This window comes from Equus caballus, chromosome 17 (assembly GCF_041296265.1).
Source record: "Equus caballus isolate H_3958 breed thoroughbred chromosome 17, TB-T2T, whole genome shotgun sequence".
Taxonomy (NCBI): domain Eukaryota; kingdom Metazoa; phylum Chordata; class Mammalia; order Perissodactyla; family Equidae; genus Equus; species Equus caballus.
The window spans coordinates 33,040,591-33,184,769 of record NC_091700.1 but is presented as its reverse complement, the minus strand read 5'-3'; the positions used below and the strand labels follow the sequence as shown (position 1 = coordinate 33,184,769).

Genomic DNA, 144,179 nt, shown 5'->3' with positions numbered 1-144,179 from the left:
GCAGCTGGGAAATGGAGGACATTATATATGTAGTACTCCAGCCCCTCAAGTGGCAGCCATAACAATTTGGGTGCTAGATGGGTGCACAAGCTCCTTCTAGGGAGAAACTAGCAACTGAGTTTTATTGACAGAGCAAGCTACAGGGAGAGCACAGGGGAAATGTCCTCCAGCTCTTTCAGGCTCTGGGAAGGATCCCAGTCAGCACCTAGATGTGGACCCTCAGGCAGCAACTGGTAAAGTATGCAGTCAAATCCCTTCCAGGGGAAAACTGGGAGATGGGCATTTTTATCTGCTCCCTCTGCACTGAGCCAAGAGGGATAACCATGGGGAATGCTTACACACCTATTAACATCTGTTTCTTTATTTGCTATAGTCCCATTGGCTCTCAGAGCTAGGTGATTTGGGGCCCTGTCCCTTGGGTGGCAGCCTTAAAAGTTGGGATGCTATATGTGTGGTCCACACCCTTAGCTCTTCAGGAGGAAGCTGGGTATTGGGGATTCCCTCCCAATTGTAAGGCACTCTGCCTGGGGTGGGGTTATAATGAGAGTGTGTCTCAGTCTTTCCTATCCACTTCATTGTGGGTATTTTCTCAGTTGCCTAAGGTGCAGAAGTCACTCAACTAATTTCTGGTTCTCTCAGAGGAAAAATGATCCATGTGTAGCTGTGTATTCAGTGTGTCTGTGAGAGGAAGGGAATTAAGAAGCCTCCTATGTTGCCATCTTGGTGATGTCCTTCAGGTTCCTTTCTGAAATGTTGGTAGCTGCCCATGTTAAAATTAACTGGAGCTACTCATCCCCTCTTCCTCAACCGTACTACCAAGTGGCATGTCATAATTTTAGAAAGTCCCCAAGTAAATTTAATTTGTGTCAGGGTTTGAAAAGAACAGTTTGTCATACCCCTCCTCTCTAGATTCAGAATCAATCAAGAAATATGAAAAAAAAATCAGATAGGAATCAAGATATAACATTTATTTTCAGAAAAACCAGATTGGGACCTCATGTGGACCTCTGTAAGAATGAGATTTGCCATTTTATTTTAACTATACAACCAGCAAGAAGAAAAATCTCAACAAAGAGTCTGAGGTAGTTTCCTGTCTAAAGAGAACTTACAGAGTTGAAATATAGATAAGGTCAATTTTAGTAAGATCAATGCGATCACAGTCAGTGGGTTAATTATCAGAAGGTTGGTGAACAATTCAATTTCCTGGGACAAATACAGCTTATAACTTTAGTGAGCCAACATAATTTCCTACAACAAACACTTGAATAAGCATTTAGGTTACCATAGTCTTAATATTATAGGTTACAACAAAAGGAGATTAAAAATAAAACTGTCTTTCTTTAATATTTTTTATCTGAAATGATAAATGATAGTCTTACACTTTGAATTCTTAAAACACTTGTGTCAACAATGTTTATTCTGACTCCATATTTCTTTAATTTTAAACAAGATTGAACTTACCTGTCCAATTCAAAAAGATTCAAGGCTTGCTTGATATGCTTACCTTTAAGAAGAGAAGACCACAGAAGACCTGGGGACAGAATGCCAAGAGTGAGAGAAAAGGGTAGGAAGGAGAGAGAGAGAAAGAAAAGGAGAGATAACTCTAGCAAACCAGAAGCCAGGGTTGTACGCCAAGACCCTTTTCCAGATCTCACCAAAAACTGAAGTCACTTCCACTCCTAGACAGAAAAGCAGGTCAGAGGTATGGAGAAGAGGAAAGCTTTCTCCCAAATGAGTGCTTCCAAATGGGTGAAAGTGTTGGTGGAAGTTTGTATTTATGACAAGCAGGAACTTTGAGGGAAAAACGGATGATTCCTCTAGAGATAATGTTGCTCAGGGAGACTATAGAGAATGGGAGGAGGAGACCAATGATGGAATCTTGGGGAAAACAAATAAAGAAGCAAGTGGGGAAATAGAAGCCAGCAAAGGTAAGGATTAGCCAGAAAGATAGGAGGAGAAATGAGGGTGGTGTTTCAGAACCATAAACCAGATAAATGCTGCCTGGAAAGAGTTTCAACAAGGAGAAATTGTTCAAGTTACCAATACTAAAGAGTCTACAATCTACCTAATAAAGATTATGTGTTAGGAGCCCCTCTGTGTCAGGTCCAGTGCTACATGTGCAACTTAGCCAATCCTCTAAATAGGAGGTATTATCATTCCCACTTCACAGAGAAAAAAGCTGAGGTTAAGACGACTTGAGTAACTCATGGCAGAGTTGGGAGATGAACTTATTTCTTTCTGACCACAGGATCTATTATCTTTTCACCATGCTGCAAAGCCTCTGAGAATGTGGAATTTGGCCAATATATCAGATACATCTTGTGTGCCTCCTCGGGGTCTCTTGAGGTCATCACTAGACTCTCAGCTGCTTGCTTCTTCCCAGCTGTCCTGCAGCTGCTCCCTCCAAGATGATGGCCTGCCAGCTCCACTGGGGTCCCCAATAGTCCTGCAGCCTGAGACTGATGAGTTGCTTGCTCCGTGTACTAGGTATTTATTGCTGCACAGAGAGTAGTTTTTATTTCACATTTTCTATGGGTCAGGAATCTGGGTTTGGGTCTCTCACAAAGCAGCAACCAAGGTGTCAGTCAGGGCTGCAGTCATTTCAGGCTTAACTGAGGAAGCACTCAAGCTCATTCAGGTGATTGTCAAAAGTATTCAGTTCCTCATGAGCTACTGGCCAGAGGCCTCTATTGGTTCCTTGCCATGTGGGCCTCTCCATAGGACTGCTCACAACATTGCAGCTGGCTTCATCAGAGAGGCAAAAGAGGATGCATAACAGCAAGATGGAAGTCACAGTTTTTTAAAACCTAATCTCAGAAGTGACAGCCTATCCTGTGCACAGTATTCTGTGCATTACAAGCACATCACTAGGACCAGCCCACACTCAAGGGAAGGATTACAGAAGGACATGAAGAATAGGAGGTGAGGATCACTGAGCCATTTCAGAAGCTGCCTATCACACCCAGAATGGCTGGGCTGTCTCCTTGGGCCGTCTCGCTTTGCTGCCTCTATGTACCCTAAATTTCGGACTCCTCCCACTTCCATTCTTGGAAGAACCACCATTAAGCACTCCTCCAGCAGCTTCACTTGCCCCCTATCTTTGATGGGGAAGGGGTGAGTTTTGCAACTGGCTCCTGAAGTACTGTCTGAGAGGAAAAGCTCTTCCTTGATGAAGCAGCAAATGTCAGATGCCACTCATCCCACTAGACACCTGCAGGGACCGTGGGATAGGCTGCCAGGCTGCACTTGGCTCAGGTAGGTGCTGGAAGAGCTTTGGCCAGGGGCTGTTCACTGCTGGTGGTGACCACTAGAGGTTCTGCAGAGCAGGGCCCACCCAGCCACACTGAGGACTGTGGGGTTCACTATCTGCAAACACACCTGTATCTCATTCACAGCCCATCAGGCTGCCATGGCACATTGAGAAGAACATTTGCCAGTTGCCTTGGCATACCAACTACAGGTCTTTAGGGATGGTCCTAAGTTAGCTGGAATTTCAGTATTGTAGGGAGAGGACAGAGAATTAAAGACATGAGGTTATTAGTCTTGATTCTACAAATCCTAGTATAGTCATGCACCACATAACGATGTTTGGTCAATGATGGACCACATATATGACAGTGGTCCCATAAGATTAGTACCATACAGCCTAGGTGTGTAGTAGGCTATATCATCCAGATATGTGTAAGTATATTCTATGATGCTCACACAATGATGAAATCACCTAACGACATGTTTCTCAGAATGTATCGCCATCATTAAGCAATGCATGACTGTATTCAACCAGAATTGGAAAAAAATAAGTGTATGATAAGTGCATAAGTCAGGGTTCCAAGAGAAACTGAACCAATAGTGGTTTGATATTTTAGCTTGATTAAAATGCCTTCTGGGTTTTTTTTTTTTTTCCTAAAGATTGGCACCTGGGCTAACAACTGTTGCCAATCTTTTTTTTTTTCTGATTTATCTCCCCAAATGCCCCCGTACACAGTTGTATATCTTAGTTGCAGGTCCTTCTAGTTGTGGGACGTGGGACGCCACCTCAAAGTGGCCTGACGAGCGGTGCTATGTCCACGCCCAGGATCCGAACCCTGGGCCGCGGCAGTGGAGCGGGCGAATTTAACCACTCGGCCACGGAGACAGCCCCAGCTTTCTGGGTTTCATTGTTTTCATTTGTTAGCTAAATAATACACTAAATGCTTCCACATAACAGTAACTTCATTTTTGTGGACAAATAAACTGACCAAAATACATGTCAACAGATATGGCTCAACTTAACCCATAAATGTTGGATTAGAAAATATAATTAAACTCTAGCCAAGAACAGTAGAGGCTGGGATTAGAAAATGCTGTATAGAGTTCAGGTCAAATAAAAATGCAGTTAATTTCTAAATCCTCTTTAAACACTTAAAAAATAGAAAATCAGCAGTGTGCTCCAAAAACAATCAACTGAAAAGTTTTCTCAACATTTAGAAGTTTATTGTCTTTCAAGCTCACTTTGTCTGAACAGGTAGTTTATTTTGAACAGGGAATCTTAAAAACTCTTGCCAGAAGTCTCACCAGAAAATAGCTAAGATACATAAATTACCCTATATGTACGAGTCAGTCAAACTCTAAGAATGGTTGTTTACAGAATATTTAGATCCTGATTTATAATCTTCTTGTGGCATTTACATTAACATGGCATCTCCCCATTGAAACTAAAAAGAGAATAGTAAATGAACTGCAAAGGCTAAATTTCTGACTATGATCCATTTCAAAGGTCAACAGTATGATTTGTAGATTAATCATCAAGCAAATAATTTGACTTCACAGTCTATGCAATTCAGATTATCAAGGTTCACTTTATTAACTCAAACCTGATCTGAACTGACATGAGGATATTTGTAGTCTTTGTTGTCTTTATTTACCAACTTATTGTGAAATAGTAATGGGAAGTGCTACCCAGTGAAGAGGAAATTCCAAAACAATCTTGTCTCAAGCGTTCTGGAAGAGGGATGGGGAGCTCTACCCCTATTTTATAATATTGGAAATGCTGATCCTGTTTCTCCATTATGTGCAGATTTAGAAACTACAATGAACATTAGTGTTTTCAATGGAGAGTTTCATATATGATCAGATTAGCCATTTTCTCACCTTCCTCGTTACTAAGTAATATTTATTACAGACCAGCTACTCTGAATAGAGCACTGAGCTAGGCACTGGGGCAATGAAGAAGGATAAGGCATGATCCCTCTTTTTCAGATGCTCACAAACTAGTTGAGTCATGGGGCGTGCATTTTTTAAAACTCCACCAAATCTGTAAATAAATACTTTAGAATTTCCGAGGAAGGAATGTTCACTCAAGCCTCTAATCTTCTGGGCTCTCTATGAAGGAAGTGAGACTTGTGCTAGACCTGAAAGGATACATAAGACTTATACAGAGAAGAAGAAAATGCATTCCAAAATAAGGGAAACAGCACAAACACCATAACACTGGAATGTTCATGGACAGTTCCTAGAACAGTGAGATGACCAATTTAGCTAGAATGGAAAAGGCAAGGGATTTGTTTAACACTGATTGTCTTTTTTTTTTCTGCCAGAACTCAACTGGAAACTTGAAATACAACTGACAAATAGAGAGTCTCTGCCCTCAGAGAACTATAATGTAGTAAAGGGAGACATACATAAAGAACTGTCCCAAAATTTTATAGGTGTTACGATAGTGTGGCATGAGGATACAAAGAAAGAAATAGCCAAATCTGTGTGGATAGCCACAGAAAGGCTTGCTAAAGTAGTGATTGAGTGGGTCATAAAAAGGACATTAGGATAACCATGTGCACAAAGCCAGAGGTTGTTCTAAAACGTTATCTTAAAGAGATATATATCATAAGTTTAAAGCTCTTACAACAGGAAAATTCTACAACCTCTTTTGATAACCCAATCTAGCGTTCAACAGCCTTTACTATTACAAAGTTCTTTTTACTCACAATGTTAATGCCTCTCTTCTTACAAAACAACATGGAGTATTATAACTTCCAGTTTAAGTTTCCCATGTTCATATTAACTTTTTCTATGTGAGATAATTAAAGGAGAAAGATATGTTGCTTACATCAAATGCAGACAACTTTAACTCTGTAACTCTAATACAAAAGAATACCTGATTTAGCCTCAGTGCTAGCAATCTATTTTGTTTGGCTTCCTTGGGCTGCTCTACAAATATGGAGAACGATACTGCTTTGGGAAATGGGATTAACTAAAATCCAGGTACTTAAAATATTCCCCAATCCAAATATAAACACACTAGAGTGTTTACCCATCAATCATTCTAAGTATTCCTTACAAGCTGTTTTACTTCCCACTTTAGTTTATTGTTTGCAATCCTTTCTCTTTAACATACTCAGAAAACCTATTAAATGGTAGCAAAGATTTCCTCTTTTTGGTATATGGAACGTCTCCTTGCCATTGGCAGAATACAAACATGCACAAATCCCTTTAAATTTCCAGATAATCTTATTGCTTAAGAGCCAATCTCCTCCAACCTTCTTCTTAATAGACTTGGCGTATTTTTTTTTAATGCATGACCCCTGCATCCCCAGTTTTCTTAGGGCACTCACATTCCTGTTTTCACGTGCTCAGGGAAAGGACTCTCCCATACTTTCCAAGGCAATGTCTTCTTTGTTCACGTTAACTTGTGAACCGATCCATTCTACCAAATATAAAATTATATCTTAGTTGATCCTTCAAGACAGAAGCCTCACTTTTCATCCTTATGTCTATAATACAATTTCTGGTACATAATACTGATGTCTGAGTAATTGTTGGTTGAATGAATTATAGAAATAAAATTAATGGACTTATATTGTGATATCTAATACTATCTTAAACTAATGATGCAAATATTAAAAGTTCAGTATTTTGTAAATTTCATATAGTCAAAATTAACTCCAGAATTTTGAGCTTTTTTGTGGGAAAGTTACTTGAAAGAGAAAATACCAATTTAATTTTACTTTTTGGGAACTAGGAACCCAGCAGAAATAGAGAAAAATAGCCTTATAAATTTGTGCACATTGACTTATTTTGTATCTCCCTTTCAATGTTCCAGGAGCTGTTTTTATTTTAAAACAAAATAATTTTTTCAAAAAATTTCTAACTATTAGCTCATCTGTCAGTAATTGAAATATGCCAAGGAGTATGGAGAAGACATTTTTTGGCAGAGCTGCTTTCCCAAGTTAAGAGGTCCAGTAACCTGGATTCCTCCAGTCCCAGAGATCAGAATGCTCAGCGGAGCCTCAGGGCAGCTTTCTACCCTGCCTAGTTCTTCCTATCTAGAAGCTAACTCTAGAAATGCTCATCTCTTCCCAGCCTTTACCACTCCTGTACTGTCTCCATAGTTCCTGCCTCAGGTTCATTTCATTATTTCCTAGAAGTTAGGCACACTGGGTGAGTTTGGTCCTGGACTTCTGCCTCCTGGATTACTGCCTATGATTAGTTAGTTACAGCCACTCCCCAGATCCTGATCTGGTAGAGCCATCTTAGGCATTGCTGTGGTTGAGAGTCATCTATGGGAGCAGAATGTAAGTTTAGGTTAGAGAAGAGAAGTTCTTAGTATGATGGGTTCCTTCTAGAGCCAACCACCAACAATAACATATTTCCTGAGAGCTTTACTATTTACAAAGCACTTTCACATACATTAGCTTATTTGTTCCATCTAATTCTGTGAGAGGAAACATGATGATGGTGACAATGATGATGATCTCCTTTTCACAAGCAACAAAAGTAAGACTCAAGATGATGAAGAGCAGTCATGCAGCTAGGAAGTACCGAAGATGAAGTTCAAATCCAGGCCTTCTGACTGAAGGTTTTTTCCCGCCCCATTGTAAATATTCATACATTGTTGCTCCTGGGACCTAGGCATCTACTCATGTAGTGTGGTTATTTACCCCCTACTTCAAAAATATAAAAGGAAATATTGCTTACCTTACAGCCAGACTGTATCTGCTTCATCTCAAAATCTCAATGTATTGCTTTTTCATTTCTTACAATGAGGGGTCAGTGTTTCTAGTCTTTGTTAGCTCCTAATCCATATTTTATTTTTACTCTAGTCTATCCCAAGTCAGGTCATTGTTTTAAAATCTCAGGTAATTTTTTTCTAGAAGCACTGTTCTAGTGAGCCATGTATTTGCATACTTTAAGTCTCCAATCCCTCTATTCACAGTTCCTAACATCTTCCTTTGTAAGGATTACAGCAGGGCATGTCAGTGAGTTGGACTGATATAAGTTGAATAAAACATATCAGTGACCTCAAAAAAGTCACCACCTACCAAGGAGCCCCAAAATATAAACAACCCCAGTAGATGCCTTATTACCCAGCATAATCAGGACTAGTAGTTAGTTGCTAAAGAAAAAAAATAAGTTAAGGTGGGGAAATATTTTTAAATATTCACATCTACTTTAAATATTTTATATATTAATTTAAACTTGTAAGTAGAGAAATAACGCCCTTTTTTTCAGTATGAGTCCATTCTTTCTTGTATAAATCACTTCTATAATGTATATCCTATGATTTCCACTTTTGGATTCTTTTAAGAGGTGCAAAAATTTGAAGACATTTGCCATGCAGTTAGATTATGGCTATTTCAGGTCTCCTGGCCCTCATATATTTAATTATTTTCCTTAAAATGGCCTTCAACCATTTCTTATTTGATTGACTCCTTACAGCCTTGAGAAGTGAAATCAAGCATCACCTCTCTGAAGCTCTCCCTAATCCTCCCCACCCCTGTCTGACTCAGATCTCCGCCACTGTACTGTCACAGCATCCACACACTCTGTAATAGAACTGTGACCACCGATTTATTATCTGCTTCTTCACTGGACTGGAAGCTTCTTGAAAACCTGGACCATGTTTTATTTGAATCTCGTTCATTCAACATGGATGGATGGATGGATGGATGGATGGATAGGTAGGTAGATAGATAGAAACATAGATAATAAACCTCATTTAATCTTTACCAGCAGAGATTTGAATTCTACTCAATATGACTCCATGTCTCCAAAGGATATGATTCTTTAAATGTAATTTGGTTTCTCTTTCATTCAATTAATGAATAAATTCATGGATGGAATAAAATTAGCTATCCAACTTATTTATAAACTCTGTAGTTGACTTTATTTCTACTTACAGAAGTTTAGAATATCTTAATAATTTAACATTGCTTTCAATTATTTTAGTAAATTATGAGGCTTAAAAAAATATTTTATTTTCTTCTTCACCTTCCCTACTTAACAGCAACAACAAAAAACTATTAAACGTTTCCAAGCATGTTCTTGTACATCTGGATAACAAATCAGATAGTATGGAATTTTCTTCTAAGTAGTTAAAATTAAACCTAAAAGTTTAATACCATATGGGTTGGAATGAAGAGACATACTTGTAAGAAACAATTTCCAAGAACTTACTGGAAAGGGGAATAATAAAGAATCCTAAAACTTTTATTTTTAAATAAGTGAAAAATTTACATTAGCTAAGTATTTAAGAAATTCCTAAGGACATATTAACTAGATATACACTAGTCCAGCACGATTCAGGCCAGGCCCAGTTGTAGATAATAATAAAAGCAGTTGCACATCTATTCAAAGGATCCCTTCTCACAGTAAGCCCCAAGATTATATTGGTTCTCCTTTTTATTTGACATGTATGGATGATATGTACCAAGATGCTGAAATGTTAGTTTTAGAGGTCAATTTGCTGATGTCATTAATTCTTAGTCTGATTGCCTTTAGGTCCAGAGAGTGTGTTTTCTCAACTTGCCTTGCTTCTGGCCAAGATAGAAACCCAACTAGTTCTCAACTAAAATAAAGTAAAGCAAGTAAAATATTTTCTTACTTAGAAGAAAATTACTTCCCTGAAAACCTGTTGTAGTATTCCACTCTTCCCACCCAAAAATCTCTCCATTTCTTTTGTTCCCCAGTGGGAGTTTTTTAAGTATATCATATTTGATAATACATAACATCAGATAAACTGACCAAGAATAAATTTTTTAAAGAGACAGAGATAGACAAGGAGATAGAAATGGAGATGGAGATAGAGGTAGAGGTAGAGATGACAGAGGTAGGCATGATAGAGATATAGAGAGAGAAATAGATTTGAATCTACTCTTCTGGAGTCGTGATCTGGTGACATTAAGGTATGAAGAGATTTTTATTGTTTCTAAATTTATGAATTGATGCTTAAGAGTAAATTAAGTAGAGACGTGTGAGAATATCTTTTCCTGAACAAACTAATTAAAAGATTTATCCAGGGACAGAAGCTAGGACCTCCTTACTGAGTTATACTTAATATAAAAGCTCACTTTATTCAGGTTTATTGAGAGCAGCACTGACAGCACTGATAAGAAGAATTCATCTTAGTGCCTTCACTTGTCTAATACTGAGACAGAGGTGTTTCTCAAAGCATGAAGACTATCTGTGTCAGCATCTCCTGAAATGCTAAATTTCTTACCCCCCACACTATGCCTATAGAATCAGAAGGTTAGAGTGTAAGCCCTAGAATCTGCAATTTAGTGAATTACTTAGATGATTCATAGACACATTAAAGAACTCTGCCATAGCCTATGAATAGCCAATAAATACTAAAGGTAGGGACAGAGATTACTGGTAACGATTTAATTTTTATCTACCTTCTTTAAGACTCAGAAGCCAAGATAGCCCCAAAAGTAGAGCATCCACAGTAAGGCTCTAAAACGTAGATGATGTGGCACCAAAACACATAACATCAGTCCCAAAAACCTACTCTACATCATTTGTGATCAAGATGTGTGTGATATATTTGGGGCAATGGGAAGAAGAGGGATCAGTGGCATGCTGAAATTGATTTTTACGGGATTTTGAGAGCTTACTGCCAAATTTTCAGAAATTTTACAAGCCAGATGTTAAATATAGTGACTATTAAAAATTAAATTATATGAACTTGAAATTAACTAAATTATATTAAAAACAAAGGTAAAAAATATTTAAAACTCATCAGCTCCTAAATATATTATTGCATTTTTTGCTATTACCTTTGCTTTTGAGATTATTTACTTTTACTATATCTATCTGGTGTGTAAATACTGTATAATGATGTGCTACTTTTCATATTCCCAACTATGCATTCAGTGATATCATGCTGATAGCATGAAATCAATCATGGGGAGAGTATTTACACCATGGTCATTAGCAAGCGCTAAAAACTAGGAATTGCTGGGGCCCATCCAGTTAACACAACGGTTGGCACAACACCCAGTTGGCACAACGGTTAAGTTCACACATTCTGCTTCACTGGCCCAGGGTTCACCAGTTTGGATCCTGGGTGTGGATCTATGCACCACTCGTCAAGCCATGCTGTGGCAGGTGTCCCACGTATAAAGTGGAGGAAGATGGACACAGATGTTAGCTTAGGGTCAGTGTTCCTTAGCAAAAAGAGGAGGAGAGGAGGATTGGCAGCAGATGTTAGCTCATAGCTAATCTTCCTCAAAAAGAAAAATCAGGAATTGCTTTGGTACTAAAGTTGAGAAATAGTTAAGTTTAATAAATATAGTTTGTTCAGGTGAGAAATCATTTAATAGTACATCACATATCAGATTTAATGATAAATTTATTAGGAAAGAGTTAATGGATTGAGATGTAATTTAATTTGTCAAATCACGGCTGAATTGCAACTACAGGTTAGTCATGAATATAAGAATTTGGGGGACCAGCCTGGTGGCATAGTGGTTAAGTTCTTGTGCTCCACTTTGGTGGTCTGGGGTTCACCTGTTTGGATCCTGGGCACGGACCTACACACCACTCATCAAGCCATGCTGTGGCAGCATCACACATAGAAGAACTAGAAGGACTTATAACTAGTATATACAACCATGCACTGGGGCTTTGGAGAGAAAAAAAAACAAAAAAAGAGGAAGATTGGCAACAGATGTTAGCTCAGGGCCAAGCTTCCTCACCAAAAAAAAAGCATGTAACAGTAACACAAAAAAAAAAGAATTTGGCAAAAATCAATGAAAGCATTCTATGATAATCAGTTGGTATGTGAAATTTCAATACAAAGTATAGTATATTTTATCATGATTATTTATAAATTACATACTACATTTCCTTTTAAACAGTAAAATTCATAATGACTTATGTGCACAAAGACATGCATACACTTTTTTTCAGAAAGCCATTTGTTAAACATTTACCCACACGCCATTAGTTGGGGGTGAGTGTGATAAAGCCTCTAAATATGAAGTTCTTATCAACAGCTTTCTAGGAAAATATCAGAGAAACTAGAGGTTCCGACTATAAAACTCTGAGAAGAAAACCAGGTGAAAATCTTTGTGACCTTACGTTAGGCAATAGTTTCTTAGATATGACACCAAAAGCCTAAGAAACAAAAGAAAAAAATAGATGAATTCAGCATCTTCAAAATAAAACTTCTATGCTTCACATTACTCTATCAAGAAAGTGAAAGGCATGGGGCCAGCCCCGTGGCCACGTGGTTGAGTTTGCGTGCTCTGCTTCAGCGGCCCAGGGTTTTGCCCATTTGGATCCTGAGTGTGGACATGGCACTGCTCATCAAGCCATGCTGAAGTGGCATCCCATACAGCACAACCAGAAGGACCTACAACTAGAATATACAACTATGTACTGGGGGGCTTTGGAGAGAAGAAGAAGAAAAAAAAAAAGATTGGCAACAGATGATAGCTCAGGTGCCAATCTTTAAGAAAAATAAAGTGAAAAGGCAACCCACAAAATGGGTGAAAATACTAACATATCATGTCTGATAAAGTACTAGTATCCATAAAATATAAACTATTCTTACAACTCAACAATAAAAGGACAAATAACCCAATTAAAAGATGGACCAAAGATCTGGATACACATTTCTCCAAAGAACATATACAAACGGCCAATTAGCACATAACAAGATGCTCAACATCATCAGTCATTAGGGAAATGCAAATCAAAACCACAATGAGATGCCACTTCACACACACTAGGATAGCTATAATCAAAAAGACACACAATAACAAACGTTGGCAAGGATTTGGAGAAATTGGAGTCCCCTCATACACGCCTGGTGGGAATGTAAAATGGTCCAGCCAATTTGAAAAACAGTCTAGCCTCAAAAGATTACTCCCATATGACTTAGTAATCCCACTCCTGGGTAAATATCCAAGAAAAATGAAAACATATGTGCACACTAAAACTTGTGCATGACTGTTTATAAAAGCATTAATCAAAATAGCCAAAAAGTGGAAATGCACCAAATGTCCATCAACCGATGAATAAAAAAAATGATATATCCATACAATGGAATATTATTCAGCAATTTAAAAAAATGAGGTTGGGACTGTACAGAGGACCCAGCAAAGGAGACTAAATAGAGGCAACCAGTGAGATAAGATGAAAACCCAATCCTTGCAACCACCCCGGAAGCTCTAGGTCTTATTGGTCCTTCCTTACGTAAAGATAAACAGAAGCTCAAAGTGGCCATATTACAAGATGCCATAGTAAAGCAGAGCCAGATTCTAAACTCTGGATTATCTGGATTTAGTTCATGTTTTTCCACCCCTGTAGGATTGTAATTGAAGAAAAGATATGATTCTAAAAATATATATATTATTGCTATTATCATACTCATCTATTGTTTTGGCATGAAGTTTTTGGCCAGTAATTTACCATAATAGTTATATTACTGAGTTAAATTTCTCCTATTGTGAAGAACACAAACAACAAAGATCAGCATCCCCAATCAAAATTCTCTATGATTGAAGAACTTTTCTGGACTCACAAGGCTACCCGGCCAATAGCAAGGCAGGTTTTACATAAGTTCTGGAGACATGTCTGGGAACCAGGCCTGAGCAGAGTCCTGGGGAGGAGCAGCCTCGGGCTTCCACTGCAGCCACGGATATGTGACTATGCCATACTTTCTCCTCTCCTTTGCCGCTCTGTCCTTTTTTCCATAATTGGTTTCACCACTATTCTTCTTACTGTTCTATCTTTCACTTTATCATTTTAACCAGAGTGTTGTATACAGTTAAAGCAGCATATAAACTGACAAACTTCTAAAGTACAGGAGTGTTTAAATCTAGGAAGCATAATTTTAGCATAGTGATAAGCTAAAAATGGAAAAATTATATTGAAAAACTATATTTAACCTTCTAAAGCAACCAACATTCATATTTAAGAGTCAAAAAGTGGGCTGGCCCAGTGGTGTAGTGGTTAAGTTTGTGCGCCCTGCTTCAGCAGCCTGGGATTCGCCAGTTTGGATCCTGGGCGCGGACTTACACACCACTCATCAAGCCATGCTGTGGTGGCATCCCACATAGAAAAACTAGAAGGACATACAACTAGGATATACAATTATGAGCTGGGACTCTGGAGAGAAAAAAAAAAGAGGAAGATTGGCAACATATGTTACCTCAGGGCCAATCTTCCTCAAAAAAAGTAAAAAAAAATTTTATCCAGAAATTCCTAATAATGAAACCTCATTAATATAGACTTTTTCACTCTTTTACAAAACTTAAGTATAGATCCTACATGAAGTGTCTACTTTTAAAATAAAGTCCTGACCTCTGGTGGCTAAATTGAATTAATTCAATACCAGAATCTACTGAACAATTTTAACAACACAAGAGAGACAGCCAGACATTATAACCTCCATAATGTAATGCAATAGGTGACATACAGATCCACCCATGAAAAATTTGTGGGAAAAAATCAAACTTGAATCTGACCTTGTCTCCAGGCCTAATCTAACAACCAAGTTAGGGGAAATAAAAAGGAGATAAACATGTTAAACAACATCAATCTGGAATGTGGGAAATTCTACCCCAGAAAAGACCCAACTTTTTTCTTTTAAACATAGGACACGAAAAACGTGATGAGAGAGAGAACTCTCATGGATTAAAAGTGTCTTAAGAGACATGTTATGCAAATACAATGCGTGGACCTTATCTGGATCCTGCTTTGAACAAACAAATTTTCTTTTAAATTGTGAAAACTAGGGAAATGTAAACTCTGATTGCATATCAGATGTTATTATGGAATTACAGTTTACTTTTAAGGTGTGATATAGATATTATGATTACTTTTTTTTCTCTTCTTCTCCCTAAAGCCTCCCAGTACATAGTTGCATATTTTTAGTTGTGGGTCCTTCTAGTTGTGGCATGTGGGATGCCACCTCAGCATGGCCTAATGAGTGGTGCCATGCCTGCGCCCTGGTCCACACTGGCGAAACCCTGGGCCGCCAAAGCAGAACGTGTGAACTCAACCACTTGGCCAGGGGGCCAGCCCCTATGATTACTTTTTAAATGATCTCTTAGAGATATATGGTGAAGTAATTACAATTGAAATTTTTTAAATATTAAAGAAGAGAATTACAGGTAGGACAAAAACTACAAATGGAAACGCCTTGAGACAGAAATGTGTTAGAGAGGATGAGATCAAAAAGGTCATAGGGATGTGGAAACAAAGGGTTTTGTAGGATTTTCAATGATTTTGGCTATGTGAGATGGGAAGCCAGCAGAGTATTTTCAGCAGAGAAGTGATATAATCGGACATAGAAGTTTAGAAGGTCATTCTGTATGGAAAGCAGACTGTCAACAGGCAATGGTGAACACAGGGTAACCAGTTAGGAAGCTATTACCATCATCTAGAATAAGAAAGATGGTAGCTTGGACAGCATGGTGAGAAGTGGTCGTATTCGGGTTATATTTCAAAAGTAGAGCTGAAAGGGACCGGGCCAGTGGTGTAGTGGTTAAGTTTGCATGCTCTGCTTTGGCGGCCTGGGGTTCACTGGTTTGGATCCCGGGTGCAGACCTACACACTGCTCATCAAGCCATACTGTGGTGGCACCCCACATAGAAGAACTAGAAGGACATATAACTAGGATATACAACTATGTACTGGGGCTTAGGGGAGGAAAAAAAAGAGGAAGATTGGCAACAGATGTTACCTCAGGGCCAATTTTCCTTACCAAAGGAAAAAAAAAATAGAGCTGACAGGATTTACTGATGGCTAAATGTGAGTGTGAGAAAAAAGAGTCAAAGATGGCCACAGGTTTCTAGCCTTAGCTATTGGAAAGATGGATTTGCCCTTTGCTGAGATGGGAAAGATGACAGGAGAGGACTTGGTGGGGAATTTGAAGTTCAATTTTTACCATGTTTTCTCCACCAGTTTTATTGAGATACACATGACATATAACATTGTATTAGTTTAAAGTAACACAACATAATGATTTGATATATGTATATGTTGTGAAATGATCACCACAATAGTCTAGTTAACATCTATCACCTCACATAGTTACAAATTTTTTCTTGAGATGAGAACTCTCAATCAACGTTCAAATATACATTAGCATTAACTATAGCCACCATGCTGAACATTATATCCCCCAGAAAGTATTAATAACATGAAGTTTGTACCTTTTGGCCACCTTTTGATCATGTTCACCCATTTCCCCAGCCCCCACCCCCTCTCTGGCAACCACTAATCTGTTCTTTGTGTCTATGAGTTCAGTTTTTTTTACATTCCATATATAAGTGAGGTCATACAGTATTTGTCTTTCTCTATAGGACTTATTTCACTTAGCAAAATGCTCTGAAGGTCCATCCATGTTGTCATGAATGGTAGGATTCCATTCTTTTTTGTGGCTGAATAATATTCCATTGCTTATATATTCCACAACTGCTTTACCCATTCATCAACTGATGGATACTTAGGTGGGTTCCAAGTCTTGGTTATTATAAATAATGCTGCAATGAACCTAGGGATGCAGATACATCTTCGAGAAAGTGATTTCATTTCCTTCAGATATCTACTCAGAGTGTAACTGCTAGACCATATGGTAGCTCTATTTTTAATTTTTTGAAGAACCTCCATGTTGTTTTCCATAGGGGCTGCACAAATTTACATTCCTACCAGAAAGCACAGCAATAAAAGCAAAAATAACTGGGATTTCATCAAACTAAGAAGCTTTCGCACAGCAAAGGACACCATCAACAAAATGAAAAGGCAACCTATGAAATGGGAGAAAATATTTGCAAATCATATATCTGATAAGGGATTAATATCCAAAATATATAAAGAACTCATAGAAGTCAATAGCAAAAAATCAAACAATCTGATTAAAAAACGAGCTGAGGGATCAAATAGACGTTTTTTCCAAGAAGAAATACAAATGGCCAACAGGTACATGAAAAGGTGCTCAACATTACTAATCATCACGGAAATGCAAATCAAAACCACAATGAGATATCACCTCAACCATGTTAGAATGGTTGTCATCAAAAAGACAACAGATAATAAATGTTGGCAAGGCTGAGGAGAAAAGGAAACCCTTGTGCACTGTTGGTAGGAGTGTTCCATGCGTGCTTGAGAAGAATGTGTATTCTGTTGCTTTTGGATGAAATGTTTTGTACATGTCTATAAAGTCCACCTGGTCTAACATACAGTTTAAGTCCAACGTTTCTTTATTGACTTTCTGTCAGAATTATCTATCCATTGTTGAAAGTAGAGTACTGAAGTCCTCTACTCTTATTGTATGGCTATCTATTTCTCTCTTCAGATCTGCTAATATTTGCTATATATATTTAGGGTGCTCCCATGTTGAGTGCACATTTACAAATGTTGTATCCTCTGGTTGGAATGACCCCTTTATCATTATATACTGACCTTCTTTGTCTGTTATTACACTCTTTGGCTTAAAGTCTATATTGGCTGAAATAGGTATAGCTACTCCTCTTTGTTTGTTTTTTGTTTCCATTTGATGGAATATCTTTTTCCATCCATTCAGTTTCAGTCTATGTGCGTCCTTAAAGCTAAACTAGGCAACATATATTTGTTTTGGGCTTTTTTTATCCATTCAGCACTCTATGTCTTTTGATTGGAGCAGTTTTTACCATGCTAAATTTGAAATGCTTACTAGATATTCAAGAGGAGATGGTGATGAGTCTGGAGTTCAGCGAAGTAATCTAGGTTGAATACATACATATAGGAGTTGTTAAATTCTACCACTAACTTTCCTTTGCCTATCTTAACCTCTCCAATTTCCTCACTTTTTAATTTGGACCACATGTAACTGCCATTTTTGTAGGTCAAATTAGTAAACTACTAGCAATTTCATATGGTTCAAACAAACATAAAGGAAGATTTCTGGCCTATTTCACAAGGCAGTTAAAATGCTCAAATAAGATTAATATGTGCAAAAATGTACAGAGTAAATGTATAAAGCATTGTTATGAAAGACCTTGTCTAGTAACAAATTAGAAGAGGCATTTTCATAACTCAAGATTCATTCTCATGCAAAACACACATTTGAAGATGATTTCACGTTATCCATATGGAATCTGTTTAGGGAGGCCCCATGACCAAGTAAATGCATTTAATAAATGTTTGAATGCTCACTGTATGATAGCACAAAGCTCATCACCTGTTTGGGCAACTGCTCATAGACAATGCTGGGGAGATAAAGTCTGTCTGAACCTGGTTTCCAAAATAATCCAGTCTAGATTAATCCAAACCTGAATACCAAAAAGTGATCCAGTCTTGACCCAGGGCCTGCTGAAGTCAGTTTGAACTCCACTCAGTGCTGGGTAACTGGGTTAGTCACTCTATATCTAGCAACAATATCTTAGTTTGGGTTGTTTCTTCTACCTTTGTTAACTGACCATTTAGCCCTGTGGTTTCCTTACTGCTCCTAGAACGTGCCAAGGCTTCCTCCATTCCCCCTACTCATTTTCCTACCTTTTCACTTGGTGTGAGTTCACTTCCTCGCCTCCTTTAGATCTTTGCACATATGTAAATTATTCATGGAGTCCTCCATTAACTATCCTTTTTAAAATCAAAACCACTCTTCCATCCAATACTCCCTATCCCCTTTCCATGCTTTATTTCTTTTTCATGGCACTTATTATCATCTGAGAAGGCAAAAGTCCCTGACCTCTGTAAATTTGCCTGATGCTCACAGCTCAGCCATGGTGTTCTGTTGGACATAAACAATCTCACAGAATGTCAACAACAGAAAAGAACACTCAGTTATAGAATTGTCTTTGCTATCTGAAAATATACAAACCAGAGCAAATGTCCACTTCATTAGACTCTCCCCAATATTACTCAACCAAAACCGAAATCCTATAATAGGTTCTTTCTAACACCGTCTTACTGAGCCTCCCCATGGTTCCCCACGATGACAGTTCTCCCTCACTGCAACAATAAACCCAAGTTGTTCAACTATAGGTGTGTTCCTGGTGATCTTTACCTGAAGGACACTAACACATGTATAGGTTCTTCTTGTTTATTTGTTTATTGTCTGTCTCTCTCACTAGGATGTATCTCTATGCAGGCATAAATTTTTGTCTGTTTGGTCACTGCTAACATCCCCAGCAGTTAGAACCATAGTTGGTATATTATAGGCTCTCAATAAATAATTGTGGAATGAAAGATTGAACATTAAACACTCACATTTTAATAGACATTAGAGACACAAACATGAATCAGAGCAAGTCCTTGATACGTTCAGACTAATGGCCCAGTTTCACCAGTACTGGTTCAATAAGTTTTCCTGAGGAAATGAAGAAAGGGACGGAGACAGAAAGTCAAATTCTGCATTGGAGACTGCTGTGTTACTCTGCTTTCCATTCCCACTTTATTTTCTTTTCCTTTCCTTTCTTTCTTAATCAGGGTCATCCTTGGGAAAAAGTCAGACAGACTCTCCTGGAACCAGTACTGGCTAAAGGAAACTTGGGTTCAGCCTGTGCCAATTAGAACTGGACATGCCATGGAATCTCACGTAAAATCTGTAAAATATCCTCTTGATGGCCTCACTGAGACAATAATTCAAGAATTAGAGATTCATTCACCACAATTTAGAAATCCCACTTATGGTTCTCAAACTTCAGGGCACTTAAGAATCCCCTGAGGAGTTAGAAAAAAAGACTGTTTTTAATTGAAACAAAATTTACTAAGTTTATAATAAAATTAGTACATTGAGCTTAAAGTCTTAAAAGGTATAAATTTACATGTTTACAATTTTAGTAAGTTGAATATTCATTAAAACACTGGCAACCATAAATAGTTTTTTCAAGCCCAAAATCTCCCCTCAAGATAATTAGCGATACAACTGGCATTTCTCAAGGTTCTTTGCAAATCCTTTTTCCTTCACAGCCGACACACACACTTCTTTGGTTTCAACTATCATCTTTATGCCAATTATTAACAAATTAATAATTCTGATTTAGGGACTCTCTTAAAAGTGTGGTGAGCTTCCAGGCTGGTAAGGGCTGTGGTGATCCAGCCAGGAATTATCCCAGGTAGGCTCTACCCCAGCTGATAAAAACATCCTTTAGCAATACCATCAGGCTTTTACCCTCTGACTTCGACAATGCTTATTTTAAGTAAACTTTAAAGAATACATATAAAATCTGGATTTTTAAAAAGAGAATAATTTGTTCAAGGAAAATGCTAACACAATACAAGCTATTCCATTTGGTGCCACAAGATGTCACTGATACACAAGAAAAGTCTCCAAGTGCGATAGAAACAATTTTACTTATTTTCAGCAACATTTTTTAAGGCTCTAATTTGTAAGGACACCAGAATATGCGTTCTGGATGATAGAAGTATGAACACTACAAGGTTCCCAACCTCAGGGAGCTTAAACTGTCACAGATAAATAGATGAGTCCAAGTTGCTAAATAAAATGCATTGGTACATACAACGCAATGCCAGAAATATGAACTGTCAAAGCAAAAATTGCTCCAGATAAAGTTAAAAAGGTAAGGAAGACTTTATTCAAGGCTATGTAAATAGGTAAGAGAGATCCGAACGCAGTCTAAACTCGACTCCACTGAAAAAAAGGATAGGAGAGTTGTTCGGGGGGCGGGGGGTAAATATTTTTTTATTATGGTAAAATATAGCTAAGATAAAATTTACCAGTTTAACTTGTTTTAAAAGTACAATTCAGTGGCATTAAGTACATTCACAAATGTTGTACAACCAGCAGCACTATCTAATTCCAGGACATTTCATCTTCCAAAATGGAAACTCTATACCCACTAAACAATAATTTCTCATTCCTCTCTCCCCACAGCCCCTGGTAAACTGTTCTACTTCCCGTCTCTAAGGATTTGACTATTCTAAGTACCTCACTAAGTGGAACCATACAATAATTGTCCTTTTGTGTTTGGCTTATTTCACTTAGCAAAATGTTTTCAAGGTTCATTCATCTTGTAGCATGTATCAGAGTTTCATTCCTTTTTAAGGCTGAAAAATACTCCATGGTATGTATATACCACATTTTGTTTATGCATTGATCTGTTGATGGACATTTGGGCTGTTTCTGCCTTTTGGCTATTGTGAATAATGCTGCTACAAACCTTGGTGTACAAATATCTGTTCAAGTCTCTGATTTCAATTCTTTTGGAAATATACCAAAGAGTGGAATTCCTGGTAATTCTATGCTGAACTTTTTGAGAGACCACCATAATGTTTTCCATAGCAGTGTACCATTTTACATGCCCACCAGCAACGTACAAGGATTCTGATTTCTCCACATCCTTGCCAACACTCATTATTTTACAATTTCTTGATAATACCCATCCCAATGGATGTGAAGTAATATCTTATTGTTGTTTTTATTTGCATTTCCCTAATGATTAGTGATGTTGAGCATCTTTTCATATGCTTATTGGCCATTTGTACATCTTTGGAGAAATGTCTATTCATGTCCTCTGCCCATTTTTTCCTATAGTTTCTTATTGCAATTTATGAGTTGCAGAACAGAAATTGAAGCTGTAACAGAATTGCTGTGAATATAAACATCATATTATTTCATTGGATTGGTATTTGCATAAGATAAATAGTGCTCTCATCAACTGAAAGAAGCTATCAGCACTAAAGAAACAATTTAAAGTATTTCTGATCCTATGAGGTGCTGGCTAGTAAAACTACTCCCTCTTCAGGGGAATGTGCTTGTCCACATGAGGTAAATTATGTCTTCAAGAGAGCCAAATGATGATGATGATTTTCGGAGGCCAAGTAATAATTCAGCAATGAGTAAAACTTTTCCATAGAAAATGAGTTTAGAGTATTTATAGATTCCCCAAGCCTTCCACATCAGAAATATAGCAAATGGCCCAATAATTTGATATTTCTAAACTTAAATGCATTTACCCAACATGTAGCTGGTTATTAGAGATCACAGCAATATTTACGACATGTGTTTGCTGGCTCTGTTGGTGTACAACACATAGAGGCTTGATGACATCATGTAAAACTTTAAAACATATTAAGATATGAGCTGCTCAAGATTACACACATACACAGTGAAAACTGAGTAACTGCACATATGTCACACACATCTATTCCCTCTCAAGGGTACAGCTAAAAAGTCTACCATCATTCAGTCAGAAATGTTACCACTTGTCATAAAATATTTTTATTTGTTTTCTGTTATGGAGCTAGCTACAGTGGATGCTAAGGGAGGTGACAGAAGCATATTTGTTCCCAGTGTTTTTTACAGCTTCTTTCTTAGGTGTGTTACTGGATCAATCTCATTTGCAGGTCTTCCAAATAAATTACAAATCCCTTCAGGAATGATGGGTAATTATGCCTATGGGCAGTGGGTACTTAGAATGGCAGCAAGCAATGAATTTTCTCTGACAGGATATTTAGTTCTGGTGCAGTCAATGGAAAAGAAAACATAGCTGAGTCTTCAATAAAACTTAAGACAGTCTTCCTTTGATGTCACATTGACTGAAGTATAAAGGTTCAAAGCCAAAACAGTTAAATATACAGCAGAGAAAAGTCCACTTTCTCATGTAACAAACAATACATCAATTTATCACATACTATATATTCTTCTAGTTTTACGTCTTTTTTTTTTTTTTTTTTGAGGAAGACTGGCCCTGAGCTAACATCCGTGTCAATCTTCCTCAACTTTATACGTGGGATGCCTGCCACAGCATGGCTTGCTGAGCAGTGCCTTGTCCACACCCAGGATCCAAACCGGCAAACCCTGGGCTGCCGAAGCAGAACGTGAGAACTTAACCACTGCGCCACTGGGCTGGCCTCTTGACTTCCATTTTTTATAAAAGCAGAAAGAAATTAGAGATATCTTTCAAGGCAACTTGAGAAACTATAGCAAACTCATCTCAGGCACTGGTCTTGCCATCAGCTTCATTTTATTTTCTCATTCTTTCTAAATAGCATTCTCTTATGCTTCAAAAAAATCCCTTAAACACGTTACCATTCAAATGCTCTTAACATAACCTCTTTCTTGTTAAAATGACACAAATGATCATCCAGAAGAATAAGTTTATAGGAATCACCAGAAAAATCATTTACCAGTTTATTATAAAGGATATTATAAAGGATACAGATGAACAGCCAGATGAAGTGATATATACGGAGAGGTCAAGGAGGGTCCCAGGAGCTTCTGTCCCCATGGAACTGAGGTGCTCCACCCACCAGGCATATTCACCAACCCCGAAGCTCTTCCTCTGCCCATTTTTCAATCAAATTGTTTTGTTATTGTTGTTGAGTTGTACGAGTTCTCTGTATATTCTCGATATTAACTCCTTATCAGATATATGATTTGCAAACATTTTCTCCCATTCTGTGGGTTGCCTTTGCACTCTCTTGATTGTGTCCTTTGATGTACAGTTTAGCCGGAAAGGTTTTAAGAGCTTGGGTGAGGGGGTTGTAGGCCATCTGTGCTAAGTGGCATTATCCAAAGGAAAACGAAACTTTCTCTTATCTTCATGACAGGGGGTAATTTTACAACTTGGAGCTAGGCATAAACAGAAGTTAGGTTCCTACTCTCCCAGCAGACATTGGGAAATAGAGGCATATCTTCCCTGATGATTACATTTCAAAGGGATGGCTCCCAGGTCCTTGAGTCCTGGGTTGTAAAAACTGGTTGGAGGCTTTTTTAAAAATGTACATCTCAAAGGGGCAGAGAAAGAATTTACAATTACATGTTTTCCAAAGTAAATTCTCTAAGAAAAGAAAAGTCAGAGGCCTAGAATCAGGAAGAAGCCTGTGTAAAGTTTAGCCAAGCTAAGAGGAATTTTAAGGCTTTTTTGGTGAAAATAAAGCATTTGGGGACATCAGAGATGAGAAAAACTAATTCCAACTAGGGAATCCCAGAAAGTGTCTCAGAAGTGATAACATGTATGTGGCCTCGAAGGTGGTGTAAGATTCAGCAGGCAAAGTTATTGAGGAGGAAAATGCCAAGTAAGGTAACATCATTAGTAAAAAAGAGAGAGAGAGAAAGGGAAATGAAAGTTCACAACAAGATAGGGCAGTACAGCTAAGAAGACACCAGTGCGTAAAAGAAGTTGTTGTGGAATACTCTATCTGGAAACATGGGTGGAATCAGGCTGTGTAGGCCCCTAATATCACGTTAAGGAGGCAGACTTTATTTTATGGACACTGAGGCCTCAATGAAAAAGTTTAACAGTGGGGATATGACATGATCCGAGTTTTGGAAGTATGGAAAGCAGCTAAGTGAGGGGGAGACAGGCAAGAGAAGGAGGTCCTGCCTGTCAGGCCTTCCTGTTGCCACCGTTGTGACCAGCACACCCGACAAGCCAGCTATCCTTAAGCCAACAGGTAGGTCCTCCTTGAATACTGCTGCAACCATCCTCTCCCTGCACTCACCATCCCCTCTCCCCCAATCCTGTGAGGAGCAGCCTAAGCCAGAAAAGAAGCTGTGACAGAAACAGCAGGGCACAGAGAGCCAAGCATTTGGGAAGGAGAGAGAAGGCGACACTCAAGAAAATAATTTCCACTCAGAGCAGAGCCAAGCAGTTAAGCCTTCAATTCTAAAATCGAGGACACACTAATATGGCAGGGGTTGGGGGGGGGGGGGGTGGGTCCGGGGAGGGAGTACCGCTGGACAAACAGGCCTGAATGCAATCAGTGAAGGACTGTGAGACCCTTGATGAGTAACTTACATGACAAATGCCAAACATATCCAGATTTGGGCAGGTCTGCAGTGCCACCACTGCTAGTGACTGTTAGAAGAGAAAGAACATTTTGTAGAAAGTGTGATGCAGAAACTCAAAGCCTTCTGAGTCTCTCAGCTGTGTGATCTGGGGCAATTTACTTAAACTCTTCAAAATCTCATCTTCTTCATTTGCAAATTGGGATTAATCAGAGAACTTCCCCCATAGGATTGTTGTGAATGTTAAACGTAAAGCCCTTAGAACAATGCATGGCACATACTCAGTAACTGTCGTTAAAAAAAAAATTATTCTGACACCTTAAAACTGTAAGACTATATTTGGGACTATAGCAATAGGCTTGGGTGTCAAGACTCTCACAATAGTGCAGACTGATGGGGCTCAACACCAAATACGACAAGGAAAAGTAGGGATTTATAGCCAAGGAGCAGGCTGGGTGTGGTGAGAGTGGCTTGTCAGTGGGTAGAAAATTACTAAGATAAAACATCAAAGATAGGGAGATTCTTGTTAAACTGACTTAAGAGGATTCTTGCTGAAGGCAGGCCAGGGTCCTCAGACATCAAGGGTGGGGGATTCTCTCTAAACTGATTGAGCAAGATTCTTGCTAAAACTGTGCCATACAAGGACAGCAAGGGGAGAAGGAGTTGGTGGGCGTGGGGGGTGTGCAAGGCCGAGAGCTAGTTGAGAAGAGGGGTAAGAGGAGCCTGAGGAACATTGGGCCAAGAAGAGAGTCTGTCACCATTAGATATTGTTTAACAACTCACAGAGTTGTGAGGATTAAATGAAAGGATACAGATCACGCATTGAGAATTATGCTCAATAAACATTTTTCTATGAGTAGCAGCGTAACTTTAGTAATTAAGATCATTATCTCCAGAGCCAAACACTCTGGATTCAAAACCCTGCTCTGCCATGCAGCAGCCTCAGATTTCTATCTGTAGAATAGAGATAAAAATAATACTTCCCTTGTATGGTTCTTATGAGAGTTAAATGAGTTAACTAAAGTAAAAGATAAATGAGTATTGCTCCAATTGTGATGATTTGGAGGTTAGTGGTATGAGGTACAGTTTATCAACCTTTTATTAATTCTTGTTTTATTAGGCAGCTTCCCCGTGCCAAATACTCTGTTAGATGCAGGAAACAGAGTTAAGAAATATAGTTTTAAAATTAAAGTGTTCCAGATCTAGCAGGGGAGAAAGATAGTTACATTCCAGTGTAAGTGCTGATAGAAGGAGGCATAGGAAGCCAAGGAGCCTAGAGCTGCAGCACTGAATCAGGCATAGAATAGTAGGGAAGAAGGGTTAGCGATTCTTTCTAGCTATGACGCTTGAGCAGAAACATGCAAGGCAACGTGGGGGGAGGTGGGAAGGAAGTTATAAACGTACGAAAAGATGTTCACCTTCACTCATAATTAAAGAAATATGAAATCTAACAAGATCATGCTTTCACATGGACTGGCAAGATCAAAGAGTTTAATAATGCACAGTTTTGGTGATAGAGGCGAGAAACAGACCCTCTTGGAAGCGTTTGTGGATGCAAATTCTTAAAGTAATATTCTGCAATACTATGATCTAATGAAATTTAAAATGCATCTATCCTTTGATGCAGCAATTCTACTATTTCTACTAACAATTTATTCTACAGATGATAAATTCTTACATGGGAACAAGAATTTATATATAAAGCTATTCATTACACTATTGTTTGTAATAGCAAAACATGAAGAACTATGTAAATGTCCACAATAGAAGCCTGGCTTAAAGAAATTATGGTACAGTCATCCAATAGAATGAGTGCATATGTTAGAAGGATGGGGTAGATCTGTACATGTAAATATGGAAAGAGTTCCAAAACGTATTGTCAAGAAGGGGAAACAGCATAGACAAGTATGCTCTTTTTCCATTCATATGAAAGCAAAAGAGCATATATCCATAAGCATGCCTACACATACACAAAGGCTTGTATATGCATAGAAAATTAATGGAAAGTTAAATAAACATCTTGTTAACAGTAGTTGACCCTAGGGAGAGAAGTCAGTTATCTGAGGTGGGACCATAATAAATTTTATTATAAAAAATTTCAAACATGTACAAAAGCAGAAAAAAAAGAGAATATTGTCTTTCCATCCACCAGCTTCAACAATGATCAATTCATGGTTAATGTCGATTCACCTAAACCCATACCCATTTCCCCCACTACTGTCCCTATGTATTATTTCAAAGCAAATCTGAAACATATAATTTCATCTATGAACATTTCAGTATGTATCCTTTGAGGATATATCTTTAAAGAATAAAGATTCTTTTAAAAAAACAAGCCATGGTACCATTTTCACATCTAAAAAATAGCAATAATTCCTTAATATTATTGGATATGTAATCAATGTTCAAATTTCCTATATTGTCTCAAATTTTTATAGTTTTTTTCAACAATTTCTTTTAATATGTAAACTCTCCCTCCCTTCTGTTTTTTCCTTATGATATATTTGTGAGGAAACACTGTTACATGTCCTGTAGAATCTCCTATATTCTGGATCTTGCTGACTGCATCTCTATTATGTCATTTAACATGTTCCTTTGTCTTCTTTATTCTTTGTAAGTAATTAGTTAGATATAGAGGCATAAATGGACTTTTGGCTTTTTTGCAAGACTCCTTCCTACGTAGTTCTGTATACATCTGTCAGAAGGAATGTAATATCTGGTTATTTTTCTTTACGTGATGTTAGCAACCAATCAATGTCTAGATTCATTATTTCATTTGGAGTTTCATAACGGTGAAATCCTGATTCTATTCATCTTTCTGCATTTATTAGCCTTTACTCTTCTTTAAAAAGAAACTTTCAGGCCCAGTCCCATGCCCGAGCAGTTAAAGTTTTGCGTACTCCGTTTTGGTGGCCCAGGTTTACGGGTTCGGATCCCAGGTGTGGTCTTACTCACTCACCAGCCATGCTGTGGAGGTATCCCACACACAAAAAAATAGAGAGGGACTGGCACAGATGTTAGCTCAGGGCAAATCTTCCTCAAGCAAAAAAAGAGGAGGATTGGCAGCAGATGTTAGCTTAGGGCAAATCTTCCTCAGCAACAAAAAAAAAGAAAGAAAGTTTCACTCATGATGAGGTACAGTGAATTACAAAAACAGGATAAATGCTCAGTTTTATCTCTTTATTTGCCAGTTTCCATTAGTATTGGTAATAAGAGGTACAAATATTTATCTATATCTATATATATTATATTGTATACTATATTTAAAAAACAGAATAAACCAAAAAACTAAAATATAATACTTACCAATCGAGGGAGGGAGCAACAGGATGAGGGAACTGAAATAGAAGGTAGAATTTCTAAGTTTAACTTTGTTTTGTAGATTTGATTTGTAACTATATAATTATTTTACATACTTATAAAAATAAATAATAAAAACATCAATTCCTAAAAAGAAATATCTCTATAATCAAGTTGTTGACATAACCAATCAGAAAAAAACTATTCTAATGACTTAAAAAACACATAATTTATATATGCATTTCCAGTAGTACATACTCTAAGGACAAAAAAATCTCCAAAACATCTTTAAACATTTCAGTGAACATATTATTGATAGTAGCATTGGTGGTGTTATTCTGAGACGGTTGCAAATGTTATGTGGGATAAAGCAATGAGTCATTATTTTGGTGCAGTTGGGAACCAGCATTTTCAGTGTGGGAGAAAGGCTATACAGACATAAGATCAAGAGGTTAAATAAAAACCCTATAGTACTGAATTTGAGTTGGAATGTCCATATAAGTTCATGATGTATGTTATCATATATATTCATATATTATTTTTATTTATACCTATATTTATTTCCTACCTCTGTCCACTGAAATGCCTAGAAACAATGATAATCCGGTAGCCATGAACACTATTATGCCAGGTTGTGCTCTACGTTCCCACTAAAGGGAACCAGGGCTCAGTACAGGTGTAAGGCTTTTTTCACATAACAATATATACTATAGACCGAGATATTCCTCACTCCTTTTTATGGCCACAGATTACTGTATTATGCAGCCTTATCATGGTTTATTCAAGTTACCTTTTGATGGAAATTTGTTTCCTTGTAGATTTGTGCTATTATAACATAAGGTGCTATTTATGAATAGTGCTACAATGATAGACTTACTTTTTTATTGCTATATACTTTTGCACTGTTTCATGTTCATGTATTATCTGTCCACTTTCTTAAAAAGTTATGAGAAAAGAAAGCCTACTTCGGCAACAATCTGAGGAAAAGTAGAAGTGAGAGATACTAGGTGAGAGAGGAAACAGGAACTAAAGGTAGCAGGTACCTGTAGCTGCCCAGGTAAGAATACAGCAAACTGGAGCGAGAGCTATGGAAGTGACCCCATAGGAGAGGAGAGGCCAGACCTGTGAAGGATCTAGAAATGGAACTCCAAGGACTTGAGGACCAGTGGGATGTGGGGCCTAAGAGAGGAGACCTCTAAGCCAGGCTCTAATCTGTGGGAAGTTGACAACCACCAGCAGGGAGAATACAGAAAATCTGAGGAAAAAGATGATAAATTCCTTTTGGACACTTTATATTTGAAGGCCTTTAGTACATCAAGTGAAAAGGCTGAGTTACCAGAAATGTGTAGAACTAGACTCAAGAGTCCTCAGCATATGCGCAGTAGCTAAATCCATGAGAGTGGATGAGTTTGAGTCCCAATCCTGAGATAAACTATATTTACATTTGGCATATACTGGCATGTTGTGTGTATATGTGTGCATGCATATGTGTGTATGTTTAATTTAATTTTATTGTGGACATCTTCAAACATATCAAAAAATGGAGATATAATGAATCACTAATACCTCCTACTCAGTTTCAATAATAACCAATAATTTACCATTCTTATTTCATCTACCATATCCTAATTTTGTTTTGTTTTGTTTTGTTTGTTTCTTTTTTTCTGCTTTATCTCCCCAAACCCCCACCTGTACATAGTTGTATAAGTTAGTTACAGGTTCTTCTAGTTGTGGGATGTGGGACGCCGCCTCAATGTGGCCTGACGACCGGTGCCACGTCCGCGCCCAGGATCCGAACCCTGGGCCACTGCAGCGGAACCCGCGAACTTAACCACTCCGCCACAGAGCCGGCTCCTTAATTTTTTTACCTTAACTATTTTAAGGCAGATCCCCAAATTCATAATTTCACCTGTAAATGCTATATTTTGTATACCTAACACATAAGGTCCAATTGTCTTATTCTCATAACCAAAAAATCACTATTCCACCTAATGTTATTGTGTTAGTTTGCTAACTTTCCCATAAGAAATGCCACAGAATGGGTGGTTTAAACAACAGAAATTTATTTTCTCAGAGTTCTGGAAGCTGGAAATCCAAGATCAAGGTGAGAGCAGGGTTGGTTTCCTCTGAGGTTTCAATCCTTGGCTTACAAATGGCCACCTTCTCGCCGTGTCCTCACATGGTCTTTTCTCTATGAGCTCACGTGCCTGGGGTCTCTCTATGTGTCCTAGTCTCTTCTTGCAAGGATACCAGTCATACTGGCAAAAGCGCCCACCTTAACAGCCTCATTTAACTTCATCACCTTTTTAAAGGTCCTATCTCCAAATACAGTCACATTCTGAGGTACTGGGGTCTAGAGAATCAACATATGAATTTTTAGGGGGACACAATTCAGCCCTTAACAGTTAACAGTAATTCCTTACTATCATGCAGCCAGTTCACATTCAATCTTCCTCCAGCATTTACCACATTATATACAGGGTGGATTGTATTATCATGGCATCATTTATGTTATGCTGTGCCTCTTTTTTCAAGTAAACTGGTAGTAATACCTTGAGGCTTTATTAGATTCAGATTCAATTTCTGTTTTTGTGAAAATATTTCATGAGGCCGGCACAGCAGTTAAGTTCGCATGTTCCACTTTGGCGGCCCGGGGTATGCCAGTTCGGATCCCGGGTGTAGACCTACACACCACTTGGCAAGCCATGCTGTCACAGGCATCCCACACATAAAGTAGAGGAAAATGGGCACAGATGTTAGCTCAGGGCCAGTCTTCCTCAGCAAAAAAGGGGAGGATTTGCAGCAGATGTTAGCTCAGGGCTAATCTCCCAAAAAAAAAAAAGAAAATATTTCGTAAATAGGAAGAATACAAAGTACATCACATCAGGAGGCAAAAATACTGATCATCTCACTTTTAGTATTGTTAAGTTGTTCTGTTTTGGTTTTTTGCTGAGGAAGATTCACCCAGAGCTAACATATGTTGCCTACCTTCCGCTTTTTGTATGTGAGCTGCTGCCATAGTGTGGCCACTGATAGATGAATGGTGTAGATGCATGCCCGTGAACTGAACCCAGGATGCTGAAGCCAGGCACGCTGAACTTAACCACTAGGCAACTGGGGCTGACCCAGTATTGTTAAGAATGATCAGGTGTTCTCCTCCTTATCCATTCCTTGTAAAGTTCCCTTTCAATTTTCTACCTAATGGTTATTTCCCAACCGTTAGTGATTATTTCCTCAGCTGTGTCCAGTCTACTAAGAGGTCCATCAAAGGCATTCTTCATTTCTGTTATGGTGTTTTTTAACTCCATCATTTCCTTTTGGTTCTTTCTTAGGATTTTCATCTTTATGTTTACATTGCCCATCTGTTCTCGCATGCTATCTACTTCATCCATTAGATCCATAGTAATCATAGTTTTAAACTGCCAGTCTGATAATTCCAACATCCTTGCCATGTCTAGTTCTGATGCTTGCTCTGTCTCTTCAAACTGTATTTTTAGCCTTTTAGTATGCCTTGTCAGTTCTTCTTGATAGTCAGACATGATGTACTGGGTAAAAAGAACCGCTGTAAACGGGCCTTCAGTTATGTGGTGGTAGGGTTTGGAGGTGAGTGTTCCATTGTCCTATGATTAGGTCTCAGTCTTTTAGTGAGCCTGTGTCTCTGAACTGTGGACTTAATAAGTGCTTCTCAGACTCCCCCACCCATTGGTGGGACAGGATGGCTAGAATGGGCCAGAGGTGGGTACAGCTGTCACTTTGTATCTGCAGGGTATTGGTTCCAGGAACCCATGCAGATTCCAAAATCAGCAGATGCTCAAGTCCCTTATAGTAAAAAGGCATAGTACAACAAACATACTCAGGCCTCCACATTCATGAGTTTTGCACCTATAGATTCAACCAACCTGGGATGGAACGAAAAACCTGTGGATACGGACAGCCAACTATATTTCTTTTCCCCCAGGTCAGGTGGGCTCTGATAGAACTCCAGCCAATTAGGCTCTGCTTAACTAGTTTCCACTGATGGCAGGCCTTGTTAGAAAGAACAAGAGTGTTCTGGTGTATTTTAAAATGGTTCCTTTCCCCCTCCTCCTGCCTGAAGCACAAGGGGATTTTTCTCCAGTATTTACTATGAGAATCTGATAGACCTCCAAAAGGTAAAACCTACAAAAGTGTGGGGACTACCTTATGACTGGGTCCCCCTGGAATTTTTAACTCACAGAGTTGTCCACACTAAACCTCCAGCAATGCATCAGTTACAGTTCAGGTTTCCCAGCCCCAGCACTGATTCCCACGGAGACTGCTGCTCCATTAAGTTGTGATTCTATATTCACTTGTCAGTCTCTCTATTTTAGGGGCAGCAGTTTGCCCTGTGATCCCCTTCTCTTATGGATCTAAGAAGAGTTGTTGATTTTTCAGCTTTTTACTTCTTGTTAGGATGAAGTGACTTTCAAGCTCCTTACATGTGGAACTAGACAGATTATTTCCTAGAAGCATTATTTTCTTATGGGTTGCAAAATGGTGATATTCTATCATCCTTCTTTATTTCTTCACTGAATTTTCCCTATAAAAAGTTTTCCCTCATTAACAATTTGGTTACTGCAAATTTCAGTTTGTGTAGGAAAAGCAGGACAATTTTGATTTTTTTAACCTTTATTTACCAATTTCAGAATAACGAGTTGGTGTCCTAGCAATCTTCAATGTGACCAGTGAGTTTTTTAAGCATTATTAAGAATTCACGTATTTTTAACATATTCGATGTGTTTCAATCCATTGCAGTCAAAAATCTTTTTGCTTGTCCTTGGTACTCAATTATCCCTTGTTTTGCCAGTAGGAGCCCCTGCAAACTGGATACTATATCATTGTCTACAGAAACACACACACACAAACACACACACAGGCACACAAAGCCAAAGGATTCAGCATATACATGTCTCCCCCTTCTCTCCAAGACCCCATCTAGTTTCCCAGCTAGTGGACTATGTTATACCTGCTCACATTCCATTGGCCAAAGCAAGTCATATGGCAAAATGCAAAGTCACTAGAGTGTGAAAGTATACTCCACCCAAACTGAAGCCATGAGAAGAGTGGGAAATTTTATTTTAAAAATTGTGAACTAATGATACCATCTATCACACTGGGTATGATGGTTGGCTTTAGTGCTATAGTGGCTAGGCTACAGAGCCCATTTATCTAATCAAACACTAATCTAGGTATTGTTGTGAAGGTATTTTGTAGATGTGTTTTTCACCTGTGACCAGTTAAATTTAAGGCGATTACTCTTAATAACATGAGTAGGCCTTTTTCAATCAGGTGAAGGCCTTAAGAGCAAAAATAAGTTTCTCAGAGAAAAAGAAATTCTGTCTCAAGACTACAGCATCAACTCCTGCCTGAGTTTTCAGCCTGCCATGTGGATTTCAAACTTGCCAGCCTCCACAACTGCATGAGCCAATTCCTTAAAACAAAGAGATGACTCTAGCCAGAGCAATTAGGCAAGAAAAAGAAATAAAAAGCATCCAAATTGTAAGGAAGAAGTAAAACTATCTCAATTAACAGATAATATGATCCTATATATAGAAACCCTAAAGAATACACGCACACACAACTATTAGAGCTAATAAACAAATTGGTCAAATTTGCAGAGTATGAGTTCAACACTAAAAAAAGAGATGGTTTTTTATATACCAACAAAGAATAATCTGAAAAGAAATTAAGTTAAAATTCCATTTGTAATAGCATTTGCTATGGACTGAATTGTGTCCCCTCAAAATTTGTATGTTGAAGCCCTAACACCCAATGTGATTGTTTTTGGAGACAGGGCCTATAAGGAGGTAATTAAATAGGTCATAAAGGTGGGGCCCTAATCCAATAGGATTAATATCCTCATAAGAAGAAACATCTGAGCTCAGTCTCTCTCTCCCTCCTGCCCTCTCACTCCCGTACTACGTGAGGACACAGTGAAAAGGCAGCTGTCTACCGGCCAGGAAGACAACTCTCGCCAGAAACTGAATCAGCCAGCACCTTGATCTTGGACTTCCCAGCCTCCAGAACTGTAAGAAAGACATTTCTGTTGTTTAAGTTACCCAGTCTGTGGTATTTTCTTATTGCAGCCCAAGCAGACTAAGACAGCATTCAAAAAGATGAAATACCCAGGAATGAATTTAACTAAGGAGATGAAAGACTTGTACACTGAAAACTACAAAACATTGCTGAAAGAAATTGAAGAAGACCTATATACATGGAAAGATACCATGTTGATGGATTGGAGAACTTAATTTTTTAAGATACCAATACTTGTCAAAGTGATTTACTGATTCAATGCAATCCCTATCAAAATCCCAGTGGCCTTTTTTTCAAAAATAGAAAAGCTATTCCTCAAATTCATATAAAATTACAAGGGGACCTGAATAGCCAAAGCAATATTGGAAAAGAACAAAACTGGAGGATCCACACCTTCCAATTTCAAAAGTTCCTACAAAGCTACAGTAATCAAAACAATGTGGTACTGGCGTAGGATAGACATATAGACCAATGGAATAGAATTAATAGTCCAGAAACAAACCTATATATCTACGGCAAACTGATTTTTGACAGGGAGGTGAAGATCATTCATTAGGGGTAAGAATAGTTTGAACAAATGGTTCTGGGACAACATGCAAAAGAATGAAATGGAACCCCTACCACACGGCATATACAAAAATTAACTGAAATGGATCAATGGAAAATATAAGAGCTAAAACCACAAAATTCTTAGAAGGAAACATAGGGGTAAATCCTGTAAAACCCAAACTAAAGCGGAGTCATTTATGTTGGAGCCAAAATAGAAGTGGACAATGCAGGCACATTAAAGAAAAATGAAACAGCCTTACCTAACATAAATTGCAGGAACTGACAGCTCTTCTCAGAAATTAGCACAGGATGCCAGCCAATCCTCTAATGTCAGGTCTGTTCATGCCATCTTTGGACTTCCTTGTTCCCCTGACTCAGCTACCTTGACACAAACAAGGAAGAAGACAACTAGGCAACCAATCAGCTGAAAAAGTCAAATAACCTCCACATTTACCCCATAAAAACCCTTTAGTCTGTGAGCAACGAAAAGCATTGCTCCTGAGTTTCCCAGCTTGCAGGTCAAAAGCCCTGCAATAAACTCATCTTTCTGCATTTTTTTACTTAGTGTGCAGAGTTTGGTTTTTGACCATCCTTACGAACTTGCATTTGGCAATGGATTCTTAAGTATGACATCAAAAGCACAAGCCACATGAGGAAACAATAGATAAATTAGACTTCATCAAAAATTTAAAAGTTGGTGCATCAAAGGACATTAGCAAGAAAGTGAAAAGACAACCTACAGAATGGGAGAAAATATTTGCAAATCATATATCTGATAAGGGTCTAGTATCCAGAATATTTAAAGAATTCATAACTTAAACAACAAACAACCCAATTAAAAAATGGGCAAAGGACTTGAATAGACATTTCTCCAAAGAAGCTATACACATGGCCGACAAGGACATGAAAAGATGTGCAACATCACTAGCCACTAGGGAAACGAAAATCAAAACCACAATGAGATACCATTTCATACCTACCAGGATGGCAATAACAAAAGAAAACAAGTGTTGTTGAGGATGTGGAGAAATTGCAAACACCACACATTGCTATTAGAATGTAAAATGTCTCAGCCACTGTGGAAAGCAGTTTATCAATTCCTCAAATATCCAAGCACAGAATTACCATATGACCCAGCAATTCCACTCCTAGGTATTGACAATGACTTTCTCCTTGACTAAACTTTAGTCAGGCTCCTCTAAGCCCTTTAGGCCTCTACCTTAGCATCCACCTGTGGGACTTATATCAACCAATTGTGGCAAGAATCCTGCTAAGTCAGTTTAGAGAGAAGCCTCACCTGGATACCTGATCGCCCTCAATATCTGATCGAATTCTTCAGCCCCCACCCATGGTATCTGATCACCCTGATCTGTCTTCAGTCAGAATCCTCTCAAGTCAATTTAGCCAGAATTCCCGCCTTCAACCCTTGATATTTCCTTTTAAGAAATTTCCATCCACTGACCTCAACCCTGCTCCTTGGCTATACATTCCTACTTGTTCATGCTGTATTTGGAATTGAGCCCAGTTCTATACTGAGATCTCTTTTCCCCTATAGCAATAGTTCCTGAATAAAATCTGTTCTTACTCCGTGAACTCCTGTCTGGCTCTGGTTTTCTTGAATAGTATTCACCTAACAGAATTGAAAACAGGGACTCACATAAATACTTCCACACAAATCTTCATAGCAGCACTATTCACAATAAATAACCCAAAGGTGTAAACAACCCAAACATTCATCAGTGGATAAAATTGTGGTATATACATACAGCGGAACGGAATATTAGCCCTAAAAAGGAATGAAGTACTGCTACCTGCTACAAGGTGGATGAACCTGAAACATGATGCTAAATTAAAGAAGATAGACACAAAGAGGTCACTTTCCATTTATGTGAAATATCCAGATTAGGTGAATCCATAAAGTCTGAAAGCAATTGGTGTCTGCTAGGGTCTGGGAGAGGGAAGAATGGAGAGTAACTGCTTAATGGGGGTGATGAAAATGTTTCTGAACTATATAGAATTGGTGGTTGCACAACATAGTGAATGTACTAAATGCTACTGAACTGTACACTTCACAATGTCCTGTGAATTATACCTCAGGAATAATAAAAAGAATTGTATAACCCAACAACCGAAGTTGTTTAAAGGTGTAGAATTACAATTACATATTGCGATGTGTGCTGGTCATTTATTTTCTGAATTTTTAAACTTGTCAGCGAGGTTTTGGTTTTTTTTAGCATTATATTCATTGGCACCTGATATACTATTAAAGGCTGCACGGCTTGGACTAGTCAAGGTAAGAAGGCGGTCATTCTCTTTCTGTTCCCATGGGCTGGGCAACAAGGTAAACCAGTTGGAAGTTTCCTTCACTCTAGAAATTCACCAGGGCACCCAAACCCCCAAATAACAGCCACGGCCTACTTAACATTTTACGGACCTGGACGCCAGGCCAGCGAAGGGCTCGTGGCACCGCTCTCTGCCGCACCTGGGCCTCGCGGGGACTCATCCCCGGCGGCACCACCTGCATGAGCCTCCAGGGCGCGGCCCGACCTCCTCAGCTCCGCCTCTTCCGCCCGCCCGCCCCGCCCAGCGCGCCAGCCGGGAGGCGGGCACCGGAATAGACGTTGGGCGGGCCTGCGGCGCAGCGCCTGGGAGGGGGCGTGCGGAGCGAGCGGCTGGCGGGCGCGCAGCCGGCAGCGCGGGGCCGAGCCCGGCACGTCGCGTTCCGTCTGAGGCTGCGGCGGCACGCACAGGTGGGCGGTGGCGGGGGGGCGTGGCAGGCCCGCGAGATCCGCACGGGGTCAGAGGTGAGCGAGCGGCTTCCCGAGTGGCTTTTCGGCGCTTCCCGGAGCCCGCGGGAGGAGGACTGGGAGACGCGGCGGGCCGAGCGAGTGACCCTCACTGCGGTCGCCTCCGTTCCCTCTCGCCGTGCTGCCAAGCCACGCTTTTCATTTTAGTTTTGACTTTTGGGTTCCAGTTACAGGTATATCCAGAAACGCGGAAGAATTGCTCGTAACGCTTTGGGGGGCGGGTTTCTTGTTGTCCGTTTTGAATAAAGGCTGTTGGCTCAGCTGTGGCGTTGCGGCGTTTGGCAGGTAAAACGTAAGTTGTTACCAAAGCAGCTTCGAGCAGCTGGAAGAGATTCAGGTCGATCAGGGAAATCGCTAGACTCGATTGCTACGTTTGAGTTGGATCAGTACTGGTGCTTGCCGTGTTTACTGGGTGTTCAGAAACGAACTTGGTGAAGAGCTGCCCCTGGAAGCCATTTCCCGCAACCTCCGCGCCGGAGGGGGCTGCTTTCTCTCGAGTCCAGTACTTTCAAGTTGCTGGTAGGACTCAACATAGGAAGTGGCCCCCGAGATTTTCGAAGTTGGATTAAGTACTCTGTACGAATGTTGACCACCGTGATGTAAAGTTAGGTCAAAATTCAGAAAAAAATATATCAGTCCGAGCAGAATCGAGTCTTTTATTTTACATGCTTTGCTTTTGAAAATCTAAAAATGGATGCTGGATTGAGTGGTCTGAAGGTTCTAAGGTTTACTACAAAGAATCTAAGATTAAAAACAGAGAGGTCAATTCTGGTCTAGTTGTGTGGTCTTAGGAAGGTTACTCGTTCTGAGTGCCTCATTCTGTAAAATGGAGACGACGATGATTGCAGTGGTTTTCTCACAGGACTCTAGTAAAATCTGTATACAGTCAGAATGGTTGGTTTGTAAGTGGTACGTAGTTGTTGGCTTTGGTCTGTAGTGTTTAAATAATTTAAAGTCACTAAGCCTTCCTCTCCCGCATCCACCCCAATTTGTTGACGAGAGATCTGATTTTAAAGTCATCACATTTTACACGTGCCTAGTGTATCTTCATCTTTGATTCAGTGGTCAGAAAATTTTCTCTTTAACTTAAATTCATCTTAAATCTCCTATGAGCTCTTCGAGGGTAAGATTAATATTTTTCTCATTTTTTAAATGATTATTCCTGGAAGTTCTGTGGTGCCTGTCATTTTTTGGTGGTTTTTTTTCGCCCCTGTTTTCTTCCCTTTTTTTAAACCTTTACGGCAAAACCTAAGTTTTGGGTTCACCAAAAACAAGCCAAAACCATTTTACTTTAAACGTACTGTTTTCTGTCGCTTGAAGATGTGCCTTTAGTTCAACTGTGTCTAGACACACGGGTTACAGTGAATTAGGTAAAGAGTAAGATTAAAAATAAGCTTTGTTTAGCATCGGTCTCAGAGCACTCCCACTGTGGGAGGCAGAGAGGATGGCAGCCGCAGACTTCCAACACTGGCAGCGCCTTTGAATCACCTGGGAAGCTCCAAAAATGCTGATCGCTGGGCTCTACTCCAGACTAGTTAATCAGAATCTCTGGAGGGTGGGGCACAGGTATCCCACTTTTTAAACCTCCCCTGGTTACTCTGTGTTGCAGACAGGATGAGAACCTGTGTTAGAGGGATGAGGTTCTTGGGAAGGGTATCAAGTTTGCTTGAGGAGGGGAAATGGAGCGACTGGAGCTGCATCTGGAAGATGTAGCCTGGGGTATGTGAGGTAACATCGTTAAAGGGCTTTTATCAGCTGGTCTGGTGAAATGTATGATTTGTAAAGTGGACTGCACAGTGGCCAAGGACAGTAGGCAGGTTGTTACAATGATCCAGAGGAATGGTGAGAGCAGGAGCGGTGATGATGGAGAGAAGAAATTCAAAAACATTTATTCTTTTCTCTCCTGGATGTGAAATATTTTTGAAGAAAGTGAATAATGATTTTTAACTTGCAAACGGTATTTTGTCCTACCTAGTTAAAACTGTACCTCTCAACAATGAGTACATAGATTGTGGTATGTGAATTTTATTGTTGCTGAATCTTAACGTGTTAGAAATATGTGGGTGTAAATAATTTTCCTTGTTAATAAGCCTCATTTCTCTTAATAGCTTTATGTTAATATGAGGTTTTTTGTTGTTTTTGCTTTCACAGTACTGTAAGATTGATATTAAAGACATGGTTTTCACCTCCCTTCATCAGCGCACATAAGTTTTCTCTTTTTTTGGACCCGTTTTTTATACCACAATGGTAAGCTACAGCTCAGTATGTTCACATTTGTGTTTTAGAATGTACTCTTCCTTCATCTCCTTAAAAATATCTTTATTAGAGATACAGAAATACTCTTGAAAGCTACCAAAGTTACACTGACCGGGAAATTACTTAGCAATCACATGGCAGAATCTAATCTACAAAATAGGGGACTCATCTCTCAATTTAGTGTTAATAATTATCGTATCCAGGTTACACAGGTAATCTGTCTGTCCTTATGTTTGTGAAGTATTAAAAAATATTTACTTCTATTTACTTTATCGTAGTCCAAATCGTTGTCAAGGAGGATGGGTATAAATACAAATAGTTTGAGGGGCACAGGTTTCTCATGTCTTAAAGATCCTCTTAATTTATATATATATTTTTTAATTTAAAAGCAAATGTAACCTGCTTACTGCACATAACATACTTTAAGCAGCAGAAGTGTTAGCCTTCTGATGGCACATTTCTGTTCACTGACCTACAGTCACTAAACATACTAAGGGTTGGGTATTTAACTTTTGCCATTAAAAACTGAAAAGAGAGAGGGAAGAAATCACTTTCTAATGTTTTAAAGAAGCAGCATCATTTGACAGTGAGAGAATAAATGAACACTCACCGTGTTGAATAAACCTCAGAAAACATTTATCTTCCTTCTCAAGACTCTTGGGATCTTGCCTGTCTGCCCCTGCCCTGTTAGAGAAAAGTGGAGCTGTGCACTGGGGTTCTGACCTCACCTTAGACCTTTTGAAGTTTTGATTTCAGAGGATGAAATATTTACTTGAGAAGACTATTTAAAACTGTCCTGTATTATATATTTGATTGTTTTTATTATAATTTTTTATATAAACTTACTGTAAGATTTTATGGCCAAAATAATTAAAAGAACCTTATCTGTTTGTCAAGAGTATATGTCCAGAGTTCTATTTTTGTGTTGGAAAATGATTTCTACCCAAGAGCGCCATCTTGAATCCTGGGAATCATTTTCATTGGGAATCTGCTCCTTGTAAGATTTTTAATAAATTGGTGTGAATTTATTTTAACTGAACCTTTTGAAATGATCGCATATTTCAGACTTTTTTCACTTATTACATTTTAGATGTTTGATAGTGTGGATTTTTTATTGCAGTCTAAAAAGGCTGGCTGTTTTTGTAAACATATGAGTTCTCCATCCTTAGGACTACAGTGACAGGGTCACTTAAACCTTTCCGTGATTTCTACAGGCTGGCAACATTTATTCTTCCCCTTACCCTGTTGGGATTTTGGTGGGTGCTGGGAATTTTTACCCCATGCAGCTTGGTAGGTTGAATTACTGGAGTCTACAAAATAAAAGAAAAATTTACGTCTTTGTAAATAAAAAATAAAGGTTCTGTTCCTCTCAATGGAATTAAAAGTGACTGTCGTTGTGAATGAAAAATACTATAGAAGGTGTGTGGTACTCAAACCACAAAACCAGAAAGAGAAATCATCGGTGGTATATTTGCTTAATTTTGTTTAAAACTTAATATTTTTTGTTCTTAGGCATCATTACAATAGAAAGCTTTACAAATGAGGAAGAAAGAACTTACTTTCTTATTTCTCCCCCTTGCCTTAAAGTTTCTAAGGAATGGATGAAGGATAGGGATCTACTGGTAGATCTTAAATTGTACATGTAGTAATAATACCATATTTCATCAATTGTAAGATGCCTTTTCTTTTACATTTTAGTATTACTGAATTGATGAGTCTACAGTCAGTGACATCTTACAGTTATAAGAGGCAGCACTTTTTTCTTTCTTGGTATTACCTAAAATATTGATGCATGCTTATAATTGATGATATCTTAAAGTCATTGAAGCCTGGTAATGATAGCCATCATTTATTGCATTTCTGCTAGGCACTGACCTAGAAACGTTGTATTACAGATTCTAAATTGATGTTAGGTATCAACGTAACAGTGCCACCAATTTTTAGGACTCCTACCAGATTAGAGTTTAATCTTTGCTTTACTTTAATTACAAACTTGATGGCCATTATATTTTCCTCATGGTGCTCTTAGAATATTAAGGAAATTAAAGTTTATAAAATGGTAGTAGTTACCATATCCAGCCCTTGGCCCTGTATCAACCTCACAAGCACTGGCCAGAGAAAACCATTTTGGTATTTCTTACCTAATTTGTTGTCATAATCGGGTGCCCAGGACTGCCATATTTTTTCTTTCTACTGTATCTTTTTTATTATTATTAAAGATTTTTATTTTTCCTTTTTCTCCCCAAAGCCCCCCAGTACATAGTTGTATATTTTTAGTTGTGGGTCCTTCTAGTTGTGTATACTGTATTTTGAGCATAGAATGGAGTGGGTGGAGCAGAGAGATAAAGGAAAATACGTTAGATTTGTTTTAGAAAATAAAACACATTTAAACTTAATTAAAGATCCTATATGTATGTTAAATTATCTTGTGAAAATAACTAATATTATCAAATACACTATTTACTTTTTTATAGCAACAAGCTTTGGAACTAGCTTTGGATCGTGCAGAGGTGAGACATCACTAAGTTAAATATTGAAATGTTGTTTTTAAGTGACAAAACTCAGTTTTAGATGTTTTTGTAGTCATTGTCAAGGGAGTACGTTAATAATATTTTAGGACAAATAATTTTGCTGTAAATTCGTAAAAACACCAGGTGATGGTTACATCATCTGTTACTTGGAATCCTCAGATAATAATGTTGTGCAATAAATATTTGAACAAGGGCATAGAATTTCTAAAATTGTGTTTTCCTGTTTTGACAGATTTTCTATGTGCTATATTAAATAAATATAAATAGCTCAAAAATATATACAGTCCTTCCAATTGAATGTGCTATGCATATTCTGAACAGCCATAAAGCATACATTGAGAATGTTTCTGACCTATGAAACCACAGTTGTGAACTGTATGGTTTTGCTTATAGCAGTGAAATATTGTGCTAAATTTTAGTGCAGTTTAAATTTCATTTGCTTGTAATAGACATTTAGAAGTTAGGTAGTTTTTCCTATGAGATGTAATTTAATATGAATCATAGACTTCAGTGACTGAATAGCCTTTTTAAGCCTTACACATATTTTAAATATACTTAATACAGTTGTTCATATACTAAGCAAAAGGCAAGCTGTTTTCATGAACTTTTCTTTTTTTAGTACGTCATTGAAAGTGCCCGACAGAGACCTCCTAAAAGGAAATACCTGTCTAGTGGAAGGTATGAATACTTAATTGATGACAGATTTTTTGAAATATGATGCTAGCCACCATTTATTGCATTCTTACTAGGCACTGTGCTAGAAATGTTATATTACAGGTACTTTCCAAATATTAGAAATTTCTAAGTTGATGTTAGCTGTCATATCCACTCCTAATTTTGGGGAAATTGGGAAAAAATTAATGAAAACTTAAAAGTAATGTTTATTTTACAATTATAACATTCACATTATTTTGTATATTGTCTTTGTTTTATTAAATTTTAGAAAATCTGTATTTCAAAAACTTTATGACTTATATATTGAAGAATGTGAAAAAGAGCCTGAGGTTAAGGTAAGTATACATTTTTTATGTTGTTATGACTTCTGAAGTGTAGAGGAAGAGGGACAGTTGAAGGAGATCATGATTTATAATTTTGTGAGTGAACTAACATCTTTTCCAGCCAGACTGTAGACACTTCTGCAACTTCCCGAGAGCCCTGGCTAATCTGGCTTCAGGCAAAGAGCACCTGCTTAGTTAGGAGAAGGGAGCAGTGTTTACTGAGGAACAGATTATCTCATTGGGAAATTAGAAGAAGCAAAGCCACCATATATATTTTTTGCTTCTCTCTTCTGCAAAATGATTTGTAGACTAAAGACAGGAGAGGAAAAGTAGCCTCTCTTCTGGTGATTTGCACTGGAAAGTTAAAGCTATTACAGGACATGTAGGAAATTCAGGTTGATGATAAAAGTGAATTTGGTCACAAAAATTAGTTCATGGCCAGGTTAACTTAATTTGTGTTTATTTAGCATAAAAGTATGGGCAATAGAAATGTAATAGAAATTGATTCATTGATATCTTTTGGACTCTTTGGTTATAAGGACCTAAAGGGCTCTATGAGTTTCTCTTGTCTGTCTGTAATTTAAAAATGAACACCGTTTTACTTTTTAGGCAAAAAATTAGTGGCATTTCAGTAGTATCTAGCCTTTAAAACCTTAACATTAGGGGAAAAAATGATTGTTAAACTACAAATAAATCTTATGGTATGTTTTCCATAAGTTTTATGGAGGTAAAATTGACATACGATAAATTGTACTTATTTGAAAGTATAGTAAGTTTTGACATGTATATGGCCATGAAACTGTCACCACAATCAACATAACGTATCCATCACCTCAGAGACAGAACTAAATAGGAGAAATACATAAATAAAGATTCTAAATCGGGGTTGGCAACCATTGTCTACTAGCCAAATCTGGCCCACTGCGTTTTTGTAAATAAACTTTTATTGGAATCTAGCCACACTCATTGGTTCATGTCTTGTCTGTGGCTAATTTCAAGGTACAACAGCAGAGTTGAGTAGTTCCAACACAGACCATATGGCCCACAAGCCTAAAATACTATCTGGCCTTTTCACTCCAGAACTAAATGGTAACCAGCTAGTTTCCTTGAGGAGGTACTCGTACTGTCAGAATTTATCTAACTGTTCTGTCTTATATCAAATTATGAGGTTTTCTCTACACTTGAAAAGACTTTGAAATTTTAGTTTCTCTTTACTAGCTTTTTTTTTTTTTTTCAGGAAGATTAGCCCTGAGCTAACTGCTGCCAGTCCTCCTTTTGCTGAGGAAGACTGGCCCTGAGCTAACATCCATGCCCATCTTCCTCTACTTTATACGTGGGACACCTACCACAGGTTGCCTTTTGCCAAGTGGTGCCATGTCGGAACCAGCCAACCCCGGGCTGCCGAGAAGCGAAACGTGGGAACTTAACTACTGCGCCACCGGCTGGCCCCTATTTTTTAAAAAAAATAAAGTGGCTAAAAGTTGTTTTGCCATTTTTTTTTCAATTTTCAAAATGTAGTTTTTTCATTTCTCTCTGTGTATGACTATATATGTACATATTTAAGATACCAAAAACATTTTTTTGAGATCCTGCAAAAATAATATCCTATTGACTCAGATATCTTTTGTAAATAAGATTTAGTAAAAGAAAGTGTTATAAGTGGGTTTTATTTTTACATCATATGCATTTCAAAATAATGAATTTTGATGTATATGTGTATTATATTTCCTGATGGATTTTTTTACCAGTAGTTTCTAAGGAGCTATTTAATGTGCACAAAATTGCTTAAATTTCTTACTTCCTCTTACCAGATAGATATTTTTAGCATTTTAACATTTCAGCTAATTAGAGCTGTTGAACTTGTTTGGATCTAATTTAGGCCTTAAAATATTTAAGAAATGTGCATCTATGACAGTATGACCAAAGAGAATGCCCCAAATTCTTTATTTATATAGATTTATTTATATAGACTTATACTTAATAGAAACTAATTATATAGCATCTTTGTTTTATATATTTACATTTTTTACCTTTTACTTGTTTTAATATTTTTAGTTTAGGATTTTCTACCTCTGTACTCAAAGGTACATATTTTATGTTAAAGTATTTTTGTTTTGTAGATCACTGGTTTTTCTTTGTGATACGAATTTGCATAAAACGTAGTAATAGATCAAAATTAAGTTGACATAGATGTTCCATCCTTGGTGGCTGTAGTGTTTGTGAATCTTCCCCATATACTCAGGATCATAATGTAGAAGGAACACCAAAATTTAGTTCAGGAGGTCTGATTTTGTTACATTTTAGCATTTTTTGTTAAGGATTATTTTCATGAGCTCCACCTCTTTTTAAAGCAGAAATTAAGAAGAAATGTGAACTTGTTGGAGAAGCTTGTTATGCAGGAGACATTGTCGTGTTTAGTGGTCAACCTATACCCAGGAAATGAGGGATATTCTCTGATGCTCAGGGGAAAAAATGGATCAGGTAAGAACCTTCAGAGAGCAGTGACCACAAAAATCCCTCTGCCAGGCCAGATGTGCTGTCTTTTAGAAGTAGTTTCTTAACTTGCTAAATGATCTGTCCTTCAGATCAGTAGTGACTTGATGAAAGAACACTTAGAGCCCAAATTCTCTTCTTTGTGATGTTTTGTTAGAATATTAAAAATTATCTTCAATATGATTAGCCTTCCTGAAGATGCATTTGAAAAGTATTCTAATTGAGATAGGTCTTTGAAGTTAAATTGTATAAGAGGTAATTTTTAAATAATTGTCAAAATTTCCCCTCAGTTGCGTTTTATTTTTTAAGATAGCATAAGGTGTTTAAAGTTAAGTTTCTCTTCTGCATTTTGGATATGCTCTGTGTCTGAAACCTTCAAAATTAAACAGACTCACTCCCTTTTGAATAATTTTCGTATGTTAACAGTTTATTTCTATTAATGTGAATTTGAAAACAGTTTTAAAATATAAATACTCTTAGATGTCACTAAAGAGAGGCCTAAAAATTTGATATCCTGCTGAAATGGGTTTTACAAGGAACTCACCTAGTTAAGAACTTTTTCTTGTGTTAATAAATCATTCTAAAATGTAACATGAAGAGAATTTTGTTCTTTTAGTAACCGTTTTTCAGATGAGGTACCATATCATGACTGATTTCCAGATTAGATTAAGCAGTCTTCAAGGAACTTTCAGTTACCAGCTTTGGAATTTTATCATATTCTGATTATTGTACTGCTGGCTTTCATTTGTATTATGATTGTTATGCCAGATGTTTTTCCATTATATGTTAGGCATTTTCTCCTTTCTGGTCTAAAATTTTATAAAGTTTATCAAGTCTTTTAGCAGTATGTAAGGTGATTCACTTATAAGATGTAAATAAAGACCAAACTTTAGGAGAGCCTTTGGCTTTGTTCTCTTTTTTTATGAAAAGTCATTTAAATTATGCACGTAGGCTTTTTGGTGAGCCTGATTATTTTCTGTGTTTTAAAATTAAGATTCTGAGACCATTCGACTGCCTTATGAAGAAGGGGAATTACTTGAATATTTGGATGCAGAAGAATTACCTCCTATTTTGGTTGATCTCCTAGAAAAATCTCAGGTACCAAATTTTCCTGTTTATGTCCTTAGATTTGTCAACTGTATGTCATTTTGTGATAAAGGATATTTAATTGTGTTCTCAGCAGTGCTTAGAACATGGAATGAGACATCATACATAGCTATATGAAAATTGGTTTGTGGTAGGATATTTATCTTTTAGGCTGTACTGAAATGTATAGATTTAGTTGATTCCTCTAGAATTTCTGTAACAATTAACTCATCTACTGGAAATCTCTCTATAGCTACGATCAAGAAATCATAGAAGAAATTACTCCCTTGACTTCAATCCACCCCATACTATGTACTTTATTGAGGAACAAGAAGCCATCAGATGGGAACTCTCATTTCCTCCTAGCACTAGTCCACCAGCATCCCGGTATCTCTGTCCACTCTTTCTGCCTGCCTTTCTATTAAAATGAAGTAAGCTGTTCCTAAGGCATTCTTTCCACTTATATTCTGGATCATCCTCCTCCTCAAGTAGTTGCAACTATAACCTCCCTGTCTTCTATCATCTGTTTCCCCCTCTCAGTTAGGTAAAGAATACAAGAATATTGTGCTGTCTCTCAACTTTAAAAAAAATTCTTTTCTGTTCTCATCTTCGTTGGTTCTTTAGCAAAGTTCAGTGCATGTGATTACTTTCTCTTTGAAACACCCTTCTTTTGGCGTCTGAGACATCACATTCCTGGTTTTCCTCTTCTGTCTCTATTCCTTCAGTCTTTGCTGTCGTCTCTGTTCCACCTGTAAATGTGTGCAGGTTTCAGTGTTTAGTCCTAGGCATTCTTTTCTTTAGTAACACTCTCCCTAGATGATCTCAACCAGCTCTATGAGTTTAAAAATGACATTTAATCCCTTGCTTATCTCTCACAATGACTCTTCCACCAATCTCCAAACTTACATATTTACTGGAATGTGTAACAGGTTCTTCAAACGTAACATGACAAAACAGAAGTTTTTATTTTTCCTCCCAGACCAGTTCCTTTACCAGTCTTAACACCCAATGAATGACACTACTCTCACCTTTCACATTTTTTCTATCAGCAGATATCAGCTCTACCTTTAAAATGTATGGTCAAGACCTGCTATAGTTACCTTGCTAAACTCCCTCCTTTCATTCTAGAACCCCATAAGTTCTCCACAGATAGCCAATTAAGCTTATAAAACAAAAATAAGAAAAACAAAAGCAAAAAAACAAAGTTCCCTGCTTAAAGTTCTCTAGCATCCTCTCACTGCACAAATCCCCTGCCTTCCAGTTTGTCTTCACCTCTTGATTTTCATCCCCACTCATTACACTCCAGCCATCCATACCTTCTTTCTATACTAAAACATGCCAATCTTATTCCTCGTTATTCATCTGCTTTTTCTTCTAGAATCTGGAATGGTCTGTCCCAGATGTCTAGCCCTTTGTGATTCAGGTCTCAGCTGAAACATCACTCCTTCAGGCAGGTTTTTAATCAAGCACATAATCTAAATTAGTCCTTCCCCATTTTGTTTCCTTTGTAACATTCATCACTATCTAAAGTTATCTTGTGTATTTGTTTACATGTTATTGCCTGCCTTCCCACACTGAGAGCAGTTGTTGTCTCACCACCGTATCTCTGTAGCTTCTTGGATAGTGACTGACACATAGTTCACATTGTAGTGGCTCAATAAATATTTGTTTGAAAGTGTGAGCATGATAATGACTGATAACATGGAGGTCACAGTGCTAAAAGTTCTGAATGGGTGAAAAAAATGCTATGAGTGACTGGCAAGTGATAATCAGCAAAACTTGAATGATGAAAGTTCTTAACTGTGGACTTAGCAAAAGGATTAGAAAATATTTTTTACAAAAGATTATTATTTGAGTTTATAATTAGCCTTCTTACTCTTATTAATAAATAATGACTGCTTCCTGGAAATTCTAACAGAGCAAATACAGCAATTGTATCCAGAACCAGTCTCCAGTAGGGTTGATTGGCAATTTATAACAATGATAAAGCTAGCAAAGTATGACATTGAGCCAGTGAGCATCAAGAACAGCAGCACTTCTGATGATCTATAACATTAATATATAAAGGCCAAAAAGTCAGTCTCTAACTGGAAACCATTGAACAGTTTTAAAGTGCTTCTTGAGTCATGGTGATGAAGATAAAATAATTCCTCTTAAAAGGTTTATGTAAATCTACCAAGGAAGTCCATTTGAGAGTATGTGAGTGGCCGGAAACATTGCACAAGAGTGTAAAGAACCTGAAAGATTCTCTATAAACCCACTTATTTAGGCTTTTGAAAAATGGCATTTACTTAAATATTTTCACTCAAAACAGGTTAATATTTTTCATTGTGGATGTGTCATAGCAGAAATACGTGACTACAGGCAGTCCAGTAATATGAAATCTCCTGGTTACCAAAGTAGGCACATTCTCTTACGTCCAACAATGCAGGTAAAGAATGTTCACTTAAGTATTGTTCTTAGATTTTATTTGGAGTTCTAACCTAAAGTCGTTATATGTTTGCACACCTATACATTAATGTGTTCTTTACATTTTTATTTTCTCTAGACTTTAATCTGTGATGTACATTCAATTACAAGTGATAACCACAAATGGACCCAGGTTGGTTATTTTGTTTTTTAATCCCAAACAGGCAAAATATAGGATGAAACAATACTTACCATTAAGTTAAACAACGGATATTTTCTGCTGGCAATTTTATTCATGAGTAAAGTTTGGGATTCCTGTATGAGCTTTAGAAGTTAAGGATCTCTTCATACAAGCAGTAATTCCTTAAGGGACTAAAACAGTTCAGTCTCAGTTCCTTTAAGACGTGGTGAAATAGGGTGAGGTTGACCTGATCTGCCCAATGTGAAACTTGGGTTTTTATCCCCTCTGAAACAGAAGAATAATGTTTTGTTTGTACCTTAGGTACAAATACTGATTTTCTTTTATCTAGAGTTCTAAAGCAAGCCTAGCGTTTTTGCCATTCATCCTGATTGTAGCACTAGGGGACCACTCCTACCCCTGAAACAGCCAGGTAACCCTCTAGGGCTTGCTCACTATATATGAGGTTCCCACTCACAGGAGTGTTCACTTATTTCTCTGCCACCATAGAGAGGAATAGTTACTAAACCAAAGAGAATATCGATAATGAGAATTATTCTATCTGAAATATGATTATAAAGTAAGATTCAGTTCATCAGTAACTATCAAGTGTTGTATTTTAGTTTGGGCTATAATCTTTTCATTTACAAGAAGGTTAAAAGCTATTAAAAGAAAATTCAAAAATAAACTCATTGGTCATCATTGGAGGTTGCTAGGGTATCAGTTTTCTTACTCTGAAGATTCATAAAGAGAGCAACGAAAGCATTTATTTGGCCTTTCCTGTATGAACTGTATGTTAGGTAGCCAAATAGTAACTAAGGGAAAATTCTTCTTTAGAAAAATTCAAGCTAATAGTTACAAGAGAAATGATAAACTTTTAAAAATATCAACTTGGAAATCTTAATCTATACAGCTATACTTCTTAGATGTGAAAAACTGTTGGATTATAGGTTCATGGGAATTTTTGTAATGCAGAGATATGACTAAGCCCACTGGTATGAAAATGGGACACATCATTGTGTGCCTTCTAATGCATGAGAAAGTACACGGTAGTACCGGTGAAAAATGCTTGTCTAAAACACTAGAACCTGAATTAAACCAAGCCTCTACATCTAACAGTTTGTAGGCAATTCAAGGAATAAAAGAAACCGTTAAAGGACATGATGAGGAAGCAACCACCAGATGCAGTTAAATGATACCATGAGAAAGCAGCTGGTCAAATCCAACAACTCAATTGCATGAGGAAAGAAAAAAAGATCGGGGGGAGAAGTGATCATTACAGAATAAAAAAAGATGTTTAAGAGAGAGAAAAACCAAATACAATGCACACGGTTTGTTCAAGTTCAAATTCAAACAAACTGACTGAAAATACACTCCTGAAATAATGGGAAATTTAAATCTGGACTGATTATTAGAGGTCCTTAGCAGTTAGCAATGCTTGCTGAAGTATTTCAGGTTAAATACAACATCAGAGATGTATTTTAAATTACTCTAGCAAAACAAAAATGAAAAAGTTAGTAGTTAAATGAAATTGAGTGTTGGTACATGTGTGTCATTACACTTCAGCTTTTGTGTATTTTTTGAAAATTTCCGTAATGAAAGGTTGAATGAAACTGTTGAAACAACCAGTGTTGGGTTTTTTGCAAAACTTCTTATTCAGCAATATTAATTGACTAATTTGACTTTAAAAAATTTAGTTATAGCTACTAAAATATTTCAGAGATAAAGCAAAAACAATAGGGTTCAGTAAAGTTACATGATACCAGTAAAAAGCCTGTATCCACTTTGGGATTGGGTTTATAAGGTTTACACAGTATTCGTGTAGTCAGTTTCATTCCTGTAATCAAACAAAGCTGAGTATAGAATGTGACCATTATCTCTTAGTTACTGAAAATGCCACGATCCATCGTACTCTGTAAGGTTTGTCGGGGTGGAGGATTTTATCTGTTTTGCTCACTACTTTAAACCCAACTCCTAGAACAGTACCTAACACATCATAGGTACTCATAGTAAACACATCATAGTAAATATTTGTTGGATTAATGAATAGACACTCTTAACAATTTGACCATTTTGTACACTTTACTAATTACTGAATTTCCATTAGTAATTTCATTGTGCTGTCAAGTTTCTAAAGTTTACAGACTAAAGTTGGAACTTGAAATACCATATTTTACTGTAGTCCTAGGCAGAGTTCCAAGGAATATTTCTAGATGAAGTGGTAAGTATGATTTGAAAATCTTTAATCTGGTGTTGACATGCGCTCTTATACATTTCAGGAAGACAAACTTTTGCTTGAGAGCCAACTGATCCTTGCTACAGCTGAACCACTATGTCTTGACCCTTCTATCGCCGTAACCTGCACTGCAAACAGACTGCTCTATAACAAGCAAAAGATGAACACACGCCCAATGAAACGGTAATTACCTTTGTGGAGTGATAAACCAAAAGATGCTCCTAAACATGTAGCTCTAAATTTGGCTCTTTATGGTCTCTTTTCCCTCCAAAGTATGCAAGTGCTATGATTTTTTTTTTGAAAATAGCATTTTTAATTGCCTTATGTTACTTTTTTTGTGTAAGTATTGTGATTTTTTTAATACCCTTGCTTTCTATTGAAGTGATGCATTCTCTGCATTCTTTTAAAGAACAAACTTCTTAAGCTTCCTAAAAGTTTAGAGCTTGTTCACCAAACAGATAGAGGTTGAGAAGAGACAAGTATGAATGGAAACAATAATTTCTTTACTTCCTAATATCCAGTAACCCATTTAATTTTTATTAATAGCACTTGTTAAAAAAATTCTAAATTTGTTTTTGGGATTAGGGAAAATATCATAGTTTTAAAAGTCAGTTTATAACTAAATGTCTTTTTATAACATGGTAATTTTGTCTTTAAATGTTTTAGCATCTGTTCTTGATAAAATAAAAACACATGTTAATTTGGACTGCAGTTAATAGGTGGCTCAGCACTAGTTCTCTTTACGTAATTGTTTGAGTTGCCCACTTTGGACCTTTTTCAAGTTTGGAAGGGCTCAAAAAACCTATCCACTTCTAAATTCCCTGATTTCCTATTGAAATAATATATGCTGAGGAAAAGGTACAGCTTTGGAAATAGTCAAATAAGTTCATATAGGATCTGTCAGCCGTCCTATGAAGTCTCCTTGTATCTCTATCCACATCTCTCCGTGCCCACTGCCAGTACGTGGTCAAAGCCACTGTCATCTTCATCTTGACTTCTTTAAGAAACTCCTACCTAACTGGTCTTCCTGCTTCCACCTTTGCTCTGCTCGTCTATTCACCATTTAGGCAAACCAGAGTAATTTAAAACCCTCAAAGCAGATCATGCCACCACTTGCTGAAATTCCCTTAACAGAATCCCATCACATTTCACATTAAATCTAAACAAGTTATCATTGATCTGCAAGGCTCCTGTCTCTCTCTCTGACCTCGTCTCCTTCATGGACTCTGGTGCTCTAGTCACACCTACCTTTTGTTCTGTTTTTAAAACAAGCTAAGTTTGTTCCAGCCTCACCACCTTTTTAAATTCTTCTCTCTACTTCAAATGCTGATTTCCTGATCTTTCCATAGCTGGTTCCTTCTCATCATTCATATCTCAGCTCACGTCATTTCTTCAGAGTCCTTCCCCAGCCTAATGTTGCCCTCTCTATCGCTTACCACAGAACCGTGTGTTTTGTTCTCTTACTAACTGCTTTCTGAAATGATCTTACCTGTTTACTTGTGACTGACTGTCTTCCTCTCTCGACTAACAGCTCCAGATAGCAGGAATTTTGTCAGTCGTTTTCATTTTTCTTTCACTAGTGTCCAGAACACTGCTTGGCCAGTGATAGTGTTCTACAGATATTTATTATTTAATTACATATTTAATGCTCACTGATTTAATTTAAATGCATATGTATTCTGAGTTTCTCTTATTAGCTTTGTTTAATTCAAATTTCTTAACATTTCAGGTGTTTCAAGAGGTATTCTAGGTCCTCTCTCAATCGGCAGCAGGATCTGTCTCACTGTCCACCTCCTCCTCAGCTAAAATTACTTGATTTCTTACAAAAAAGAAAGGAAAGAAAAGCAGGTCAGCATTATGACCTCAAAATTTCTAAAGCAGGAAATGTAAGTATGTATTTTTTTTAATGAAACATTATTATGCCGAAAGACTTGCCTTATTTTGGATTTTCAGTATATTTACATTGTTTCTAATTTTTCAGTGTGTAGATATGTGGAAGCAGAGTCCCTGTAACTTGGCCATACCTTCAGAAGTGGATGTAAGTCAATTCATGAATTGCACTTATTTCATAGAAGGTACCTAAGTTTAACTAATGGTAGCTTATACTTTGGGAAAACAAGGAATCTTACATCTTTTAAAAACAAAATAGTTCTTTTTTAAAAAAGCAACTGATCATTTTTAGAAGCTGTATTCTTTCACATTAAGTTGTCTAAGAACGTACTCCCTTAATATAGGTCTGTGTTTAAAGCAGGAATAATAACCAAAGAATTTCAAAATGTGGAAAAAGATGATACATATTACATAATATGCATAAAATGCCTGTGCGTTTTTTCATAATATGTCATCATGATTTCTTGATAGTTAAATTTAAAAATTAATGATATTGGAGCAGTGGCCGAGATTAGGAACCTTTAATGGTAGTCTTTGCTGATCTGTAGTTAACATGAACTATAAATGATCAAAGACAGGAAAGGGGTCTTGGTGAGAGGTCTCTTATTTCTTTTTTTTTTTTTTTAAAGGTTTTATTTTTCCTTTTTTCTCCCAAAGCCCCCCGGTACATAGTTGTGTATTGTTAGTTGTGAGTCCTTCTAGTTGTGGTATGTGGGATGCCACCTCAGCATAGTTTAATGAGCGGTGTCATGTCCATGCCAGGATTCGAACTGGCGAAACCCTGGGCGTCCAAAGCAGAGCGCACGAACTTAAACCACTCGGCCATGGGGCCAGCCCCTCTTAGGTCTTTTATTTTCCTATTTCTTATGTTCCTTTTTATTTTTCATGCAGCTCTTTAAGATTGATTAGTTATTTTAACAGATGTCTGCTCTTCTGCTTGTATATCCTTCTCAGGCTAGCACATGTCTTATTTTATTATCTATGATTTTTTTTTTAAATTGTGAAAAGTACAAAGCCAAAAGCATCAGAGGTAGACTGTATATACAACTCAAGGGAGTAAGCCACATTCTCTTTTGGAAACTTATGTGCTCCTTGAGAAATTCAACCTGAAAAAAGATGTTTAGTGTAAATACCCAAGAGTGGAATTTAGCCCTGGAGGGCAGGCTGGCTGTCTAAAGCAAGGCTTCCCAAACTTTAATGTATGTTCAAATCGCCTGGGTTGCTTGTTGAAGTGCAGATTCCAATTCAACAAGTTGGGCTGAGGCCTGAGATGCTGCTGCTGAGCTTGTAGGTTGCATGGTACTGGGATCCACAGACCACGCTTTGAGTAGCAAAGCCCCAGTACAAAGTTTCTCACTCTAATTCCATCAGAAGAGTCATCTAGGATACCAGTTAAATATACAGATTTCAAGCCCTGCTTCAAACCTACTTACTGAGTAAGGTCTCCAGGGGAGAGAAATGGAAATCTGAAATTGTTACCACGTGCCCAGGTGAGTCTAAGTTACTCTTAAGATTATGGTTACTAGGAAGGTGAGAACATTTGATTCAAATGAACTTGTATGAGATATATGGAATATGTGGTCCAAGTCTGACTAGAAAATTGGAAAGGTTCACAAAAATTTTATCAACTTTAATGTAACTTCCCTCATCTCTTTCCAGTTTTGTCCCCACTGTTACACAACAACTCCTATTCCATTGAAAACCCAGCCAAAGAAAAAGATCCTGGTCCTAATCATCTCTCTGACATTCAAATTTCTCTAAATGACAAGTGTGATAACTTATGGACTAAAAAGAGGCACAGTCCAAAAAAGCAGCTGTGTTTATTAGATTTATTTAATGGCAAATGTTTTATTTTAGAAACCAGTTGGTTTAATTGAATATATCAGGAGAGTTTTAAACTACAATCATGCACCACGTACTGATGTTTCAGTCAATGACAGGCTGCGTATATGACAGTGGTCCCATGAGATTAGTACTGTATATCCTAGATTTATAGTAGGCTGTACCATCTAGGTTTATGTAAGTACACTCGGTGATGTTCACACGACGACTTCATTGCCTAACAGTGCGTTCTTGGAGCATATCCCTGTTGTTAAATGACGCATCTATGTACTTAAGCATAAGTAGTTGGTGATATTGGTGATTCAGTAATTCTTGTGCCAAAAAGTATATTAAGTTACATACATTTTTCTCTTTAGTCATAATAGTGATTCCATTATATCGGCTGTCTCTTAATTTGATTTCTTAGGTGGAGAAATATGCTAAAGTGGAGAAGTCTATCAAATCTGATGACTCACAACCAACAGTCTGGCCAGCCCATGTAAGTAACCATTGCATTCTCCCTTTCTAATGATGCTTTTTCTAATCTGAGATCTGAATTTATTAAACATAAGGTGCAGTTGCCTTTAATTTGGGACCTTCTTTTTTTTAAGGACTTTCTGGGGGATTCAGTAAATTAAAAGAAGGAGCAACTATTTAGTTTTGTTTTTATAAAGTATGATTTCCATTTTAAAGGGCAATTTTATTGCATAACTTCATTTTTACTTTTGGTTGCATATTGCTACTTCTGATTTGTTTTCTGTTTCAACTTAGTAATTAGTAAATTATTCTAAGGGTGTCTCTTAAGAGAAGTGTTCCATGAAAGTTTCCCTAATTGCAATAACCTCTTTAAGGGAGAAATAAGCATAATGTATTAAATTAGGTAAGTCTAGGAGTGAAATGATGAGAGATGTTTTATATGTATAATAGCAGAAAGAATAATGACATATAGAAACAGATCTGTCTTTGAAAGTTGTGTCTTTTTAATATTTAATATTTGCATTCATATGTCCAGTATATGAAATTCTGCCGTATTTCACTCAAGCTTATTCAAGTAAATACCCCATTGGAACTCTGATTTCCAAAGTACCATGTGAAAAAGAATCCTGGGCTTTATTCTAGTAAGCATTCTTGAACAGGTCTATAGCCCAAGTGCCGTGTGTCTTCCTGTTGCCTGGTACAAATTAGTATACAAATTATTCCTGATTTTTGTTAATTCTAATGATATGTTTACTGGAGAAGGTATTTATTTGGGATGCTCTGCCTTTTTCAGGATGTAAAAGATGATTATGTATTTGAATGCGAAGCTGGTAATCAGTATCAGAAAACAAAGCTGACCATTTTACAGTCACTTGGTGATCCACTTTACTATGGTAGAATACAGCCATGTAAAGAAGATGAAGAAAGTGACAGCCAGATGTCTCCATCCCAGTGAGTTCTGTAAATACATGTAATTGACAAAACCAGTCATCGGAGTTTAATTTGCACCTATTGATGAACCATTAATGAATAAAAATTTCCCTTCAAGGATTCATTTGTTGGTTAAATACTCCAATTAGATTTGGCAGTAGTGCTAAGTAAACTTAAATTGTGGTTACCATGTTGTCCAAGAGTTATTTAAAATAGTAATAATTTCTTTTTAGAAACATATGGTATCATTATTTTTATATTTGCTTTGAAGGATATGCCTTCGATATCCCTGTTGGTATGTTTATGTGTTGCCTCTTATGACTTTAACCTCTGAGCATGAAGTGTTTCCAGGCAATATTTTGTTTAAATGGGAGGCAAATTCATTATAAATGTAAAAGTTGTTGAAGATACTTGGTATTTCAGCATTCTGTGTAAGGACATGGATTCTGCTTAGTGTAGTTATTGGCCATAGAAATAGATATAGTTACGGTGCCGGTCTGGTGGCACATTGGTTAAGTGCGCACGTTCCGCTTCAGCGGCCTGGGGTTCACTGGTTCAGATCCCAGGTGCGGACATAGCACTGCTTGGCAAGCCATGCTGTGGTAGGTGTTTTACATATAAAGTAGAGGAAGATGGGCATGGATGTTAGCTCAGGGACAGTCTTCCTCAGCAAAAAGAGGAGGATTGGCAGCAGTTAGCTCAGGGCTAATCTTCCTCACAAAAAAACAGGAAAAAAAAGAAATATATATAATCTTCCAAAACTTATGGAGTACATTTATTTAGTACAAGGTACCAATATTTAGTTTTCTCTTATTTAGATGTAGTTGGCATATAACATTATGCTTTAGGTATGTACCATAATTATTTGATATTTGTATATATTGCAAAATGATCACCACAATATCCATGACCATACATAGTTAAAAATTTTGCGGCGGACCGGCCCAGTGGTGTAGTGGTTGGGTTTGCACGCTCTGCTTCAGTGGCCCAGGGTTCTCAGGTTCGGACCCAACACCACTTGTTAAGCTATCCCTGTGGCAGCATCCCACATAAAACAGAGGAAGATTGGCACAGATGTTAGCTCAGAGCCAGTTTTGCTCACCAAAAGAAAAAAAAAAGTTTTCATATGATGAAAACTTAAGATCTACTCTCTTAGCAACTTTCAAATATACAGTACAGTATTATTAACTATAGTAATACTGTACGTGTATTTATTCTTGTTAGTTTTGTTTTTTTATCAAGTTGATGCTGTTTTGAAAAGAATAAAAAACAAAGAGAGGACCTCAGCAGGAAAAGCAAGGTCCAGGTCTATGTTAAATCATTGATAAAGCCTTACACAAAATGCTAATTGAAACTACACCAGAAAGATGAATTTTAAACATTAACCTCACCAATAACCTACATAAAAGTTGATAGGAAGAAATAGTAGCAATCAGGGAATCCTTGGCTAATTTTTTCACATTAGCAGTTTCTACTGTTGAATACTAAGTAGAAAGATCAGATGTTTTGATTACAGTAGTCCCACCTTACCTGCAGTTTTGATTTCCATGGTTTCAGTTACCCAGTCAACTGCAGTCCGAAAATAGTACATGAAACATTCCAGAAATAAATAATTCGTAAGTTTTAAATTGTGCACCCGTCTGAGTAGCATGATGAAATCTCAAGCCGTTCCACTCTATCCCACCTGAGATGTGGATCATCCCTTTGTCCAGCATATTCACACTGTATATGCTACCTGCCCATTATTCACTTAGTAGCCATCTCCGTTATCAGATCAGCTGTCACAGTGCTTGTGTTCAAAGAACTCTTATTTTACTTCATCCTGGCCCTGAAGCACAAGGGTAGTGATGCTGGCAATTCAGATATGCCAAAGGGAAGCCATAAAGTACTTCCTTTAAAATGAAAAAGGTGAAGGTCTAAGGAAAGAAAGCAGGTCATATGCGGAGGTTTCTAAGATCTATGGTAACTTTTATTACAGTATGTTGTTATAATTGTCTTTTGTTATTAGTCACTGTTAATCTCTTACAGTGCCTAATTTATAAATTAACCTTTATAATAGGTATGTATGTACGAGAAAAAACATAGTGTGTAGGGTTTGGGCTGTTTGTGATTTCAGGAATCCCCACAAGGTCTTGGAATGTGTCCCCCACAGATAAAGGGGGCCAACTGTATCTATATTTTTAAAAATCTTTTCCTTAAAGATATATATTGGTCATTTTAAATAAATTTAACTTTTCTCAAACACAAGGGAATAATATTATTTTTAATAATTAAAAAAAATTGATTCAAAAAGCCAACTGACTAGATGTGTTTGACAAGAAGATAATTGAATTTTTTGCCTTTACATCAGGGAGTCGCTGCAAAAATGCTGCATGATTTATTACCTTCCAGTCATTCTTCCATATTCATAAATTACTTGATTTTAGAACTATGAAGTTGAAGTTTGAGCTGCATTAACCAAGTTTTTTTCTTTTTTTACATTTTATATTTCAGCTCCTCCACAGATGATCATTCAAATTGGTAATTAAAAAATAAACAAACTCACTATTTTAATCTGTTAAGAAATCATATAAATGTCAAACTCTTTAAAAAGACTTGGTAAAGACATTTTATTTGAATTGGCAATAAGCTATCTTCCTTGTCTAAAATATATTCTAAGATCCTGCTATATAGACGTTAATAATGACTTCCAAAATCAAAGGTTGAAGTGAGAGGAAGGCCAAAGGCCCTGCACACCATAGTTCAGGGAGCTTTGCTGTAGGGCAGACACTTACAAGGCACTTGGCAATTTTCAACCCAGATTTTGTTTTGGTACATAAGCTGTGTGCCAAAATAAATCTCTCTAAATTAAGTCAGCCAAATTATTCACAGGATTATTTAATAATGCATGCAAAACTTGGTCATTGCTTCATAAGTTTAAATGTATTTTTAAATTTTTTTTTTATGCTATCTTGGTAGAGTCTAAGTCAATTTGTAAAATTACTATCACTGAAATATGGCAGCCTTCGAAAGTAATCCCAGAGCTTCTTATGACAACTCTTATCTAATACTTTTCTCTCTTTTCTAAACATTTTAGGTTCATTATTGGATCAAAGACTGATGCTGAGAGGTAAAAATATTTGCATCTTTATTTTTGATCTGGATTGATATGAAGTAGTTCACTGTTAGAGGACAGAGAGTACTCTGTTAGGAGTCGAAACTTTGATTTTAGTTATATCTTTGGTATTCTAGGATTTTTTTCATAGAATTAGGAAAATGATAGAAGAATAATGTTTAAAATGTTTTATTTTAAATAAGAAAACTTAGAAATATCTAGGCTAGCTAGGCAAAACAGTTTCTAGGTAGTACTTTAATCAGAATGTAAGTGAAAGTTATTGGGTAATTTCTTTGGCTGCTGATTGGTTAAATAATCCCTGTAATTTCCGTATTAGAAACAAGATACTGAAAGTCTGTGTTTAGATTTTTTATTAGCAAAATGTTTTTGAGCTTTAGCTTGTCATTGAAAAGATTAGGAGAATGTACTTTTAATACAAAGATAAATTGTCTAGTTTTTATCTTCGTGTTGTAATGGAACATTTTTTTCATTAACGGTTATTATTCATTTCCTATATAATAAATTTTTGTTTAAAACACAGTTAGCTAATCCTTATTTGTTTTCCCCTAATATTTCAGGGTAGTCAATCAGTACCAGGAATTGGTTCAGAATGAAGCCAAATGTCCAGTCAAGATGTCACACAGCTCCAGTGGCTCAGCCAGCTTGAGTCAGCTTTCTCCAGGGAAAGACACAGAAGTGTGTTTGATAACTTGTTTGTGCCTAATTGTTTCTCAAGGAATCTGAGAAATATTAAGGACTATTTTTTTGAGGGATGGGGATATTATTTAGTTTTGTTTTTGCTTTTAACTTTTTCTTATTACTATTATTGAACTTTTTATAATGGAAATTTTCAAATTACACAAAGATAAAGGGAAAAATTTAATGAACACGTGTGTATACTAAGCACCTGGTTTCAACAGTTATTATTTTCTGGGAAAAATTTAAGGTGGGCTTTGACCTCATTTAAATCCTCTGCCTTTCTCCCTCAAACCCTTTCATCCCATCTATTACTCAGAAATCCTTTCTTCATTCTTTATGTATACTGTTAATTTATTTCATGGATCTCTTTGTGAAATTATATTCTTCTGTAGCATCTTTAAAACCCAGTCCTTAACCACTAAGAGTACTTTTCAGAGTTTTAAATTGTATGTTTTCATCTAGGTGTTATAGTGTATTAACTTATGAATTTCTGATTTGACCTAAATTTTAACAAGAATACTTAATGTCGCTCTCTCTTAGCAGCCTGAGACTGTGTCAGTTCAGTCTTCAGTATTGGGGAAGGGAGTAAAACATCGACCTCCACCCATCAAACTTCCCTCAAGCTCAGGAAATAGTTCCTCAGGTATTACATTCCTTAGTTTTGTGTAGTCTAGAGTAAGAAACATCATACGATCGTAAATTGTTTTTAAATCTTTGCTCATATTTTGATTTACACAATTCACAGAATTTTGAATTGGGAACCTAGGAAATAACTTTCATGTTCTTCTCGTAGGTAACTATTTTACGCCACAACAGACTAGCAGCTTTCTTAAATCTCCAACTCCTCCTCCTGCTTCTAAGCCACCAAGCCTTTCTCGGAAGTCATCTGTGGATCTCAATCAAGTTAGCATGCTTTCTCCAGCTGCCCTGTCACCTGCCAGCTCATCACAAAGTGAGTCATAAATTCTTGATTAACTCTTCATGAGCTTTTGCGTTAGTGTTTCTTAAAACAGCTTTTTTTCACCAGTGAAATAGTGAAATCTGAATGTACTGTGTACCCAAAATGTATAAGTTTTGAGAAGCTTCAGGCAAATCTCTTGTTGATTGTATGTATTATGTGTTTATTGTAATTGTATTCGTTTTTCTGTATCTATGTATGCACTTTGTGTATACCTTTCTTATAGACTTGCAACCTACACATCTTCTTTAAAAAATTATCTGGTAGTTAAATGTGGCAATAAGATTCCAAAATGCTTTTTATTCCAGTGTACCCTACGATCATTTTACATCTTATGTAAACTATGCAGCTAATAAGAAAAATTGTCCTAAGAGTTGTTGCTGCAGTCCTATCTTTGTCTATGTAAGAAGCCAACTATTTCCAAGGTGGTGGTACAATAAACTGAAAGCTGACTTTTCCAGAACACTCCTACACTCTTATAAATTGTTGTCAGTTACTACAATGTGGTGATGATCATAAAGCACTATTCTGAAGATAGTAAAATGTAATTTTTAATACTGAATATTTTTTTTTTAACATGAAGGAGTTATACAAGAATATTAGGATTGATTTGGGAGAATTTCTTCAAATTAGTAAATATCTGAGATATTTAGGCACCAATTTCCAAAAACTCATTCCAGTTTTTTAGATTTTTTTATAGATAACTAACATGTGCTGAAAGTTTTAGTACACTGCACAGTGATACGGTGGTCTTTGCATTAGATATAAACATCTTCATCTTGATAGCTCAAAAGGTGTAATTTTTCTGCCTTCTTGTTTTGCACAAAGAAAAATTTATAAATTTCCTGAAAGTCTTATTCACACTTCTTATGTTGTGGGTATGGATTATGTTAATCTACTGCACACAGTTGTTACTTTAAGTAAGGGTTGAGTGACAGCTTCTGGACATTCACATTTCTTTCCTTTCTTTCTGCAGGACATGAAAGCTAAAAAAGAAAACACCTCAAGAGCTTTTGGTTTTATTTTTTTGGTTTTTGTTTTTTGTTTTTGTTTTTTTTAAAAAGTTGATAAACTGTGCATACTTCATTCACAACAGATTTTCTATACATTCTACATTTAAACAGAAGTACACAGTTACTGTTAAAGATGCAGTATTATCTATCAAATATTTGCTTTATTACTGTGTTTTGTAAATTTGTTCGTCAGGATAAACTTGATGTGTTAGGAATTAAACATGTATATTTAGGTGCCAAATATGATTGTTAACTGTATGTAATTTATTAAATATGTTCAGAGTTTATCTCAGACTGTTATAGAAAATAAGCAATATTTTTAAACAAAGTCCTAAATTAGTGAAATCGTAAATAATAAAAATTAATTTGAATTCCTTTTAAACTTTTAGGCCAAAGGTAGCATGTAGGAAACTAACTTTTAAATGGGTATTGTGGTAGAATACAAATGTATATTTTCACTGTTACTGTAGTAGCATCTCTGATGGAATTTTTAGGTGATATACTGCATCCTTAATTGTAATTGAGTGTAGCAACACTCATGTATCATGTGTAGAAATTAACACTTGCAGTTAACTGCTTAAAAAAAACTGGAACAAATTGTCAGTGCTAAGTAAGATTCCATTAACCTTATTTTAAAAAGGACTGGCCATTTATAACAAACTAGCAATTTTTATTTTTCTCAATGAGCAGGATCTGGAACTCCTAAGCCATCTACTCCTACACCAACCCCTTCATCGACCCCACACCCTCCTGATGCTCAGAGCTCAACTCCTATTACCCCTTCAGCCACCCCTACTCCCCAAGATTCAGGCTTCACCCCTCAGCCCACTTTGTTAACTCAGTTTGCTCAGCAGCAAAGGTCTCTGAGCCAGGCAATGCCTGTAACGACCATTCCTCTTTCCACCATGGTAACATCTATAACTACAGGAACCACGGCCACCCAGGTCATGGCAAACTCTGCTGGACTTAACTTCATCAATGTAGTGGGCTCTGTTTGGTAAGTTTGCATTGATGCCCTGATTTTTTTTTTTGAGATATTCTTACCAATCTGAGTAAATTCTTCTTTGTAAAATTAAGAACAAATTGCATATTACTGAAAGAAAATAGTTTAGATATGGATAGAAGCTGTCTCAACAAGTATGTTTTAATTTTGGGTGATACATCTATTAACATGCACTGCGATGATACTGCTATGCATTGACAGCAGCTTTGATTTTCCTGTTTCTCCTCTGCATTACTATCTTTTAATCCCTTGATTAGCACTTTACTCTTCCAAATTATATTTTAAGCCTTGATAAATATTGACTTAATTTTAGTCAACCTTGCTGTCACTTTTCTAGTGTAAAAATGAAACTGAGCCTGGAAATTGATATTTCAGACAGAAATATCTAATTGTGTTTATTTATTTTTTAATCCAAGAGATTGTTATATGGCTGATTTTTCTTTTTGTAGTGTAGGTTTAATGCTTTGTCTTATTCTCCTGCAGTGGAGCTCAGGCTTTGATGAGTGGTTCAAACCCTATGCTGGGCTGTAACACTGGTGCCATAACTCCTGCAGGAATAAACCTGAGTGGCCTTCTACCCTCAGGAAGTCTGCTACCAAATGCATTGCCCGGTGCAATGCAGGCAACTTCTCAAGCAGGTCAGAATATTGGAAATAATAACCTCTTAAAAAATTAAAGTACATCTAATGTGAAAAATGTCGTTTTAAACATATTATTAAAGACATTTAATGTCCTTATTTCATGAAATATTATGTCACAGGTATTTCATTTCAAAAGCCTTTAAAGTTCTGATATTTGAATTAAAAACCATCTAGCAATCAACTTCTGTGAAGAAATTTGGTAAGCCTGTAAGTCTGCAAATCTTTGCCTTCCAAACATTATAATGAAATTAACTTTGATAGTCTAATTGTTGTCAGTGTACTCCTATTCTGAGTAAAAGAAATATATTTTGAAAACCTACACTGTGCAAGAAAGGCAACATAGCATGGCAGTAACAGCCTAGGTTCTGGAGCCAGACTGCCTGAGTTTGAATCCCAGTTGTGCAGTTTCACATACCTTTGTGCCTCAACGTTTCTCATAAATAAAATGGGGATAATAATACCTTACCTCGTGGTTGTGAGGATTAAATGAGGAAATACAGATAAGGTGCTTAAATTGTGCCTGAGACATGATAAGCATTTTAAAATATTTGCTGTGATCATCATTAGTGGTAGTAGCTTTATTGTAATAATAATTATTACGTAAAGCATCAAAAATAACTATAACCATTTGAATTTGGTAAACTCACAATACAAAAAGGGGATAATTTGTAACAACAAAAATATAGAAGGAGAAGAGGTAAGAAAATACATTGTAGTATCTTGGACCATCCAGTTGCTTACTACTGAGAAAAAATTTAACAGGAAGAATAAACTTGACATAGTAAGAAAAATTTATCTGAAACTTTCTATGAGTTATGAGAAAGAGAACCCAAAGAATATAAAGATGTTAACATATTGCTGTGATTTCTTAATTTCCAAGTTATGTTCTTATTTTAATGTGCACAAATGTGCTCTAGTGGCAGAAGCCATGCAAGTGGAATCAGATGTTGAATTTAGGATGTTTATATTTACATGTAACTCTACCAGTTACCTGTGGCTCCAAGTGCTAACGGTGGGTCCTGAAAGAAGTTACTTAATTTTTTTCCCCTAGCCTCAGTTTCATCTGCTCTTTTTAAAATATGAGTAAAAATATCTAACTTCAGTTGGTACTTGTGAGAAATAAATGAAGTGTTTTGAAAGTGCCTCTGGTAAGCTATAAAGCATTGTATAGTTGTCATCCACCCTTAATGGAAGTTATGCCATTTCTTTTCATGAGAATTCCTGAAGAGGATGTCAATATTGTCATATTTTCATCTGATTATGCTTTTTCAGTTTCTTATGCAAGGCTTTCATACTATCACCTGTGAATTTCCTGCCTCTTATCTTTTTAAAATAACAGTTGTCTGCTAGATACGTTTTTAATTAGTGTTCAAATTGGTATATTTTGTTCATGAGCAAAATATACACATACTTTGAGATCGAGGTCAGCAAACTAGAGCCCAAAGTCCAAGCTAAGAATGGTTTTACGTTTTTAAAGATTTGTTAAAAAAAGAAGAAGAACAATATGCAGCGGAGGCTGTATGTGGTCTACAAAGCTTACTAAAAAAGTTTGCCAAACTTTACTTTATGATGTACTCTATGTTGGGTCACAGATTTGAGGGAATAAGTTCAGATTTAACAGCATTCTTGTCTGACTTTCAGTTTGATCCTTACACAGAACCCATCATTCTTTAGCATTATTAATATTAACATTTGTACTTTAAAAAATAGTGCAAGGTAAGGGCTGGCCCAGTGGTGCTCTCTACTTCGGCGGCCTGGGGTTCACCTATTCAGGTCCCAGGTGCGGACCTGCACACCATTTGTCAAGCCATGCTGTGGCAGGCGTCCCACATATAAAGTAGAGGAGGATGGGCAGGGATGTTAGCTCAGGGCTAATCTTTCTTCACAAAGAAAAACACAAAGTACACTGGTTTTCAGAGATTATTATTGTATACTACTTAGCACTGAGGAATGTAAATAGTTGCCAGTACCTGAAATGTATTTGCACAACAGCAATAGTTGTATTATATTCGTGGTGTCTGCATACTTCTAGACTAATTTCTCTCACCAACAGTCAAAATTGTGATAAAGAAGTCTCAGTTTCTGAAATACAGAATATAATGTACATGTACTGATCCATATCTTTGAACAAGATCTCAGTGTTAATAAACACTATGAAAAATTTTTTTAAGGTATTTTAAAAGTATAAAAAATAAGCCCATCTATGCAGAAAGTACTTAGTGTTGTATTTATATATACTAAAACATAAAATATTTTCAAGTCTAAGAAACTTAATTCCATTATAACCATGAGTTTTATTTAACAGGTGTTCCATTTGGCTTAAAAAATACTTCAAGTCTCAGGCCCCTAAATCTGCTTCAGGTAAACCTGAAACACTGCTTTCGATTCAAGTTTTTGTACTTTGATTTTTTTTTTAACTGTGTATATCTATACATTTCAGCATTTGAAATTTTGAGGTTGTTCACAGTCTTCCAAGGATGTGGTTACTATTGCTACCTTTGCTTGGTCAAATGCATAAGGAGAAAGAATCAGTATTCAGCACCCCTGCCTAATCAAGAACTAGCTGTTCCAATGGGGAGAATTAACAACTACCAAGGAGGATACTTGCCTACAAGAGCAGCAGTAGATATACTTAGAAAATAATTCCTCTCTCAGCAGACATTTTATGTATTTATATATGTATTACTTACTGTTTGCTTAAAACAGATTTTGTGCTTGAATAGAGATTTTAAAAATAAGTATGTGTTCTTTTCCTGAGGAGAATATGATTTCTTAGCATAATGCCAGACACCTAATAGTCATTCAGTAAATGTTTATTAGATTACAGTTTCTGTCTAATGATGAGGCTTTTCTTACACGTTATCACTGTTAACAGATAGAGAGTGAAGGTGGAGAATTTAGTACACATTGTGAATTTACAATATTCTGGGTGTTATGCTAGGTCTTTGGATTTAAGGATGGAGTCCAGTATTAAGCTAGTAGGTTGGAAAATGGGATTATCTACAGAGAAGTTTTGGAAAGGTAGACATGAATATAAAGATCTGGAGACACAAAATCACAGAGCTGTGGATTATTGGGAAATGACAATAACAGATCAACCCCAGAAATAACAAATTGAGAAATGCGTTTAGAGCCAAAACTTAAAATGTTTCTTAGAGAAGATGCAAACAGTGTCAGTATTTACAAGCTAATTACAGAACAGTTTACTTGTAATATGCTCAAACCACAGATCACATTGCTTTATTGAGCCAACTTTCCTCCATATTGCTGTTGGAATTTCTCTCAGGGATCATCAGTCTCAGTGTTAACAGGAGTGGAATTCCTTAATAACACTAATAATAAGAAATAAGGACAAACCCACCATATAAATTAATTATATTTTGCTACATTTATTATCTGAGGAAAGAGCATTTGACCTGTGCTGTGTCCAAATTTCCCTAAGAGTGAGCTGTGCTGAGTGTAGAGATTTTGACCCAAGGACACCTTTTTTTGACTCTACAGACCTGAAAGTTCTGTGTTTGGTAGCAGTTGCTTGAACTTTGTCCTGATGACTTGAAAATGCTTATAACTTAAACCCCTATAGAATGAATAAAATAGAAAAAGCATTTGTTTCGTGATGCACTTGGAATGCATAATTTTAATTTTTAACATGGAGTTTTCTGAATGCTTCTTTAAAAAAGTGTGTGGGTTTTTTTAAAAATCAATTTAGATTTAGAATAACAGCAAGTAATGTTTCCATATTAAGTATGGACATCTAATACATTTTCTTTTCAGCTTTGGAATTCCTCACTATGGTGTATAAGAATCCATGCATTTCTGGGTTTTGGCAAAGCTGGAAGAAATTTTCAGAGATGAGTTTTCTTAATATATATCTCTGATTATCAGTAGCTTGTTCATATTTTCTAATGCATTTAATGCTGCTTTATATTGATGTATTAGAAAAGTTAAATAAAAGCAGTATGTATATTTGGATAACTAGCTATTAACTTGAAGCAGATTTATGTTGGAGAGTATTAACATATTTGAAAGCCCAAAGTAATAGCACTTAAAAATTGTTTTTAAAAAGATTTTTTTTATTTAAGAGCAAGGTACTTGGTCTGTTTTGATGTTTGTTCACCTGTGTTTCCTGAATCTCTAGAAGAATGCCCAACACATAGTGAATGTTCCAAAAATGTTTGTAGAATAAATAAATTTAAATAATGTGAAATTGGCTAATTAATTAATTTTTGTTTAAATTCTTAGCTTCCAGGTGGTTCACTCATTTTTAACACTCTGCAGCAGCAGCAACAGCAGCTCTCTCAGTTTACACCACAACAACCTCAGCAACCCACAACTTCTAGTCCTCAACAGCCAGGGGAGCAGGTATGTGCTTTCTCTCCTTCCATATGCTTTGTGTTAGTAGAATTGTTATAGAAACATTTTTTGGTATATTCCGAGCGTATTTCAAGTGCTTTTATTTAGTTATTCAAATAAACATTTACTTACTGTTTTTCTTTATTAACAATAGTAGCTATCAGTTATTGGGTGGGTATTTCTAATTCTCACAATGGCCATAATGAATAGATAATGATACTTCCATCTTGCATAGTACAAAACAGATTCAGGTGAATAACTTGCTCATGGCCCTACAGTGAGTGGCAGAGCAGGAATTCAAGCCCAAATCTTTCTGCCCTTATAGGCCATGTATTTTCTACCCAATCATCATTCTTCTGTTTACAATATTTTGTCTCTTAGAATAGAGATCTTCCTCTTAGCATGAAGCTTAGGGCAGAGGGAAGATAGACAAAAGCAAATACTTGTCTATTGCCAAATAGAATGAAATTAAATAAGAAAAAAGAAGGAATTACAAGGTTTTCTGAACCTTTGCTATACTTAGGGATTATCTGAAAAACTAAAAACTGCTGATTCCTGGGCCCAACCCTAGTGTCTCTCTTAGCTCACAATTAAATATATGAAATGTTTACCATCAGTCCTTCTGCCAGAGATTCCCCAGTCAAGTCTTTGTTGGGTAAAGTTCATCCTCTAATAGATTTCTCAGGAAGGGCACATTTAGAACTTTTTTTTTTATTCTTAACACATGAGGGATTACTTGGCTGGATATAAAATTCTTGATTTGCACTTTCTTTACATTTGTTTTTAATTGTGGTAGAATACATGTAACATAAAATGTGCCATATAACCATTTTTAAGCGTGCAGTGTAGTAGTGTTAAGTATATTCATATTGTTGTGCATCTCATCTCCAGAACTTTTTCATCTTGTAAAACTGGAACTCTGTACCTATTAAACAGTAACTCATTTCCCCCTCCCTCCAGCCCTGATAACCATCATTCCTTTTTTTTTGTCCACTTTAAAAGATTTTTAACTTTTAAGTTGTTTTCTAAATCAACTTTTTGTTGTTTTTAAGCTCTAAATTATTTTTTTTGTACTGATTCTTTTTTTAAAATTGAAGGTAACATTGGTTTATAACATTATATAAATTTCAGATGTACATGAGAATATTCAACTTCTGTATAAACTACATTGTGCTCACCACCAGAAGTCTAGTTGCCATCCATCACTGTACACATATTCCCTTTACTTTCTGTTTCTGTGAGTTTGACTACTTTAGGTACCTCATATAAGTGAAATCATACAGTATTTGTCTTTTTGTAGTGGGCTTATTTCATTTACATAGTGTCCACAGGGTTCATCAACATCGTAGCATGTGTCAGAATTTCCTTTTTAAGACTGAATAATATTCCATTGTATTTATATACCACGTTTTGTTTATCTCTTCATCCATAGATGGGTGTTGGGGTTGCTCCCATCTTTTGGTTATCATGAATAACGCTTCTATGGCTACACCATTTTACATTCTCACCAACAGCACATGAGGGTTCCAGTTTCTCCATATCCTAACAAGTTTCAACAGTTGTTATTTTCTGGTTTTGGGGGGGTTTTTTTGATAGTAGCCATCCAAATGGGTGTGAGATGATACCTCATTGAGGTTTGGATATGCATTTCCATAATAATTAGTGATACTGAGTATCTTTTCATATACTTGCTGGCTATGTGTATATCCTCTTTGGAGAATTGTCTTGTGGGGTCCTTTGCCCATTTTTTCAATTGGGTTATTTGCTTTTTTTGTTGTTGAGTTGTAGAAGTTCTTTATAGAGTCTGGATAGTAATCCTTTATGAGATGTATGATTTGCACATATTTTCTTCCACTCTATGGGTTGCCTTTTCACTCTTGATTGTGTCCTTTGATGCCCAGAGGATTTTAATTTTGGCCTAGTCCATTTTATCTGTATTTATTGTTGCCTCTGCCTTTTGTGTGTCATATTGAAGAAATCTTTGCTAAGTCCAGTGTTAAGAAGCTTTTTCCTTATGTTTTCTTCTGAGGGTTTTATAGTTTTAGATCTCTTCCTTTAAATTTATTGTAATACTGCTGCCCACTGTTAATTTGCTTTGTATGTTTTTGGGAAGTCTGACATCAGTCTCTACAATTATCTTGTTTTTGTAAGTTATTGATTAGTTTGCCTAGAGGCCCTGAAAATTTGTCTTTATCTTTAAAGTGTATAATTCTCATTAGGATATGTGTCAAAATTTACCTTCCATGTCTTTCCTATGGCCCCTTTTAATATGTGGATTCAGGTCTTTATTTCTGGAAGCTTTTCTTGGACTGTAGTTTTAATTTGCTCTTCTTATTCTAATTTCTTAAAGTGGACGTTTAGATTATTGAGGCCTTTCTTTTCTAAAATAAACATTTAATGTTATGAATTTCCTTCTCAGAACTGCTCGAGCTGCTTTCCACAGATCTTGATATGTGTACCTTCATTTTCATTCGAGAGTATTCTCTAATGTCCCTCATGAATTCCTTTTAAATCCATGGGTTATTTAGATGTGTGGTGTTTGATTTCCAGATATTTGGGAATTTTCCAGATACCTTTCTTTTTTAAAGATTAGCACCTGAGCTAACAACTGTTGCCAGTGTTCTGTTTTTCTCCCCCTTCTTGTTCTCCCCAGAGCACCCCAGTACATAGTTGTATATTCTAGTTGTAGGTCCTTCTGGTTGTGCTGTGTGGAATGCCACCTCAGCATGGCCTGATGAGCAGTGTCATATCTGCGTCCAGGATCCAAAGTGGAGCACACGAACTTAAGCACTCAGCCACGGAGCCAGCCCCTCCAGATACCTTTCTGTAATCGATTTCTACTTTAATTCCATTGTGGTCTGAAGACATATTTTCAGGTCTTTTAAGTTTATTGAGGTTTTTTTTTAATGGTCTGGGTGAATATTCCTATGTGCCTGAAAATATATGTGTTCTGCTGTTGTTAGATGGAGTATTCTAAAATATAAGATGAATCAAGTTGTTTAATGGTGGTGTTCAGGTCTTCTGTGTCCTTACTGATTTTCTTTTTACATGTTATATCAATTATTTAGAGTAGTGCTAACGTCTCCAACTAAAATTGTTAAGTTTTCTGTTTCTCCTTTCAGTTCTATCAGTTTTTTGCTGAAGGTTGTTGTTTTGAAGCTGTGTTGCTAGGTACACATGTAGTATTGTTATTTCCTTAATTGACACCTTATCGTTAATAAATGACCTTCTTCATCTCTAGTAATATTTCTTGTTTCTTTCTTTTGATTAATGTTAGCATGATTCCAGGTTGTTTGAGAATATTTAATTCCATTTGTGGTGTCTTGCAATTTTGTTTAGATTTGTGGGGTGTTTTTAGGGGGAGAATCTGTGCCAGCTGGGTTTTGTTATGTTTCTGCATTTTGGGCTTTTTCTTTTATTTTCTAAATCTGTTACAGAAGGGATGTGGTCTCGTTTTTCCTATTCTAATTTATTTCATGAGCAGAGTTCTGAGTTCAAGTGTCCTCTTCTGTCAGTCTGTCAGTTCTGTGCTTTTCTGTGCAGTTTCTTTCTATATCCAGGGAGGTCCCTCAAGAAAAATGTCTTGTAACTTTTGAAATGTTTAACTTGTATTATATACTGAAATGTTATTTCAGACACCATTTTAGGTGGTAGGAAAGAATATCTTTTTCAGAGCAGAAGATTTTAGTTTCGATGAAGTCTGAATTATCAGTTTATTTCTTTTATGGATTGTGCTTTAGGTGTTATGTCTAAGAACTCCTCACCTAACCCCAGGCCTGAAAGATTTTCTCCCGTTTTAACAGTTTTATAGTTTTTCATTTAAATCTATGATCCATTATCAGTTAATTTTGTATAAGGTGTGAGATTTAGGTGAAAGTTTACTTTTGGGGGTGGGATATGGATGTGCAGTTGCTCCAGCACCATTTATTGAAAAAGCCATCCTTCCTCAATTGAATTACTTTTGCACCTTTGTGAAAAGTCACTTGGCTGTGTTTGTTTAGATAGTTTCTGTATTTGTTTGGCTATTTTCTGTGTTCTCTCTTCCATTCCACCAATCTATGTATTTATCCCTCTGATGATACCACACTGTCTTGGTTACTTTAGACTATACGGTATTGGGCAGTGATTCTTCCCATTGTATTCTTCTTTTTCAAAATTGTTTCGCTATTCTAGATCCTTTGCCTTTCCATATAAATTTTAGAATTATCTTGTCTATATCTACAAAAAACCTTGCTGGGATTTTTTTAAAGGAATTGAGTTAAACCTATAGGTCAGTTTGGGAGAAACCTACCATCTTTACTCTGTGAGTTTTGCAGTCCATGGGTGTAGTATGTCTCTAGCTAGTACACAGTCAGCTAGTTTTCAGCATACAAGTCCTATATATGTTTTGTAAATTTATACCTAAGTTCCCCGTTTTTTTTTTTTTTTTGAGCAATTGTAAATGGTATGTTTGAGTTTCCACATGTTCATTGTTAGTATATAGAATTGACTTTTGTATGTTTTTCTTGTATTCTGCAGTCTTACTGAACTCACTTGTTAGTTCTGGGGGCTTTTTTGTAGATTACTCAGGATTTCCTTTTTAGACAGTCATGCCATTTGCAATGAAGGATAATTTTATTTTTTCCATTACAGTCCATTACAGTGCCTTTTATTGACTTACTGTGCTCACTAGAAATTCCAGTATAGTGTTGCAGAGTGTTTTAAGCCTTAAAAAGTAGTTCGTGTTTTTTTAAAGATTGGCACCTGAGCTAACAACTGTTGCCAAGTTTTTTTTTCTCTTTCTGCTTTTTCTCCCCAAATCCCCCCAGTATTTAGTTGTGGGTCCTTCTAGTTGTGGCATGTGGGATGCCACCTCTGCGTGGCCTGATGAGTGGTGCCATGTCCATCCTCGCCCAGGATCCAAACCAGCGAAACCCTGGGCTGCCACAGTGGAGCAGGTGAACTTAACCACTTAGCCACAGGGCCAGCCCCTAAAAAGTAGTTTTGATGAAGCTTTATAGAAGCCTTAGGCTGTATTGTTAATAGAGGATCAAACAAACGAATATAGAATCAATTCAGAATAATTAGGTTTTATTTTTTTGCTTTTAAAATACATAAATTTATTCTTACTAATTCGAAATATCTTTGAAGTCTTTATGTTACTCCTTTTATAAGTCTGATGTTCCTCATACAGGAAAAAATACTAGTTTCTTTTCACCACTTCAAAATTGTTTTTATTTCTAAACAAGTTATTTATTATTTTTTTATTCAGGGTTCTGAACAAGGTTCAACCAGCCAAGAACAGGCCTTATCTGCTCAGCACGCTGCTGTTATTAACCTTGCTGGAGTAGGAAGTTTTATGCAGTCACAGGCAGCTGGTTGGTATCTTCGTAACTTCATATCTTGAATTTACTGAAAGTATCTGTAATCCATTTGGTATCTCACCATTTTAATTACTACTTTTCCTTCTCTTGCAAGCAGTAACTAGGAAAAAGTATAGTTTTATTTAATGTGTGAGCTATTAAATTGATGGCCCTCAGATTTTTTCATTAACTTGACAGTTGATTAATTAAAAGTGCTTTGACCAATATATTAACAGCAGTTGTTTCCTTCATGTTACAGTTTGTTGGCAAAATTTCATACAATTTTCAGACTTATAGGAAACTGCCAAAGCTGTTAACTCTTCAGGTTTCCTCGGTTATTGAGACTGCATTTTTCTAGATCACATAATCTTTTGTTTCATTCTGGTAGCTTGCAGTTGCATGAATTAAGACTTAATGGTCAGTCACATAATTTATGTAAGCCACTTTTATCATTTGTAAAAAATTAGGTTATACTGAATGCTTGCTCACCTCTTCTAGCAGTAAATGGTGAACCAGATTTACCTTTAATGAAGATTATCTTGTCAAATGAAGACAGTAATTAGAAGTTTACATTTAATTAAAATTAATAAGCCACATGAATAAGAAAGTTATGATAGCATTTGAGGATTAAATGAATGAACCTGTTGTCAACATTTTGAATTATCACTGGGCTTTACTACAATGCCTTTAGAATCCTATACAACTCCCAGTGTCTAAAATTTAATCTGCAAGGTCTTAACAAAAGTTCTAATTTAGAGCTAGTGAATTTCCAAATGGAAATTTATGATAACTCTTTACCACACAAGTTATAAGTTTCCTAAAATAGCTGGAGTATAATTTAATGGTAAGACCTGTAGGCTGAGAAATCATGAGAATGTTCCTAGATCCAGATCTGCCACTACTTACTTTTGAGTGAGTTACTCAAACCATTAGGCCTGAAGTTTCCTCATCTGCACAGTGAGAGTTGAACTGATTATTGTGGTCCCACCCAGCTCAAAGAGGAATAATGCAGTCTCAGTTCACCACCTTTGTTGCTTATGGTCTGATACTTGTTGTAGCATCTTTAGTTTAAAGCACTTGTTCACCAGTTTTGTCATTATGGTAGTTTGGATTTCTCCCAAACCCCTTTCCTATTTCATTGATTATATTTTAAAACAGCATACTGTGGTTTACACTTTGCAAGAAAGCCTTCTCAACAAAATAGCATTAGTATGAAATTTCATTGAGATGCAAGAAAAGAGAGGGATACAATGCTTTGGCACATGTTTACTCCCTTCCCTTTCATGTCCAGGAAGTTCTGTAATCAGTGGTACCCTCAACTAACAGGAGACTATACTAAATTTATTCTGAAATGTCTGTGATTTGATACTTAAGATTAATCATACTGATAACTTTTCTATTTCATTTTCTGTGTTGTCCTTTTCTAACCCTGGTAGCCTTCAAACTTTTTGACTGGCCTGCTTTCCCCTTCTCCTCTCTGTAGTGTTGTCTCAGCTTGGCTCTGCCGAGAACAGACCTGAGCAAAGCCTTCCTCAGCAGAGATTCCAGCTCTCCTCTGCCTTTCAACAGCAGCAGCAACAGATACAAGTAATCCAGCAACTTCACTCTGATTACATTTTTAAAGATACTCTGCTCCAAAAGTACCTCAAAATACCTTCAGTTTTATTTTACTGTCTTTTAAGACTATACAGTAATTGGTAAATAATTTAGCAAATTTTATGTAAAAGTTTGACATTTTTTAGCTAGTCAACTTGGAGCACTGAATATGTTTTGTACATTTAAGCCATACTCTTTCCTTAATTTAAAATCTTTCATGAAGTGCTGGTGGCACATTGATGTACATTTTTGGTAGTTTCCAGTATATTTTGAAATAGACAGTTTTAAGTGCCAATGGTTAACTTTTTATTACTGTACTGCAGAAAAAGGCAAGTATACCAGTGTTCCTATTAGTAAATGTCATACTGTTTTAGAAAAATGTTATTCCATTATTTTAGAAGTCAGCATTTTATAGTTGACTATCTTTAATATGCAGGGTGGTTTTATGTTGCTATAAACTATCATACAACAAAATGGTAACTGAAGTTGCTGAGTTACTACAATATAGACTGGCAGGGCAAAGTAACAGAAATACCTTTTAACTTTACCAAGAACTATTTTTAAAGCCCTCAGCAGGCTTCTGTGCCACTGGTGCTGTTTGACTGTGCATTGTCTCAATGTGGTATAGTCCCTTTTTGTTATCTTGGTGCTATCTCCCTTTCAGTTTTGTTGTTTTCATCACTCTCAGGAAAAGCACCTTTCCATACCTGCCTACATTTAACATAACTTGATTTTTTTTTCCCTCCCTTTTACAGCAGTTGCGATTCTTGCAGCATCAAATGGCTATGGCAGCAGCAGCAGCACAAACAGCTCAGCTACATCGTCATCGGCATACAGGCAGCCAGTCAAAAAGTAAAATGAAGAGAGGCACGCCAACCACTCCAAAATTCTGAGTCTCGCATTACTTTTTTTCTCTTTTTTAAAAACATAAGAGCATTGAATCAAAAGGATTCTGAGTTTCTCCTTCATTTTTGGTTTTTTTAAATGTGTCAGTATTTTACATTGCTAGATGTACAAACTTTATACAGAAGCACAGCCCTTTGATTTTAAAATAAAAACAGGGGGATGATTTAACAAACCATTAGGGTTGGCTTGCCTAAGTCATTACTTTTTAAAAATGGTTTCACTGTATATAGTACATACAGAAGTGACATAAGAAATACTAGAATCATCTTTCAGAAGAATGTAGTTTGATATTTATTTAGTATAAAAGGTTTGTGCACAGTGTAACAAATACAGTTTTTACAAATCTGTTTTGAAAATGTGGTGGTTGTTTATTTGGGTTTCATACTCTTAACTACTTCATCCATCAGTTTTTTTACTTCTTTGTGTCTTGTAACTGCTCGGCTCATACAGTCCTGAAGTTTAGCTCCAGTCAGCCCACTTCCACCTGAAAAATTATTGTGCCAACACTTTTAATATCTGTTCTTTTGCATGATCAAAATCATGTCAAGTTATAAAACACAGAAATTCAATGTTGTAAACCAGTGGCATGGTCTCAAGATTTGCAAGTTATGTTTCAACAAAACCTCCAAGTGGTTTTGATGCCATAAGTTTAAGAATCACTCACTGGTATACAATATAAAAATGTAAGGAATTTGAGATAAAGAAACTGTCATAAACTCACATTAGGTAAACTATAAAACATTCTACATTCCATTTGGCCCTCCCTAATACAAAGAAACTCACACTGAATTTTCATTTACATTTTTAGGACTGAAATAGAAGGAACATGCCTGGTTTGTGAAGACAACATAGCTTGCCTTCCTCATCCATTACTACTGTTAAGGTTCCGGTTGCCAGATGTTCCTCCTCTCCAGTAGGGTCAACTATCAGCAGAGTGCTATTTAAAAAATAAAGTATAAATTATCAATCCACGGAACAAATTTTATTTGAGAAGAATACTAAACTCACTACCTGCATTTTAGTTTAGGTATTGATGTCAGATAGAAGAGCTAGAAGAGAACTGGCAGGAAACCAGAAAAGTTTAATAGCAACCTAAAATTCTACTACTTGTAAGAATCTTTGCCCTTTAATTTATGAATATACTAAAGTCCTTGGCAAATACTGAAGAAAGCCTAAGGTAAATCTTTTGTGAAATAATTGAAAATTAACATTACATAGGAATAAGCAAACCAAGAAGCAAGTAGGGAGAGCATAGAATTCATCATCCTAATCAGGATGCTTTTGAAATAATCATTGTGCAGGGAGAACAGGTATAAACTCAGATGTCCAGGGCAAACTAGGATGTATGCTCACCTTAGGCATTTCCCAAAAAGTAAGCTGAATAACAATTTATTACTTTAAATGTACAATTTTTTAATACATTTGATTAACTTACTCATCAAACACAGCAAAGGAGGTTGCAACTGGATGAGTTCTAATATTCAAAAAACTTTTTTTCTTTAAATTAACTTCTGCTAAAGCGGTTTCTTCACTTATAGTAACTTCAGGCAACTGTACTAGAAAAAGGCAAATATGTAAAGTGAGTATCTCTACTGTAGGTAACAAATATGGCTTTCTAAGCTTGGTAATTCACTTTTCCCTCTTTCTAGAAGTACTATTTTTAAAGAAATTATCTTAGAACAATCAAGGTAAATATAGTGGATAGAAACAGTTTTCCTTTAATTTAGAAACACATGAATAATAGGTAAATCTTAACAAAAACCTTTGAAAAGTTTATTGAAAAAGTTTAACAAAACAGAATATTCTGACACTTAAGTTTGCCTTTTATTAAGGTTTATTAAGGTTGCTTACCATTCTTTAAGGCTGCTAACAAAGCAAAGGTACAGGCATCCAAAATGTTTCCATCATAGTCCAGGCAAATAAGATCACAGTATAGAACCCAAGCAAGCTACAATAAAATTTACATAAAGTGTAAATTAAAGCCTTCTGATGGGTAGAAGGTGGTATTTGCTTCAACTTAAGAATCACAGAACCTTTGCTTAGACAAGCAAGATAACTTCAAGGCTCAAAAACTTAAAAAAAGCTTTACCTTTATAAAAAAACCAAGACAAGTGGAGAGGTTTGGTTAAAGCTGGCTTTTGACTACCCAGCTGACAAATGACGAACATCTCCACTTCCCTCAAGGGAGCTATAGGTGTAGAAGGAATTTCCATTCTTGCTGCTAAGTTAGCAGATTCAGGAAATGTTTTTGAAAGTCCCAAATGAAACTCAAAATGTACTTTCCCACAGAAACCTTAATACATGAAATGTTTAGGTCTTATAATGCTAACATATTAGAATATAATCAAATAGTAAAAGCCTCTAGATTTTTGGTCAACTAATTAGTTCTAAGTTTTCAGACTTGGAATTTACAGTATGGATTCACCTTAAACACGTTAGCTGATCACATATTATTAATCTGCTATAAGGAATAAAAAATGACAGCATTATTTGCTGTAAAAGTTAAGGGGGAAAAAACCTACCTCAGCTTAACAGGTAGCTCCCAGTCAGCCAATAAATTAGTCAAAATTGATTTTTTCTTTTTTTGAGCTATATAGTTACAGAGTAAGACTGAGTCTGTCTACTGAAATCCATCCAAGAACAAGACATCCATATTTAAGGCTACCATGGTCTGTTATTTTAATTTCTCTGTTCACTTCTCCCCACAAAAAACACTTCAGAATAAAAGCTCATAGCTTCTTTATTCCTCTTACCTTTCCTGGAGAAATGCATAAGTCCTCTTTCTGAATTATCTGTGAACTTGATTTAATGACAGAGAGCACAGTAAATGAAAGGTCAAAAACTTTCTATAAATGAGTGATAGTCAAATTTTATCGTGATGATCTTACTTTTCAATGACATCTGCAATGAACTGGCTAGCCACTTGGGCCTCTTCTCCAGGAGGTCCAGACCGAAATCTCGACGAACACAGAGGTGGTAGATCCACATTAGGAACTGAAAAAAACACTCTGCAGCTATGAACTAAACTTCACCTCTGGTTTACAGAAGTGTTAAAGGTATTATCAATCCACTGCAAAGGCAACTGAGGCCATGGATAGGCTTTTCCAAGTGGAAGGCATTGTAATACATCAATTATATTCTTTTTGGTCTTTGTAAGACTCACAGGCTTACATACAATTTACATTTTCCAACTTTTTTTTCCATACAATACCACCAAAAAAAAGCATCTATTTAAGGCCTCGATCCTAAAGCCTTCACAAAAGTTTTCTAGATTTCTTTCAAAATACCTCAATCTGTAACAGAAGATAGCCCCTCTACTCATACCCAACTCTTCTGGATTTTACAATGTTGCTTCCTACCATAAAGACCAAGTCAAAAAACATAGCACAGTAGTACAAATGAAGAATACGGAAGCAAATTTGCAGTTACAGCCCTATGCCTAAGTGAGTCTATTTTCTTGGTTGATGACATCTGAATGTATAAAGAAAAAACTGAGCAAGTTTGATAAAGAAATGTACAAAATTCGGTGTCTTGCTATTGTGCTATCTTCTAACACAGAAAACTTTCCAGGAATGTTTGCTTCATTCCTGTATATTTTTGAATCTTATGAATAATTTTCCTCTTCAGCTCAACTACTAGGACTTAACTACTGGTATTAAATGTGTTAAAGTATCTGTATTAAAATTACAAAACCATTTAACTTACCAACATATCCTTTATCAGGGGCATCTGTTGGTGGTGCTGCAAATTCCTATAGAAACGAACAAATGTTTTCTATGAAAGAAGCTACTCAAAAATTGTGAAGACAGCTTAACAGTCCGTTATGGAAGGCTCCACCAAAGATCACTCTAGCTAGTTAACTACATCATGAGTGTCTACTGTGCTTGGGGAGTCATGCCAGGGGCTCTGTGGACACTGGCACCAATCCTCACTGGCTCTGCAAGGTAAGAATAGCACAGTTGACTACACTACAATGCTACCCGTCAAAACTACCTGAGGCTCTTAAATATTAATTGGGTTTCTGCCTCACCCTCTTTCCCACTCATTCAGTAGGCAAGAATCTGAATTTAAACCCCACATGATAAGACAGCCGGATTTAGGAACTGATGGTAGAGTGGTAAAGAGCAAAAGCTCTGGAATCACTGACCTGGTTCAAAAGTCACACCCACACTTTTGGCTCAGAGACTCTGGCCAAGTTATTTATTTATTTTTTTGAGGAAGATCAGCCCTGAGCTAACATCTGCTGCCAATCCTCCTCTTTTTGCTGAGGAAGACTGGCCCTGAGCTAACATCCGTGCCCATCTTCCTCTACTTTATCTGTGGGACGTCTACCACACCATGGCTTGCCAAGTGGTGCCATGTCCGCACCCAGGATCAGAAACAGCAAACCCCGGGCCGCCAAAGTGGAACGTGCGCACTTAACCGCTGCACCACCGGGCCAGCCCTGTTATTTAACTTCTTACCATTCAACTTCCTCATCTGTAAAATGGGAAGTTAACAGAGCCTACTTTTAGGGAATGTTAATGAGGTCAAATGAGAGAATGCTGTAAAGTCCCTAACAAAACCCGGCACGGAGTAAGTGCTCAAATCTCATTGTTAAGATATCACTTCAGCTTCAGGGAGGGAGAATCTGAACTTAGATTAAGTAGCTCACAGAGTGCAATGTACTCAATACAGTAACAGGCTATGGAGTCAGAGCTATGTCTAAGTTCTATTTGTGAGCCTTATGTTCCCGGATACATTACTGAACCTCATGTACAACAGGAAACAGAGAAATCATACCTCAAATGACTGTTTTGAGGATTAAACTGGATAATTCTGTAAAGCACCTAATACAAGGTGCCTGGAACACAGCAGGTACCCAGTAAATGGCAGCTATTATTCCCTCAGGCTTTTCTTTTGAACAATCTAGATTTTCTACACATTTGCACAGATTAAATGCCATCACTGGATGAAAGGATGTCACCAAAAAATCAATTTCTCAATTGACAACCAAATTCTCTAAAAATTAAAGGTGGTGAGGATTTTAAAAATGATTTCATTTAGTATATTTTGTGCATGTTCATAAATTAAGACTCATTAAACTTGGATCATATTATCTAATACTCAAAGGTGAAAGCTCTTGGGAAATGAAAGCAAATACTAGAAAACTGACACCTGACCACCTAGTCAACAATAGAATTGTAGGTGTACACAGTAAGTATATGAGGTTAATTTGGTAACTCAAATCTCAGTAAGACATATGTTAGACCTACCGCTTTAATTCCACAAATTACTGTAGTATTTCCCAGCTTCACTAAAGCAGAACCATCTGCAGTACTAATTGAACCTGAAAAGTATTTAAGCAAAATGAAAAAGTCAGCAGAAAGTATCTTTTTTGCCTACGTATGATTTTATCTTACTATATATCTCAGCTGCTTATGAAAATTTATTCCTCGCTTGAGTCTTTTTAAAATGGTATGACTACATAAAATTACTCTTAAGTATTATTCACCTGTCCTTGAATTTGAGTTAATCATTTTCATTCTGTCACAGGACTGTTGTACAGATAAAAATCTCTTACAGAAAATCATTAAAACCCCTTAAACATGACAGAATTTGGCTGAAATACTGTTCAAGTGGCTCACAGGCTAAAACTTGGGAATGTCATAGGTCAAACTAGAAAATTCCAGGTTTGCAACAGAAGGTTTAGTAAGTTTAAGACACATAAGAAAACCATGGCATGGAGGTTTGCAAGGAAGGAAGGGGGGAAAAGTACAGTTACTTTAAAATTTAAAATGGGAAACATATCGATTGAGAGGACAGTGAGTTAAAAAAAAAAAAATTTACAAATAAAAATTCTTTACTAGTACTAAAAAAAAACAAAAATTCTATTTTGAAAACTAAAGCAACTTCCACATTCTATTTTAGAATTCAAAACGTCCTCACCTATGTTGACAGTAGTAGTTCTGAATTCACCAAGTTCTCTTCCATCAGGACGGCAGTTCTCTTTCTAAATGTATTTATATGAAAGTAGGTTATATGTATATTTTACGCACACCAGAGAAAACACAGTAAACCTCGTTAATTCAAATGGATTAATTTGAATTACCTGAAATTGTTTTTTTAAATTTAGTTATAACTGACATATTAGTTTCAGGTGTGCAACATAATGATTCAATATTTCTATATATGAAAATTGTCTTTAAAAGAAGCTTAAGATATTGTTATCAAAAAGCATTAACATCTACATAACCACCTTTACTCACCAAAAATCTCCTGTAATACTCCAAAGGTTCCACAGTTCTGAAACACATGTTAAAAACATATCTGAGGTAAATTAATGAATCTTAACATAAATCCAAAAATTGGTAGAGTATGGTGATGCAGCAGAACTTTCCACAATTTGTAACTGTTTCTTTCATAAATTCCGATGTTTACGCTGCCACATGCAACTAATTATAAAAAGCAGATACCCTTGCAGTAGCAATCACTCAACTGCTGTCCTTAATTCTGCGTTAAACAATAGAGGATGGGGGCCCAAAGCCTTTGTGCATCTTTAAAAGGATTAATCCAGGTGTTACAATAGTATCACTCTCGCTCTGAAGCAGAGATTTTTAGTGAGCACGAAAAAAAGTTACATCTTTATCTTCACTATCTGAATTTCACTGAAATTTAGCATATTCACTTATGACTGTAAGCAATAAACCATTATAAGCAGTATGTACGACTTTAAAAAGATCAGAGATTAAATGTTTTCGTTTTTACTTCATAACTGTCGAATGTATTTTTAGGCTCACAGTACTCTGAAATTCCAGGAGTTAGTTACTTGACTCCCCATAAATTTTGTTAAGAATCAACTTTAAAACATATATATATACATAATGAACTCGGTTTCAAAGATAACTTTCCATATATTTGGTTTCCTTTGGAATCCTATTTATTTTATTCATGTAAAAACTTGACTGAGGACGAAAATCTATAGGCTACACCAGAGCGGCACAAAGAAGGTTTAGGTAAAACCTTCCGAACAAGGTACAGTCCTTTTAGAAACAAATTACGGGAAAGGGAGAACACGAAGGAATCCCGGCGCCGCGCCTCCGCTACACACCAAGCCACGCGCTCGCCGCGAGCACCCAAGTCCACGCACAGTCCCTTCCATCTCCCGGCTCGGGCGGGGAAGCTCCCCTTCCTTTCACTACGACCACCTCCAGGTGCTCCCGCCTGTCGCCTGCTTCCGCGGAGGAAAGAAGTGGGGACCTAGTGGAATGGCCTCCAGGTGAGAAAATCCCAGCTAAGGGTTAAAGGAAGCCGCCATCCGCCAGGATACAAACTCGCGCCCGCCGGCCACCAACACTCACTTGAACCCGGCCGCCATCTTCCCGCGCGCCTGCGCCTGCGCCGGGGCGACCCCGCGCCTCCGGCCCACGCGCCCGCTCCGCCGGCGCACTTTCGACACGGACGCCTGAGCCCTGCTCCCGTGCGGGGGACGCGGAAGGCCGGCGCGCGGCGAGGCTGGGGCCCGGCCCTGCTTCGCTTCGACCGCCCCTAGCCAGACTCGCCTCTAGGTTTCCTTGTCGTCGACGAGTTTTGACGAATCTGCTATTAGTGAAGTGAAGACTTGTTTCTAAAGAGGGCCGCTCTCAGAAACAGTCTGGTAGTTCAAGAGTTTAAGACAAAACCGACCTTGTAGCAAACAATCGGGTATTGAGTATTGAGCAGTATTCCCATGTTTCTGCGTCCTTTTCCCGCCTCCTGCATAGGCCGGGCCCGGGGCTTGCCGTCTCCAGGTAAAGGGCAACCTGCTCCAGCACCGACAGTTACGGTCCCGTTCTGTGCGCTCCTCAGCCGCACCGGTGCCACTCTGCAGGTCCCAGAGCGGGTTCCAACGGAGCGGCTCGTGTCGTAGGCTGTGTCGGGGCTCACGGCTTCCACCTCCCTCCTTGAGAGGGTTCCCAGATAAAATACAGGACATCCAATTAAATTCGAATGTCAGATAAACAAAGTATTTTTTTACTGAGTGAGCCTGAAATAGTGCGTGTTACTTTGTTGTTAACAGGGCCTGGGGGAGCAGGGAAAGTTGTAGAAATAGATAGTGGTGATGGCTGCAGAAAATTGTGAATGTAATTAATACAACTGTGTTGTACAGTTAAAATGGTTAAAATGGTTAGAGTTTTATGTTTTATTTTGTTCACAGTTTTAAAAAGTTAACGTAGTATACCAAAATCTTTTGAGTCGGTTGTTTAGTGTGTGAATTATATCTTAATAAGGTTGTTAAAAAACTATTATTAGTTGCTTATCTGAAATTCGAATTAAGTGGACATCCTATATTTTTACTTGCTGACTCTGGCAACCCTACTAGGGAACAGCGCCTGCCTCTCCACGGTCTGAGCACCTGGCGCACAAGAGCTACTACGTGTCCTTCTGGCCGCGCGGGAGCGCTGTGGGCGGCGGCCGGTCCCGGGTGTGGCCGCGCGGGGGCGCTGTGGGCGGCGGGCGCTCGGCCCCGCGGCCTCTCTGCGTGCGGGAGGCGGGGCTGGCGGCGCGCTTCCGCGTGTGTGTAGGCGCTGGATAGGAGCGCGGCGGCGGCGGCCGGGTCATGGAGGATGGCTCCGCTTCTGCTGCAGCTGGCGGGGCTCGGCGCGGCGCTGCTGGCCTCAGCCCTAATACTGGTGAGGAGAGGGGTTGGGGGCCGACGCGGCTTGGGCTCCCTGCTCTCCTGGACACTCGGCTCCCAGGCATCCTCTCCGCCGCGCTGCCGGCTCCTCGACGTGTCGGTTTTCACCACGCTTCCCCCGAGCCGGAATTTCGCTTTCTGGAATTTCACACCCCCTTTCTTCTGCTCTTTATTTTTCTTTCGGAGCTTTCTCTCTTTCTGTGCTCATAGCCTTGTACGCTTGTTCCTTCGGGGACGTGCGCACCCAGTCTTCGCTTCCACCTGGTCCCCGGACCCTCTGCCGGCCCGCCGGGTCCGCCCCTACCTCTGCAAGACTTCCTCCGGGGCTGCAGCCGCTGCGGGTCTAGCCCTACCTGGCGAGGTCTTGAGTCCCTGGAAAGTGTGTGATTACGCGAATAGCGGTGACAGCACTGACAGGAGCCGTCTGTTTCGGATTGGAATAAATCGGGATCAGGAAGCCCCTCGAGGGACACAGGAAGAGCAGGATAGACAAGGCCTGTTGTTGCCATATGTCTGGGGGTCTTTATGTCTCGGAATTAAACGCCCTGAATTTGCTGCTTCTAAATGAGGCACTACAGTGGAATTCAAACTCAGGTTTGCTTTGCCATTACTCCGGAAACACAGTTTATGTACAAACGTTCTATTGCTGATCCATAAGTAGTAGAAAATTTGCCAAGTGAACTTTAGCCCATGTAATTTGGAATGAGCCTGCCATCTACTTGGTGAATGGAGAGGTTTCTGCTTCCTTGATATTCAGATTTAACAGCCTAGATAACGCTGCCAGGAAGGCCACTCTGCGGTCTTGCCAGAAATGTTGTAAGATCACAGCTTGGAAACAGTTTCAATAGCGAAAAACCAATGTCTCCTGATGTCTTTGGTGATTTGTATCCCTTAGTGGTTTATGGAGATTTCGGGTTTTTCAGGTTTTTTGTGGGGCAGAGTTTGACAGACTCCTAGATTGAATCAGTCTTCTGTTGAATCTGTTGCACAAATTTAAATGTGTACGTTTTATGAGGTTGTACTGGAAGTATTTGATCCCACTAGCTTGAAGTGATTATAAGAGCAACGTTTATTGAGTACTTACAATATGTGGGTGTTATAGTCACTGTTTAGCAGGGATTGTCTTACTTCATCTTTAAAACAACACCGGTATAAATGTTATCATCATTAGCTCCAGTGACTGGTGAGTAACCTCAGGTTGGAGAGATGAGCTCGTATATGCAAATGGAACACAGCTAGTAGAACTTCATTGTTTGAAATGTGAGAGCAGGAAATCATTCCCCACCCCCACCCCCCAAAAACACAACTAATCTTGTTTTGTATATATCCATCCTCCATACATACTTTCTCCCCACCCCTGTTCCTTTCTGATTTTTTTTTTTTTTTTTTGGCGAAGAGATTGGCCCTGAGCTAACATCTGTTGCCAATCTTCCTGTTTTTGGCTTGAGGAAGGTTGTCCCTGAGCTAATATCTGTCGGCGCCCGGATCCGAACCAACAGACCCAGGGCCACTGAATCTGAGCACGTGAACTTAACCATTACGCCACCGGGCCAGCCCTTATCACAGATTTTTTAAAAGTGTAACTGTTATTCAGTGATTTCAAGTATCCCGTCAGTTCAAATACCTCATGTATGTCTTAGTATAGTCAGTTTGTTCCAGTCAGCATTCACATGTAGCGCTTGACGGACATGTCTCTAGTCTCGTAATCTGTAACAACTACTACAGTTTTTTCATTTTCCTTGTCTTCGATAAGTGGTCATTTGTCCTGTGTCATTTCTCACAATTTAGATTTTAGTGATTGCATCCCCTTGGTGCCTTTTAGCATCTTACTCTGTCTCCTGAATTTCCTGTAAGCTAGTAGTTACATCTACAGACTTGGTCAAATGCATGTTTGAGTTTTTTAATCAAGAAAAGTGTGTGAGTGATGCCGAACACCTCCTCTTCTATCACATTAGAAGGCGTAGAATGTCTAATTTTCGCTGGTGTTAAGATGGGTCCGTGGGTTCAGGACTTGTTAGCCTGACCCACCAGTTATAAAGCTTCTCATTAACCTAATGGTTTTAGCAGTCATTGATGATCATTACCTAAATCCATTGTTTCGCTATGAGTTGCAAAGTGAAATATTGTAATTATTTCATTCCTTCTTCATGTATTACCTAGAATTCTATAATGAAAAAAATCTCGGGCCGGCCCAGTGGTGCAGTGGTTAAGTGCGCACGTTCCGCTTCCGTGGCCTGGGGTTCATCAGTTCAGATCCCGGGTGCGGACATGGCACTGTTTGGCAAGCCATGCTGTGGTAGGTGTCCCACATATAAAGTAGAGGAAGATGGGCACGGATGTTAGCTCAGGGCCAGTCTTCCGCAGCGAAAAGAGGAGGATTGGCAGCAGTTAGCTCAAGGCTAATCTTCCTCAAAAAAACAAAAAAAAAAACCTTAGACTCAGCTATTCAGTTACCCTGAAATACTTTTCATATATACAAGTAAGATAAAAAGCAAGTTTTCAAAATAATGAGATAGTTCTCTGGCATTTTGCAAAAGTGACCAATTAATTTTTTATTTTTAGGATCATTGTGATTCCATAATATAAAATATTTTCATGTGTTTCAATCCACTGTAGTAATTATTCTTTTTGATGCTCAACTCCTCCCATCATAGGCCAGTGGGAGCCCCTCACATTGGCTCCTTTGTCCTTTTGGCGTGGCCCTCACAATCGTTGAAGCCTTCCTCGCTTTCTGGTCTGACTGCTGTTCCACCATTGTACATTTCCTGCCCCAGACCTGAATCAGCCATTCCTCTTAAGAGCACTGGTTACTTTTAGTGGGAAATTGGATTCAGAAACCACAATCTGGACACTATGGGTACAGAACAGGAACTCTTAACCACTGGCCTGGATACTGCCTCCATGCTCAAACCAATCAGAGGCATACTCAATTTCAGTCTATACCCGATGGAATATTGTAAATGCTCATCAAATTACAAATGAGTACCATTCCAAAAATTTGTAGATCGATTGTTTTGCAAGCAGAAAGTGTACCAATGACAATGTCACAAAGAATGGTATTTCCAAAACTAGCTCCCAAATGAATATCAAAGGGAGCTGTATAATGTTAGTAGTGCATGGTGCCTACAGCCTACAAGTCTGATACTGTACTCCAGGAAATACTGCATTCTGAATTCAAATCTGAGCTAAGTATCAAGAACATATTCCCAAGCATTAGTGGTTCATACTACGAGGATTGGGGGAATCTTCCCTTCGTATCCTGGGTCAGTCTGGTCCTAGATGGGAGGTCTGCCCTCTCGCCACGCATTCCACTGCAATACGAGCTTGTCCTCCGTCACATATAGGCTCCAAGTAGGGATGGGAACTCATTGTGTGTGTGCCAGGGATCGGGCATTCAGGTCATCTAAGAGTAGATTGCACTTCGGTAGTCACTGTTCCCTACTATGACCTAGAATGACAGAAACCTGGGGAATGACAGGTCGGAAGAGACAAAGACCCTCCTAAGCCATTAGTACTTTATTAATGGAAAAGAGGACAATAATCAATTCATAAGTAGAGGACTGACTGGTTTGAATTTTGGAGTCACCTCCAGACCATTGTTAATTGGCTAAAAACTGAGAGTAAATATTCCACACACAAAAAAATAACAAATGTAACGAAAAGGGGCAACATAACATAGTTTCTTTTTATTTCCCAGTTTTATTGAGAAATGATTGACATATGGTACTGTATAAGTTTAAGGCATACAGCGTAACAAAGTTTCTTGTTAACATATCTGCTTTTAGATTTCTTTTGTTGCGTTTATAACTGCCACGGAAATGCCAGACCTTCATCGACATGAGCAAGAGAAGTTCTTCTTAAACGCCAGGGGGCAGAAGGAAACTTTACCCAGCATATGGGACTCACCTACCAAACAGCTTTCTGTTGTTGTGCCTTCATACAATGAAGAAAAACGGTGTAAGCCCTATTTGGTTTTTCTGTAAGGGGTAATTTGGGAAGAAAGGGAAATTTAAAGTATGGACTTTACTGTCTTTGTGAGAACATTAATGGGTGTGGGCTGTGGTGAGTGCGTAGTTGGTTATTGCAGCTCAGAAGAGGGGAAATGAGTATCAGCTGTAAAGCGTAGGAGCAGCTTCGTGAAGTAGTGGGACTGAAGTGTCTAGAGAAGTAATAGCAGATGTGAACAGAAGACAGTCGTTCCGGATGGGAATGGCCACTGGGGGAAGGTCCCAGAGGGGCTTGTTAGATTATTTAGACTTTTCCCGTACGTAAACTGAGTGTGCTGGGGCTTGGTAAATGATGTTCAAAAACAATTTTTAATATGTCTTTTTTTTTTCTTTAAGTGCCTGTAATGATGGATGAAGCTCTGAGCTATCTAGAGAAGAGACAGGTATCAGGTTTTCTCTTTCAATATCAGGTCTCCAATTAAAACTAGACCAGGTCACCAACCTGTGGACCCCAGGCTAGATGCACTGTGAGAGGCAGTGCGAGCCACACTCGGGCCATCCCGATCACTGGGCCACCCCGTGCTCAGCTTGTTGTCCATGGTCAGCTGTTAGCAGGCAAGCCCAGCACGTAGCACACCACCTCCAGAGGCAGGTGGCTGACCCCAGAAACTGGAAAGTTGAAGTTTCTCTTATATACCCTCCCACCTGCTTTTCATCCTGTCTTGCCTGATGATATTTAAAATCGAGTGACAGTGTATGTTGGCAGGCTTTGTATGACAGCACAATGCTGTGTTTACTTTTGTGACTTTTTAAAAGACACTTATTTGAAAAAGACTTATAATTAGGGTGAAAGTATCTTGTATTATTTATTATTCTGAAGAGTCCCCCTCATTTATTTTCCTCTTCTTTCCCTGCATAAAGAGAAGAAAAGTAATATGTGCCCCGCTTTTGTAGCATGAGCTGCTGTTGGAATCTCCTTGGAGAGTTTAAGAAAACAAGTGAGCTTCGTGGCTCCTGCTTTTTTTTTTTTTTTTAGAAAACTTGTTTCGATTTACTTTGGTTTTAGGTTTTTTTGTGTAAAGGGAAAATAAAAGATTCATCAAAAGGAGGGGGCCTTACTCAAAAATTCAATTTAAAGAAAAGAGGAAGAGAATTGAGCCCCTATTATATTTGAGGCTCTGCTTCTTCCTTTGCATGTAATCTTCACAACAGCCATGTGGGCTAGGTTTTCTGGGGGCGCTTTTGGTTGTGTTTTTTTTAAATAACAAAACAAGTCACAAATGTCACTTGCCCAGGGTCATAAGGCTAAGAAGTGGTGCAGTCAGGTTGGAATCTGCACCCTCTGACTTCAGACCTCATGGGATTTTTTCTCATACACCTCGAAGCCTCTCTGAGACGTGCTCGCACCACAAGAACCTGGCTGCTCCTGCCAACATGGGGCAGGCAGGCCACAAGGAGAGCAGGAGGCCCGCGGAGATGCAGTCAGTACTCACCCTCTACTTTCACCCCATGTCTCTCCTCCTTTTTGTTCTTGGCCTGTTTATCTTATGTAGTTTGTGTACTTCTCTATATTCATATTTATAGACATCAACCTAAAACAATTATTTTTTAAAGTTTTTACAATTTTATTAGAGTTCTTGATGGCATTCATACCAAATTGTGGTATTTTATTTTTGCTTCTTGCAGAAACAAGATCCCACCTTCACTTATGAGGTGATAGTAGTTGATGATGGCAGCAAAGACCAGACCTCAGAGGTAAGTACACTTACTTTTAGAATTCCAGTAGATAGAAAATACAGAATCATTTAGCAAATGTAAAATCTTACCTCTGCTTTTCAGAGAACCCTAAAGCTATGCCAGATACTCCCCCTTGTTATCGTGTGAATAGTAGAAAAAGCAGAGAGATTGCGTTTATAGAAAGCAGAAAATATCCTGCTGTTACACTGCTCCACGAGACCGGGGAAGCTTTGAGGGTCACCAGATCAGGAGAAAACATGCACAACAACATGGTGCCCCAGGGTGCCTGGGGAACTCTGTTTGCCTACAGATTGATGGTTCCTTTTTTCTTAAGCGTGATTCTTTTCTTCATGCTCCACCTTGCCTTACAGTTTCCAGAGCAGTCATGCAAACAGGAAGATGCCCTCGTGTCTACCACTGGGGTCAGGTGTGTCCTTTGGCATTCCCCCTTCTAGATTCACCCCTGGGAGGCAACAGTGTCTTAGTGTTAGCCCCCTCATTCCTGTGTTCCTGCACCTGTGACTGCTGGGCCTAGGGGCGATAGTCCTTGCAGGAGTACACTTGTGAAATCTTGCCATTGATCCTGATAAATTATTCTCCAAATACCTAAATGTTTTTAATATTAAGAATGCTTCACATTTTCTTCTTTGACATTCATGTTTCTTTAATAAAAGATTCATTGATGGTGCTATTGATATTTTTGTTAAATAGCAACATGATGGACCTTAAAATAAATATACAGGGAAACATCTATTCACTTGATTATTCATCAGTAATGATTTTCATTAAATACCAGCTGTACACGAGGTGCTAGGCCCTGGGTGGACCATACAGATACATGAGCCTGCCCCTTTGTGTAAGGAGCCTCCAGGACAGGTGTGCAGCATGCCTACAAATTCTATAACGCAGATAAAAAGTGGGGCTGAAAATAACATGCTATAAAGAATTTGAGAGAAAGAGAAGTGACTTTTGAACTAAACCTTTAAAGATGGTTATGACTAGGAACATGGAGGTTAATATATTCAGATTGAAAAAAAAGTGTAAACAAAGGCTTAGAGGCCAGAAAGTGTTGGTGGCATCCACTTTAGGAAGAGTAAGTGCTGCCCTTTGAATAGTAAGTATGACATGAAAGATAGGAACACAAACTATTCCGGCAACTCATTAATATATGAAGGGAATGACCTAGAAAATAAATATCAGGCACCTGCTGCTGAGATTACGGACGCAGCCTCCACCGTGCTGAGGAAAAGCAGCTTTCCCTGAAGAGCGCTTTTCTTAGAGGCCCTTTGGCATGTGAGTGGCAGGTTGCTCTCCTAGAAAGATCAGTGAGGGAGAGATTGGCATTTGCTCCCGAGGTTGGAAGACCTAGAAAATTTGAAATCATGTTTAGTAGAAGTTTTTATTTAAAAGAAGAAGCTAGCTTCCCCTAAGTTGTATATTTGTCTGCATGTTATGTCTCTCACTCTGTGAGGTTTATGAGAAAAAATTTAGATATAATTCGTGTTCTTAGGGAGTTTTAAAGTTAGGAGGTAGAATTTATGCACAGAATCCTATGTATAAGAGTGTTGCAGTTGTACAATGGTATTTATTATACCCTTAAATAATACAAGGTACCAGAAAGGTGAGCACTCAGCATGCACTAAATTCACAAACAGTGGCCAAGTAGCAGCTGCTGTGGTGTCCAGAGGGCACACTGTAAAGCTTCAGTGTTCGTGCATTCCAAACAGGAATGGCTTCAACAGTATTTGTTTTCTTCGAAGCTAGATAGCATCCCCTTTGGAAGGAGCCTTTCATCCTAGCCTGGTAAAGTTTCTTTTAGTTCAGCTACTTGCACAATGACTTCATCTTCCCGGTTTTGGAGTCTTTTGGTGACTGTCAAGCTTTATGCCATTCCAGGACAAACATCTACAACTCTAATAGATGTTCTCTGAATAGACCTTTCTTGAGCCATTAACATGAGTCAGGGGCTGTGACTGGTACTAAAATGCAAAGATGGAGACCTGTCTTCTGCCTTCAAGAATTCTCATCTAATACTAGAGATATGAACCAGATAAATGGAGCACAATGTGTTAGATACTTTTATTAGTTAGGAACTGTCTCATGGGGAGCTTAGGTAATAAAAGGCATTTAATTCTCTCATACACCAGGAAGTCTGAATGTCATCGCTTCAGGAGTTGGCTCAGCATTTGAACAATGTCAGCTTGCCAGATCCCCATCTTTTCAGTTCTCATGTGCTCCTTAATCACAGAATGGCCACAGCTCAAAATATCACATGTCCTGAAGCACTAAGAAACAGCCAGGACTTTAAGAATTATCTTTGTGTGCCTCTCTCCATTTTAACTGGGAGAAAAAATCTTTACCAGAAGCCCCAACTCTCTCGTAGAGTTCATGAGCCAGAACTTGGTGATATGGCCACCTATGCCTGCAAGGGGGGCTGGGAAAGTACTTGGGAAAGAGGATTTAGACCAAGCATAATTCATCTCCTAGGACTGCACACACTGTCACTATGCAAGATTGGGGCCATAATAGCAAGGAAGAAGGAGGCATTGTTTGTTGGGCAGGCAGCTACCAGTGCTATACTAGGAATGTGCATATAGGATTATTGCTCTTTGTGGAAATTAACCAAGTCCATGTGTCAGGCAGTAGAAATATTAATCTTTATCTTTAAGTAGCTCACAGCCTCTTGGGGAGGGTCTGTAATTACATTATGTAACAAGTGAATGGGAAGATGCCTTAGGAGCTCATATTGTTAGAATTGTATTTTCTTTTTTGGGAACCGGTAAGGATGGTCATGAAAGCTAGGAAAAAGAGATGGTATTTGAGCTGCATCTCAAGCTGGTCTGACAGGAGGGTAAACACCAGATGAAAATAACTTCGCAACTGCCCATGGAAATGCGTGTCAAAGGAGAGGGTGCCATTGATGGAGAGAAGTGAAAGAGAAAGGCAATGTGGAAAAGCAAAGGGTGTGGGCCATAATACAGTGGATTGAAGACTAAATGGTGATGAAGAGATGTAGATAGCAGCTGTAGATCACTGTTTCGTGACTGTGCTTATGAATCAAAGAGTAATGGCAGGTGCTTAATTATGATAACAATGCAGTCTTCAAAGGAAGAGTTTAGGATGCTGGAGTCTTGAGGACATTTGAGGCTGAGGAGCCAGTGGAGAGGAAGAGAGTGAAGATTCAGAAGAGAACAGGTTTCGGTATGAATATCTGCTGAGAGAACGGAATTTGAGTGAGAAGATTTGGGGGAAATGGTCCAGGATACAAACAGGCTTTTGGGAATAAGATCAGGTGCTGACAAGTAAATAAGTCATTAAGCAGCACTGGAGGCCTGATCACAAGTTTGTAATAGTTGGTTAGCACGTGGATTTTATTTTTTTAGCAGCTCAATAGCTTAGGTAGAGGAGTCAAGAGAATAAGAGACGGCTGCTGCCTGTTCTGGTGGTTCCTCTGCAGGAAAGTGAATTATGACTACAACCTAGAAAGTCAGTGTCAGATCTTGGCACCAGGAATTCGACAACTCCCCTGGGCCACCAAAATGTATGGTGGATATAGTCGAATCACCGGAAGAAGGCAACTGGAATAGCAGGGTTTAAGCCAAAATGCAAAACCCAGTTATATTACTATCTTGGAACCCAAGTTAATTTTGTCTGACTTTTATGTAATTTGACAGGTAGCTTTTAAATACTGCCAGAAATACGGAAGTGACAAAGTACGAGTGATAACGCTGGTGAAGAATCGTGGGAAAGGTGGAGCTATTAGGATGGTAATACATATTTTCAACATTTTTATCTAAAATAAAGATATTTTGAATAACCTCTTTTGCAGACTATAAGTACATGTATATTCTACAGCTGGCTAGTTGAATACCAGCATTTCAAGTTAGTGGCAAATTACTTTTAAGTACTTTTAATAATAACTTCAGACATATTGTATATATAATTTGATCAAATCTAACAATATGCCATATCTATAACATACTGAGTGATTCATAAAAATATGTTTATTTTAATCAAAATTTAAAATGTTACCATTACTTCTGTGTGTCTTTGATGTAGTTAGTTACTGGATAAGAGATTCTGTGATTTTTTTGCAGTTTATATAATGCTTTTGTGTTAAGTTTTACCTATATGAAGGCATTGTGCTAAGTATGGTAGTGTGAACCAAGATGAATCTGCCGTGGGTCTCTCCTGATGGAATTACAGTCCAATAGAAAAGATGAGTATACTTAGGAGAGAGCTACAGACGAAGCCCTATAGAAATTCCCAGAGAGAAGAGGTGACTTTAAGAGCTGAGTCATATCAGGTAGGAATCAAGATACGCTGAAAGAAAGACCAAAAGTCAAGATACGTGAAAGAAAATCCAAAAAATAGTGCCTTAAATGAGTTAGAGGTTTATTTATTTTAGCTGCCATAAAATGAAATCTAGATATAGGCAGTTCAGGGCTTATTGAGCAACTCCATGGTGTCATCAGAAACCCCGGCTCCTGCCTTTTTGCTCTCTTTTTCTCATGCACACAGATGATTGCTGGAGCATTAGGTATTGTAGCCACATTCCAAACAGGAGGAAGGGCAGAGGGCAAAAGATGCATGCCAGCTGGTTCGCCCCCTTTTAAAGAGCTTTCCCAGAAGCTCCACCCATTGACTTACTGAAATTTCATTGGCTGGAACAGTGTCACAGGGCCCCCGCTATTTCCAAAGAAGGCTGAGAAATGTTTTTTCTAATATTTTCATTTCTGACCAAATCAGGATTCCAATAGTAAGGAAGAAGGAAAGAATAAATATTGGGTAGATAACTAGCAGTCTCAGGCACATGAGGAAAACAGCAGACCTCACAAAGGGATGTCACTGAAGCCAGGCCTCCAACAGTGGTGAATACTGGCTTCCACTTGCTGATTATTTTGAGCTGGACAATAAATTATCCACTTCAACATAATTATCACATTGAATCTTCCTCCTATTCTCTCATGAGTTAGGTCCTATTATTTTGGTTACATAGATGATGGAAATGAGGCATAGACAGGTAATGTAACTTACTCAAGGTCACTTAGATATTAAGAGAGAGATTCAAAATTTGGATTAGGTTAGTTTCATGCTGAAATGAGTCCTCTTAACCCCTCTGATACTGTATAGAGAAAAAGTTGAGAGAAGAGCATGCCAGTCAGCAAAGCAAGAAAAGATAGAAGTAGGAACTCTTGGAACTAGAAACAGTGACTTTGCTTTCACTGGGTCACAGGATACAAAAAAGAAGAAAAAGAAAATAGGATTGACAGAATATAACAATAGGCTTTAAATCCATCCATTCGTTTATTTATTTAGCCAACATGTGAGTGCCTACTACATGCCAGATACTTTATTAGAGATACCGAGATGAAAGACAACCATCCTATCCTTGAGGATATCACAGTTTAGTGGTGTTATAAATGCTATAATAGAAGTATCTGCAAAATGTTGCTACCACCTTCCATCTAGTAAGAGCAGCAAAGACTTCTCATAGGAGATAAATTCTGAAGTGAGTCTTCAAGGAGGAATAGGAATTATCAAGGCAAAAGTCAGAGGAGGGAGCTTGCAGAGGAGGAACATGACCAAAGGCGTAGTGTTGTCAACATGCCACAATAAAGGAACTGCTGGTCCAGCCCAGTGGCCTAGTGGTTAAGTTCAGCACACTCTGCTTTGGCAGCCTGGGTTTAGTTCCCAGGCATGGACCTACACCACTCGTCTATCAGTGGCCATGCTGTGATGGCGGCTCACATAGAAAGTAGAGGAAGATTGGTAAAGATGTTAGCTCAGGGCAAATCTTCCTCAGCACAAAGAGAAGAATTGGCAACAGCTGTTAGCTCGGGGCAAATACTCCTCAGCAAAAAAGGAACTGCTAGGTACATGTGGCTTGACTGTATAGAAATAAGGTCAGAGAGGCAGGTGGGCTCGGATCATGAACTTTAGGCTAAGGACTTTTATACTTTTACCATTGACAGAGTGACAGCAGCCAGCACAGTAATATAGGCAAGGTACAATGAGTATTTGTTTGGATCATGATGGTGACACAACAAAAGAGAAGAGAATAAACGTAAGAGGTGTTAAAAATAAGGTAGAATTGTAACAGGTGATCAGGGAGAGGAATGAATTTCCAATGGCCTTGGGTAACTGAGAGGATGATACATCATTAATAGAAGGAATGAAACACTGGAGATGAAACTGACTGAAGAGACAATATGTTTAGTTGAGTTTGAGCCCTAATAAGTTTGAGATACCAAGTAGTGATATCCCGAATAGCCTGGTAGAGAGGGTACTAGTGAGTCATCCACATGCATCGGATGATAGTTGAAACCCATTGAATTGGCCAGGGAGAGGGTATAAAGCAAAAGGAGAGCCAGGAAGCAAGCCTTGGGGAAAAGAGGCACATGGGGAGGAAGAAAAATAAGAGAAAGAGCAATCAGAGTGGATAGGGTATGATTGAATGGACAAGAATGGGAGCCACTAACAGACTACCTTTTCAAGAAGTTTGGCCTTGAAGCGAAGGCCATCAGTGGTAGAATGGGAGAGCAGCAGACATTGACAAACCCCCTGCCCCTTTAAAAAAAAAAAAAAAAAGATGAGGCGGCTTAAACAAGTTTGAGGGGCAAAGGCAATTTTCCATTAATGCTAAATAATAACCTCTAGTTCACCCTTGTCATGTATCGCTGAAATAGTTATTTTATTGGGGTTTTTTTTACGTGTCAAACTCATAGCTAGAGATTTTGCACCTTGTCATCTTTTCTCTTTTCTAAAACTTCATGTATGTTGTTTAGATGTTAAATATAATATTTTTATTTCTGCCTTTTTCCCATATTCTAATGGGTATAATAAAAGACATCACAGATACTAATGAGTGGGCTTCTACGATAGAATTAATGATCAGGTTTCTGTCTACATTTGTATATATCTTATCTGTATTCACACAGTTAAGTGATAGCAAAGCTATATTCTACTGTATCAAACCATAAATATATTTACACTTAAGAAACAATGAATTGACTCAAATGTACCATGAAATTAATAATTGATAGTTGATTTCTGTGTGAAATATATGCCATATTTTGCACAGATACGGTGTAAATACAGCCATATTTTGCACAAAAGACCAACAATTCAAAATTGAGTGGCATAATTTTGCTAAGTGTGAGATGCCTCAAATAACATAAAATAGTATTTGGATATATCCCCACTTCCTAAATTTTAGTAACATCCATATTTCTTTATTCAATAATTAATTTAAAATACTTTAGATTCCACAATAAAGAATACTAAAGATCTCTCATCTTATGATGCATTTTACAGCAAATCTGCATAATATTTGTTCAGTCTGTCCATAAATATGTCCTTCATATGCTGCTGTAAGTAGCCCCACATCCCTTTAAGGACCATGATACATATACACAATATATATCTGCAATACATATATATGTGTCATTTATACAAAATATGTCATGTATATGACAGGTATTTTACTTTCTATTTTTATTGATGCAGAATATCTTTAATTTGCCCAAATTATTTTCTTATCTTGATATTTTCCAAGGTAATAGTAGTATGACCTCACAGAGTTTTTAAAATCATGAAATAGGCGTTAGATACATTTGGAAAGCTTTGGCCTCCTTCTCCCATTTCATACCTAATATTTCACTCATAGATATTTTAAGTAAAGCAGAAAAAACTATGTCATTGAATTTAACCTTAATTTTTAAGCAACTTTCTTTTAATTGAAATTTTTAAATACAGGGCATATTCAGTTCTCGAGGAGAAAAGATCCTTATGGCAGATGCTGATGGAGCTACAAAGTTTCCCGATGTTGAGAAATTAGAAAAGGGACTAAATGATCTACAGCCTTGGCCTGTGAGTCTAAGAATATAGTTTAAATTATATTCAATCAAGAATATAGGGGGTTTAAAGTAAAATTAAAATGGGCTTTACCTGTAAGTTACCTATAATTTACGTATAAGTTTTAAATTGTTTTTTTTTCTTGGTGTGAAATTCGTGTATACAGTCCTACAGAAGAGCTAATCATTTTATTACAAACATTCACTGATTTTCTGAGATTCATTTGACACTTATTACTACTCTGGCCATCTCCCTTGATTTTTAATTGTTTCTACCAAAGTTTTAATATTTATCATGCATATTTAGCTAAGGCTTTTATTTAAAAGCATAGACTGAGACTTCCAGGTAAAGATGTAAAATGAAACTGGATCACAGAATCTTGTTTTTGATGAAACAAATAAATGAAAACACAAGCAGAGGCCGACCCCATGGCTGAGTGGTTAATTTCATGTGCTCTGCGTGGGCGGCCCAAGGTTTCACTGGTTCGGATCCTGGGGGCGAACCTGGCACTGTTCATCAAGCCATGCTGAGGCAGCGTCCCCACATAGCAGAACTAGAAGGACCTACAACTAGAGTATACAACTATGTACTGGGGGACTTTGGGGAGGAGGAGAAGAAGAAAAAAAAAAAAACACAAGCAGCAACCACTCAAAAAAGATTATGTGCAACTTATGCCATAACTTCAAAAAGTGGAGGTTGACTTTCATTCAGTATAATGCATTTGAGATTCATCCAAATTGCTGCGTGTATCAATAATTTGTTCCTTTTAATTGCTAAGTAGTAGTCCATTGTGTGGGTATACCACAGCTTGTTTATCCATTCAACTGTTGAAGGACATTTGGGCTGTTTCCAGCTTTGGCAGTTACAAATAATGCCACTACAGTCATGTGTGGCTTAACGATGGGGATACATTCTGAGAAATGCATCGTTAGGCAATTTTATCGTTGTGCAAATATCCATAGAGTGTTCTTACACAAACCTAGATGGTATAGCCTACTACACACGTAGGCTATATGGTACTAATCTTATGGGACCACTGTCGTATATGGAGTCCATCGTTGATCAAAATGTCATTATGGAGTATGTGACTGTATCAATATTCATGTAAAGAAAAAAGTGGAGATTGAGGAAAGAGAAAATCCTGGTGCCATTCCCATCTTTTAAAAGCCATTTAGAAAAAGAAGATGAATTTACCAAATTCTGAGCTTTTTACCAAATACTCCTGGTCTGGAAAGAATCAGACTGAAAGAATGAATAAGCACCCTTGGACAACATCAAACAATACACAGTATCCCTGGATTTCAGCAGAAGCAAGAAAAATTGCTGAGGCTCACCGTTTTCGGGGCTTCAAGCTAAGTTTGGGGCACAGATCCATATGATTAGATCCATTCCTCAGAGGAGTGTCCCCTTGTACAGGACAAGACCACATCTCACAACAGCAGGGAACCCAAGTGACCCAACAATGCTACATAGAGCTCAAGAGATAAATGGCAGCTACACTAACCTATTACTACAAAAAAAGAATTAAAGTTTCATACAAAAGAAAGATAAACCCTGTCTGAAAGCCATTATAATCCAAGGAAAAGGGTAAAATTACATGAGAATATTTTTGCTAAGGAAATAATAATTAATGAAAATAAGCATTCAGCAACACAAATTCAGGCATTTGAAGGTGAGATGACAAAACAACAGAACGATATTAAAAAAGAAGTTACAGAACTAAGGAAGCAAAATTGAGTGCTACAATAAGATCAATAAATAGAACTACCCATGAATGAAATAGACCTAATTTAGAACTGTTTTTTATTATTATATATTTGTTAAAATAATCCCTATTCATTATAGCAAAAACCAAATAAAGTAAAACACGACATATAAAACTCATTAAAGCAAAACTCCAAACAACAGAAAATTTAATATTACAAACCCTCACCTCATATCCTACTTCCTAGAAATCAGTATCTATTTAATTTCGTGATTTGTGAAGTATTCTATTTCCCCCTCCACCATCACCCACTCCCCCTTTCTTCCCAGCAGTGTTTCTTTAGAGATACTAAATGAATTAATTAATATAGTTCTTAAAAGAATTAGTTCTGAAAATATCCCTTTTACCTGTGCTATTCAACACAGTAGGTACTAGCCACGTGTGGCTATTTAAATTTAAATTAAAATTTCAGTTCCTCAGTCTCACTGGCCACATTTCATATCCTTGTAGCTTGTAAGCTACCTTATTGGCTCACACAGACATAGACCATTTCCATCATCACAGAAAGTTATGTTGGACAGTACTGCCTTATACTCTGATACAAAATTATTATTGGATATGTTACATGTTCACTCTTACTGAAAAAGTATGTCTTCTTCCACCTCTCGCAAAATCATGATAAGCTAAAAGAAAAATCCAACTGCTGAAGTTTTTGGGTTTGATTTCCTACTTCCCCCGAAAGAACCCACAGAGACTTGATAGATGTTGCTCCCTCATTATCCCTGTAGCTGGGGAGCCATGAGTCGGGGGGCGGGGTGGAAGGTGTCAAATTGTTAGCAGCTGACTTTATGTCATCCTCTGGTGGGGCAAAGAAAAATTAAATGATTTAACCAAAATTAGGAGGTAAACCAAACAATAAACAGGAAAAAAATCTGATCCTTCCTCTTGTAAATCCAGTTCCCTTTAAACTACTCTGAAAAGGAAAGGAGTTCTGATGCCATCTTTTTTCCTTGTCATAATTCAGTTTACTGCGTTGTTACTGTAAATGTTGCGTTTTAAAGAACTAACTCATATGATTAAGCTATTAATTCACAGCCTTGGTCTGTAGCACCTCAAGGGAAGCCTGATTATTTAAGAGGATCACAACTCACTTGAATTAATTGGAACTCAGTTTATTAAGAGTTTTTATCAATATGCATCATGTAACACTTTTTGGAGGAAGTGGAAAGGAGGCAGATAAATGATAGGCAATTAAAGTTCCAAAATCCATAGTCTTTGGATCGACCCAGTGAAAATTATTTTTGAATCAGGACTCCTGTCTACTCATGATTCTCACAAAGCTTATAAAGAGTCATTGCTCTCAGAAAACTTATATTCTGAAGCTAATGTGCATAGAGGAATTAGAAACTTTTTAATTATCTAATTCAGGTGTTGGCACTTTTTCTATAAAGGGCCATTTGGTAAATATTTTCAACTTTAAAGCCATACAATCTCTGTTGCAGCTACTCAACTCTGTGGTTGTAGCACAAATACGTAGATGAATGATCATGCCTGTGTTCCAGTGAAACTTGATTTATAAAAACAAGCAGCAGGCCAGATTCAGGCCACGGGCTGTAGTTTGCAGACCCTTGATCTAATTTAGTCACTTATTCACTATTGGAAACTTTTCACAACCACCAAGTGATCTTTCAGTGCCTGTTTGCATAGCCCTGGTGATGCCCAAGCAGCCCTTCCATCCCAACTCAGTTATAAAGTTCCTCTTTACATTAAATGCACGTCTGTCTCCTTTTGGTGGTTCTAATTTTACAGCTACACAAAACAGTCTACTTCTACTTCTTTGTGACAGCCCTTCAGAGCGTTAAAGCTGTTTTCCATGTTTCTTCTCTATTTTATGCTGTCAGTAGTTCTTCCAGTTTGTAAAGAGCATATTTCTTTTTCTTACCATCTTGGTCATTTTCCACTGAAGATGCTTCAGCTGGTATCGATCTGGTCACCACGTTACATTTTTACCTCATACAGCCAGGTCTTTGTCATATGTGTTGCCATTGAACCTTGCCTCCACATCCCTGTACTGGTACGGTTGTTATTTTTATTTCTGTTTTTCCTTTGCTTTGTTTTGTTTAGGAAGGAAAGTGTGGCTCGCTACTTATCCCTATTAAACATCAGCACGTTCAATTTCAGTTTCACAAGGTGTGGCTTCTTATTCTATCTTTAGTACACTTGCTCTTGCCTTCTCAATTCATGTAGGCCACAGATTTGATAAGCATGCATTGCATATACTTCCTTAAGCCCTGATAAAAATTGACTAGAATAGTTCTGAAAATAGTGAAACGGGAACATGGGTTTCAAAGTAGCTGAGTTCTATAATGACTCCACGACTGACTCACTAGATGGCAGTAGTTCACTTAAATATCTTCTACAGTATTGACGGCTTCTAATGTTTGCTTCTCAGCGGATTTTATTTTTAATTGCAACAAAAAGAAATTTGCTGCTGCTTCTTACTTGGATTTCCTCTTAGAGTAGCCAGGTCATATATTCTGGTCTGATTATTCTTATATGATGAACTTAGAAAAACTGCCTGTAATTCCTTCTCTGAAGATAATTGTTCTTTTAAAGTTTTAAACTAAATGTACATAATTTAAGTAGAGCTATGTACAATAAACAAGTAAAAGAGATATTTACCTTTAGTTCCAAATATTTTACTTGTATTATCTTTTTTTTTTAAGTGCAAAACTTTCTCCCAGCTTTTCAACTTCCTAACCAGTAGTTTTTCTACCCTTCTAATAAAATTATGGTTGATTTTACAGTAATTTTTCTAAGTAAAGTATATGATGATCACTTGTTTAGTGATTTAACTATTTGAAATAGAGTCAAAAATCCGTGAACAGGCAACATAGATGACAAGAAGTCTGTAATCCATAATCATAGGATAGTTCCTCAGGCCATGATTTGTATCTTAAATTCTCATTTAGACATAGTTCCAACAAACTTAGTTTTCAGGTTTTTAAGGCCACAAATGATTAAAGGTAATGGATATTAAAGAGATATGGAGTAAAATTACATTAAGAAAAACTATAGGAAACAAATATTAACCACGCACACAGCTCAATCTGGAGTGATTGCTAACTAATGACCCTGCATGTTCCTGTATCTTCAACCTGGTACCTTGGCTAAGTGCGGTTTTGGTACACCAGCATTTCATGTGTGTATGTGTGGTTTGGTTGTTCCTTAAATAAAAGAATAACAATTATGTTTCCCCTTTTTTGGACCACGCAGGCAGGTCTAAGAACCTAGTCTATTTGTTTCACCCTCTCAATACGTGGGTAGATGACCAGGCTTCCAAAAGAGATCCCTTGACTTCCCAAGTCATTCGTTTTATAGACCAGGTAGTTACACAAGCATTTTGCTGAAATCTTTGTGAAAATCAAACAAAGGAGAATGCAAAAATTAAAAAGGCAGGCTTGAAAATGTAAAAAAGTGGTAGACTGTACATAATAAAACTTCAGGAGAGTCTGTCTCAGCAGATCACAGTGTGTTTCCCAAACTAGTGGAGTCCAAGGGCTGCCTGTCAGAGCAGGTGTTCAAAACCAACGAACCGAGTTTGAAAGTGGATCTCCCTTAGAACAGGGAACAGCAGACTTTTTCTGTAAAGGACAGAGAGGAAACACTTTAGGCTCTGTGGACCATGTATGGTCTCTGTTGCAATATTCTTCTTTTTTTAAAAACCGTTCTTGGCTCATAGGCCATCCAAAAACAGGCAGCAGGCCGGCTTTGACCCACAGGCCGTAGTTTACCAGCCTTGTTCTAGAAGATTGAAACCTTGATTTTAACAACCATAATTTTTTCTAACCACAGAAATTTTCATAAATTGTATATCCTTGTGATTGTCGAGAGAAAATACTCTTAATTTAAAAGGCAGGGAAGTAATAAGGTACCTTTTCTCAAATAAAAGGAAACAAAACAGATATTGCCAAGTTTATCTGTTGAGTCTGTGCAGATTGATACAAAGTTTTTTTAGAACAAGTTGGAAATATGAATCAAAAGCTTTAAATAATTCATATCCATTGACCCAATTTTGAGAAATTTATCTTAAGGGAATAATTAAGAATGTGTATAAAAATAAATTTTCAAGGAGCAGTGTTTTTTAATAAGAGGAAAAAACTAGAAACAATTTAACATGTCCGATATTAAATTACACTGGTTAAACTCATTATCATATAGGATGGCTATTCATTATACATAATTAAGTGAAAAAAGCAAATTTTAAACATCTGGATATATATGGATAAATCTATCTATATATGAAATAGTGTGTTAACATCAGTTGTCTGGATGGTGGGATTATGGGTATCTTTTCAGATTTCTTTTTAGATTAATTCTATTGTTAGTTTTTAACAATGAGCCTATATTGCTTTTAAAGAAAAAGGGGAGGGGTGATTTTTTTTAAATCAAAACTTTATTTTTTATAATAAATAAAACTTATTCTTCACTTGGTAGTTTGCTTCATATACCAAGTTTTCCGTTTCTGCCCATATTGGCTGAATATGGCTAATTTTACTATTTACTTTTTTTTTTTTTTTTACTAATTTCTAAATTTTTTCAACTTTGTTTCTATAGCTCTACCTTATTTGGAAGCATGTTTGTCTTTTGGAGTGCCCTGTGCCAATTTCCATTTCAATATGTTTCTTAACTTTGGATGTGGAGTTTGAATAGACCTAGTTTCAAATCCCATGCAGACTGGGGCAGGTTAATCCAGGCATCTCAGTTTGCTCATCTCTGACATAAGGACAATGAGCCCAAGTTCATAATCCTGAGGAAATGATCAAAATTTAGAAATCTATGTTAACCGTTTCGTGTGTGTTCAGCACTCAGTAACCGTTACCTCTAATTATTAACATTAGTCTGTGATTGATTTTCAGAACTAATTGTAATGTTACTGTTTATAATTGTTAATCTACATTGGACTTTCCTAGTTTTTCTAGTCTATTACTTCTCTCCCATGAATTGTGAGAAAACACTTAACTAAAAAAGTGTTAGGAAAGAGAGATTCTAATTAAGCATTTCTTTCTAGAATAGAATACAGCACCAGTTTTTCCACTTTTAAAAGCCAACTGTCATAGCAACTAAAATATTCATTTTTTAAAACAATAAGAAATTCAGCTATACTCTGAAAGAAGCTTAGAAGAAAGAGACTCCATGTCTACGTATATATTCTAATATGAGCAGTTTTTAAAACAAGAATATCCTTCATGCCTGAAGAACAGCTAACTGTTCTAAAAGCTACTTAGATGAATTCCACCTGATACTGAGATCACTATCAGGGATTCAGTTCTTACAGCAGAACTCCAGATACACAAAACCCGCTTTAAAAGCTTTTAGAGGCTTATGCTGAAAGAAAAGGAGATTTTAAAATGAAAGCTTTTGCTTTTGCTTTGTTTTTAGTTTAATTAAGTGGTATTTTAACTCTACTCAGTCTCTGAAAGGTAGAAGGATGTCCTTCTTTATCTATTGCTCAGTAATGCTACTGCTCTTTTTGGATTCAAAGTTAAAGCTTATTCGCCATATATGATCTGAACTTTTAACGTGGTTCTCCTCTAAGAAAACCCTTCTCTCCCTTCCTGAGCAAAGTACCTCTGTCAGAAAAAGGGAAGAAATTATTCTTACTATTAAATAGTACGTAAGCAAAGAGATAACAGATAATTTCTAGAAGAAAATATAGATGGCTAATAAAAATTTCCCGGAAGTTTACCTTTTTATTTTTAAAAAAAAGTAAATTAGATCATGTGTAGTTATATTTTTCTGTTATCAAATTAGCAAATTTAAAATGAGAATGATTAGAACTGACAAGGATTTAATGAAATAGTCAATATCATACCCAATTAGTGGGAATGTAAAGAGCCTTTTTAAAGATTAATTTGGATCCTATACATTAAAAACATTCATATTTTTAACTTAATATTCTACTTCTATGACTTCTCCAAAGAAAGAAATCCAAAATACAGTTGGAGTTTTATATCAAAGATATTCTTTTAGGCACCTTTATAATAACATGAAATTAGAAATCATCAACACATAGGCAAAAAATGAAAGTATGTGTGGTTATCTGTACAGTGAAATATTGTATTGTCCTTAAATCGGCACAGGAAAGAAAGACCAACGTGCAGCACGACTATGACAAGTTCTTGCAAAATAAACCTGAATCTTATCAAGCCTCTAACTCTAACACCCAGTTCACAGGAAATGCAGAGGACGGAGGAACATGTTAAATGTCACCAGGGGGGTCAAATCAGCAAAATTCAAAACCTAGGAAACTCTACAGGATAAATTCCATTGTTTCTTTAACAAATAAATTATAAGAAAAAAACTTAAAAGACATAAGGGGGAACCCGTGGATAAAAGAAATACCAATCAATTTGTATGGATTTTATTTGGCTCTTGATTGAAACAAACTGGAAACATTACGAGATAATTGGGCAAATTTGAAAACTGACTATATGTGATGGTGTTAAGGAATTATTAATGTTTTTGGTATGATAGTGATATTATAATTGAAATATATATCAATTTATAGGATGCTTAGAATTTGTTTCAAAATAATCCTAGGTTGGGTGGGTGGTAGTGAGGGGCTTGTTGATAATTGTTGAATCCAGGTGGCGGGCACATGGGGCTTTATTTTCTTATTCTTTCTACTTTTGGGTATGTTTGAAAATGCCTGTAATAAAAAGTTCGGAAACAATGAACTTGAATATAAGAAAACTTTAGGTTATTTTAAATGAAAAAGAGCATGATACACATGACTAAATTTTAGCTATGGTTTTTTAAATGCAGAGGGAAAAAAGTACAAAAAATAGACAAGTAAATATACAAAATTTATCAGTGGCTGCTTTTAGGTAGTGAGATTATATGTGACTTCTCTCTTTATAATAAAGTTTTGTCATATATATGTAAATTTATATTCTAATTTTTTTTACAATGAACACGAATTTTAATTATTTTGGTGAATGATTCAAAATTCAAATAGTATTAGAAGATATACAGTGAAATTAGCCCCACCCTTCATTTTTCAGTCAACCAATTACTCCTAGAAGTAACTAGTGTTATCCATTTCTTATATCTCTATCTGGAAGTTTGTATATGTATTCTTTATTTAATAAAGCGCAAACCATAACATTATACACTGTTCTGTTATTTCCATTTAACAATATATCTTGGAGATTGAGCTGTATATATACATCAAAGCGCTTCTTCATTCTTTCACAACTTCATAGCTAGTTCCTTTGGATAGACATACAAGTTTGCTGCTTCAAACAATGAAATGATTAACCTTGCATGAATATCTTCTTACACATATGCAAGTTTATTTTTAGGAAGACTTCCCAGTTGTGGAATTGCTGGGTCAAATTATATGTATATTTGTAATTCTGTTAACAGTTTTCAAATCATTGTCCATATAGTGTGTAGGCACAGTACGGTAAAAACTGCTAGGTTTTATTTGCATTGCTCTTGGTATAAGTGTGATTGAGGATCTTTTCAGTTGTTTAAGAGCTGTTTTTACTTACTTTTGTGAACTCTCTGTCCATAGCCTTTGCCTCTTTTCCACCTGAGTTGTTGAGTACTTTTTTAATAATTTGTAGAAGTACTTTGTGCATTTTGGAAATTAGCCTTTTGTCTGTAATATAAATTATCAACATTTTCCTCCATTTATTTTGTCTTTTAATTTTTAATATGGTTGAATTTTTGTTGTTTTGCCACACAGCAATTTTTTTTATTTCAAATTCATTTATTCTTCTGGGTTTTATGTACTTGTGCCTTCCTTGAGATCAAATTATTTCTATTTTACCCTTAAATCTTCAATGTATCTGGAATATATCCTTGTCAGCATGCGGCTTGGTTTCCAAATGGCTACCAGGACACCCCACAGCATTTATTCATTGATCTTTTTCCCACGGGATTTAAAATGTCATCTTTATTGTATTTTAAGTACCCATGTGTGTGTGTTTGTGTTTCTGGCCTTTCCATTCTGGCCCATGCATTTATCTGTTTACATTCCAGTACCTTTTTAATTATTGTAATTTATAATATGTTTTTAAATCCTCTGGAGCAAGTCCTTCCTCGCTCTTAGAATTTTCCTGGCTCTTCTTGGTTCTTTATTTTTCAATATTAACTTTCAAATCAGCTTGTCTAGTTCAATGAAAAATTGTTTTGGTATTTCTATTGGTATGGCCTTGAAACTAAAGATTAATTTAAGGAGCACTGACTTTTTAATGCTGTCGTCACCTGCTGTTGCCCACGATCATGGTGTGCCCCTCTGTGTGCTGTGTTGTTTTGTTTCCCTTGGTAGCATTTACTTGTTTCCTTTGTTTAGATCTTGCTACGTTTCTTGTAAAGTTTATTTCTAGATTTTTCTTTTTTATTGATGTTGTAAATGTTGTCTTTTCTTCCACTTTATCTTCTGATTATTGTTTGTACATATGAAGGCTAAAATATTATATATATATTCATTTTGTTCCCACTCATCTTTTCAAATTCTCTTATTGTTTGTAGTAGGTTTTCAGTTGATATTCTTAGATTTTCAAGATTTTAGTGATTATGTATAAAATCATACCATCTACAGATAACCCTTGTCTTTCTAATACTATTAATTTTTCTTTCTAAAAAAGTATACTTATATTGATATAGTATTTTTAATCAGAAAAATCATTTAAATATGTGAATTTTGAAGTAATACATGCCTCTTATATTTAGTGTCCTCTTAGTAAGTGCAATTAGGCTTCTTGAAGCTGTAACTATTCTGAACTCCTCAATAAACCTTTAAAGATATTTAGTCTTACTTTTTTAAAAAATCATTTTCTAAAAAATGAGATATTCACATTGAAAATAAATATTTTTATTAATGATACATAAGTTTTGAAAAATCGTTTGATTTTGTTTTCTTCAGGGTCAAATGGCTATTGCATGTGGATCTCGAGCTCATTTGGAAAAAGAATCAATTGCTCAGGTGAGGCTCATTAACTGGCAGGGGTCAGCAGTTTATTCCTGTTTTACATATACATTAGCACAAAATAAGCTTTCATACTTAATCTCATAAAAATGAGGTTCCTTTCAAAAGAAAAGAATTTTTTTAATTTTGGAAATTTGTGAAGAATTGGAACATTTAGGAATTGATTTTTTCTTTTAATGAGTTTACAGAAGGATGTAGACTTCACTTTGACTTAGGATGCAAGCAGCTCTTTTTTATTTTTTTTTTAAGACACAAACAGTCCCCATTCAGTTATAATATATAACAAACTTCTAAATGATGCATTTTTGAACCTATCAACTGCCTTTAGTTTTGTCATACTTGCACACTTAGATACTATATTTTGTTTCATTCAAAGTTTAAATTCTTTTTTAACTTTATTCCTCTTACAAAAGCACTATACCTTAAAATTTGACAAGTTGTAACTGCCCTTTTTAGGATATAAAAAAAAATCACTGAAGGGGGCGCCAGCCTGGTGGTGTAGTGGTTAAGTTCATGCATTCTGCTTTGGTGGCCTGGGGTTCGCAAGTTCGGATCCCAGGCGCAGACCTAGCACTTCTCATCATGCCACACTGTGGCGGCATTCCATGTAAAATAGAGGAAGATTGACACAGATGTTAGCTCAGCAGACGATCTTCCTCAAGCAAAAAGAGGAAGATTGGTGACAGATGTTACCTCAGGGCCAATCTTCCCCACCAAAAAAAAAAAAAAAATTCACCGAAGACATGAAATTCTTCATTTTGTAATTTGTAGATTAGGCTAGAAAAGCTGGAGTAACTTGAAGGAAAAAATATATTAAGGAATTATTCTATGCAATTTTTTTTATTTGAATCATTTTTTCACTTAAAAATGTTGGTCTAGTGTAACAAGCTCAGTAATTGTCCATTATAGTCTCTTTTTTTCTTTTCTTTTGGTGAGGAAGATTGTCCCTAAGCTAATATCTATTGCCAATCTTCCTCTTTTTGCTTGAGGAAGATTGTCCCCGAGCTAACATCTGTGCCAGTCTTCCTCTGTTTTGTATGTGGGACACCACCACACTATGACTTGATGAGTAGTAAGTAGGTCCGCGCCTGGGATCTGAACCTGTGAACCCTGGGCCACCAAAGCAGAGTGTGTGAACTTAACCAGTACACCACAGAGCCAGCCCCTGTCCATTATATTCTTAATGGTTCATCTAGAGTGGTCAAGTAGTTTGAGAATAAAGCCATATTTTTCAGTGCAAGGTCAAAATTATTTGGGGAGGTTTTTTTTAAATACATATTTCTGGGTCAGTCTCAGCCACGCTGAATCAGACTCTAGGCATGGGACCAAGAGTCTGCATTTTTAACAATTTCCCAGGTCACCCTTATGCATACCAGAGTTTGAGAACCAGTGGCATAGAAGATTTAACCTTTTCCTCAATGATTCTGAAATAAGATAAGAAATTCTGATTTTTTTATAAAAAATATACTGATGGCAGAGTCATAAAACCTCTTAAGGATTATGCTCACATGTGGAAACACAGACTCTCCTTTTTTTTGATAAATAAATTATTTTAACATCTTAAGCATCTGGTCCAGTATTCTATATTCCTATGGACTCTTATTGGTATTTGAAAAAGTTTAATCCCATAACCATAGAGGATATCATACTCCCAGGAATTTAAAACTGAAAGAGAGTTTAGAGATTAACTAGTCCAACTTTATTACTTTACTGATACACAAGGGATAAGGGATAAGGGAAGGAAAGTGTATGTCCAAGATGCTCAGCACATTATTTATCGTTACACTAGCAACTATAAAATACCAAATTCCAACACTAGAAAATATAGATATTTCCCCTGGCTGAAATGTCACGCAGCCAGTAAAACAGATGATAATGGAGACTACGTAATCACATGGGAAAAATACCTAAAATATTAGGTTGTATAAAAAAACAGTATTATATTGTAAATACAGTATAATTGTGTAAAAATATCTATGCAAACGAAAACACAAAATAGACTGATATTAATTTCACGGTTGTGTGATTGAATTTTTTCCTTTTTTCAAATAATATATTAATAGGGAAAAAAAAGGATAATCTACTTGGTGAAGGAAAAAAGATAGATTGAAGAAATAGGAAGCAGTAATTAGGAAGCTATTGAAGTACTCTAGGCACGAGATACTTCGGCCCTGTATTTATTGTTGGTGGCAGTAGAAAGCAAGTATGTTGTTCTTTGGTTTTGTTTTTAATGGTGTAAATTCTTTTCAAATAGAACATCCATTAGTTGAAAACTCTTTGAATTTTTCTTAGAATAGTATTCAAATAAGACTGCTATGGTCTAAATCTTCTTTTACCTAGTACTGCTTTTAGCCACACATCAAGGGATCTAGCCCAGGATCCACATGTTTATAATTTATCTTGTTATCCATCCATCTGTTCCTCCATCTCTAAAACTTAGTGATTGATTTAGTGCTTTTTGGACCCCATAGAGTTGGCTACTACTCTGTAGAAAGAAAGGATAAACTGATCTACTGACTAGGGATCAGCAGTTGTCTACTGCCGATGCTCAGTAGGCTTGTAGTTCAAGTTCAAATCCAGATGATCCTCGTAGAGCCAGACCTGTCTTAGAGACGCTCATCTCCAAGAGGCAACACATCCATCTGCCACATGTCCAAGAAACTGCGGCATAGCCTTCCTTTTCTGAGCCACTCAGGTTTTCTCTTAATGTGCTTGCATGGTGATCAATCTGTGGACAGTAAAAAAATTATGAAAGAATTAATCAGGATAGTAAACAGCAACTTCAATAGTTTAACCCTGTAGTTTTCAGTCTTATCTTTGCTAGATACGTTTATACACATTCTCAGTTAATCCTGCCATCTGTTGTACTGTTCTCTTGGAAGATAAACATGACACAGCCCCAGTGGAGTCCTTTAGCATCCATAAATGTGTGCACATCCCCATGTGTTCTGTATAACAGTTACAACAATCATGTGGAAATTGTCTGGGTATTCTTAATTTATCACTTTTAAAGGACTTAAAATAGAATCCATTACCATTTGTTTGATGTCTTCAGATTTTCTTTGAAGAGTCTTTTCTTAAGTCTTGGGACTTCTTTGAACTTCTGACTTTAAGATAATGAAATTACCAGTCGACTTTAAATTTCACCTGAATTCTTTGTTTACATTTCATAAACATTAGAGAGATTATTGTTAATATTGAAGTAGTGAATGTCTTTTTTTCATGTTTTTAAACATCTACTTCAGAAATTCATATAGTGCTACTCTATGATTTTGTTAGCTTAGTTTAACTAAATAAGTCTATCCTATAATATGTTTTTAGATATCTTCTAAATTTTAAGGTATTTTGCCAAGTTTTAAAATTTAAAGATCCTCTTTTTGTAGTATCTTGTTATGCTTTTAAATATGTTGGAAATCAAATAAATTAAGGTTTTCATGTGAACTCCACATGTTTCTGGTTTTTCAAAGATAGCCATTATCATAAAACAAGCAAAAATCTTGTATTAACATGCAAGCAAAAGCAGTTGTAAATATTTTTATTTGGTAACTAGTAAGCTCACCTAAATCACATTAAAAATCATTCTAGGAGAATATAGGTATTATTTTTCTACCTTTTAATTTTTATTTTTCTATCTTTCAATTTCTATTTGTTCTTTTCTAAGCATAAATACTCTTTTGGAGGTTTAATCAGTCAACCAGTATTTATTGGAAGTATTTTATATGGAAGGCACTGAGCAAGCTGTTGTGAGATTCCCAGAGTATTTTAAAATGAGGTTTCTGCCCTACTTAGAGAGGTAAGACATATTTACATCAAAACGTAACTAATGATTCTAGATAATAAGAAGTGCTAGATGCTTTCAAAAAGTTTGTTTTACATACTTTATAGATAGGTATTTTATTCTTCCTTCCCTTCCTGCCCTATTTAATACACAAGTGAAATTGTAGTCGGGAGGTTAAAGTGAGCTTCAAGCCTTCTTCCTTTATATTAAAAACATTTATTGAGTTCCTGTTACTTTCTGTGCCAAACACTTGGCTAAAGGCTTTAATATTATCTCCTGTAATCCTTATAATAACTTTATGAGGTAGGCATTTTCATTCCTATTTTATAAATGAGGAAAGTGGGACTTTGAGAGTTGAGGTAACTTGCTCAAGGTCACCCTGCTAGTTGTTAGTGGAGCCGGGATTCAAATAGAGATCTGCACAGGTCAGTGGCGTTTTTCTACTATGTCGTGTCATCGCTGGTCAGTCATGGTTCTGCTCAGTAATGATAGAAAAAGCCATGTGAGTGAAGAACAGTACTAAAGATTACAATTATGAAAAGCAAAATCCAAAAGGAGGAAGGGACCTCTATTTAATAGTATGAGACATTAAATGTTCTCCGCAGACTCTGAATAGGTTCCTTATGTGCATGTATCACGTGGGTCTGTTACCTTAGTTATAAAAAATGTTGAGATTCCTATCTTTTTTTAATCCTAAACATGAAAGTCTTGAATACAATGATAATGATCTATTGTTACTATGTTTTAAAGTTTGCAATGTTTAATGAATAATGGAATATTATGTCCTGTTACTACTAATAATAAAATTAATTACTAATGACAGCAGTGAATACTCAGAATTAAAGACTACTTAAGTTTAATATCCAAAGTATTAAAGAACTTATATTTAAAATATATTTAATCAGATATCTGTCTTACCTAATTAGAGAGACAGGGTTTTTGCTTCAAACTTCTTTCTAGTCTGTAACTTCCGTGACACTCTGCTGTACCTCTTTTATCAATATTCTCTTTAGCTAGGTATCAAACTTCAGGTTCAAATCTTAGTGTTTTGCTTTTGCAAAATATTCTGGTAACTGTCACCTTTTTTGAAACTGGAATATATTTTGGGCAGAGAGGCACAAAATATGTAGGTGAATGAGATGTTCTCCTTGCTCATGGCAGCCCAGAACTGCTGTGGTATGATTCTGGTAGGTTGAGGCCCTGACCTCTCACCGGTACTGTGCTGCTTCTTGTCACTCAACCACCAGGACGTGAGTAACTGCTTCTCCAGAGCCTCCGTCCGCTCAGCAGTAGGCATCCTCCCCCTTTCTGTATAATGCTTTGCCAGTGAAGGGAATGGAACAGTGTGTTCATCGACCAGTCAATTAAATATTAAAATGCAGTTGTGTACAGGCCAGGTGATTTCAATGTCTCTGTTATAGATAAATGGAAAAATCATTTCTATTTTGTCTTTGTTTCAGCGTTCTTACTTCCGTACTCTTCTCATGTATGGGTTCCACTTTCTGGTGTGGTTCCTTTGTGTCAAAGGAATCAGGGACACACAGTGTGGGTTCAAATTATTAACTCGAGAAGCAGCTTCGCGGACGTTTTCATCGCTACACATTGAACGATGGTAGGTTCCTCACCAGCATGTATGTGGTATATCTTATTATACAGAAGGTATTCCAGGTCATGAGAGGCAGCCCTGTGTTCTCACAATGAACCTCCAGATTTAAACAGATTGACATTTTTATATGTAAACTTAATCTGTGCCTTTATCCTTTTACTGGGTTGGATCTTATTTTGAAAATGTCAAACCAAACATAGGGTATAAACTTATGTATTCACCTTAATTGTAGACAGTATAAATTGGGAGGCCTGAAAATATCCCCTTTCCTTCAGCTTTGTTTTTTTCCTTGAAGAAAAAAGAAAAAGAGAAGGGTACCCATTTTCTCTTCTTCCCTTCCTTTTATAGGAGTAAGTTCGCTCTCCTGCCTAAGAGCCAATGCTTTGACCTCTGCATCCCCTTCTACCTTCTAAGAGCCTAATCCTTTTGGCTTATTTTCTCTCTTGTGTCTGCAGCCTTTTCCCCTCAACCACATCTTGCCCATCAGTTCTTGAAACAAGTTTAAATTTCTCTTGCCATTAAAAAAACCCTCTCCATTGATACCCCAAACACCCCTCCAGCTCTAGCCCTCTCTCCTTTCACAGCAAACCTTTCCTTGAAAGAGTTGTCTATATTCAGTGTCTCCATCTTATCACTTCTCACTCACTCCTTACCTACCTTACTATGGATTTTCCCCCATCCCTCCATCTAAACACCTCGTTAACCCCATGTTGTTAATCCCAGTGACCATGTTTAATATGACCACTTACTATCTTAATTAACCCATTGGTATTCAACACTTCCCAGCTCTCTGTCTTGAAATATCCTGTTCCCTCAGCGTATCTTTATCCTGGACCTCACCTCAGCTCTCAACCTATTTAATGAATAACGCTGTCACACAGAAGCTTGAAACCTTGGGGTCAGCCCCAACATCCCCCACAGCCCCTCCATATATCCAATCCATGACCCAGTCCTGTTGATTTTAGCTTTTATGTCGCTCCATTTCTCTTCATCTTCACTTCCACCATCCAGGACATCATCACTTCCTATGCTTCAGCCCAAGGGGTCTTTTCAAAAATTAAAAGTGATTAATCAAATGCATCTCTTCTGCTTAGAATCCTTCAGTGGCTTCCCATTGCCTTTTGGCCCCTTCTGTGGCCTTGACAGGTGTACTGATACACAATATCAGCACTGATTGCATAGTCTGGCCCACCAGAGTCTCCACATGCAGATTCTTCCCTTCTCACCCCGACCCCTCAGCCTCTCACCTTCTCCTTATCCTTCAGGTCTTCCCTAGGACAGCCTGGCTTCACTCTCCAAACTAGATCAGACGCCCCTAATTGTATACTGTTGCAGTACCATAAGCCTTTCTCATAGCACCTATCACATCTGTAGTCTTTGCTTATTTGTGTAATGTTTCCTTTTCTCTGTTAAAACATAAGCTCCACAAGAGAAGAATCCTATGTGATTTTGTTTACTAGTATATTCCACTATCTGATAGCGTGCCTGGCCCATCGTAGGTACTCAATATCGTTGAAAGAATTAATACTTACTCTTAGTCGTGGGCTCTATGTGAATTCTTTTCATGGTGGGAATCTGCATAATTATTTCAGTAGATGTTCATTTTTGTAGTCTCTACAACTTTCTTGCATCTATTTGCAAAGATCTATAGTCTCCCTAGAAATAGATATCATATAGCCCTCCAAATAACTTTAAAGAAACTATAATTTCAGAATGAAAATTATCATTCAAACATGTTTTTCAATCTTTTTTTCCTAGATTAAAAAATTTTAATTAATGTATATTTGGTCTTCAGATTCAGACATGTTTCTATTATGTTAAAGAATAAAACATCCTGATAGTTAATGGACTCCAAAATGAGAGAACCTAATTTAAGAAGCCACTCTTGATGCCTTCCTCTGCATTGGGCATTGAGCCATCAGCCGTTACGTCTAGAACTAGGGTTCTCTGCAGTTTGAAAGGAAGGATTATGAAATGGAGTACATTAGGGTTAGGGTGATAACTTAAAAATCATGAAGTTTCCTTGTCAGGATTGTTCTAGGGCTGCACTGTCCAATATAAATATAATATGAGACACAAATGAAAGCCATACATGTAATTTTAAATTTTCTAGTAGCCACATTAGAAAGTAAAAAGAAAGATGAAATTTATTTTAATAATATACTTTAAAACAGTATAAAAATATTGTCATTTCATCATGCACTCAATATGAAAAAATATTGAGATATTTTACATTCTTTTCTTTGTACTGTGTCTTCAAGCTACAGTACATCTCAGTTCAGACTAGCCACATTTCAAGTGCCCAGTAGTCAAATGTGGCTCTTGGTTGCTCTGTTGGACAGCACAATTCTAGTGTTTTGGGGTTTTTTTTTTTTTTTAGTTAAAGAACATTTTTTAATTTTTTTCTTCTTTAAATTTTATGTTCATGTGCATGCTTTTTTAGTCATTTATTTTGGACTTGATTGACATGCTATTGATCTGACTTAAAATTTTAGCCTCTTGTATCTCTCGTTAGGGTTTAATTATATTTATTTTGTGCCTGTAAAGGAGAACCACCAAATATGTATGTATCGACTTGATTAGCAGTATACCCTTCACCACAGTAATGTTTCATCAGTGGCTTTTATTGAAACCTGTCTGTTCCTGCACTTAAGTCAAGAAAGACTAAAGAACAGATGTACTTTTTTCTTATGCAGCATAACTTATAGAAACCAAGTTCTGCATTTACTCCTTATTTCCATTTAAGTGTCACCTTAGACTGTTCTTTTTTTTTTTTAAGATTTTTTTTTTTTCCTTTTTCTCCCCAAAGCCCCCCAGTACATAGTTGTATATTCTTTGTTGTGGGTCCTTCTAGTTGTGGCATGTGGGATGCTGCCTCAGCGTGGTTTGATGAGCAGTGCCATGTCCTCGCCCAGGATTCGAACCAACGAAACACTGGGCTGCCTGCAACGGAGCGCGCGAGCTTAACCACTCGGCCACGGGGCCAGCCCCTAGACTGTTCTTTTTTAAGAATTTATTGTAACAGAGATTCATTGAAATTTTTCTCCTAACTTTCAGGAAATCCAAGTCAAGTAGACTTTCTAGGTATTAGAAAACATCAATGAGGACAGCTGAAGTTAAAAGACTATAGGCATCTCTTTTTTTTTTTTTTTTTTTTGACCTTTAATACGGGTTGGATTTTTTTTTTATTATTAAGATTATGATAGATTACAGCCTTGTGAGATTTCAGTTGTAGATTATTGTTAGTCTTGTTGTGGGTACACCACTTCCCCCTTTGTGCCCTCCTCCCACCCCCCGTTTTCCCTGGTAACCACCGATCAGTTCTCCTTGTCTATATGTTATCTTCCACCTATGAGTGGGGTCATATATAGTTCGTCTTTGTCTGGCTTATTTCGCTTAGCATAATACCCTCGAGGTCCATCCATGTTGCTGTGAAAGGACCAATTTTGTCCTTTTTTATGGCTGAGTAGTATTCCATTGTGTATATATACCATATCTTCTTTATCCAATCATCAGTTTTTGGGCATTTAGGTTGGTTCCACATCTTGGCTATTGTAAATAATGCCGCGATGAACATAGGGGTGCAAGGGACTCTTGGGATTTCTGATTTCAGATTCTTAGGATAGATACCCAGTAGTGGGATGGCTGGGTCATAAGGTATTTCTATTTTTAACTTTTTGAGATATCTCCATACTGTTTTCCATAGTGGCTGTACTAGTTTGCATTCCCACCAACAGTGTATGAGGGTTCCTTTTTCTCCACAACCTCTCCAACATTTGTCGCTCTTGGTTTTGGATGTTTTTGCCAATCTAACGGGTGTAAGGTGATATCTTAGTGTAGTTTTGATTTGCATTTCCTTTATGATTAGCAATGATGAACATTTTTTCATGTGTCTATTGGCCATACTTATATCTTCTTTGGAGAAATGTCTGTTCATGTCCTCTGCCCATGTTTTGATCGGGTTGTTTGTTTTTTTGTTGTTAAGCTGTGTGAGTTCTTTGTATATTATGGAGATTAAGCCTTTGTCGGATAAGTGGCTTGTAAATATTTTTTCCCAATTAGTGGGCTGTTTTTTTGTTTCAATCCTGTTTTCCCTTGCCTTGAAGAAGCTCTTTAGTCTGATGAAATCTCATTTGTTTATTTTGTCTATTGTTTCCCTCAACTGAGGAGTTATAGGCATCTCTTTGATGCAGAATTAGAGGCTTGAGTTTGGGTAATGTTAAATACATATATATATATCATCTCCATCTGCAGAACTGTACCTCACCTAAATTCTTTCCATTTAATGTTAAGGTATAATTTGACCTACTTTATGAGTAATTTTAAAAGTGGATTCTTTGAAATGTCCTTCCTTCAATAAATACTTAATCCATGTTATACATTTTTATGATTTAAAGTCAATAAGACTTATAACAGAAAAACAGTTGTCCTTTGCCCCATCTCCCGCCATCCCCAATCCCTACGCCCTGGCTGTAGCTACTTTCATCTTTTTACTTTGTCTTTGTGGTATTTGCTTTCATATTCAAAATAATGGGTCTGCATAGCTGTGTCCATTTTCCAGTTTTAGATGTTACTTTCCAAAATAGGAAATCAGTGGATAAGTATTTAGTTCTCTTAAACTCCTGTACACCCTCCACACTTACACTCCTCATACAATTTTAAAATAATTTTTGGTCAGATCAGTATTGATTGTTATAGCTGTGTGAAGATAATTCACATTTGGGCTGTAGCATACAGTATGATTATATCACCTTTCTTATCATACTTTTTGTTTTCCTAGAGATAATAAATATCTGGAGGTTCTTTTGTTCGTTTGCTTTTTTGGTGAGGAACATTGGCCCTGAGCTAACATCTGTGCCAGTCTTCCTCTATCTTGTATGGGGTTGCTGCCACAGCATGAGTTGATGAGTGGTGTAGGTCCACACCCAGGATCCAAACCCATAAACCCTGGGCCACCGAAGCAGAGCACACAAACTTAACCACTGCGCCCCCGGGCTGGCCCCATATCTGCAGTTTTGTATTGGCCTTATTCTCCTGTGAATCTGTCACTTACTCACGCTCACACTCCTTCAGGAGTATAAATTCTTTCTCAGTATGATCTGACGCATCAGATTATGCGCCAGTCTGATCCTTTTTTCTTGGGGACATCTCATGGGCTCTTTCTAGCTGTTCTTTGGCCGGCTGCACAGCTCCTGTCCTCGATCTCCTTTTCCTTGGTTTATACACCTGTTTTAGTAGAACACGTCCTCTGTTAAACTTGCTAAAAATATGAGAAGGAAACTTTGAGACCTCGCATGTGAAAACTTGTCTTTATTCTACTCTCACACTTGTCTAATAGTTAACTGGAGAAGGAATTAGAGGTTGGAAATCATTTCCTCGGGATTTTGAAAGCCTGGCCCTGTTGTCTTTGGCACTCACTGTTTCTGTGGAGAAGTCCAATTCTGTAGATAATCTGAATCCTGCTTCTTTGTCTGTGGCATGCTGTTTCCATCCCCCTCTGGAAGTTTGCTTCAGTGTTTTAAAATTATTCAGAGACTTATGTGGCCCTTTTTCATGTGTTTTCTTGGGTACTCAGTAGGCCATCTAAATCTGGAAACTCTTGTCTTTTAGTTCTGAGAAATGTTCTTTAATCATTTCTTTGACAATTTCCTCTCTCCCTTTTCTCTCTTCTCTCTTATAAAACAGATATGGAACCTCCTTACTGATCCTATAATTTTATCTTCTCTCCTCTTTTCTATTTTTCTTCTTTTGAGAAGATTTCCTCAATTTTATCATTCAGCCCTCCTTTTGAATTTTTATTTCTGCTATGAAAATTTTAATTTCCTACAACTCTTGTTTTCCAATATTCACTTTTAAAAAAAAAATCTCTCTTTGTTTCATGACTACTATATCTTCCACTACTTCTCTTAATGTCTCATTTAAAACTTTGACATTTTCTTCTTTCCCTGCATTGTGTCTGTTGCACCAATTTTTTTCCTTTGTTTTAGTCATTACAGTTTATCCCAGATGTCTTTAGTCTGATACTAAAAAAAGCTCATCAGAAGCTGTGTGCATGGTCAGAGCCTCTGATTGACTCGTAGATTTCACTACAGATTGAATAGTGGGGCCATTTTGTGTAGGAAACTCCTAACTGTCGCCACCTTTTGGGCTGGTCGTTTTCACTAAAATGGGATCCCTCGGTCTCCTGCCTAGGAGATATGAGCCTGCCTGCCAGCATTCGCAGAATCTTTGGAGGAAAGGAGAATCTCATCTAGATTTCAGTGAGTCGTCCCATCTGCAACCCACCTGCACACCCACTTGCAGGCGTCATTTGAGGCTCTGATTTCTGAGCCTTTGGGCGTTCTGTGGCACCCCTTAACCTGCTTCTAGGCTTCTCCCCCTGCCATTGTCTACTTTCCCTAGTTACCACTTGTCCAACTACTTTCCAACTTTGAAATTTCCTCTTTTACTGCTATCATCTCCTCTTCTCTTTGTTCCTGTGTGTCTGTTCCATCCTTGTTTTAATTTCAGTGGAATTTCAGGAGTGAACGGTCGGGTACGTGTGTGTCTGCTGTGTTTCCCAGAGTCTCAGCGTGCCCTTTCTTCTACAGGAATACATCTGTTCGTGAGGTAACAGCTAGTCCAAGAGCTGAGTAACAAAAGAAAACACGGGGGCTCTGCCCTCCCCACACTTGCAAAAACACATGGAGGCATCTTACTGGAGAATAAGCCTTGTACTGCTTCTCCATAGTAGCATACAGTTCCGTGCAGAAGTACTTGGTATTTTAATTATAATCTTTGCTATGGTAACAGATTGGTCTCTTATAATACGGTGAAGTTTACTGCAATTTTTAAAAAATAAGCGTCTTCATTTCATCTAAAATGTTTAAGGGAAGAAAGATAGAGTAAAAAAAGTAATCATTTAGAAAACAAATAGCCCTTTAAGGGATTTTTTTAATATAAAGTAATGTCAATTAATCAGTGCTTTTTTCCTCCTTTCCTTTCATCATTCTTATGTTGTTTTGTGTCTTTGATAAGTCACTAAGCATATACTGATATTCTTAGAAAAACACTTAATAATCTTGTTCAGATTATTGAATATCATTAGAACTAACTCAGCCCATTAGGTAAATTTTTGTTTTTGTGTTAAAGGAGAGGGTTAAGCACAAGGCTTAATATTCAGATTATCTCCTTTCATGAGTGTCACAATTCTAGTTAACGGAAGTTTCACATAGTCCTTTTAAAAATACAAAGAACACTTTTGTAAATGGTTTATCATCTTAAGTAAATATTTTATTAGGATACGAAAAAGCATTAAGTGTTTTAAAAAATAGTTTTCTCGTTGAATTATCCAAATATTTGGGATTTAAACTAGTTGCATAACGGATGGTGGTGGTATTATGGCCAAGAAAACAAAACTCGCGAATTCAAGTTGTCTTGGATCAGGGAAATCAAACAGAAGTGGGTTTTAGGCATTTTCCTCTCTATGCTAATATTTTAAAACCAAGCCCTGAAAGTTTGAAGTGTGTTCCATGTAGTCTAGAAAGTGAGGGCCTGATGACTCAAGGATCAAAGCAGAACCGTGAAGGACTTGAGCACTTTTAGGGGCAGTTAAAGAGCATGAAGGTTAACAGGTAGTGCTGCTTCTCTTCCTGCGCTTGATGCCAGAGAAAGGAAGCAGCTGGTTCAGAGAACTTTGTAAACAGAGCCCAGGAAAACTTCTGAGTCAGGGAAAGCAGATTTGACCTAAACCGAGGGGCTGTGAGGAGGAAACCTTTCATAGGTAGAAGGAAGGATGACCGGGAATTGAGACTGGAGATGTTTTTAACGGTGTATGTTAGAAAGAGACAATATATCTACTTCCTCTGTATGTATTAGTTATGCCCAAAGAGCATTTCCGACCAGTCTAAACTGGCTTTTCACTTTCAACAGCTGCCAGTGCTGTATTGTCCACGATGGCACGGGGAAGGGCAAAGGAAAAGATGGGGCCCTAGGCACCCTGTTTTTAGAAAAGAACCCTTGATCCTTTGACAGTAGAATGTAATCAAGCAACTCTAAAGTGATTTAGAACATTCTCTCCAAGAGCTCCTCAGAGTTCCGCTTTATTAGCTCTCTGAATCAGTTGAAAATGCTGTCAGTTCTGTACCTTGAGCTAATTAAGGCTAGGATTGCAAACCATGGATCATGAAAATTTCCAGGATTAAATTTGCTCTTGGAGCCCAAGAGGCCATTTTTATCCTTGGGGTTTCTGAGTTGTGATAGAGACAGCATATTTCTCATTTAAATGTTATGCAATGACACACTAAATTATTTTATTTGCCTTGAAGCTCCTGAACTACTTACCTTTTATTTGACCTTATGTGAATCTGACCTTCAGTTTAACAGTATAAGCTTTACATCTGCCATGTAAGCTTCTTTAAAACCTGCCAAGGTAGAGATTTAATTACACTCTATTTGTCTTTTTAAAAATAAATATCAATATATATTCTATTTCAGGGCATTTGACGTAGAACTGCTTTACATAGCACAGTTCTTTAAAATTCCAATAGCAGAAATTGCTGTCAACTGGACTGAAATTGAAGGTGAGTATACTGTTTATGTTACAGCTGATCTTATGTGGGGGTGGGGGAGACGTCAGAAATACAGTTGCCCAATAAAGTCAGCTGGCTTTAATGCTCCCCCCTGCTCCCATCGGGCCTACTCAGCTGTCTTGACTCAGAGAGGCTGTTCCATAGAGAGTACTGCCTGCCTGCTGATCCCCTCCACCCTCCACCCGGCTCACTGCCTTCTCTTTTACTTCAGTCTCTTCTTGAGGTCTTCAGTAGGCCTACTGCTCTGCCCAAGAAATTCAATCAAACTTGCTACAGTAGACAAGATCACAGTAATCTGAGGCTAGAAATAAACTTTATTGTTTGCATCACCTTTTTTTTTTAGTATTGTATTACTCATTGGGTAATTTTAGTATTGTATTACTCATTGGATAATCATAACTCAGTGGGTATTGAGTACCTGCAAACCACTATGCAAAGCTAAATAAGGAATTATAGTTGTTTTTACTCCAAATGTCCACAATCCATTCACAGCCAATTTTTAACTGTATCTGTACATATGTTCAAAAAGATCTCTAAGATCTTTAATAATGTGAAGACGTAAAGATCTCTAAGATCTGTAATAATGTGAAATCTATCATAATTCTTTTGTGGGGCCTTCTAGTAGTGGCATGTGGGCTGCCTCAGTGTGGCCTGATGAGCGGTGCCATGTCCGCGCCCAGGATCCAAACCGGCGAAACCCTGGGTTGCTGCAGTGGAGCGCGCAAACTTAACCCCTCGGCCACGGGGCCAGCCCCTATCATAATTCTTAATAATTCCTGTTCAGAAAAGTGTAGACTACTCTGGCTGTATAGAATTTAAAACATATTCTAGTTTTCTCCTTTGCTTACTTTAGAATGAACCTATATCAGTTAACAGTGTGGGAACAGTTAACAATCATCTGGAGACTTTCAAAGTCACCTGTCCCCCAGGTGAGCATGGCCTCCTCTGGAAAGTCATTGTTGCAGTAAGCCATTATTGCTCTGTAACCTCAGATGTTTAGGGACAGAAAAAGATTAAGAACCGGTCTGGCAATCATACAAACTATACAGTCTAGAACGAATTTAAACCTCTTGGAGTCTTGCTGAATCGAATAGAGTTTACAGAAATTTAACTAATCTCCACAGTAGCAGTATGGATCAAAGGGGACTGGGAAGCAGGTAAAAGGATTGCTCAGACTTGTAGTGATCAACTCTGTTATCTGTCTGTGTTGATCTATGCCCAGCATAGACTCTATGGGAAGATGAAGTGGGGAAAAGTAAAAATGTGTTTCATATTTATATCATTTGCTCATTTGCATTTCAGAGATAGTTGTGTATTATTTTTCAATAACCAGCACTCAAAGAGTAGTTTTGTATTAGTTGTTCCCAGAACCCTCGGCCATATAGTCAGTCGCTCCTCCCTATTAGGGCCATCTGAAATTGTCACAGTTTAGATCCAAGTTTCATTTCACTTCAAGATGTTTTGTTTTTGTTGTTTTTAGAGAAACCACTCACTTCATCTTTGAAGATGTTTAATTCTTTTGTCCATGATTTAAACATAATTAAGGTGGATGTGTTAATTAACTTGATTGTGGTAATCATTTCACAGTGTATACGTACATCGAATCATCACATTGTATACTTTAAATAGATTTCAATTTTATTTGTCAATTAAACCTCAGTAAAGCTGGGGGGAAAAAGAAAGAAAAAGAGAAAGCAGCTGGAGCCCCAATGCTCCAATCTGGAAATTGTCAGTGATTAGTACTGATCTTGGCCATGTCACTTTACCAGCCAGCACCCCAGTTACCTGAACTGGGGGGAGTGGGGTGGAGCTCCACTTCCTACTAAAAAGAAATCCCTCGGGGTCAAAGCAAGGGCTTTTAAAACATGTTCAAGGAGGCAAATCTCATGTAGTCAACTGGGCTTGGCATGTTGCCATTTGGCAATCACAGCACAAGAAGATGGCCTAGCCAAGATGGTATTTATTTTAGCTGATTGAGAGTCTTTGATAGAATTAGAATAAAAATTGGATTTTTGTCTTGGACTTATCTCAAGATTATTAATCCATACTTGTATTATGTGTGGAGGTGTAGCTGATTCTCTGTAGTACATGAGAGACTGAAAAGCAGCGTGTAAAACGTGAAAATTTGTCCCCAAAAGTCATCTTTAAACGTACAGATGGAATTAAATGTTTAACATGCATACACACATAAATACATACATACATTAACAATATGAATAATAAGGTTACCAGAAGCTCACCAAGGTCATGTAGATTGACTTCTAAAATACTATTTTACACTGATATATTTTCTCCTGAGTTTATTTGTTTATTTTTAAATTGCAGGTTCTAAATTAGTTCCATTTTGGAGCTGGCTACAGATGGGCAAGGACCTGCTTTTTATACGACTTCGATATCTGACTGGGGCCTGGAGGCTTCAACAACCCAGGAAAGTGAATTAGCTTATTTGCCATCATTGATTGTGTTCTTATGCATCCGTGTCATATTATTTCATTTGCAATTAAAATTTTAAATAAAGCTGGAATAAACCTATGCCATTGTCTGCCTTTTGATAATGTTAAAGAATTAACTGCCGTAAGGAAAAATTTGTATACACCTTTAGGAACGACAACAAAAAAATGTTAAGGTGTTTGTAAACAAAATCAGATTTTCTTTTGCTTTAGCAATTTTGTTTATTTAGATTATTCTTATGATTCTGAGAAATACAGTCTTTAAACAGAAGACAGAAGCAATTATTCGTACTCTAAAGTGCCTGCATAATTCTCATGAACGTAAATAAAAAGCACAATCATATAACAGTGTTCAGAGATTTAAAAATAAAGTTAGCATGTATTTAAATATATACAAATTCATCGATATTAAACCCATATTTCAATCTATCAAACCCTAGGAAATTGTATGTTAAAGAAAGGATATAGACTTGGTCACAAAGGTATCCACTTTTTTATACAGTCTTACTTGTCTCCTTCCTAATTTTACTTACTTTTACTGCACTTACTCTCTTACCTCCTGTCAATCCTTCTCTCTTGAGTTCATGTTATTAGAAATTAGAAATTCTTTATTAAAAAGAAAGTTTCATAATATTAATAAATGTATTTACTTAGTAACATCAGAAGCCTGTGTTTTCAGATACTGTAAAGGCTAACAAATAGTAATTATAAAATAATTGACCCCTAAAAATCAGAATTAGATTGTTTCTGATGTTTTAGAGAAGCAAACTAATCATAATAATACCTAACATTTATTGAGCGCTTACTCTGTGCCCACCACAGTTCTGAGCACTTAGTGTGTAATGACTCACCTAACTTAACAACAGCAGAGGGAACAGGCGCGACGTGGTTAGGTCCCCGATGTCCCAGAGCTAGGAAATAGTGGAGTCATGACTAGCCTATGTCGTCTGGATCCAGAGCCTCCATTTTTTACTGACTATGCTACTTCAGTTTCTGAAGGTATGAAAATCGGGGATAAGTAGAAAGATACAAGTACATTGAATATAACATTTTAAAGACAAGATTTAAGTGGAAAAGGAAATAGGCTAAAAATGACTCCTCTCCGGTAGTTTCAACAACAGTGATACTATCACATCTGCATTAGACAATAAGCTCCTTGAAAACAAATGATTTCTTACTCAAAATTAGTGTCCACGTATGCTCTTCGACATCCATCTTAGCAGCATGTTTTCAAGTACCATGTCTGACCAGGCAAGAGAAACGAGAAAAAATAAACAAATGGGACTACATCAAACTAAAGAGCTTCTGCACAGCAAAGGAAACGCATCAACAAAACGAAAAGACAACCTAACAATCGGGAGAAGATATTTGCGAACTGTATATCTGATAAGGGGTTAATATCCAAAATATATAAAGAACTCATACATCTCAACAACAAAAAAACTAACAACCCAATTAAAAAATGGGCAGAAGATCACCACATTTTTCCAAAGAAGATATACAGATGGCCAACAGGCACATGAAAAGATGTTCAACATCGCTAATTATTAGGGAAATGCAAATCAAAACTACAAACTGGTGCAGCCACTATGGAAAATGGTATGGAGATTCCTCAAAAAATTAAAGACTACCATACGACCCAGCTATTCCACTGCTGGGTATTTATCCAAAGGACATAAAAACCCAAATGCGTAGAGATATATGCACCCCTATGTTCATTGCAGCATTATTCACAATAGGCAAGACTTGGAAACAACCTGGGTGCCCACCAAGGGACGAATGGGTAAAGAAGATGTGGTATATATACACAATGGAATACTACTCAGCCATAAGAAATGAAATCCGGCCATTTGTGACAACATGGGAGGACCTTGAGGGTATCATGCTAAGCAAAATAAGTCAGAGGGAAAAAGTCAAATACCGTAAGATCTCACTCATAAATAGAAGATAAAAACAATGACAAACAAACACATACAAACAGAGATTGGATTGGTGGTTACCAGAGGGGAAGAGAGGAGGGAGGAGGGTGAAAGGGGTGATTTGTACGTGCCTGTGGTGATGATGGTAATTAGTCATGGGTGAACATGATGTAATCTACACAGACATCAAAATATAATGATGTACACCTGAAATTTATATAATGTTATAAACCAATGTTACCTCAATAAAAATAAAAACAATATCTAAAAAAAATTAATGTCCCCAGCACAATGCTTAGCATGTAGTAAACACTTAATACCATAATTTAGATTATTATCTACTAAAAGGATCAGCCTCTTAGTGGTAGCTAGTAGATTTGGAATCAGTCACCAGTCTTTGTCCTGTCTTGGCTAGTCCATAGAGAAGCAGCTTAGCCCTCAGGTAATACAAACTTCCTTTACTACCAGGGTTTGAGAGCATTTAAGTCACTTAAATGAATGGAAAAGGCGAGGTTTATGCAAGTAGAAGTGACAGACAGCAAATAGAATAATGACCATGAGCATATACAACAATTTCAGGATAAGCCTTGAACCAAAAATAAGATCCCTAATGAAACTATAATAAGACAAAGTATGTACTGTTCTTTGTAAGCTAGTAATAAAAATGTGTATTTGAAGCGTAATAGGAATTTTGAGGGAAAGTGTCAATACTTTATACGTAGTTCATCCATGAACACTATTAAGAAAGGTTTGATATCCTTGATGCTAATTTACCTTTCTAGGCACAGCTTCACCTAGCTAAAAGCACAGTATAGAATCTGAGGCACTCAGTAAGAGAAAAATGTAGTTTAAATTGATAACATTACAGAAATTTTCTTTATTTGAAACTCATCCAGGATCACTTGCTGTAGTAATAGAGTGCTCTACGTGTGCAAGCAAAACAGATCCCGGCGCCACCCTCTGAGGACTTTGCATTTCAAGGGCGTGATGCCTACAAATCTCACCTGTAGAACCACATGCCTAGAAGCATTCAGCCTGTCGTCAACTTAGAAGCGGGTTTCATTCAAGCCAGCTTGTAAATCAGTTGTTTGAAACTCAGAAGGCGTTTTCCCTTAGAAATAATGTTGGAAAGGATGGTTACGTCCTTAGAACAGTCTAAAACACGTATAACGTGTCTGTAATATACCTAAACTACTCTGTACTGGTCTGCAGTAAAACCTAACCATGTTTTGCAACAGTATTTCTGTGGAAAAATTGTTTTCCATTTTCTAAGTGGGAATGCCAGGGAACTATCTCTACCCTGGCGTCTATCTCTAGGAATCCCAGTGAAAACTCAGGCACATCAGCAGTGGGTTTAAACCTCATTGTGACCTCTGCGGAGACTGCAGGCAACTTCCCCCACCAGGGAGAGTCTGCTGGGGGAGAGCAAGGGCTCCAGCCATCATCAATGGCAGTGTGAGAGTCAGGGAAACCTGCTTCCAGTGCCACATCAAAAGGGCAGACAGTCCTATAGAAAGGACTGGGAGCAGAGAGAGGACCAAGAATGACAGCAGCGGTCCTTGTCTGGGTAGCATCACAATGCACCTCAGAAATACTCCTAGGAAAAGGAAGGTACATATACTATTTCTCTGACCCATGAATGTCTACAGTGACAAGATGTACCTGTATGTGTGTGTGTGTGTGTGTGTGTGATGAAGATGGAGGGTAGGTCATTGTCAGTGCAACTCACTCTACTATCAGAGCACGGATGGTAAAACCTAGGCCCGAAAAGCCATCATGCCCACAAAACACCCCCCAACCATCCAGTGGTATAAATTTAAATTCAAATCCTCCAAAATAAAATTAAAGAGAAAGTACAAGTCATTAAAGTAAGAATACATATGCTGTCAGGTCTTTAGAATATATTTTATATATCATTTATTTCTTCCATCATTCACTCAGTGAGTACATGGTGAATGCTGAGCTTCCAAGCATCTCTGGATGGATTTACTACCCTGTTACGAGGAAATCAATAGCAGCCCTGCATTAAAAGGTGTCTGTCCTCAAATAGTCTACTTAAAAAAGAAAATGCGATACGTTTATATAACAATTCAAATAATGTAAAATCAAGGAGCCAGATATATTATAAGGATAGATAAATCTTTGCAGTTCAAAATTAGGAAAACTTTCCATAAATTCATATATTTCTATGGGACTCTCCATGTACAGTGTACAACTTCAATGAAAGTAGAATCACCTCCATCTGGGGAGACAGTTTACATCCTCTCAGTTCCTTTTGGTCTTTGTCATTCTTCTCAAATAAACTTAGAAGAGCAGTCCTATTCATTTATATTTTGCACTGTATTCCTTGAGATCTAAAGAAATATTTTCTCAGGAATTTTAGTCGAAGGGCCAGCTAAATCAGAATAATTATACCATGACAAAAAAATGAAAGTAAGGACGACTCTGACTTCTGGGAAGATGGAGTAAATGTACTTTTCCCTATCCTTCTTGCTAAGTACAACTAAAACCCCTGGACATTATACATAAAACAACCATAGGTAGACTTTGAACGGTGCAAACAAGGCAGACTGTCTAGGGACTGCCATGATGGTGGGCTCCTTGGCTTTTCTTTTCATCTCATGTATCTCAGACTTGGAGCTGAAACCAGCAACCTAAAAATGCCAATGAGCACAGACGAAAAAGGAGCCCCAACAAATGCCTCTCTCCCTTGCTAAAGGACCAAGAAAGGGGCAGAAAACCTCTAGACAATAAGTGCTCTACTCCAACCAAACACTATGGAAAAAATGATGCCCTGGCCCCTGCTGACAACACCAAAGGCCAAGTGGGGAACCTAGACTCATACCCTCACGAGGCTGTAAGAAGGCACTTAAACACCCTTACCAGGTGTTGTCAGAGAAGACCAAGTAGAGAGCAGGGCCTCATCCTTACCAGCCAGTAATGAGTCCTCTACATCATGACACCAGTGCAGGTCACCAGGGGAGCCTGCACTTCCATTCCCACCCTGCAGTAACAAGCTGCTTCACCCACTCCCCGCTGGGATGGTGTCAGAGGAGGCTCGTTTCCTCTGGTGGCCCAGCAGTAATGAGTCCACCCCCACTAGAGTGACAGTAAAGACCATGTAGTAAGCCAGAACTCCTACCCCTGCCCAACAGTAATAAGTAGTCCTCCTTCCCCTTGGTGTCGATAGAGGCCAAGTAGGGAAATGTACTTACAGCTCCACTGGCAATATAACAAGAGAGCACTCTCCCTTCCTCTGCTGGAGCAGTGTCGGTAAACGTCAACTAAAACAAAAGGCTTAATAAGATCCAGAGTGTCAGAACAAAATTTTAAAATGTCCAGGTTTCAAAAGAAAATCATTCATCACAGCAAGAACGAGAAAAAGCACAACTTGAATGAAAAAAGACAATCAATAGATGCCAACACTGAGATTTCAGAGATGTTAGAATTATCTGACAAGGATTTTAAAGCAACCAACAGAAAAATGCTTCAATGCAATTACAAACATGCTTGAAGGGAATGAAAAAACAGAAGCCTCAGCAAAGAAGTAGAAAGTATTAGGAAAGTAAAAGAAGATATCAAGAAGAACCAAATAGAAATTTTAAAACTGAAAAATAAAATAACTGAAATTAAAACCTCAGTGGATCAGCTCAACAGTAGAACGGAGGTGACAAAGGAAAGAATCAGTAAACTGAAGGATAGGACAATAGAAATTACTCAATCTGATCAAGAGAGAAAACAGAATGAAAAATAGCCTCGGGAACCTGTGAAACTATAAAAAGATCTAACATTTGTATCATCAGAGTCCCTGGAAGGGCTGAAAAAGTGCTTGAAGAAATAATGGCTTAAAACTCCTTAAACTTGGCAAGAGACGTAAACCTATAGTTTCAGAGTCCTTACAGGATAAACCCAAAAAAATCCACACCAAAACACATCATAATTAAACTTGTGAAAACTAAAGACAGAAAAAATCTTGAAAGCCACCAGGAAAAAATGACACACCTACAGAGGGAAAAAAAATCAGAATAACAATGAATTTACCATCAGAAACCACGGAGGTTGGAGGGCATGGCATAGTATTTTTCAAATGTTAAAAGAAAGGAACTGTCAATGTAAAATCTTATACTTAGCAAAAAACTCTTTCAAGTATAAAGCGGAAATCAAAACAATCTCAGATGAAGGAAAGCTTAGAGGATTTGACACTCACAGACCTACCCTAAAATAACAGCTAAACAAAGTTCTCTAAACAGAAAGAAAACATTAAAAGCAGGAACATGGGGAAGGAAGAAAGCATATGGTAAGCAAAATATTGCTAAATACAAAAAACCTTCCTTCCCTTCTAGAGTTTTAATTTTATGTTTGATGGTAGAAGTAAATACTATGACACTGTCTGAGGTGGTTCTAAATATATGTAGAGGAATATATAGGACAATTATACTATAAATGAAGGAGAGTAAAGGGAGAAAAACCAGAGCAACTAAAGCAATCACTAAAAAACTGTACAAAGAGATATACTCAAAAATACTATAAATAAATCAAAATGGAATTCAAAAAGTTGTTCGAGTAACCCAGAGGATGGCAGAAAAAGAAAACAGAAAAACAAAAAACAGAACATCCATACAAAAAAATATGTAATAGCGGACAAGCCCTGACATATCAATAATATGTTACATTCAACGTAAATGGTCTAAATTCAACACGTGAAAGACAGATTGGCAGACAGGATTTAAAAACGTGACCCAACTATATGCTGTCTACAACAAAGTCACTACAAACATAACCATATAGACAGGTTGAAAGTGAAAGATGGAAAAATATATATCATACGAACCTTAATAAAAGGAAAGCAAGAGCAGCTATCATATCAGATAAAGTAGGATTTCAATCAAAGAAAAATACCAGAAGCAAAAAGGAACATTATATAATAATAAAAAAGATTCAATCCACCAAGAAGACATAGAAATCTTCAATGTGTACATCCCAAACAACAAAGCTGCAAAATATGTGAAGCAAAAACTGATAGAATTGCAAGGAGAAATAGACAAAGTATAATCAGATGCCTCAATACTCCTCTCTTAACAAAAGATTTCTTTAAAAACTATACAGAAAATCAGCAAGACTATAGAAAATAAGGCCATCAACTAACAGGATCTAATAGACGTTTATAGAAAACTCTACCCAACAACAGCAGAATATACATTCTTTTCAAATGCCCATAGAACATATATCAAGATAGATCATCTCTTGGACCATAAAACAAACCTCAACAAATTAAAAAGAACTGAAATCATGCAGAACGTGCTCTCCAACCACAAGAAAATCAAACTAGAAGTCAATAACAGAAACATAACAGAAAAATCTCCATCCAATAACTTGGAAACTAAACATCACACTTTTAAACAGTCCGTGGGCCAAAGAGGAAATTTCAAGGGAAATTTTAAAAAATATATTGAATTAAAATAAAAAATAGAACATATCAAAATTTGTGGAACACACCAGAAGCAGTGCTGAAAGGGAAATTTATGGCACTAAATGCATACACTAGAAAAGAGGAAAAGTCTGTATCTGCAGATGACATGATTGTCTACATAGAAAATCCCAGGGAACCCAAAAAAAACCCCTCCTAGAACTAATAAATGAATTCAGCAAGGTCACAGGGTACAAGATAGACACACAAATATCAATTATATTTTCATATACTAGCAACGAACACATGGACACAAAGTAAAAATGTAATATCATTTACATTCAATCAAAATAATTAAATACTTAGGTGTAAATCTAATAAAACATGTACAAGACATATATGCAGAAAACTACACAATGCTGATGAAAGACATCAAAGAAGATCTAAATAAATGGAGAGACATATACCATGTTCATGGATTGGAAGACTTAACATAGTAAAGATGTCAATTCTCCCCAAATTGTTACACAGGTTTAACACAATTCCTATGAAAATCACAGCAAGATTTTCAGAAGATGTAGACAAGATTACTCTAAAATTTATATAGAAAGATAAAGGAACTAGAATAACTAAAATAATTTTGAAAAAGAAAAATAAAGTAGAAGGAATCAATCTATCTGACTTCAAAACTTATTATAGAGCTACAATAATCAAGACTGTGTAGTATGGTGGAGGAATAGACACATAGATTGATGAAACAGAGCAGAGAACACTTGGGCCATACAAATACGCCCAACTGATTTTTGACAAATGTGCAAAAGCAGTTCAGTGAAGGAAAGACAGTCTTTTCTACAAATGGTGGTGGTGCAATGGACATCCATGGGCAAAAAGTGAACCTCAGCCTAACTCTCACACCTTACACAAAACTTAACTCAAAATGGATCACAGGCTTAAATGCAAAGGGAACTGTTTAAGAAGAAAAACATAAGAAAAAAATGGCATCTAGAGCCAGACAAAGAGTTCTTCGACTTTACACCAAAGGCACAATCAATAAAAGGAAAAATTGATGAACTGGACTTCAAAATTAAGACCTCTTGCTCTACAAAAGACTTTGTTAGAGGATGAAAAGACTAATTACAAAGTGGGAGAAAATACTCAAAAACCACATATCCAACAAAGGACTAGTATCTCAAATATATAAAGATCTCTTAAAACTCAACAGTAAAAAAATAAACATTCTAATTAGAAAATGGGCAAAAGCACGAAGAGCTATTTATCAGAGAAGATATATGGATGAAAAATGAGCACATGAAAAGATGTTCAACATCTTTAGCCATTAGGGAAATGCATATTAAAATCACAATGAGCTATCACTGTACACCTATGAGAATGACTAAAACAAAAAATAGTGATAACACCAAATGCTGGTGAGGATGCAGCCACACCAGATTGCACACACATTGCTGGTGGGCACGTAAAATGGTACAGCCACTCTGGCAAACATTTTGGCAGTTTCTTAAAAAACTAAACATGCAACTACCATGGCACCAGCAACTGCACTCCTGGGCATTTATTTCAGAGAAATGAAGACTTATGTTCACACAAAAAATGTGTATATGAATGTTTATAGCAGCTTTATTCATAATAGCCAAAAGCTGGCAACAACTCAGAAGTCCTCCTACAGGTGAATGGTTAAACAAACTGTGGGACATCCACACCACGCTCTGCTACGCAGCAATAAAAATGAGCCGACTATAGATCCGCGCAAGAACCTGGGTTAATCTCCAGAGAATTATGCTGAGTGAAAAAAAAGGATACGTACTGTACGATTCTATTTATAAAACAGTCTTGAAATGACAAATTTATAGAAATGGAAAACATATTAGTAGTTGAGGAGAGGGTTGGGGTGGGGAGGAAGTGGGTGTGGCTGTAAAAGGGCGTCATGAGGAACCCCGTGGTGATGGACATGTTCTGTCTTTCAACTGTATCAGTGTCAGTATCCTGGTTGTGATGTTGCCCCATAGTTTTGCAGGACTTTACCACTGGGAGAACTGGGTAAAGGGTACACAAGATCTTTCTGTAGTATTTCTTACAACTGCTTGTGAATCTACAAGTCAAAATAAAAAGTTTATTTTTAAAAAAAGGACAGAAAGAGTTTTTCTTTTTTCTACTGCTGCTATTACCACTATCAGCTACTGCTGCAGCAACTACTAGTTTTGTTTCACGATTTTTTTTTTTTAATGTCCAGAGATGCTTTTAACTCAAAATGTAAAAGTCCTAGTCTTTTATGGTAAAAATGAGTCTTGAACATTGAAATAGGCCTTGCGATCCCCTAGAAACTCTTCTGGCATCGCAGTTGGGGAGCTGTGACCCACTGTTGGAGAATCCATAAGCTAAGGATGCAACTAGTACCCACCTTGTCCTTTTTTAAAAGAAACGACATATTTGCAGAATCTGCCAAATGCAAGCCCAAATCAGGTGACAGCTTGTCCTACTAAAGTAGGCAGTGTAAGATTCTGACCCATTAATGTTTTCAACTATGATTACTTTTCTCTTCCCACAGGCCAATTATATAAAGAGAAAAATGAATTGAGACTTTCAAATTTAAAACCATCAGTTTAGGGGGCCGGCCCTGTGGTCAAGTGGTTAAGTTCGCATGCTCCACTTCTGCAGCTGGGGGCTTCGCCGGTTTGGATCCTGGGCATGGACCTACACACCGCCCATCAAGCCATGCTGTGGGGCATCCCACATAAAGGAACTAGAATGGCCTACAACTACGATATATAACTATGTGCTGGAGCTTTGGGGAGAAAAAAAAAAAAGAGAGAGGAAGGTTGGCAACAGGTGTTAGCTCAGGGCCAATCTTCCCACCAAGGAAAAAAAAACACAGCATACCTTAAAAAAAATAAATAAAATAAAACCATCAGTTTAGTCAAGTCTCATACAATTTTTTAAATTTCTCTAATATCTGCAAATTTACCTTTTCTGATAGTTAATAAGTGCACGATAGTTGAGTTTTAGCAGCAATTACATCTCATTCATTTTTTAAAGATTATCATTGTGCAAAAGATACTTCAACAACAATAGAACCTTATTTCTATTTCTTATAGGAAATATATGTTAGAAAATTTAATTTCATTAAAAATGTGGTTTCTTGGGCATTATTTTTCCCTCTGGACAGGCAATTGATGTGGCTGGAAACCGTTTGGATGAGTCAGGAGACTTTTCCCAGTGATGAAAGCTGCGTCCACCTCAGTTTTCTTACCTATGAGGTGGTAAGACAGAGAGAACACCAGAGCTGCCTCCCCACAGGGTTACTGTGAGAACCACATGAAATAATACGAGGTTAAGCATTGAAAACTACAATTTTATGAAAATGTAAGATAACTTATATGTACATATAGGAAAGAATATTTTTGTATTTGGTAAATGCAGAATATTATCTTATGTTTTATTGGTTTGTTTATGACCTGCCTTATTCTAAAGGTAACTTTATTCTAAAAGATCTTATTTCTCTACCCAAACTTCTCTCTCAAAGAAGAAAGCAAAAACTAATGGATCTGTTTTCTTCTAATGCTTAACTATTTTCAATAAAGGCCTTAAAAGTAGACCTAAGGCTCACTAAATAATATGCGAAGACAGCAGCCCACTATTAAGGACCAAAAATGATTAAGTTTTACTGGTCAAGCATTTAAGATTCTGGATGAATATGAAACATTTGTACAGAAAATGCTTTGAGAGATATTATTTTATTCTCATGTAAACCGTTTTGAATATCTCTTTAATTTCTCCTAGAATTCACTCTGCCAGAAGTCATCTATAAATTAAGGTAAATTGAAGAGCAATGTATGGATCAAAGAGTATCAGCTTTATTAGCCCTGATAAAGAAGAGAAGGCCACACAGAATGGCAAAAAGTCAACGTATTAATCACTAACAAATAACTAGGGAGAAATCTGCATCTTTCAGCCAGGCAGCAAACAGGCAGGGGTCTTGCTGGTCTAATGGCCTCAGCCTGTCCTTCAAAGGAAGGGGAGAGACTGTTTCCAATCAACTGAATCAAGGGCAAAAACTTGACTTTAAACTAAGGGTTTTTGGTTTTGTTTTTGTTTTACTGAGGAAGATTCGCCCTGAGCTAACATCTGCTGCCAACCTTCCTCTTTTTGTATGTGAGCCACAACCACAGCATGGCTACTGAGAGGTGAGTGGTGTAGGTCTGCACCCAAAACTGAACCCAGGGCCACCAAAGCAGAGTCCGCGGAACTTAACCACTAAGCCACTGGGGCTGGCACAAATTAAGGGTTTTAAACTAAGGGTTTTCCCATTGCTATGGATTGAATGTTTTTGTCCCCCCAACATTCACATGTTGAAACCCTAACCCCCAGTGGGATGGCATTAGGAGGTGGGGCCTTTGGGGATAATCAGGTTTAGATGAGGTCATGAGGGTGGAGCCCCAGTGATGGGATTGGTGCCCTTATAATAAAAGAAAGAGAGTAGAGCTTGTTCTCTCAGCTGTGTGAGGATACAATGAGAAGGGGGCCATCTGGAAACCAGGAAGCGGGCCCTCACCAGACACTGAATCTGCCAGCACCTTGATCTTGGACTTCCAGCCTCCAGAACTGCGAGAAATAACCCTCTGTTGTTTAAAGTCCCCTGGTCTATGCTATCTTGTTATAGTCCCTGATCTGACTAAGACACCCGGTATTAGTAGTGACCCCCAACTATAATTCCATGATACCCTAGGATGTTGCCTTTTATTTCAGAAAGTATTGCACAGTTCCAAAATCAAAATTAAATTTATCTTTATCTCAAAAGCAAAGGTCTGCAGTCAAAAACAATGGGAGCCCATTTAGTTCTTTGGGGATCAGATATCACAAAATCAAGCAACCCTCATAACGCACAAAAAGTATATAGAAATAAAGTTTAAATTAAAAAGTCATTATAACTGCGTTCAAGTTTGTGTCACATGTACCATCAAATAATTAAATCCCACATAAAAATAAGAATAAAGCTTAATCTCATCCTTACTGTGGAGGTAAGTTTTGTGGATCATATTGCTCTCTCTCTTCAGGTCCTTTAATATGCCTGCCACTTCCCCAAAATGACCACAAAGCACCCCCGACTTCACTCCCCACTACACACACACACACACACACACACACACACATTTCTGTTAGTTTTCCAAAAAGACCAGAGGCAGGCATTGCTTTCTCCTGCACTGGTACGCCCTTGGAATAAAAAAAAAGCCTGGTGTGAATCCAAGCCCAAGATCTGTTACTCTGTCCTCTTCTTCCACGCCTAATCAATCTTCATACACTGAACAAGCACTTCATGAGCACTTACTATATACCAGGCGTTGTTTTAGGTTTTGTGAATAAACAAGAGCAAAATCAGATAGACTCCTCATTCTTTTAGGTATTACAGGTAATTGAAGGAGACAGGCATTAATCAAGTAATTAAATAGGAGTCGACTGGGAACAATGATGTTGCTTATGAATGAGAGATACACGGTCCTCTAAGATTACAAAACAGAGGGTCTGACCAAGTCAGAGAGGAGCAAGAAGGCTTCTCTAGGATATGACACTTGCACTGAGATCTGGAGGAAAGTGGGTGTTAATGAGGCAAGGAGGGGAAGGAGGAGCCCAATGATGAAGCCCAAGTGAAACTTGAATTGGGAATTAATCATGGTTGAATAATTCCTGCCATTTAATTAAGTAGAATTTTTCTGTTCTTCATTTCATCCATGCTGCATTCATTCATCTATTCATTTAATTTACTCAAAAAGTTCATGGGTTTCTTAAAAGCAGCAGAGGCATCAAGAATGAGGATCAGAGGCTTACCCCATGGCTGAGTGATTAAAGTTCTGCACATTCCACTTCAGTGGCCCGGGTTCGTGGGTTTGGATCCTGAGTGTGGACCTGCTCCACTCATCAGCCATGCTGTGGAGGCATCCCACATACAACACAGAGGAAGATTGCCACAGATGTTAGCTCAGGACTAATCTTTCTCAAGGAAAAAAAAAAAAAAAAACGGGAGAGGGAGGAGATTGGCAACGGATGTTAGCTCAGGGCCAATCTTCTTCACACTCACACACAAAAAAAGAATGAGGATCAAATATGATACCAAGTACAGGCAACAAAAGCAAAAAGAGACAAATGGGACTACACCAAGCTTAAAACTTCAAAGGAAACAATCAACAGACTATAAAGGCAACCTATGGAATGGTAGAAAATATTTTCTTTTTGTTTTAAATTAATTAATTAATTTTTGAGGAAGATTAGCCCTGAGCTAACATCTGCTGCCAATCCTCCTCTTTCTGCTGAGGAAGACTGGCCCTGAGCTCACATCTGTGCCCATCTTTCTCCACTTTTTATGTGGGACGCCTACCACAGCATGGCTTTGCCAAACGGTGCCACGTCTGCAGCCGGGATTCGAACAAGCGAACCCCGGGCCGCCGAAGCAGAACGTGCAAACTTAACTGCCGGGCCGGCCCCTGGAGAATATATTTTCAAGTCACATATCTGATAAGGGGTTAATATCTAGCACATATAAGGAACTCCTACAACAACTAAACGACAACAAAAACAAATAACCTGATTAAAAAAATGGGCAAAGTTCTTGAACAAACAATTCTCCAAAGAAGATACACAAATGGCCAACAAGCATATGAAAATATGTTCAATATCACCAATAGTAAGAGCAATACAAATCAAAACCACAATGAGATATCAAGTCACACCCATCAGGATGGTCTCTATCAAAAGAGCAGAAAATGACAAGTGTTGGCGAGAACGCAGAGAAATTCGAACCCTTGTGCACTGTTGGTGGGGCTGTAAAATGGTGCAGTCACAAGGAAAACAATATGGAAGTTCCTCAAAAAACTAAAAATACAGCTACCGTATGATCCAGCAGTCCCACTTCTAGGTATAGATCCAAAAGAATTCAAAGCAGGATCTCAAAGAGATATTTGCACACTGATCTTTTTTTTTGAGGAAGATTAGCCCTGAGCTAACATCTGCTGCCAATCCTCCTCTTTTTGCTAAGGAAGACTGGCCCTGAGCTAACATCCGTGCCCATCTTCCTCTACTTTATATATGTGGGACACCTGCCAGAGCATGGCTTGACAAGCGGTGTGCAGGTCCGCACCCGGTATCCAAACCAGTGAACCCCAGTACCCGAAGCAGAACATGCAAACTTAACCACTGTGCCACCAGGCCGGCCCCTGCACACTGATCTTCATTGCAGCATTATTCATAATAACTAAGAGGTGGAATTTAACTAAAATAATAAAGACATATTTCAAAAAATTGTTTAAAATGGAGATTAAGACAGTTCACTGAATTATTAATTGAAAGGTCACTGGTGGCCTCTAAGAATGTTGGAATAGCACTGAAATCAAACTGTGGGGATGGAAGGCAGAAGCCAGAGTTGGGGAAATTAAGAAGGGACGGGTAGGACGGAGAGACAAATATCAATCATGCATTGTGAAGTTTGACAGTGGAGTAAAGGACAAATACTGGGTGGACTGGGGGAAGAGTTTTGTTCCCAAGAGAAGCTATGACTTGACTGAAGTAATGACCTGAGTTATCCTTTCTCTCTCATAGAAAAAAGAGAGATGCTGAAATGGACTGGAGAGAGGGCAAAATTCAGAGGTTGCAAATTGCTAGTCAAATTTGGCTCAAATATGTTTTCTTTGGCTTGTGTCTTTAAAAAACAAATTGGGTTTGTTATCAAAACTTTTTAATTTATAAGATTTTCCATAAAATTCTGTATGTCTGTCATCCCTTGAAATTATGTCCTCATTCTCACATGGCGCCAACTGGCTGGAGCTGCGTACCAGGAGCTCCCTTCAGAAGGAAATGTGCTCTCCAGTCCCTACTCCTCACTATGCTATCTCACCTGGCCGACTGCATATTGACAGTCCCAGCCTGGTCCAGGCTGGCACTGTTTGCAATCCCAGTTACAGAGTAAGGTGAAACTGTGAGGAACCGTAGGAGTGGCGGAAAGAGGAAAGGTAAGCAACAGAATTGTGAGTTCTCTTTTTACCTCTGGGACCATTCCTTGGTCTTTCTTTAAGGCTCCAATTTTTCCTCCCACTTCCTCAATGAGCGTGTTCTCACTCCTCTGTTCTTTCTCCATAATTTCTTCATCAGGGATCTCATTCCTTCTAGTGGCTTCTGCTGTCACCTCTACAGGTACATTCCAAATCTACATCTCTCCTCTAATCACCTTCCCGATATTTTTAACCACATGCTAAACATTTCATTCATTCAACAAATATTAATCGGGCATCTACATGTGCCGGGCTTTGTTTCAGGCTGTGGGGATACAGTAGTGGGCAAAAAGAGCGTTCTTATAGAGAGACAGTCAAAACACACAAATGAATGGTTTATATGAGTTCATGTAGTGATGATGCTATGAAGAAAAAAACAATAAATAAATGAGATTTGGGGAACAACTGTACATGAAGGTGATTTCTTGTTTTTTTCCTCTCATCTTTTTCCCCTCAACAGTCCCAGGAGGGAGAATCCCACAACAGGAGATAGCCGTCACTCTTCATGACTAAATCAAGATGTTCTGTTAGTCGAGTACCTTGTCACAATCCCAGAGCATTTATTTGGTGATGTCCTACCTCGTAACATTATTTTTCTTATTTATCCAACTAGTTTGACAGTTCTCTTAGGAACAACGAGGTTTTCATGCTCAAAATGTCCAGGAATTCTGCACATAGTAGGCATTCTGGGCTGCCTTTACAGTTGTACAAGTTGTGTCTGCATCAGAGTGCCTGGCCCAGGGGGCTGAAATCCAGGCTGCACTGTGCCTCGAAGCTGGTACTCACAGAGCTGTGTCCACTGAGACTTGGGGGTGGGGGGGGGGTGGGGGGCTTCTTTAGCTACTGAGGGGGTAGGCATTCATACTCATTTCTCAAGGTGTAGCTAAAATTTCACCTCTGTGGAGACCTCCCTGACACCTCCCCTGTGCCCACACCCCAAAGTGACACACAAAGCTGTATGACAATCGTTGGTGTGTGTGTCTCTCCTAGTGAGCCTGAGTTGACTGAGGGCCAGTGCCGTGTTCATATGCTTAGTCCAGGCACCTGGTACTCAGGACAGTGTTCAATAATGGTTATGGAATGAATGATGGCTCTTGATGGAAAGTTCAAGGGGGAGGCAGAATAACGGAGAGCTAGGACAGAGTTACAGATGAAATGTAGGAAGGAGACTAGAAGCGGGAGGGGTGTGTGAGCAACAATTCCTAGTTGAGGCTCTGAGCGGAACCATTATAATGCTAGATCAAACGTAAGGGACAAGAGATGAACAAAGCAGAACCTGCACATCTATGAGTACTATAGACTTTGTCATCATCTCATCCTATGCTGGGCATAGAACAAGTGAAGAGAACTCAGCCTCTTACGGGAAAGGAAGCTGCCCTTCCTACCGCTGTTTTATAGGCTGTAGGAGCTCATGTTGCGCCAAGTCCTTCTAATTCAGAAAATGGGAAGCTCAGTTTCACTGCGGTTTTCAGATCTTGAACCAAAATTTTACTGGAGGTTCCACCAAATCACAACCTGTGACTGAGTCTCACCGCTCATATGATTCCCATTATGTAGTTTTTTGGTGGAAGTTCTAACAAGCAGTAAACTTGCAGCCAATGAAGAAATCAAGAGGAAAAATAAAGCAGAGAGTCTGGATTTCCTATCACAGGGCTAGTCAGCTCCTGAAAAATGGAGTGTCAACGCTGAGCCTCCTTTCCCAGAGTGGGCAGTTTCTTATAACTCACCAGATCTTACTGCTCTTGGGTGAAATGGATTAACTTTCCATACTAGGCTTGAGGAATAAATGATAAGAATCGTATATGTGACAGGCTAACTTTTAGGTGCCAAAATGTCTTGGTATGTAAATGAGAATGTACAGAAAAAGCAGACTACACACACTCAAAGAATCTGCAAATCCAAGTCCTGCCAAGAGCCAGGAGCCTTCCGTGAACTTACAAAGACTCCACACCAGAAGCATGAGCCAGCACAGCAGTGGTTCTAACTTCTTGCTCTGCATCGCGTCCTCTGCACTGTCTAATGCCATAAGAGAAGGAAACTGAGTGACTGAGCCATTTCTTCTCTTAACAACATTTTTAAAATACGTGAGCCACATGGTATCAATCCTGAGGACCTAATTAGTTTACTTGCAATAAAGTACACAACAGGTGCCATGGGTAGCTTTCAGCAGTCTAAATGTTTCCTGGTGTTTCACACCCAGAGCAATCTCAAACATAACACCTGGCCTGGAGCAGAGGTAAACGGGCCAGGGGTAGAAAAAGGACTTCAATTCGAGTTTTAGGTTCTACTACAAATGCTGTTTTAAATAAGGGCATTGCTCCACTACAACAGTGTGATAATACAGAAACGGCATCTGCCATGGGAAGAAAGCCCAGTGCTTTAAGAACTCGAAAAAGCAGTTAAATTCTCACGTTTACAGTTCAGGGAGAATCCTTTTGGGGGAGTGATTTTCCTATACACAGGAACAAACTGAATACTGTCCTGAGTGGCTTTATTTTACTTTCACCTCTGCAGTAAATGCCTTTTCTTTGAAGAGCTACTGGCTGATGGGGAATCAAAGGCCATCAGTACTGGGTGGCATTTCCTAAGCGTATTCTGAGTGGATTCCAGGAGTCCACGGTGACCTCAAAAGGCAGGCTACCTAGTGGGCAGGCAGGCCATGAACAAGAAGGTTGTACATTAACATTGCTCAGTGCCCACGAGGTTGTATCTTTATTAGATTAGATAATATATATTATACGCTAGGCTGTTCAACAAATACACGTAGGGAAATGACAATCCACATAATTATATAACTAGTTTTAACCCCACTCACCACTCAGGGTGATTAGGTTTCCTTCTGCCTATGCCTGTGCAAACCAGTTACTCTGGCGCTGCGGACGGGTGTAATGATCCCTTTACTCTGAAAGGAGTAAGGAACCATCAGGGC

The 144,179-nt window shown here is 37.4% G+C and overlaps 3 protein-coding genes across 55 annotated transcripts; 2 read left to right on the top strand and 1 right to left on the bottom strand.

Annotated features, from left to right (window-relative positions):
• Positions 1–37,457: 37,457 nt before the first annotated feature.
• Positions 37,458–76,922, top strand: SUPT20H (SPT20 homolog, SAGA complex component). Of its 50 annotated transcripts, none has more exons than XM_070239559.1 (26): positions 37,458–37,599; positions 39,808–39,903; positions 42,387–42,422; positions 43,063–43,121; positions 43,387–43,453; positions 45,796–45,922; positions 46,929–47,032; positions 49,335–49,451; positions 49,569–49,622; positions 51,887–52,026; positions 53,573–53,729; positions 53,825–53,881; positions 55,982–56,053; positions 56,825–56,982; positions 59,455–59,481; positions 60,038–60,070; positions 60,634–60,751; positions 61,295–61,397; positions 61,548–61,706; positions 63,653–63,722; positions 64,212–64,366; positions 66,675–66,730; positions 68,612–68,731; positions 73,974–74,079; positions 75,548–75,651; positions 76,416–76,922. In XM_070239559.1, the coding sequence occupies exons 2-26, from the start codon at positions 39,901–39,903 to the stop codon at positions 76,551–76,553; spliced, it is 2,340 nt and encodes a 779-aa protein (XP_070095660.1). In that variant the 5' UTR covers positions 37,458–37,599; positions 39,808–39,900; the 3' UTR covers positions 76,554–76,922. The 50 variants fall into 50 exon arrangements, with proteins under 50 accessions (XP_070095660.1, XP_070095644.1, XP_070095666.1 ...); XM_070239543.1 differs by having other exon boundaries at positions 63,416–63,722; XM_070239562.1 differs by having other exon boundaries at positions 37,477–37,829; positions 61,298–61,397.
• On the bottom strand, positions 76,834–83,998 carry EXOSC8 (exosome component 8). The gene is made up of 11 exons (XM_001495546.6): positions 83,907–83,998; positions 82,815–82,851; positions 82,495–82,558; positions 81,822–81,895; positions 80,272–80,317; positions 79,455–79,560; positions 79,320–79,365; positions 78,418–78,514; positions 78,002–78,122; positions 77,397–77,503; positions 76,834–77,050 (listed from the first exon to the last, which is right to left on the bottom strand). The coding sequence occupies exons 1-11, from the start codon at positions 83,921–83,923 to the stop codon at positions 76,935–76,937; spliced, it is 831 nt and encodes a 276-aa protein (XP_001495596.1). The 5' UTR covers positions 83,924–83,998; the 3' UTR covers positions 76,834–76,934.
• ALG5 (ALG5 dolichyl-phosphate beta-glucosyltransferase) lies at positions 83,667–125,955 on the top strand. 4 transcript variants are annotated; one of them, XM_070239582.1, is made up of 10 exons: positions 83,667–83,824; positions 89,008–89,179; positions 89,566–89,612; positions 90,856–90,924; positions 94,581–94,673; positions 98,665–98,778; positions 109,407–109,466; positions 114,708–114,859; positions 123,329–123,414; positions 125,749–125,955. In XM_070239582.1, the coding sequence occupies exons 2-10, from the start codon at positions 89,041–89,043 to the stop codon at positions 125,862–125,864; spliced, it is 876 nt and encodes a 291-aa protein (XP_070095683.1). In that variant the 5' UTR covers positions 83,667–83,824; positions 89,008–89,040; the 3' UTR covers positions 125,865–125,955. The 4 variants fall into 4 exon arrangements, with proteins under 4 accessions (XP_070095683.1, XP_005601206.1, XP_001496408.2 ...); XM_005601149.4 differs by lacking the exon at positions 83,667–83,824 and adding an exon at positions 84,169–84,335; XM_001496358.7 differs by lacking the exon at positions 83,667–83,824 and adding an exon at positions 85,031–85,217.
• The last annotated feature ends 18,224 nt before the right edge of the window (positions 125,956–144,179 follow it).

Excerpts from the sequence above, each read along its gene's own strand:
- SUPT20H (XM_023621524.2), top strand. Across the intron at positions 56,054-56,824 it reads CAACAGTCTGGCCAGCCCAT|GATGTAAAAGATGATTATGT; the intron begins GTAAGTAACCAT and ends TGCCTTTTTCAG. Across the intron at positions 60,752-61,294 it reads CTCCAGGGAAAGACACAGAA|CAGCCTGAGACTGTGTCAGT; the intron begins GTGTGTTTGATA and ends GCTCTCTCTTAG.
- EXOSC8 (XM_001495546.6), bottom strand. Across the intron at positions 82,559-82,814 it reads AGTATTACAGGAGATTTTTG|AAAGAGAACTGCCGTCCTGA; the intron begins GTGAGTAAAGGT and ends AAATACATTTAG. Across the intron at positions 77,504-78,001 it reads TCCTTTGCTGTGTTTGATGA|CACTCTGCTGATAGTTGACC; the intron begins GTAAGTTAATCA and ends TTTTTTAAATAG.
- ALG5 (XM_001496358.7), top strand. The coding sequence starts at position 85,152 with ATGGCTCCGCTTCTGCTGCAGCTGGCGGGGCTCGGCGCGGCGCTGCTG. Across the intron at positions 114,860-123,328 it reads TCGCTACACATTGAACGATG|GGCATTTGACGTAGAACTGC; the intron begins GTAGGTTCCTCA and ends ATTCTATTTCAG. Across the intron at positions 123,415-125,748 it reads CAACTGGACTGAAATTGAAG|GTTCTAAATTAGTTCCATTT; the intron begins GTGAGTATACTG and ends TTTAAATTGCAG.